The 126,868-nt window shown below is 54.2% G+C and overlaps 51 protein-coding genes across 51 annotated transcripts in view; 26 read left to right on the plus strand and 25 right to left on the minus strand.

The window, feature by feature from the left end:
• Nucleotides 1–5,892: 5,892 nt before the first annotated feature.
• On the minus strand, nucleotides 5,893–6,544 carry BAUCODRAFT_34273 (uncharacterized protein). Its single transcript, XM_007678566.1, has 3 exons — nucleotides 6,482–6,544; nucleotides 6,008–6,425; nucleotides 5,893–5,943 (listed from the first exon to the last, which is right to left on the minus strand). The coding sequence occupies exon 2, from the start codon at nucleotides 6,367–6,369 to the stop codon at nucleotides 6,169–6,171; it is 201 nt and encodes a 66-aa protein (XP_007676756.1). The 5' UTR covers nucleotides 6,370–6,425; nucleotides 6,482–6,544; the 3' UTR covers nucleotides 5,893–5,943; nucleotides 6,008–6,168.
• On the minus strand, nucleotides 6,524–7,969 carry BAUCODRAFT_71146 (uncharacterized protein; the record flags this gene model as incomplete). The annotated part of the gene is made up of 1 exon (XM_007678761.1): nucleotides 6,524–7,969. A coding segment is annotated over one exon (1,446 nt), but the record flags the coding sequence as incomplete, so codon positions are not given.
• Nucleotides 7,970–8,400: 431 nt separating this feature from the next.
• On the plus strand, nucleotides 8,401–9,159 carry BAUCODRAFT_122834 (uncharacterized protein; the record flags this gene model as incomplete). Its single annotated transcript, XM_007678830.1, has 1 exon — nucleotides 8,401–9,159. One exon carries the CDS (start codon nucleotides 8,401–8,403, stop codon nucleotides 9,157–9,159), a length of 759 nt encoding a protein of 252 aa, XP_007677020.1.
• A 1,026-nt stretch (nucleotides 9,160–10,185) lies between these two features.
• Nucleotides 10,186–12,146, plus strand: BAUCODRAFT_122835 (uncharacterized protein; the record flags this gene model as incomplete). Its single annotated transcript, XM_007678831.1, has 6 exons — nucleotides 10,186–10,485; nucleotides 10,550–10,852; nucleotides 10,915–11,398; nucleotides 11,436–11,681; nucleotides 11,726–11,924; nucleotides 11,987–12,146. 6 exons carry the CDS (start codon nucleotides 10,186–10,188, stop codon nucleotides 12,144–12,146), a joined length of 1,692 nt encoding a protein of 563 aa, XP_007677021.1.
• Nucleotides 12,147–12,360: 214 nt separating this feature from the next.
• On the plus strand, nucleotides 12,361–13,720 carry BAUCODRAFT_492594 (uncharacterized protein). The gene has a single exon (XM_007678832.1). The coding sequence runs from the start codon at nucleotides 12,590–12,592 to the stop codon at nucleotides 13,637–13,639; it is 1,050 nt and encodes a 349-aa protein (XP_007677022.1). The 5' UTR covers nucleotides 12,361–12,589; the 3' UTR covers nucleotides 13,640–13,720.
• Nucleotides 13,721–13,801: 81 nt separating this feature from the next.
• On the plus strand, nucleotides 13,802–16,282 carry BAUCODRAFT_71849 (uncharacterized protein; the record flags this gene model as incomplete). The annotated part of the gene is made up of 3 exons (XM_007678815.1): nucleotides 13,802–14,200; nucleotides 14,258–15,332; nucleotides 15,423–16,282. 3 exons carry the CDS (start codon nucleotides 13,802–13,804, stop codon nucleotides 16,280–16,282), a joined length of 2,334 nt encoding a protein of 777 aa, XP_007677005.1.
• A 57-nt stretch (nucleotides 16,283–16,339) lies between these two features.
• BAUCODRAFT_122838 (uncharacterized protein) lies at nucleotides 16,340–18,495 on the minus strand (the record flags this gene model as incomplete). Its single annotated transcript, XM_007678833.1, has 6 exons — nucleotides 16,340–16,424; nucleotides 16,478–16,894; nucleotides 16,957–17,029; nucleotides 17,079–17,402; nucleotides 17,455–17,875; nucleotides 17,926–18,495. 6 exons carry the CDS (start codon nucleotides 18,493–18,495, stop codon nucleotides 16,340–16,342), a joined length of 1,890 nt encoding a protein of 629 aa, XP_007677023.1.
• A 1,408-nt stretch (nucleotides 18,496–19,903) lies between these two features.
• BAUCODRAFT_492902 (uncharacterized protein) lies at nucleotides 19,904–22,360 on the minus strand. The gene is made up of 6 exons (XM_007678834.1): nucleotides 21,348–22,360; nucleotides 21,090–21,298; nucleotides 20,778–21,034; nucleotides 20,470–20,722; nucleotides 20,169–20,418; nucleotides 19,904–20,117 (listed from the first exon to the last, which is right to left on the minus strand). The coding sequence occupies exons 1-6, from the start codon at nucleotides 22,134–22,136 to the stop codon at nucleotides 19,953–19,955; spliced, it is 1,923 nt and encodes a 640-aa protein (XP_007677024.1). The 5' UTR covers nucleotides 22,137–22,360; the 3' UTR covers nucleotides 19,904–19,952.
• Nucleotides 22,361–23,364: 1,004 nt separating this feature from the next.
• BAUCODRAFT_71944 (glycoside hydrolase family 76 protein) lies at nucleotides 23,365–24,870 on the plus strand (the record flags this gene model as incomplete). Its single annotated transcript, XM_007678822.1, has 1 exon — nucleotides 23,365–24,870. The coding sequence occupies one exon, from the start codon at nucleotides 23,365–23,367 to the stop codon at nucleotides 24,868–24,870; it is 1,506 nt and encodes a 501-aa protein (XP_007677012.1).
• A 166-nt stretch (nucleotides 24,871–25,036) lies between these two features.
• BAUCODRAFT_71120 (uncharacterized protein) lies at nucleotides 25,037–25,524 on the minus strand (the record flags this gene model as incomplete). The annotated part of the gene is made up of 2 exons (XM_007678759.1): nucleotides 25,037–25,145; nucleotides 25,208–25,524. 2 exons carry the CDS (start codon nucleotides 25,522–25,524, stop codon nucleotides 25,037–25,039), a joined length of 426 nt encoding a protein of 141 aa, XP_007676949.1.
• Nucleotides 25,525–26,049: 525 nt separating this feature from the next.
• BAUCODRAFT_156963 (uncharacterized protein) lies at nucleotides 26,050–28,050 on the plus strand (the record flags this gene model as incomplete). Its single annotated transcript, XM_007678835.1, has 4 exons — nucleotides 26,050–26,162; nucleotides 26,220–26,602; nucleotides 26,657–26,897; nucleotides 26,949–28,050. 4 exons carry the CDS (start codon nucleotides 26,050–26,052, stop codon nucleotides 28,048–28,050), a joined length of 1,839 nt encoding a protein of 612 aa, XP_007677025.1.
• Nucleotides 28,051–28,403: 353 nt separating this feature from the next.
• On the minus strand, nucleotides 28,404–29,037 carry BAUCODRAFT_24576 (uncharacterized protein; the record flags this gene model as incomplete). Its single annotated transcript, XM_007678533.1, has 4 exons — nucleotides 28,404–28,467; nucleotides 28,504–28,895; nucleotides 28,959–28,978; nucleotides 29,031–29,037. The coding sequence occupies 4 exons, from the start codon at nucleotides 29,035–29,037 to the stop codon at nucleotides 28,404–28,406; spliced, it is 483 nt and encodes a 160-aa protein (XP_007676723.1).
• Nucleotides 29,038–29,322: 285 nt separating this feature from the next.
• Nucleotides 29,323–36,772, plus strand: BAUCODRAFT_34279 (uncharacterized protein). The gene is made up of 2 exons (XM_007678567.1): nucleotides 29,323–29,583; nucleotides 29,686–36,772. Exons 1-2 carry the CDS (start codon nucleotides 29,489–29,491, stop codon nucleotides 36,452–36,454), a joined length of 6,864 nt encoding a protein of 2,287 aa, XP_007676757.1. The 5' UTR covers nucleotides 29,323–29,488; the 3' UTR covers nucleotides 36,455–36,772.
• Nucleotides 36,693–41,106, minus strand: BAUCODRAFT_24578 (uncharacterized protein; the record flags this gene model as incomplete). The annotated part of the gene is made up of 5 exons (XM_007678534.1): nucleotides 36,693–37,165; nucleotides 37,233–38,124; nucleotides 38,163–38,878; nucleotides 38,938–38,996; nucleotides 39,332–41,106. The coding sequence occupies 5 exons, from the start codon at nucleotides 41,104–41,106 to the stop codon at nucleotides 36,693–36,695; spliced, it is 3,915 nt and encodes a 1,304-aa protein (XP_007676724.1).
• Nucleotides 41,107–42,433: 1,327 nt separating this feature from the next.
• On the plus strand, nucleotides 42,434–43,376 carry BAUCODRAFT_492960 (uncharacterized protein). Its single transcript, XM_007678836.1, has one exon. The coding sequence runs from the start codon at nucleotides 42,686–42,688 to the stop codon at nucleotides 43,202–43,204; it is 519 nt and encodes a 172-aa protein (XP_007677026.1). The 5' UTR covers nucleotides 42,434–42,685; the 3' UTR covers nucleotides 43,205–43,376.
• A 324-nt stretch (nucleotides 43,377–43,700) lies between these two features.
• BAUCODRAFT_131376 (uncharacterized protein) lies at nucleotides 43,701–45,275 on the plus strand (the record flags this gene model as incomplete). Its single annotated transcript, XM_007678837.1, has 4 exons — nucleotides 43,701–44,498; nucleotides 44,540–44,897; nucleotides 44,964–45,174; nucleotides 45,224–45,275. The coding sequence occupies 3 exons, from the start codon at nucleotides 43,701–43,703 to the stop codon at nucleotides 45,044–45,046; spliced, it is 1,239 nt and encodes a 412-aa protein (XP_007677027.1). The 3' UTR covers nucleotides 45,047–45,174; nucleotides 45,224–45,275.
• Nucleotides 45,276–45,495: 220 nt separating this feature from the next.
• On the plus strand, nucleotides 45,496–46,128 carry BAUCODRAFT_492943 (uncharacterized protein). The gene has a single exon (XM_007678838.1). It carries the CDS (start codon nucleotides 45,600–45,602, stop codon nucleotides 45,990–45,992), a length of 393 nt encoding a protein of 130 aa, XP_007677028.1. The 5' UTR covers nucleotides 45,496–45,599; the 3' UTR covers nucleotides 45,993–46,128.
• A 153-nt stretch (nucleotides 46,129–46,281) lies between these two features.
• BAUCODRAFT_493009 (uncharacterized protein) lies at nucleotides 46,282–46,933 on the minus strand. Its single transcript, XM_007678839.1, has one exon. It carries the CDS (start codon nucleotides 46,685–46,687, stop codon nucleotides 46,346–46,348), a length of 342 nt encoding a protein of 113 aa, XP_007677029.1. The 5' UTR covers nucleotides 46,688–46,933; the 3' UTR covers nucleotides 46,282–46,345.
• On the plus strand, nucleotides 46,934–47,953 carry BAUCODRAFT_493068 (uncharacterized protein). The gene has a single exon (XM_007678840.1). The coding sequence runs from the start codon at nucleotides 47,180–47,182 to the stop codon at nucleotides 47,723–47,725; it is 546 nt and encodes a 181-aa protein (XP_007677030.1). The 5' UTR covers nucleotides 46,934–47,179; the 3' UTR covers nucleotides 47,726–47,953.
• A 109-nt stretch (nucleotides 47,954–48,062) lies between these two features.
• BAUCODRAFT_156971 (uncharacterized protein) lies at nucleotides 48,063–48,707 on the plus strand (the record flags this gene model as incomplete). The annotated part of the gene is made up of 3 exons (XM_007678841.1): nucleotides 48,063–48,128; nucleotides 48,193–48,359; nucleotides 48,432–48,707. Exons 1-3 carry the CDS (start codon nucleotides 48,107–48,109, stop codon nucleotides 48,705–48,707), a joined length of 465 nt encoding a protein of 154 aa, XP_007677031.1. The 5' UTR covers nucleotides 48,063–48,106.
• A 111-nt stretch (nucleotides 48,708–48,818) lies between these two features.
• BAUCODRAFT_71065 (uncharacterized protein) lies at nucleotides 48,819–51,465 on the minus strand (the record flags this gene model as incomplete). Its single annotated transcript, XM_007678754.1, has 2 exons — nucleotides 48,819–49,162; nucleotides 49,479–51,465. The coding sequence occupies 2 exons, from the start codon at nucleotides 51,463–51,465 to the stop codon at nucleotides 48,819–48,821; spliced, it is 2,331 nt and encodes a 776-aa protein (XP_007676944.1).
• A 248-nt stretch (nucleotides 51,466–51,713) lies between these two features.
• Nucleotides 51,714–52,454, plus strand: BAUCODRAFT_24585 (uncharacterized protein; the record flags this gene model as incomplete). The annotated part of the gene is made up of 1 exon (XM_007678535.1): nucleotides 51,714–52,454. The coding sequence occupies one exon, from the start codon at nucleotides 51,714–51,716 to the stop codon at nucleotides 52,452–52,454; it is 741 nt and encodes a 246-aa protein (XP_007676725.1).
• A 107-nt stretch (nucleotides 52,455–52,561) lies between these two features.
• Nucleotides 52,562–54,496, minus strand: BAUCODRAFT_24586 (uncharacterized protein; the record flags this gene model as incomplete). The annotated part of the gene is made up of 2 exons (XM_007678536.1): nucleotides 52,562–52,855; nucleotides 52,910–54,496. The coding sequence occupies 2 exons, from the start codon at nucleotides 54,494–54,496 to the stop codon at nucleotides 52,562–52,564; spliced, it is 1,881 nt and encodes a 626-aa protein (XP_007676726.1).
• A 346-nt stretch (nucleotides 54,497–54,842) lies between these two features.
• Nucleotides 54,843–56,377, plus strand: BAUCODRAFT_493074 (uncharacterized protein). The gene has a single exon (XM_007678842.1). The coding sequence runs from the start codon at nucleotides 55,189–55,191 to the stop codon at nucleotides 56,227–56,229; it is 1,041 nt and encodes a 346-aa protein (XP_007677032.1). The 5' UTR covers nucleotides 54,843–55,188; the 3' UTR covers nucleotides 56,230–56,377.
• Nucleotides 56,378–56,524: 147 nt separating this feature from the next.
• Nucleotides 56,525–57,565, minus strand: BAUCODRAFT_24588 (uncharacterized protein; the record flags this gene model as incomplete). The annotated part of the gene is made up of 1 exon (XM_007678537.1): nucleotides 56,525–57,565. One exon carries the CDS (start codon nucleotides 57,563–57,565, stop codon nucleotides 56,525–56,527), a length of 1,041 nt encoding a protein of 346 aa, XP_007676727.1.
• Nucleotides 57,566–57,975: 410 nt separating this feature from the next.
• Nucleotides 57,976–59,216, plus strand: BAUCODRAFT_493470 (uncharacterized protein). The gene is made up of 2 exons (XM_007678843.1): nucleotides 57,976–59,071; nucleotides 59,155–59,216. Exon 1 carries the CDS (start codon nucleotides 58,295–58,297, stop codon nucleotides 58,943–58,945), a length of 651 nt encoding a protein of 216 aa, XP_007677033.1. The 5' UTR covers nucleotides 57,976–58,294; the 3' UTR covers nucleotides 58,946–59,071; nucleotides 59,155–59,216.
• BAUCODRAFT_493226 (uncharacterized protein) lies at nucleotides 59,210–63,812 on the plus strand. The gene is made up of 3 exons (XM_007678844.1): nucleotides 59,210–59,284; nucleotides 59,346–62,628; nucleotides 62,680–63,812. The coding sequence occupies exons 2-3, from the start codon at nucleotides 59,451–59,453 to the stop codon at nucleotides 63,561–63,563; spliced, it is 4,062 nt and encodes a 1,353-aa protein (XP_007677034.1). The 5' UTR covers nucleotides 59,210–59,284; nucleotides 59,346–59,450; the 3' UTR covers nucleotides 63,564–63,812.
• Nucleotides 63,813–64,279: 467 nt separating this feature from the next.
• BAUCODRAFT_34291 (uncharacterized protein) lies at nucleotides 64,280–65,326 on the minus strand. Its single transcript, XM_007678568.1, has 3 exons — nucleotides 65,148–65,326; nucleotides 64,496–65,076; nucleotides 64,280–64,359 (listed from the first exon to the last, which is right to left on the minus strand). The coding sequence occupies exon 2, from the start codon at nucleotides 64,866–64,868 to the stop codon at nucleotides 64,497–64,499; it is 372 nt and encodes a 123-aa protein (XP_007676758.1). The 5' UTR covers nucleotides 64,869–65,076; nucleotides 65,148–65,326; the 3' UTR covers nucleotides 64,280–64,359; nucleotide 64,496.
• Nucleotides 65,327–65,749: 423 nt separating this feature from the next.
• BAUCODRAFT_90249 (uncharacterized protein) lies at nucleotides 65,750–66,331 on the minus strand (the record flags this gene model as incomplete). Its single annotated transcript, XM_007678825.1, has 2 exons — nucleotides 65,750–66,023; nucleotides 66,210–66,331. Coding segments are annotated over 2 exons (396 nt in total), but the record flags the coding sequence as incomplete, so codon positions are not given.
• Nucleotides 66,332–66,643: 312 nt separating this feature from the next.
• On the minus strand, nucleotides 66,644–68,314 carry BAUCODRAFT_55133 (uncharacterized protein; the record flags this gene model as incomplete). The annotated part of the gene is made up of 1 exon (XM_007678725.1): nucleotides 66,644–68,314. A coding segment is annotated over one exon (1,671 nt), but the record flags the coding sequence as incomplete, so codon positions are not given.
• A 144-nt stretch (nucleotides 68,315–68,458) lies between these two features.
• BAUCODRAFT_53056 (uncharacterized protein) lies at nucleotides 68,459–69,148 on the minus strand (the record flags this gene model as incomplete). Its single annotated transcript, XM_007678717.1, has 1 exon — nucleotides 68,459–69,148. A coding segment is annotated over one exon (690 nt), but the record flags the coding sequence as incomplete, so codon positions are not given.
• Nucleotides 69,149–69,687: 539 nt separating this feature from the next.
• Nucleotides 69,688–73,337, plus strand: BAUCODRAFT_108920 (uncharacterized protein; the record flags this gene model as incomplete). The annotated part of the gene is made up of 2 exons (XM_007678845.1): nucleotides 69,688–73,229; nucleotides 73,297–73,337. The coding sequence occupies exons 1-2, from the start codon at nucleotides 69,986–69,988 to the stop codon at nucleotides 73,335–73,337; spliced, it is 3,285 nt and encodes a 1,094-aa protein (XP_007677035.1). The 5' UTR covers nucleotides 69,688–69,985.
• Nucleotides 73,338–74,093: 756 nt separating this feature from the next.
• On the minus strand, nucleotides 74,094–74,363 carry BAUCODRAFT_34295 (uncharacterized protein). Its single transcript, XM_007678569.1, has one exon. The coding sequence runs from the start codon at nucleotides 74,295–74,297 to the stop codon at nucleotides 74,103–74,105; it is 195 nt and encodes a 64-aa protein (XP_007676759.1). The 5' UTR covers nucleotides 74,298–74,363; the 3' UTR covers nucleotides 74,094–74,102.
• A 976-nt stretch (nucleotides 74,364–75,339) lies between these two features.
• BAUCODRAFT_71053 (uncharacterized protein) lies at nucleotides 75,340–77,744 on the plus strand (the record flags this gene model as incomplete). The annotated part of the gene is made up of 3 exons (XM_007678753.1): nucleotides 75,340–75,747; nucleotides 75,806–77,437; nucleotides 77,493–77,744. The coding sequence occupies 3 exons, from the start codon at nucleotides 75,340–75,342 to the stop codon at nucleotides 77,742–77,744; spliced, it is 2,292 nt and encodes a 763-aa protein (XP_007676943.1).
• A 182-nt stretch (nucleotides 77,745–77,926) lies between these two features.
• On the minus strand, nucleotides 77,927–78,683 carry BAUCODRAFT_148449 (uncharacterized protein; the record flags this gene model as incomplete). The annotated part of the gene is made up of 4 exons (XM_007678846.1): nucleotides 77,927–77,970; nucleotides 78,033–78,270; nucleotides 78,331–78,375; nucleotides 78,438–78,683. The coding sequence occupies 4 exons, from the start codon at nucleotides 78,681–78,683 to the stop codon at nucleotides 77,927–77,929; spliced, it is 573 nt and encodes a 190-aa protein (XP_007677036.1).
• A 1,239-nt stretch (nucleotides 78,684–79,922) lies between these two features.
• Nucleotides 79,923–81,958, plus strand: BAUCODRAFT_43903 (uncharacterized protein; the record flags this gene model as incomplete). The annotated part of the gene is made up of 4 exons (XM_007678701.1): nucleotides 79,923–80,042; nucleotides 80,097–80,137; nucleotides 80,195–81,393; nucleotides 81,447–81,958. Coding segments are annotated over 4 exons (1,872 nt in total), but the record flags the coding sequence as incomplete, so codon positions are not given.
• A 476-nt stretch (nucleotides 81,959–82,434) lies between these two features.
• Nucleotides 82,435–85,173, plus strand: BAUCODRAFT_108930 (uncharacterized protein). The gene is made up of 2 exons (XM_007678847.1): nucleotides 82,435–82,703; nucleotides 82,763–85,173. Exons 1-2 carry the CDS (start codon nucleotides 82,618–82,620, stop codon nucleotides 84,783–84,785), a joined length of 2,109 nt encoding a protein of 702 aa, XP_007677037.1. The 5' UTR covers nucleotides 82,435–82,617; the 3' UTR covers nucleotides 84,786–85,173.
• A 55-nt stretch (nucleotides 85,174–85,228) lies between these two features.
• BAUCODRAFT_24597 (uncharacterized protein) lies at nucleotides 85,229–85,630 on the minus strand (the record flags this gene model as incomplete). Its single annotated transcript, XM_007678538.1, has 1 exon — nucleotides 85,229–85,630. One exon carries the CDS (start codon nucleotides 85,628–85,630, stop codon nucleotides 85,229–85,231), a length of 402 nt encoding a protein of 133 aa, XP_007676728.1.
• A 242-nt stretch (nucleotides 85,631–85,872) lies between these two features.
• Nucleotides 85,873–87,357, minus strand: BAUCODRAFT_493190 (uncharacterized protein). The gene is made up of 2 exons (XM_007678848.1): nucleotides 87,315–87,357; nucleotides 85,873–87,224 (listed from the first exon to the last, which is right to left on the minus strand). Exon 2 carries the CDS (start codon nucleotides 87,040–87,042, stop codon nucleotides 86,116–86,118), a length of 927 nt encoding a protein of 308 aa, XP_007677038.1. The 5' UTR covers nucleotides 87,043–87,224; nucleotides 87,315–87,357; the 3' UTR covers nucleotides 85,873–86,115.
• Nucleotides 87,358–87,490: 133 nt separating this feature from the next.
• BAUCODRAFT_24599 (uncharacterized protein) lies at nucleotides 87,491–88,457 on the minus strand (the record flags this gene model as incomplete). The annotated part of the gene is made up of 2 exons (XM_007678539.1): nucleotides 87,491–88,081; nucleotides 88,137–88,457. The coding sequence occupies 2 exons, from the start codon at nucleotides 88,455–88,457 to the stop codon at nucleotides 87,491–87,493; spliced, it is 912 nt and encodes a 303-aa protein (XP_007676729.1).
• Nucleotides 88,458–89,981: 1,524 nt separating this feature from the next.
• On the minus strand, nucleotides 89,982–91,475 carry BAUCODRAFT_71325 (uncharacterized protein; the record flags this gene model as incomplete). Its single annotated transcript, XM_007678778.1, has 1 exon — nucleotides 89,982–91,475. The coding sequence occupies one exon, from the start codon at nucleotides 91,473–91,475 to the stop codon at nucleotides 89,982–89,984; it is 1,494 nt and encodes a 497-aa protein (XP_007676968.1).
• Nucleotides 91,476–110,477: 19,002 nt separating this feature from the next.
• BAUCODRAFT_493774 (uncharacterized protein) lies at nucleotides 110,478–111,625 on the plus strand. Its single transcript, XM_007678849.1, has one exon. It carries the CDS (start codon nucleotides 110,592–110,594, stop codon nucleotides 111,396–111,398), a length of 807 nt encoding a protein of 268 aa, XP_007677039.1. The 5' UTR covers nucleotides 110,478–110,591; the 3' UTR covers nucleotides 111,399–111,625.
• A 112-nt stretch (nucleotides 111,626–111,737) lies between these two features.
• Nucleotides 111,738–112,683, minus strand: BAUCODRAFT_70949 (uncharacterized protein; the record flags this gene model as incomplete). Its single annotated transcript, XM_007678744.1, has 2 exons — nucleotides 111,738–111,952; nucleotides 112,008–112,683. 2 exons carry the CDS (start codon nucleotides 112,681–112,683, stop codon nucleotides 111,738–111,740), a joined length of 891 nt encoding a protein of 296 aa, XP_007676934.1.
• Nucleotides 112,684–113,217: 534 nt separating this feature from the next.
• BAUCODRAFT_71160 (uncharacterized protein) lies at nucleotides 113,218–116,556 on the plus strand (the record flags this gene model as incomplete). Its single annotated transcript, XM_007678765.1, has 2 exons — nucleotides 113,218–115,485; nucleotides 115,666–116,556. 2 exons carry the CDS (start codon nucleotides 113,218–113,220, stop codon nucleotides 116,554–116,556), a joined length of 3,159 nt encoding a protein of 1,052 aa, XP_007676955.1.
• A 186-nt stretch (nucleotides 116,557–116,742) lies between these two features.
• BAUCODRAFT_493799 (uncharacterized protein) lies at nucleotides 116,743–117,718 on the plus strand. Its single transcript, XM_007678850.1, has 2 exons — nucleotides 116,743–117,270; nucleotides 117,332–117,718. The coding sequence occupies exons 1-2, from the start codon at nucleotides 116,929–116,931 to the stop codon at nucleotides 117,500–117,502; spliced, it is 513 nt and encodes a 170-aa protein (XP_007677040.1). The 5' UTR covers nucleotides 116,743–116,928; the 3' UTR covers nucleotides 117,503–117,718.
• A 181-nt stretch (nucleotides 117,719–117,899) lies between these two features.
• BAUCODRAFT_493994 (uncharacterized protein) lies at nucleotides 117,900–119,284 on the minus strand. The gene is made up of 2 exons (XM_007678851.1): nucleotides 118,239–119,284; nucleotides 117,900–118,032 (listed from the first exon to the last, which is right to left on the minus strand). Exons 1-2 carry the CDS (start codon nucleotides 118,868–118,870, stop codon nucleotides 118,008–118,010), a joined length of 657 nt encoding a protein of 218 aa, XP_007677041.1. The 5' UTR covers nucleotides 118,871–119,284; the 3' UTR covers nucleotides 117,900–118,007.
• A 125-nt stretch (nucleotides 119,285–119,409) lies between these two features.
• On the plus strand, nucleotides 119,410–122,344 carry BAUCODRAFT_34311 (uncharacterized protein). The gene has a single exon (XM_007678570.1). It carries the CDS (start codon nucleotides 119,699–119,701, stop codon nucleotides 122,135–122,137), a length of 2,439 nt encoding a protein of 812 aa, XP_007676760.1. The 5' UTR covers nucleotides 119,410–119,698; the 3' UTR covers nucleotides 122,138–122,344.
• A 1,641-nt stretch (nucleotides 122,345–123,985) lies between these two features.
• Nucleotides 123,986–124,674, plus strand: BAUCODRAFT_148462 (uncharacterized protein; the record flags this gene model as incomplete). The annotated part of the gene is made up of 3 exons (XM_007678852.1): nucleotides 123,986–124,323; nucleotides 124,376–124,528; nucleotides 124,584–124,674. 3 exons carry the CDS (start codon nucleotides 123,986–123,988, stop codon nucleotides 124,672–124,674), a joined length of 582 nt encoding a protein of 193 aa, XP_007677042.1.
• A 71-nt stretch (nucleotides 124,675–124,745) lies between these two features.
• Nucleotides 124,746–125,385, minus strand: BAUCODRAFT_494030 (uncharacterized protein). Its single transcript, XM_007678853.1, has one exon. It carries the CDS (start codon nucleotides 125,222–125,224, stop codon nucleotides 124,898–124,900), a length of 327 nt encoding a protein of 108 aa, XP_007677043.1. The 5' UTR covers nucleotides 125,225–125,385; the 3' UTR covers nucleotides 124,746–124,897.
• Nucleotides 125,386–125,403: 18 nt separating this feature from the next.
• On the minus strand, nucleotides 125,404–125,859 carry BAUCODRAFT_34315 (uncharacterized protein; the record flags this gene model as incomplete). Its single annotated transcript, XM_007678571.1, has 1 exon — nucleotides 125,404–125,859. A coding segment is annotated over exon 1 (169 nt), but the record flags the coding sequence as incomplete, so codon positions are not given.
• Nucleotides 125,860–126,014: 155 nt separating this feature from the next.
• The window catches only part of BAUCODRAFT_90294 (uncharacterized protein), a 2,127-nt gene continuing 1,273 nt past the window's right edge, over nucleotides 126,015–126,868 (plus strand). The window contains exons 1-2 of the mRNA XM_007678826.1: nucleotides 126,015–126,094; nucleotides 126,155–126,868. The exon at nucleotides 126,155–126,868 is cut by the window's right edge and continues 1,273 nt beyond it. Of these exons, the coding sequence (XP_007677016.1) occupies nucleotides 126,059–126,094; nucleotides 126,155–126,868 (750 nt within the window). The 5' untranslated portion in view covers nucleotides 126,015–126,058. The remainder of the gene's footprint in view (nucleotides 126,095–126,154) is intronic.

The raw sequence follows: 126,868 nt of genomic DNA on the forward strand, positions 1-126,868 counted from the left end.
CTAACCCTAACCCTAACCCTAACCCTAACCCTAACCCTAACCCTAACCCTAACCCTAACCCTAACCCTAACCCTAACCCTAACCCTAACCCTAACCCTAACCCTAACCCTAACCCTAAACCCTAAACCCTAACCCTATATATTATAGATTCTAATAACAAATCCGAGGAACTTAACTTCTTTCTTATAGAACTTATACTTCTTTAGTATAGTCTTAAAGCTAGTTTTAGAAAGTCGCTTAAAGACTTCCTTAATATCCTCGATATATTACTATAGAGATCCTTTAATATAGATAAATATATTATCGATATAGGCTATAACTATAATATCGATAAGATCTCTAAGTACTATATTAACTAGTCGTTAATATATTATAGATAAGTTTATTATTTCTATTAGTATAACGAGAAACTCGTAGAGTCCTAATTTTGTTTAGAATATTATAAGCTATTCTTATCTTTCTTTAATATAAATATAGTAGAATATATCCTTAAGGTCGATTTTAGTAAACTAGTCTACTTTACTAAGCTTATCTCTTAATTCTTTAATATTCGGTAAAGAATATCGATTCTTTATTATAATATCGTTAAGCTTTCTATAGTTAACTACTATCTATAGCTTATCTATATTCTTCTTTAGTATAAATAGTATTAGTAAACTTATTAGCGACTTTAATAGTTATATCTACTTCTTAGTAAAATTCTTATCTACTTATTCTTTCTATATTCTTAGTTCCTTTTCTAATATAGTATAGATAGGTCCTTATAGTAGCTTCTTACTAGGTTCGAAGTAGATCTTATAGTCTTATAGTATATATATAGATAAGGTAGCTTCGCCTTCCTTTTTCTAAAAAAACTACTTATATTCCTTATATTCTTTAGAGATAACTAGTAGTATATACTTACTACTACTTCTATCTTAGTAATCCGGCTAATCTTTATCGATATCTAACGGAGGTAAAGTATCTTTATTTAATTCTCGTTTTAGTAGATTAGCTCTCTTTATACTATATAGCTATTTTACTTTATCTACTATTAAATACTACCGATATATAGGCTCTATATAATTTACGTAATTATACTATCTAAATATAAGTACTCCTATTCTCTAGTTAACTACTAGATTATAATATCTTAACTAAGATATTTCTAAAATAATATCTTCTATAGCTATTAGTATAATATCTAGTATAATATCCTTATAGTACTATTAGATATCTAGTAGAAGTAGTACTATCTCGCTATCTACTATAGATATTATTATACTATTTACTATAAATAATTTATATCTATCTTTCTTTATCTAGATAGCGATTCTACTTCGTTTTATATATCTTAGCGATATAAAGTTCCTACTTATATTTAAGTCGACTATAATTATTATCGAGTTTCCTTTAATAGTAGCTATAGTATAAAATACTATATATTCTAATACTAGAGTAGTTATACTATATAGTTCCTATTAAGTACTTCTATCGATAAGTCGTTCTAGTTTTTTAATATTCTCTAGTTCTATAGTATAATTCGTTTTTATATATATTATCGTAATATAAAGAATTATTCTATCTATTAGTCTCGAGTTAGTAGTTATAAGCTATTAAGGCTTTATAGTTTCTCCTTTAATAGTATATTATACTCCTATTATTTATATAAGGCTACTATCTTAGCTTATCGACTATTTACGCTTCTCGAGGCTTCTTTTACTTTTTCTCTTAAGTTAAGCGTAGTTTAAATATATTATACTTAACTATAGCGAACTTTTAGGTTCTATACTATATCTCTTATCTATTTATTAATAAAAAGCCTATTTAGAAGGAGATAGCTATTAGGCGTAAACTAGCTCTCGATTAGCGGCTACTCTTATATAATCGTCTTAAAGTCGTATCCGACTTTATAGAGTCGGTAGTTCTAGAATATATTATAGAACTAGCTAATTATCTAATTAAAGTGTCTTAAATAAAGGAATCGCTTTTTACTAATTCTAGGGAATACTTCTTTATATTATCGAGCTATTATAAGAAAAAGTTCTATTACTTAACTCTTTCCTTCTAGGCTAAAGTAGTAAAGCTCGTTTCGTTCGTTATTCGATACTTTATTATCTAATAATTATTCGCTAATATCTTCTTCTTTAGAGTATTAATCTAGAGTTTCTAGTATTTTAAGTCGCTAAGTACTAATTATATTAATAGTTTATCGTTCCCTCGGCTTCTAGGGAAACTATCTAGTATTTTCCTTACTACTATAGTATTCTCTATACTAATTATTATAATAGAATATCTAATAAAGGAATCTATATAGTACTTCTTTTTTTTCTTTAATTTATATTAACTTCTATTCTTCTTCCTTTAGTATATCTTCGCTATCTTCTATAGGCTCGCTAGCCTTATTAGTAGTAGTATTCTATTTCTATAGAAACTACTTAGAGTCGTCTATATTATCGGTAATTAGCTTCTAGCTAAAATTCTCTAGTATTCTCTATCCTTTATTTCCTTCTAAAGGTTATTATAGAGTCGTCGCCTTACGCTTCCTAGGCTTCTATAGTATTATATTAAACTATAGTCGCTATATCTTATTCTTAGCGTTATAATTCCTTACTATATAGCCTTTCTTACTATATATATAATATATAATCGCTTTCTTTCCTCTAGAGTATAGTTTCTTACTATTCTTACTACGGCTACTTTTAGAGTTTCCTTTTTTTATTATATCTAAGTATATAGAGGCTACCTCTAGTCTATATAGGTCGGTATAATATAGCTAATTTCTACCTTAATTCTTCTAACTATAGAGTAAGTATTAAAGATTAAACTTATAGCCTTTCTCTATTATATATTTATAAAGCTTATCGTTAATTATAATAGAGGCCCTAATTAACTAGTCTAGTTCTTCGGTAATATCTCTATATCTTATTAGTTTATTTTTAACTTAATCCTTTAGGCCTTAGTAATATATAGTATATAGGGCTATATTGTCCTAGTTAGTAAGTTATAAGTACTCTTTAAACTAGATTATATAGTCCGATATAGACTTAGTCTACTTAATATCTTAAATAATATAAACTATATTCTCGACTTTATTAGAGATTATAAAGACTTATTATAAGATTATCTTAAGTCCTATAAATACTCTAAAGATCTTAGTAATATCTTCGTTATATTCTAGATTACTATCGAGGTACTTAGTAAGATATAGTTTAAGGTAATACTAAGTATAGCCTCGAAGGAAGGCTATTACGAATAGACTTCGCTTTATAGACTCTATAGAGTTAAACTCGAAGAAGATATATATCTAGTTAAACTAGTTATCGAGTTTCTCTTAGTCTCTATAGTATAAGTCGGGTTTAACGACCTTTACGTTATCGTTAGACTAATTATAGTTAGTAGAGTATACTATATTAGTATCTTCTACTTTACTAGAGATAAGGATATTCTACTTAAATCTTCTAGTAATAGATATCCTTAAAGATATTTAAAGTATTATATACTATTATATTTATATAATAGAAGTTAAGTAATTCCGTCGTTATAAGTAGAGTTAGTACTTATCGAGTAGTCTAGTAGTCGATAGTAAAGTATTACTTAGCTAAAGTATAATTAATATAAGAGATTAGAATAAAGTAATAAGTTAATTCTAATTAGTCGGTTTATAATATAAGTTAAATACAAACTTCTAACTATAAAATCTATTATAGTTATATATAAAGGAGATTTATATTCTACCTATAAGGCTCTATATATTCTAGATACTCTCTCTCGGAGTACCTTATTTACTAGGAGTAATAAGGCTACTCCCTTTACTAAGGATACTTTTAGCGAGAGTAGTATAGTATAAACGCCTATTCTACGTTTTAGCTATAATAATAAGAATATAATCTTAAGTAAGAATATTATATTTTATACTAAACTCTATATAGAGAGTATAGAAAATATAATAAAAGAGTAAGCTATAACTCTTCTACTATTACTCTTAATACTTTAACTTAAACTAGTAATAGCTATAAAGTATATTCTAAACCTCTATATTTCCTTAAAGTAGTCTAAGAAAGATAATTCTAGTACTAAGCTACTTAGTAGTATAGAGATAACGACCGACTAGCTTAGGAACCTATATAGAATAGTAGTAAGTTATAATATTCTTAAGATAACTATCTTAGTAACTAGAATAGATCTAATAAGCTAATTCTTAAATACTATATCTTTAAGACTATAATATAGCGAGAGAATATATAAGTTTATAAGGACTATCTTTTAGTAATAAGACTATTAAGAAGTAATAGCTATATATATATAGACTTACTCTAGATCGACTAAGTAGTAGCCTACTCGACTATATCCTCGGAAGGCTAAGATAACCTATAGGTATATAGTCGAAGCGTTAGTTTCTATATTTATTAGAGAGAGGGAGCCTAACGGCGACTATTAATATAAGAACCCCTAACCCTAACCCTTCTTATCCTGTAGTTTTGTTAGCACCTCGTTGTAAGGCTAGCGGCTGCGGCAGCTCACAGAAACGCCTGTTTTTAACAACACCTTACTGTGGCCTATTGCAATGCCTATCTAAAGGCGGATAAGTGCAAACCAAGACTTGGTAAGCCGTGAAAGGCTCTCCTTCGCGCGATCAAAAGCAATGCCCTCTGCGCAAGACAAGCTGTTCGAGGACCTTCCCGTGGCGGGAACATTTACTGGTACGTGCTCGTGTGCGTCGTATGCATTCACCACCCTTACCTCGACTGTCGCCGCCGTGACTCAGTAGCCTTTCTCACTTCTCGAGCGTTCTTGCTACCGAACTATTGCCGACACGTTCCAACCAACCAGCCCTCTCTAGCAGGCTCGAAGATGGACCACCGTGGCATGTTCGCGGAGCCTGCGCTCCTGAACCACATGTTTGAAAGGCGGTATATTGCTCTCGATGGAGGGTCTTAATGGGGGGCCACGATGACGAGATCTTTCTCTCGGTCCTGCGCAGTGGTTGTGCCGTGTTTTTGTTCGGCTCGACCAGTCCGCGCATCGCCCCTGTTAGCGGACAGCCGCCTAGTCACCATAACAATCGGTAACCGGGCAACGAGGTGGTGGTGGTGCTCACCGTGAGGCCTCGAGAACTATACCCTCCACACTGATAACTTTTCTGCATACGAGAAGCACAGTAATCCGCATGAGGCGAGGAGATAATCGGCGTCACACCGATACACCGATCTCTGCTACTTGCCTGATGCATTACTACGCCGTGCGCGGCAGCGGTGGTATGTCCCTCGGGGCTACGGATATGAGTCGCGCCACTTCCGCACAATCACGACCATTTGCGGATCTCGGGTTCCCGTGTCTTGCGCCGATCAAAGATCGAGCTTGCTCTAGCGGACTGGTCGGACCATATTACATGCGCGGACGCCCAGAGCGCTGCTAACGATGGCGTGAACGTGCTGCCGCCACTCACCGCAACCAACAACTAGCACAGCAGCCTCGACCGGGTGCAATACATATCGCTAGAGCAGTGTTCATGCTAGGTCTTTTCGCTGGCACGCCAACACAAATAGGATGGTTTGCTGCAAACGGCCCGTTGTAGTAGGGTCTTTGAAGATTAGGAAGATCCTCTCGCGGTTAGACCGTAGCACTTTGACGGCCTTGAGTCGGTTACTTCACCTCCGTCTCGCTGGCGTATGTCAGCCAGCAAGCATCCATCATCGAACCCTGGCCACGTCGCACCAAACCTCCCTTTGTCTTCCCTCACTTCATACGCACCATGTCCGCCAAGCTCTCATATCTAGAGTGTCATGCCTCCAATCTCCTCCACCCGCGATATACCATCAGGACACACCTCTGCTTGCGATACATAAGCTACCTTCATCAGCCTACTGAACATGAAAATGCAACAAACCATGGCATCAATTACTCTGACATGAATCATCGACCCCGGATTCGACACAAGCGGCTTGCGTGAACAGACCCTCTGTAAGCATAGCGTGCCGCTCCTGATCCCAGGCATCGCGTATGCAAGGCTTACACGTCAACCTAGACAACTATGCGTTCATCTACCCCGCTATCTGCTATCCGCAATGTCGCTGTTACGGTGAGCAAAGGCTCGCGCGGGGAGTCCTTCCCTGGATATAAATCGCGCGTCGGTGTGAGTTCTCAGCCCAGAGTCTAGGATTGCCGCCGAAGGTGAATCTAAGGATACTACGACTGGCGCTTTATACAGTCTTCTTGAGATGCTTTGCGGACGTGGTGGAGAACCGAGAAGCGGACATCACGGAAGACTCGTGCACCTTGCACGATCATGGTGAGGGGGTGGTGGAGTTGAACCGTAAATGCCTTAAATGATTGCGGAGTGCGGTTGCGACGGTTGATGGTGGACTGGTGAGGAGGCAAAGAGGCCATTGACAGAGATAGACGGCCGGCGCAAAAGATCACTGTCTAAACGACCCTTGGAGAGCCTAACATTCGTCGCTCAGCTGTCCGCTTTGAGCTTCATGCAGTCTATCATACATACCACCTTTGCGCCTCGCTCCGCCCTCGCGACCAGTACTTTCCATTACATTCCCTCGAACCCGCCCTCATCCCCATCCGCCTCATCACCCTCCCCTTCAACAATCTCCTTTGCCAACTCCCTCTCCCTTTCCCGCGCCTTGGCCGCCTCCTCGACTTCCTGCCGATGCTTGTGCATGGGATAGCGCATGGCCATCACGCACTCATCCCTCATTCCCAACAGGGCCCTTATCCGCGCATCAAACGCCTCGCTCGGCTCAGTCGTCCCGTACACATCCCTCCCTTGCTCGGTGACAAGAACGCCGTTCGCGTGGTCCAACCTTGCATCCTCTATTACACCATCCCGAATCGCCTTCGCGGTGATATATTCGGCGCTCTCTTCCGACGAGATGTGCAGCCGCGTACAGATGTCACGAAGGGAGATGCGGGAGTAGGAGAGCGAGAGCATGCGGATGCCGGTTTTGATGACATTCTGGCGCAGGCGGAGGATCAATGTGTACGTCCCATCCTTCCTGAACTGCTCTTCGTTGGTCGTCACACACTTGAGGAAGGCTTGTAGGTCGCCCACACGCACCGCTTGCACAAGGCGGAAGTACGGATGGAGGGCGAGCTCAAGGCTGGCTTGGCGGAAGAGGGAGCGGTCAGGTATGTCGCCCATCAATAACTCAACCACGATGAGGAGTTTGGAGGCTTGTTGGTAGAAGCCGGTGGCTGGGCCGGTGGTTGGCGATTTACGGGTAGCGGATTCGAGATGCTTGTGTGCTTCGGTGTAGGCGAGCTGGATGGCGCGGATGCGACCGATGTAGTACAAGTATCGACAGACTTGGTTGTTGGGTGATGTTGGAGGGAGCTGGGTTTGGGCGACGAGTAAATCTGCCTGGGTGATGTCGGCGGTGGAGATGTAGTTGCGGAGAAGCAAGACCAGGCAGGAGGCTTGCGTTTCGGAGTCCTTGCGGATGACGGCGGAGCGGAGTGCGGCGAGGAGTTTAGGGCGGATGTCGATGACGGGACTTTGCTTGCTGGGTGGGAGGGGGTGGAGGTTCTCGTGGAAGAGGCTGTAGTAGAAGTAGGCCTTGGCGCCGATGGGGTCCATGGTGCGGCGGTTGAAGGAGCGGATCTTCTCCACGAAGTTCGTGCTGAAGTCGGCGCCCTTTTGATGTTGGTGGGTGTCGTAGAGGTGGACTTGCAACAGCAGGCCAAGGTAAGCCCACACTTCCGCAATCTCCACCACATCCGGCTCCTTGACATCTTTCGCGCCGTCACCGTTCTGCATGTGTGCATCTTTGCCATGCGCATGCCTCAACGCCTCAGGCAGCATCTCTTCCAGCACTCTCCGCGCGTTGTTCTGCGGCTTGGGGAAGGCGGTGCGGATGCCCAGCGCCAGCGCCGCCGTGAAGTTGTCGCGCTTGCGGAGGGTGGCGATGCTCCGCAGTGCTCGGAGGGTGAAGCGGGAGTCGAAGGAGTCGACCGCTTGGTTGATGAGGTGGAAGTTGTTGATGATGACTGGTTACACAGTTAGTCATGGTCACGGGTCATGGTATACCGACACTGCCGCCATAGACGGATGGATGGTAGACGCACTTCGTTCAGTCGGCAGATCTGGTGCCGGTCCCACCTTCTCTTCCTCCTTCTCCGCCTGCACACCGTCGACGTCCATCTTGTCCGCCATCTCGCCACGTGATGAGCTTGTAGCTGACGGCACGGTGAAGCAGAGCTGTGCGGTGGTGCTAGTGCTGTCGTGTGCTGCGCTTGCCTAGACTTAGAGCAACGTCGGACTTTCTTCGGCATTCCACGCTGCTGACCTCATCCCTACGCGTCTCCGCATCGCGCGCCTTCCACAGTTTCTGTGTGAGCGATGGTACCGGTACAGCACCTTCTGCGACAAGAAGTGGTGATGGTGATGAAGGGTAAGCGGCAACTCCGATGACGTCCTTACTCAGCTCGCACCTCGAGCAAATCAGCCTGTGCAGCCAGTCCATCGCCGACTTGTCCTTTCCCGGCCCGAAAGCTTTCACCAACGCCCTCCTCTCCCCCCACCACGACATCACCGCTCTCATCCGCGACACCGAACCACACGAGCGAGCCCTTTTCCAACTCGCTCCACCTGCCCTGCCCACCAGAGCCGCTGACTTCACTTCGTCCGTGATAAGCGGAGCATCCACACGACGCGCAACAGCACACCTCGCCAGGCATCAACCACGCAGTCGAGCCGTAGCTGCGGTTCTGGGTGGCGAGCTCTACCAGAAGACGCGCCGGGTGGGTGCGGAGGGCGATGCTACATTGCAGCAGAAAGGTGAGCTAGACGTCGAGCTGCTTCTGGAAGGCGCAGCGAAGCTGGCTGCCGTCTACCCCATCGCTGGCGCAACAGAGCGCATATCGGTCTTACGGCAACGGCATCAGCAGCTCGCCGCGAGTATCGCACACTACCAGGACCGCGTGACACGGAATGCGCAGGAACTTCAGCTCATGACTCGTCCGGGCAGTCGGGGTGGGTATGCAGCCGAAGGGGATGCGGGAGATCAAGACGTAGAGGGTGAGTTCGCGACGGAAAAGGTGGATATTGCGACAAAGTTGGATCTGGAGCGGGAGGAGGAAGAGGTGCGGGAGTTGGAGCGGAAGAAGAAGGCGCTCGAGGATAGGGTGACTGGGATGGAGCGGGATTTGGGCGGACTGATAAGGTGAGGTGCCGTCGCCGAACAAAGGACTTGCACCATCATCTTCCTACCGCGCCGACGATGAGCTCAGTCTCTTCTCCGTGTCGAGCACTGCGTGGCCGCATAAGCTGGTCACAATCACGAACATAACCGCCTCAGCATGGCAAGTCTCGGTGCGTCTTGCACGTCCAATCGAGCGCTTGAGGCCTGGTTAAGCTAGCCCGAAGCTCCGAACAGACTCTCGCAAGTAGTTGGGTCGCGAGATCGATGCGACAGAACCAGCGTGACAGAGTGGTTGCCGTGGCCTTGCGTACCAGCACGGCAGGAACACCCGAGCGACTGAGGGCAATGGTGGCGAACGTCGCGAGCACTTCTTAATGCCGCGACATGCTCGCTCCGGCACGCTTGGTGTCCTTGCGAATATGTCATGCCGCGTTGCTGAACCTACGCATCAAGCCGGCGGCCTTCAAGGACCGTATTGCATGGCTGTCGCGAAGACTCTCCGTGTCCCCGAAGTCGCATAAAGCAGTATCACGATCCAAAACGGAATCTTGTCACGAACGCTGCACTACTGGTCAAGTGGATCAGCTCATCGGCACCGAGGACGCCGTTGCGCGAACTTGGGGCCAGAAGCCCCTCGAAACTTTAGCTCGAATCCTTCAAACATGCGACCACAAAGTGCCACCTCCATTATCGACGATCCCACCAGCAAATCCCTAGCTGTGGTGCTGCATCCGCCCCATGAGCTGACCTGTTAGTAGGGGCCGGCGAAAATGCCGATGGCAAGTATGCTAGGTCTGCTTGAGCGCTTACCCATCTTGGATATGCAGTTCAACCAACGTGATTGGGGCCGACAATACAAGAATCCGTACCTTGAGCCACGTGCACTTCTCGCAAGACAACACGTCACAGTCTCCCAGGTGTAGCATCCTTCGCCGGGGAACGAGCAGTATGTTGAACGTAGCATGTAATAAATACAGTAAGCAAGGTAAGCTCCTGAGCACTTTTCCGCGCGTTGTCGTCTCGTAAGAGCGCCTTTACAAATCAGATCAACATGAAGTCACTTCTCGCTCTCCTCTTCTCCACCCTTCTTATCACGGCGTACGCAGGTCCTCCACCAGGTGCTCCATCCGGCCCTCCGTCTGAACATAGTTGGGGCCATCCACAGTGGAAGCCGCGAGGCAGCTACGGACCGCCCATCGCCCATAACGCCACCTTTCTTCCTGACCACATCCTCCATCTCACCTACGAGAATGTGTCAATCGGCTGCCAATTTCGGCCAAGTGTTCTCATCAACGGCACCCCACCTGCGCCTGGGCTGCGACTGCGGCCAGGCCGGACGAGCTGGATCAGGGTGTACAATGATATGACACAGTTCAATGCTACGATTCACTGGCACGGCCTCTCGCAACGCACAGCCATCTTTAGCGACGGCGCCCACTGCAACACAATGGCCGATTCCACCCCTCCACTTCCTCGACTACGAAGTGCACCCTCTCATCAACGACTTCGGGACCTACTTCTACCACTCGCACGTCGGGTTCCAGGCGGTTAGCGCTACTGGGCCGCTCATCGTAGAAGACAGGGGCGTACCGCCGTACGCTTATGATGAGGAGAGGGTTGTACAATTCACAGATTACTTCAACAAAACGGACCCTGTAATTGAGCAGGGACTGGTGTCGAACCCATTCACGTGGAGTGGGGAGACGAATGCGATCTTGGTAGAAGCTGACCCACGTACCTTTAACGGCAAAACCGCGAAAGACTGACAGACGGTTTGCAGATCAATGGCGTCGGCGTGTCCGTTGGCGAGAAAGCAGGTACACCGCACTGCTCCCTCCCCGTGATCAACGTTGATGCCGGCAAGACGTACCGAATGCGCTCCATCGGCAGCTCAGCACTAAGCATGGTCCAATTGGCAATCACGAATCACACCAACTTCACAATCGTCGCTGCTGACGGCCAGTACACAAGGCCGTACACCGAATCGTACATGCAAGTCTCGACGGGCCAGCGCTTCGAAGTCATATTTAAGGCCAAATCGGCGGTGGAGCTCGGCGGCCAAACAGACTTCCTCATTCGATTCGAAAGCAAGGATCGACCGACAGTCTATCACGGCTACGGCGTCCTGCGATACAACAACGCTACCGCTCAGATCAACACGGGGCCAGCGACTCCGCCGTTCGCTTTGCCTAACGCCACTTACGCATGGCTGAAATACGCTCTCGAGCCGCTTGTGCCCAACAACTTTCCCTACCGCCAGCGAAGTGACAAGACGCGTCTACACCTATGACCGCCAAATAGGCACCTATACCGACATCTGGCGTCTGAACGGTCTGCAATGGAATACATCTTCCAGCCCCTACCCGGGTGACAAGCCTTACTTTGTAAACATCTACGAGAATGGACCTTCAGCCGTGCCCAACTTGACGGCCGCCGTGGACGAGACGGGAGGCTGGGATCCAGTATCTCTAACATGGCCGGCGAAGTTGGGTGAGGTGCTCGAGATCATCTGGTACAACACCGGTTCGCTCGTGCTCAACAACGGCGGTGTGGACTTCCAGCCTTCCACGCTCAAGGCGGACATTACTAAGATATTGGAAGCGGGAATGGGACGTACGACGTCGACGCCAATGAGGCCAAGTTGGCAAACTACACGCCTGTCCTGCGAGACACCACCAACTTGTACCGGTACGAGGCGCAAAGCATCGCCAACTACACCACCGGCTGGCGAGGCTGGCGGTTACGGGTCGACGACCCTGGTGTTTGGATGATACACTGCCACACGCTGCAGTTAGTGACTCTCCTTCGACACGAATGGATAGACCAATTGCTGACACTCAGGCTTCCTCCAGACATATGCTCATGGGTGTGCAGAGTGTGTGGGTAATGGGCGACTACGAGCAGATTGCGCGCATTCCCTGGCCGGATGCGGCCGGGTATCTGGAGTATGGTGGCAATTCGTATAGGAATGCTACGTATGCGCCGAGCTATGTGCATCAGTTCCAAGAGTAAGAGAGTGCGAAAAGGTAACTCGTCGAGAGCAGGGGCAATGGTGCGCGGGTTAGATCCCCGCAAGCTAAATGTATGTGCATCGGTATCGGCTCGCTGTAACCTTCACCGTTTCCCAGCAACACTAGATCCTACGGTCACGATTGCCTTCATATAAACCGGAATACGCCAATGCAGCTTCAGCTCTCGCATCGGTAACTGAGGTCAGTGCGCCCGCGTCACCTTCGCGCCGTTTTCCGTTTGTCGGATGCCACGCTCTTTCTTGATACTACTATTCGGTGAAGAAGCGTGAAAGAAGCACACAACGAAGACAATCATGTTCACGAGACAGAGACGGACACAAGTGTGCCACGGCTCACTTGACACTAACCACTGAATAAGAGGTTTCACGCCGTTACTCAGAGCTGCTCGTGATATTGCTACTACCCATCTTCTTGCCGCTCACCATGTCTGGCAGTAGCGTCATCCGGCTTGTGGCCCTGGGCAACGGCGTCTGGCTCGATGAGATCAGGAGAACAGGTCAACAACCAATCAGGGATGTGCCCGGCGGCTCAGTCACATTCGCTACGGTGGGAGCACGACTCTTCGTGCCCGATGAACCAAGATCAATCGGACTTGTCTTTCATGCTGGCGCAGATTTCCCACCGGATGTCATTGAGCTCTTCCGAAGCTGGGGTGTGACACTTGATCTGAAACATGTCAAGGCCCCATCCGCGCGAGGTGTAGTGTTCTACGACGAGGCCAACGATGAGCGGAAAGGCTTCGAGCGCCTTACAAAGCCGCTGCCAATAACAGTGGATGATTTGTCAGGCACGCGACTGCTTGCGGCCAGTGCCTTCCACTTCTTCGGCACAGCGCAGTACGTAGAAGAGTCAGTGTCGCACCTTGTCCGATTGCGCCAAGCCAATCATCATAGCCAAACCCGACCCTTTGTCGTTTGGGAGCCCGAAGCTAAGTCATGCCGGCCGGACACGCTCTCCGCGCATCAGCAAGCAGCTTCCTCGGTGAATGTGTTCTCACCTAACCACTTAGAGCTTGCAAGCTTCTTCGCAGACGCCACGGCGACCTTTGACAAGGCCGTCATTGAGCGACATGCTGCAATGTTTCTCGATGCAGGTATCGGTACTAACGGAGAAGGCTGCATAATTGTTCGTGCGGCAAGTCATGGCTGCTTGGTCATGTCACGCCAGGTGGAGGCTCGCTGGCTGCCAGCATACTATGAACCCGGCTCGGGGAAGATCATTGATGCTACAGGCGCTGGAAACGCTTTCTTGGGCGCTTTCATAATTGGTTGGCTGGAAACGGGAAGTTTCCTTGAAGGCGCCATTTGTGGACAGGTCGCTGCAAGCTTTGTCATTGAGCAGGTCGGACTACCAAGACTGTCTGGTCACGGTTCAAGTGAGGTATGGAATGATTGCAACGTGATTGATCGTCTGGTGGCGTATCGTAAGAGGTTCAAAGAAGACGGAGAGAAGGGGGGAAGGGGGGGCCGCTGAGGGAAGCGACCAATAAGAGAAGTGCTGGGCCGGTCTTGGCAGAATCCTGCCGAGCCTTTGCAGTCGATCAACTGCACACCTCCTTCACGCGAGCGTCTTCGTCACACCCAACATGAATAACGCAAGCACTACTTGTCACATACACGCTCTCCGTGAAGCAGTATGGAGGCGGCGCCACCAACGTATGAGAAGGCCACCTTGATCGACATCTGGGATATCGTGGCCCGATATGTTCCCTCAAACGACTTGTGTTCGGCAGCCTCAGTATGCAGTCAATGGCATATGACCTTCGTTCCGCATCTATGGGGAGCTCCAGCATCCCACTTCTCGGTTGAAAATGACAGAGTCTATGTCGCTTTAACCAAGTTCAAGCGTACGCTGCAAACTGCACGCCTGTTTGTCAGATCGCTTACCCACACGCTGCACCTGCCACCTGCACATGCCGAAATCTACAATGGTCCACACGCAGATTGGCTCTCGGAGGTGTTGGACCGTCTTCCAAATCTCCAGACGCTGATAGTACGAGGGTTACCGTTCTTCGACCATGCAGCTTTACTCCGCGTTGGCACAGCGCAACCGAAACCGCAGCATATTAAGCCGCCATTAAACGCGGTGGAGCTTCCGGGTTTATATGTAGCGAGCTTCAGTCGGCCAGCCACTGCCGTTCCATTTTTCGGCCTGCGACTTTTGGATGCTTCAAGATGCTCGAACACTACATCCAGTGGCTTGGCTCACGCACTGTCTCGGCTTGAGTCGCTAATGTATCTTGATTTGTCCTTCACTTATCCTGCACGTGACTCCGTCGTCCTGCACACCTTGGGTCGACTGTATGGCCTCCAAGTTCTGAAGTTGCGCGGCGTAAGCCTGAGCGACGAAAGTCTGAAAGTGCTTGCTGAGTCAATCGCGCTGCGCGTGAGAAGCCTTGACGTTCGTGACAATCGCATCACTGATCGGGGGATACGTATTCTCCTCGACTACTGCTTTGCGAACAACGACGTCGTCCCTTCAGGCGGAAGATCACCTGCACTGCTGCCATACTTGGGAACTGAGATGCTGCACATCTACCAAGGCGAAGATTTCGAAGGTTTTCTGCGCAAATCTTTTACTAGCAGCTTTGTCAGCAGACTTGCAATCGAAGACGTGCCGGATGGTGGCATTACCCATTTGTACATCTCGGCAAACGCGGTGACTGTCGAGGGTGCATCTGGTCTTGTCCGTTCCGGAAGATTACACGTCTTGGATCTTGGCCCGGTAGCGCCTGTCATTGTCAAACACCTATCGGCTTCGGGGAAAGGGGATGGAACTGATGCCGTAAATGTGCCCGGCATGGAGAAGCTTACTCCGCTCCTTGCGAAGCATGCTGCAGAAGCCTTGAGTTTCCTTCGAATCGATCACGCCCTCGTCACGAAAGACGTCCCGGTTGCCAATCCGGATGAAGTTGTGCAAGGCCGCGTCGAGCTTGGAGATACTTCCCTACCGGACTTGCCCGATGGGCCTGTGGAGCTTGCTACTACATCAGCGCATAGGGAGTGCTTCGAGATGCCAACTGCTCAAACTCCTCGCCACGAGCTTCCGGGGGATCCGATGCAAATCGTTGTATCACCTGCGGTAAATGGGCCGGTCTATCCAGCCGAGCAACACCAAGAGCCTCTAAGTGCTCGGAGAGGCAGCGCTTTCGCACCTGAGGTGCTCAGTCCAGTGACTACAGCGGACGGAAGCGAGACACTCCTATGCCCGCTATCGGCGCTTGGCGATAGCACCATGGATGGCTTGCCCACAACAGTCTCCCCACTGAGTCCACTCATGGCGAACGTTCAGTTCGCAGATGGCATGAGCAGGGCAGGCCGTCCACGTACTTACTCTTCTGTTGCAACCGAACGCAAAGCGAGGCTACAAGCCCATACCAATGAAAAGCATAACCTCCATCCTGCGATGCTGCCTCATGTTTCTACGCTGATGTTGACCGATGTGCCTGCCTACACAGATAACCAAGAGCTCTCAAACAGGCTCATCCTGTTCATCAAGCACTGCGCCGAAGAAGCAGAGCTGGCGAAGACGCAAGCACATCTGGATTATGCTCTGCCACCAGGCCGCAAGGGGCACACTTCGGCAATTCGACAGTCAATGATCAAGACTTTTGCGCTCAGAAAAGTTGTGCTTGAAATTGCGCCAGAGCCCGGTCTTCGCAGCAAGAGCAAAGCCAGCGCTTGGCAACATATTGACACCAGATCTATGACCGAAGACCGTGACAGCGAAGCACTGTGGTCGGCTGCCGAGACGGATTTCAGCTTCTTCGGCGAGGGCGAGGAGTTGAATTTCCCAAGTCTCGAACCCAGGCGTTCCGCGAATGGCGTGTGTCATGATGGCAAAGAAGTAATACTCCCAGGTAGTGCTCCGCCGCTACCGCCTCCTCAGACTGTGCAAGGATGTGATCGCATCGATACTGTAGCCAGGATCTCAGCCTTCCGCACGGAGCGAAAGCTAGCCCATCGCCGAGCCCTGCAGGATGGTGGTGACATGCACGGGACGGAAGGCTACTGGGACGGGGTCGTGCAAGTTGTACGCCCGGGTAGCGGTACGCGAGCTGACGAAGAGCTCGACTACTATGGTAATGCGTGCAGCAACGGCTACCTTTACAGATGATCTGCCTCTACAGATAAGCCAACGTGTAACACGTACCAAGCCGAAATGGTACACAGCTCATGCTACCGCCGAGTCCACCTTGCTCAAATAGCGTCCGTCGTCCGCCTTGAGTATGTCTGCCGACTTCTCGGCAAGGGCATATCTGGGTCGACGTGTCAGTGCAGCTCCGTCCATTTCCGCCTGGACTTGACTTACGTGGTGGACATAATATTGCCAGAGACGTGGCCGGGCATAATCGAGGCATCGATGACGCGGAGCTTCTCAGCACCGATCACCCTGCAGTGATCGTCGACTACCTCCCCCATTGTGCAGGTGCCTATAAGGTGATACTGCGTTGAGATATGATTGCGGACATATTCGATCCGCTCCTCTTCCGAAGCAATGCTCGTATTCTGCGGCGGCAAGACTCGCTCTCCGAGGCTCTTCTTCATGACGGGTTGATTGGCAACCTTATCCATCCACTGGATGGCTTCGGCTAGTATCTTAGCGTCTGCTGGGTTGCGGAGGTAGCCAGGGTCAATGCGAGGGTGTTGAGCTGGGTCGGATGACGTGATGTGGACCGTGCCACGAGACAGCGGATGCTCGAGGCAGACAAGAAGCGACACCCGCGTTCTATAATGAGGACACATAGTGTTAGTGGCGCGCTACACCTTACCCAGCAGTCTGCCACTTACTTTCCCTTCGGCGGCGCCGAGAAGAACTGAATCTGAGAATCTCCGCCGCTCACGTCCAGCTGACATCCGATGCCTAATAGAGTCAGCTTATACCGACTCAATATCTCTAAGGGATCACTCACAGAAAGTCTGGATGTTCGCAAAGTTTGGGTTCGACAGTTGGCGGATAATAACCTCTTCCTGCTCCTTCTCGAACTGCGTCTTCGCGAATGAATTCTTTCGGATCTCGTCGATGGTCCGCTTCAACTCTTCTTCCCCAACCAACGAGGCGTATGAGACGAAGCCCATCAGCATGCCGGGTGAGCCGTACGGGCCCTCTCCGGTCTTCTGATAAACTTCATCCATGGCCTTCTGATATTCCTCGTCGTGCAATGAGTCGAGAGACTGGACGCCCTCTTTCAGGTCATAAAGCATGCCACCGAGGACGTGGTCTTGGAAGTTGGCACCTGGACGCTCATCAGCTCCCATCCTCGTAGACGCTCCCAATCCATCGCTCACCGACGCGCTTGTTCTCGACCAAACACTCCACTCCAGCGGCCTGCAAGACTTCTGGATCACCAATCCCAGAAAGCTCGAGGATTTGTGGGCTGCTGATTGTTCCTCCAGATACAATGACCTCTTTGGAGGCCTTAACGGTCTTCCTCTGACCGTCGTGCACAAACTCTACGCCTTCAGCCGCCTTACCATTGAGCACGACCTTCGTCACCAAAGCTTCCGTCAGCACTTTAAGATTCGGGCGCCCAAGGTTCGGTCGGAGATAGCCCGTGGCGGCATAGCTTCGCTTGCCCTTGTCGTCCGTTCGATTGACGGCGGCAAGCGATGAGTAGAAGCCCATATGATCCCCCGACCAGGCATCTTCAAGCGTGCTTTCCTTGCCGCCCACCTCGTAGGCCGCTGTGCAGAAGTCTTCTTCAAATGGCTACAGAAGGTCAGTAACCATGTGAGTGAAAGGACAACGTCGCTTCTAACCTCGTAATAGTCATTAAACGAAGTGTGAATGGGGCCGTTGGTACCGTGGTACTTGTCTTTGGCGGCAATCGGCATGAACTTCTGGTTCTTCGATTCCTTTCCGGTTATGTCGACCGTTTGGTGCTTCCTGAAGTAAGGCGCCATACCCTCCCAGCCCCAGCCTTTGTTTCCTAACGACTCCCAGCCATCATAGTCCTCCTTCGACCCGCGGACGTACATGAGGTAGTTGATGGCCGACGAACCGCCCAAGACTTTCCCGCGAGGTTGCGACATCCGCTTGTTCCCGGCTGTCGGCTGCTCGACGCTCTGGAAGCACCAGTCATACTTCTCTCGGCCGATCAGTGTGGGATACAGACTCGGTGTGCTGATCTGCGGGTCATCCATACGGTTCGCACCGGCCTCGAGAACTCCGACCTTGACATCTGGATTCTCCGTCAATCTGGCGGCCACGCAAAGACCTGCAGTGCCGCCACCGACTATTACATAGTCATACTCCTGAGAGACAAACTCATCGAGGGAGCATAGGGCAGAGCCCGAATGTCCATTGGCTCCATTAGTGAATCCCGGCATATTGTCTCTCAATACTTTTCGCTAGTACGGTAATGATGGAAGCGAGACTGTTCTGGTTTTGGAGACACTGAACTTATAGCATTGCTTCTACGGCTCAATGGAGCGTCCCGCCACCACAGAGGCCTCGAGTGTTCGCGCGTTCTCCTTCGGCTACCCCTCACGTTGCCTCGAACCGCGGGAATGAGCAAAGTCGTGTAGGGGAATAGAGCACATGTACTCCGCATGGAGGATCGGCATCGTGCATTAACGCTTATATATGTAGACTGTCCATCATTGACTCGCGCTGTGCGTTTCTAAGAACATCTCCGCCATGGCTACCGTTCAGCCTGTTGTTCGCAGACGAGGACCAGAATCCTGATTCTGTATCAATCATCTTGGTCACCGCTTCCGCTTCTACCATGCCTTTCCATTCGGTGTAGGCATGCCGAATGCACTACTGTCAACATTTCACTGCAATTTGGTAGCGTTACCTCCACAACAGCATGCGCAATGCCACGGCTTCATGTCCGAATCATTCTCAGACACGGCTTCAACAAACATGCGAAGGTAGTATGAGCCATGGCTACATACAAGTGTGTGCGAAGTGGTAGGCAGGGCGGGCCAACAGGTACGCCGCGGTGGCGTGTTATGGGCGGAAGTTGTAGCTGTTTACCTCCACCAGATGCGGCAAGACTGTAGGCTACGAGGGTGATAACAACGAACATCGTGTGCTGACCGCTTTGCTGAACGACATGGTAGACCGTCGTTGAACATGTGGTCCATAGTCTGGTCGATCGACTGGTCGACAGACTGATGAGTTACCAGGTCGTGCATATGGTCGATAGGCTGGTCGACAGTCGGCTCGACGACTTGGTCCACAGTCTGGTCAATCGACCGCTTCTAGATCGGTGGATGGCGTGGTCGATGGCAACGTCGCGAGCGCGAAGTCGGTATCGTGGTCGGAGTCACGGTCAATGCTCGAGGTTGTGGTCGAGTTCGTTGTCGTGGCCAGTGTCTTATCCCTTGTTGATATAGTCGTCAGTAGCTTTGCCCACGCCACATCCTGTCCAGCATGAGAGGCTAGGCTGGGCGGTTGTTCAACTTAGCATATCTGAAGGTAATACCGCAAAGGCGTAGATAGTGCAGCCTGTACGACACCGGAGGCGCACCTTCCACAGCAAAATATATAACCGGCAGTGCTGACCTTGGCTTGAGCCATGAGGTGAAGACCGTTTATCAACGTCTCTTTCGTCTCGAACTCCTTGGGAAACGAATGATAACTTCGAACAGCCCCTTTCAGGTGTTGCGTTACTGCATGGCTCTAATCCAGAGTGGACATGGGCAGTGTATCAAATATCAGGGAGCTCGCCAAGAGTCTGACAGTGGTGAATATTCGCTGATCAGTTATTTCAGACCCGGGTGCTGTGCATCTACGTAAAAGAAGAGGACGTTTTGACGGCTTCGTCGCGCTGCCACCCTTATAATTTCTCCGCGCTTTCGTATAACGGCGGCAGTGGTTCTTGCTTCTTACGAAGGAACCACTTATTCATGTACCACCTTGCGACCTTGAGTTGGTATTGAGCATGCTTATATGTTGGCACTGAAAAGACATGATCAAGCTCCTCGAGCGTAAGAGCCTTCGTCTGTAGGCCGCCCATCAGCACAGTCATCACCGCAGATGCAGAATCTCTTACCTCCGGCAGGAAAAGCAATACTAGACACCATAAGATGGCGCACCATGCAGCGTACCAGCCAAAACCACCAGTCGGTCCAAATTGCTCCAGCATGCTAGGCCATGCAAAGGCTATGATGAAGTTGAAGCACCAAGTCGTGGCCGTGGCCCAGGACATGCCAACGTCGCGCACTTGCATCGGGAAGGCTTCGGCGGAGTAGGAGAAGGGTACGGGTCCCATGCCTGGAGAGTAGAAGCATTCGTAGAGGTACCTACAGCGGTCAGCATGGTCCCGTTCCGCTCATTACTCAGCCATAACGTACATGCCGGCCGTTATCATGCCCGTTCGTGCTTGCGGACGAGTTTGTGGGATGAAGAATGAAAAGCCGGTCCACAGCAGTGTCAGACAGAGGAATGGATACGTCGTAAGCAAGAGGTTACGTCTCCCGAAGGTATCAATCGTGAAGAAGGCGGGCAGTGCGAAGACCCAATTCAGTATACCAGTGCCCATCGACGCGAGTAGTGCTGGGTTCCTGCCGTAACCGCCTTGCTCGAAAATGGTCGTCGAGTAGTAAGCTGCAGCGAGCGAAACGTCAGCGGACATCAGCGCAGTATGGGAATGAAAACATGCCGATAATGTTCACTCCACAGAATTGCTGTCCGAACATTACAATCCATGTCGCGAGAGTCGCACGAGCATTGCGCGGAACGCTGAACAGCTCGTAGAACTGTGTGAAAAGATTCTTTCCCTTGTTCATTTGACGCTCCAACTCGACACCGATGTAGGTATAGTACAGGTCGCGGGCTGCTTGTAGCTCAGTATTGCGAATGCGCTTGAACTCTCGAAAGGCCTTGTTGACTTTACGGTGCTGTATCAGCCAGCGCGGGCTACGACTACAGTCAGCATCTGGGAGGTACGGTCAACCGGCTTCAGACAGCCTACCTCTCGGGGCAGAAGTAGACTTGAGCCATGACTATGAGAGGAGGCACGACGGTCGAGCCAAGAATCATGCGCCAGGCGAGATTTGGTTCAAGGCCGCCGAAAGCGACACCCATGATGTTGCCCAGCATGATGCCGAAAGCCGTCCAAACTTGCCATTGCATGACGAGAGCTCCTCTAATTGGTGCTGGAGCGCACTCGGCAGTGTAGACCTGATCCGTCAGCATACATGCCACGGGTTGCGGATAGGGTCTGACGGACAGGTACAGTGCTTGACTTCGATCCAATCCCGAGTCCTAGGACAAAGCGAGCGATGAAAAGATTGACCCAAGAGTTGGCGACACCCTCCCATATCGAAGCCACTGCGGCGATGAAGCATGTGATGAAGATCGTGCCTCGCCGTGCAAAGATCTTGTTGAGAGGCTCAGTAAGCCAACATCCGAGTATAGCGCAGGCGAGATATGGTGCACCAACAATAAGTCCTGTTAGGTTTGTCGATGTAACGTTGAAATGCTCTAGATAGAAGGCTTGAGCACCGTTATTGACAGACTCATCCATACCTTGTACACAGGCGGCCATGGAAGACATGGACACTAGGAAGTAGAGCTGCCACGGATGGTCCCACTTATGCGTCGACTCGCGTTCAAGAGCGCGTCGTTCGTCATCGTTTAGCTCTGCCATCTCCTGGAAGGCGTGCGGCCGTTGTGCAACAAGCGCGGCTCTCCTAAACAACTCCAGGTCATCGTTGAGATCGTGCTGCCGGCAGAACGTCTCGACATCTTCCAGTAACTTGGCACGCGAGACGTGCGCGAGTGGGTTTTCGAGTTTCGAATTGAGCTTACGCCGGTCGATCCCGTTGATATCAAGGACATGTTCTTCCTTGTCACGGCTTTCTATATAGTCATGTGCGGTGGATTCATCTGCTGTCTTGTAGGAGGTAGAGTCGTCTTTTTCTGCCATAGTGGTCGTCGTTATGGGCTGAGACGAGGTATGAGGAGGCGAAGGAGAAGAAAATCGGCCTTGAGATGGGAGGGGCGGGTGCTTCGACATAAGAGAGCGCGATACCGTCCCTGCTCATCCTTCGGCCAAGATTCTTGTCGGCGATCCTTACCTTCAAAGATGCGCATCGCGACGTTTCGTCTCGTGTGCTCCGCTAACGTCTCGCGATGATCACGCGTGCTGACAACGATCCCCGCAACGACAAGACTGTCCGGGCTGGGCAAGCATGCCACAGCGAAGAATCACGTCGGATACGGCAAGACATTCGCTGTATACCTACACCCTTGATTGAAGTTTTATATTGGCAGACGTCAGCAATGCCATATGTCAGCAGCAAGCTGGCAACTTTCGCAGTGGGTTGTAGCGAGGATGGGACCCCTCGGACGTCGCTTCTACGGAAAGCATGCCGAGAATGTCGCAGGATGTGTTTCTTGGCTTCTGGAGAAGGATCGCAAACCCTGAAGGAACGTATTAAAGTGCGCAAGACTTGCAAATCGACCTCATCTGCTCATGGGAGCGTGTCTTGAGGTGTCAGCCGCGCACTTGACAAAGGTAGCGGGTGATAAAGCAAATAGGGGGTGGTAAAAGAAAACTGGCAGGAAGAGAGAGTGTGACGAACGGAGTCCGGCAACAACGCAGGGCATGTTGGGTCGGTCACGTGACCGGCTGCCACGTGATACCTTCCTCAGCTCAGGTCGCCTCGCTCGCATCTGGACGTCAGTAGGCACGTCATCAAGCCTTCGCATCCGTTCTTGAGGTTGTGGGCAAGGCACGTCAAAGGTGGGAGTCAGATGGAAAGCATTGCAAGCACAAAGTCGTCATTCATTCTCCTACGGTATATTGAAAGATCATTACTCCATCTGCGGGACACAATACCTCGGACCTTTAGCGTCCAATTTCGCTCTTTGTCCCTCCTTCCTCCTTCTAACCAGCTGCAGTGTCTACTATTCGCAGAGTCTGCACCACGGATCTAGGCGGTGGATCGCCATGAGTGCAGATGCCGGACTTGCCATGGCTGAATACTTCGGCGGCCTCTTCCCGCTCAATGCGCGGATGGGGCATCTTGGTCCTATGTGGCGCCTTGAGCTTCGTAACAGTTACTATGCTGTTGCCTTATAGTTTCTCAACTCTGCTGGTCGGCGTGAGCCTCACCAAGGCGCAAATTAACCAGACCAATACAACAAGCAATGAACAGTCGAATGAGTACCCATGGCAGTCGCCCGGCTCAAGACAAGACTTCGGTTACTGGTTCGATGAGTTCCAAGACACTCTCGCCACCATGCAGAAAACATACTGGAACGGAACGTACTGGCCGACCACAATACAGTGGATAGGCGCGTTCATAGATACGCTTCTCATAGCTTCTGAGCGCTCGTTGACTGGGGCTCTCGAAGAGTATGACGGTAACGTCCAAGGTGCAAAGACGGGCGGTTCCTCAATCAACGCAGATATCCTGAGCTACTACTCGGAAGTCGAAGCATACTACGGCGACGAGGACGTGGTCCAGATATTCGGAGCGGCGTACGATGATGCTCAGTGGGTTGTCCTTGAGTGGCTGGAAGCTATCAGATTCATCAACAAGTACGATTCGCATGCCAAGTCGACTCTTGGACAGAGTGACATTGCCCGCTTCGCCCACCGTGCGCACATCTTCTACAACATCGTGCAGAACCAGTTCGACACGTCTCTATGCGGAGGCGGAATAACCTGGAATCCTGCATTGGCGCCGTACAAGAATGCCATTACCAATGAGCTTTTCCTCGCAAGCTCTATTGGTATGTATCTATACTATCCTGGCGACGACAATAGCAATCCCTATCCAAGCCCTAGTTATACCAACGCCACTAATGCCACGCTTCCCGCCCTTCCGACACTTGCGGCACATGACCCGCTACTGCTCAGCAATGCGCAGAAGGAATATCAGTGGTTCAAGACCCAGAATTTCACCAACGCGCAAGGCCTGGTGGTTGATGGTTTCCACGTCTCTGATAACCAGACCACATGCGATGAGCGTAATGAGATGGTGTACACGTACAACCAAGGCGTCATTCTCTCAGGACTGCGAGGGCTATGGGAAGCCACGGGCGATGCGATGTACCTGTCAGACGGCTATGTGCTTGTAAGCACTGTCATCAACGCCACAGGCTGGAACGCGCACTCTCCATTGGAAGCTGGCGTATGGGCGGGCTTGGGAAGGAACGGCATCATGGAGGACTACTGTGACGCTCCCGCCAACTGCACGCAGGATGCTCAGGCGTTCAAGGGCATCTACTTCCATCACCTTGACCTGTTCTGCGAACCACTCCCAACAACCAAACCATTGGTTGCGGGTGTAACTAAGCTTGCTCCATCTTCGCTCGCGAATCAACACACCAGCAACTGCGCGGGTTATCTATCCTGGATCGAACACAACGCGAATGCAGCACTGTCAACACGTAACTCGTCCGGCATGATAGGCGGATGGTGGGGCGCAAGCTACGTCAACAGGACGCAAGCACCGTCATTGGACCATGCGGTGCCGCCGCCGTGGGGAAGTGACGACGAGTGGAACCAGCCATGGCTTCTGCAACAGTCACCTTGGGCTTGTCGTGGCCAGCATGGCTGCCAGCCGAACGGGCGTGGTTCGCACAGCGGCAATTCGAAGCGTATGGCGCGGCCGTTCCGTTCGCGAAAAAGACAGGATGCGAATGCTGAAGGTAGAGGTAGGACTGTTGAGACAGAAGCTAGCGGTTTGAGTGTGGTGAAGGCTGCCAGCGATTTCAGCGTCAACCGCGAGGCGACATGACTCCATGAGTCCATGACCGGCAGACAGGCAAGAACAAACCACGTCTTGGGCGCTGGGGACGTTTGCGATCTGCTCCTGTTTTCGAATCGATCTTTAGCTCAATCAACCTGATTGCATTCGTAAGTTCGTCGATTCCCCAGCTCGATATAGTCACGATACTGTACCATCAGTGCGCCGCAGGCCCAGCCAAGCGACCAAAGACGAAGCTCCCCAGAAACGCACCCCCAAGCACCGATAGGAAGTAGCCCACATTCATCGTCATGACGGCGAGCATACTATGTGAGTTGTCAGCTCGCTTCGACTACCCAGCAATGGAAGCTTACGAGGCTGAACGTACAGTAAATACCCGACACCAGTCAACAGCGTGTCAAGGGTGGCCAGAAGGAGCGCATCGTTGACTCTCCACGGAGCCCGGTCAAGTGCTCGGTGTTTCGCTGCCTCCGCCACGTCACTTTGTGGTAGGCTCGTATGGTGTCTGTGATGCCACCGTGCCATCAACGTGTCAATGTTGCCTCGAACGGCAAGCAGGGCTCGGAAGATGGTCGCAAGTATGATAAGGAAAATGCAAGTTCCCGCGTACTGCCCGGTGGTCTTCGGCGTCCAGCGCTCGGAATAGAGTGGCGTAGATGAAGACGAGAAGAACACCATGATCATGTCGCTCATCGCCATCATACCGGAAGACCCCATGTCCATACCCGGAGATGCCGAGGTCATGGAAGGCATTGCAGCCATGGTAGAGGTGGCCATTGTCATCCCCGTCATCGTCGAGCTCATGTCCATGTTTCCAGATCCAGATTGTAGTGAAGAAGGTTCGTGAAGGGGGCGTGGTTAGACCCGCGGACCGTGCTACAAGTGCCAATTTGAGTGCGAGGAACCATCTACTCCTTCGTCAATAACACGCTGATATGCGTCAAATTGCGGTCAAATGCGCTCTTTGGAGTTGTTGTTCATTCGGACGAGTACTCAACGATATGCAACTGGGAAGGATGTGGCGCTGGCGCTGAGCAAGTTTGCTCGCGTTAGCTGCAGGACCATGAAAGGGCTGCTGAAGACAAGACAGAAGACCACGCCATAGCCCGAACTTCATTCCACTCGATTGCAAACAGTGCGAGCTTGCGGATTCCTACTCGAAAGCTACATAGAACGCTCCAAGAAGTGTAACCGCAAATCTGGGTAACGATGCCGACATCGTGGTTGGGTTGGCCCATTAAATTACACGCTTGGCGGGAGTATGAATGCACCCTCAACACCACCGAGGAATGCGCATTTGAGCAAGGCTACTGGCGCTTCTGGTCAGCCTTCATCGACTACACTGGAAGCACGTACAACAGATGCTGATACTGCTCAAGGTACGAGGCAGACCATCGCTACGCTCTGCCAACAGTTGCCCTCTTTACCTCAACCATCGTCCTCTTCGCATCCGGATGGCTTGCCATGCAGCTCACGCCCCTGTCAGTCTTGCGTACACCATCAGTAAAACGCTTCCTGGCATTGTGCCGCTATGCCTCCTACCGACGCTTTCGGATCGAGAGGTTGAATTGGAACTCGGCATCTGTTGGAGTCTTATTTCTCGGCGCTGTCGGGACGCTGTACTTTTTCTGCATGACACTCGCGCCTAAGCCGTACTACTGGCCAAACACATCGGAAGTGGACTACGGCTCGTCGCCTCCGATCGCAACCCGCTCCGGCTGGATGTCGCTTGCGTGCTTGCCTTTTGTGATCATGGCCGCAGGTACCAGAAATGAACTGCCTGCTGTCAATGCCGTTACTGACGTGGTTATGTCAGGCAAGAGTAACTGGATCACACTGGTGACGGGTATCTCGCACGAGAACCTGCAAGTCTTCCACAGGTGGATAAGCTATGCCATGTTCGTAACCGCGTTGGTACATACCTTCCCGTTCATCGTCTACGGCATTCAGAGCGGCATGATCGTGATGAATTGGAACACAAGCGTGTTCTGGTGGACCGGAGTAATAGCGCTGCTGGCGCAGACTTGGTTGACATTCGCTTCATTTGCACCACTTCGGTAGGTGCAGTCTGTTGCTGAGCCCTCGCTTCGTCGCTGACGAGAGCATAGCAGCCTATCATATGAGTTCTTCAAGCTAACCCACTTCCTCGCCGCCCTGATCTTCGTCATCTTCCTCTTTTTCCATTGCGACTACACTCTATCGTCCTGGGACTACCTCATCGTGACTGCCACCTTCTTCACGCTCTCCTGGGCGCACCGCTACCTCCGCGTCTTCGTGGAATATGGCTTTCGGCGGGCGAGCGTCAGTCTTGAGCCCAACGGGTTCGTGCGGATCACCGTGCCGCACAAGTCAGGCTGGACGGTGGGACAACACTACTTTGTCCGGCTTGCCGGATTGGGAGCGCACGCTCTTAGTGTCCATCCGTTCACTGCGTGCTCACTGCCAGATGAGGCAGATTCAACGAACTCAAGGCTCATCTTCTACATTCGTCCTCGCGGAGGGTTCACCGCCCACTTGGCCAAGTACGCCAAAGCGCAAAAGACCGCAACCATCGGCGTGTTGCTAGACGGGCCATACGGTGGCGTAGACCTGCGCAAGCTCTGGTCCGCCCAGAGAATGCTTGTCGTGGCGGGCGGTTCAGGCGCCGGATGGATCCTACCGTTCGTCATCGAGCTTTACCGACGGCTTGCAACATGCCCCAAGGCGGCTCCGTCCATGCGGGTGATCTTGGCGACAAGAGACCTGGCTACGCAATGCTGGTTCGAGACGGCTATACGAGAGATCTTGCTCAGTGATGCATCAGGCCGGATGTTGGAATTGGTGTCTGTGGAAGTGTATCTCACAGGTAGCGAGGCGGCTGTCGACGCTACAGGGACGAAAGGCCAGTTGCTGCGCAAGCTCGAAGACCCGGAGAAGGCTGCGGCAGACGTTGCTGAAGACGGTGGGCGGACGAGTTCCGATGTGTCGAGTTCGAAGCACCACCTTCAGCCGCATGGCTTCGCCCATCATACTTCGCGGCCTAGCCTTCTTAACATTGTCAGCTCCGAGGCTCACTCAGCCAGTGTACATGGCTCAGTTGGCGTCTTCGTGTGCGGCCCACTGAGCATGCAGAAGGATGTAGCGGATGCCGTTGCAAAGCAAGAGTTGGAAGCGATGAGGAGCGGCAAAGCGGATATCTATTTGCATCTCGAGCATTTTTCATGGGCATAGCGGATGTGATCAGCGCTCTCAATTCAGTCCACCCGGCCGTGCAAGCCTTACCCGCCCACACGCAGTCATGTTAGGATCAGTTAGTGTCATGTCGCCATGCAGCTATGGCTCCGATGATGGCAGAGTTGAAGAGATGGAGTCAAGTCTGTCGTCGCCTCGGTTTTACGCAGATATCGAAGTGAGTGCGCATGTCACTATCCAAAATATAGGAGCCCCGAAGTTTGCAGCATGAGAGGGTGTGGGAGTGCTTGGGCCGACATAGGCTGAGAATGAAAGGTACGGGTTATTGCAGTGTTTCGCGCTGTCTCTCGGAGCCTTTCAGCATTGCGACCGCCTACACATATCAGGAAACGTCACACTGAACGCCGCATTGCCCTTTCCCATGCTTCCTCTCGTCCCAACAAATCGCTCAAAACCCTGCAACGACTGTCAGTCTCCCGTAATACCACGTACCACTTCTGGATATACTCACGTAACGGCGTGAAGAACCACCGGTTCTTGCCACTCAAATACCGCTCCTCCAAGGTCTTCTTCACCGTCTTCTTCGCCTCCTCCCGCTGGCTCACCTCGCCAAACGTCTCGTTCGTGACCGCACCCTTCAGACCCTCCAACTCCAGCGTGTAGCGCGTGGGCATGATGTGGTTGTAGTTGACGACCTTGATGAAAGGCTTCACTTTGCTGCGCTTGGCGGAGCGCGCTTTCGACATGCGACGGGTGACTTGCAGCGGGTAGCGCTCGATGCCGGCCACAATGGCGTGGGGGAAGGGATGCTTCTTGCTGCCGTTGTCTTGCGGTTGGATGATGACGACTTTCTTCCCGGCGTAGCGACCGCGGGAGATGATGGCCTACAGTATGTTTTGTTAGGGATCTGGAGTAGTGGATGGTGTATTTCAGAGTATGCTCCGTACCACTCGGCCGACCTTAAGGACTGTGATCGTGTTAGCAGTAGTAGACACACATGCGGCTTATCGAACACCTACACTTCATTGCTGCAACGTTTGTCCCCTGCTTCGCTGCGTGGCTGTTCAATCGGTTCAATGTCCTTCGTAGTGCGCTGTCGGTCGCGAATTCTGCGGCAAGGTGCGTGAGTCTTGGCGCCAGAAGTCCCGACTCCGAGCCTTGCTGTCTGAGGCATCACCCACACTATCGCCGGCCACTACGGCAGGTTCCGGTCGTTCAGCGGAAACTCGCCGTTGTTTACATCCACGTTTGTTTGGGCAGCCGGTACACGCTTGCTCTTATTAGTGAGCCATTGCGACAATCGGATAGCCTATCACCTTGTATGAGACATCACCAACGGCTGTCACACTCGCTCTACATCAAGTGGCAGGCGATTACAATGCGATTGTCCGCTCGCTGCGGCAAGGACTAAGCTGCATTCTGCCAAGTGAACATTCCAATCACCGGCTCGACTTATACCGGAGACCGTACCAACAGCATGGCGAGCGTAGAGCGGGAAGCTTCTCGCGACCGTGACCACGCAGGCCGACATCAGCATTCCTTCTCCGAGAGTGGAAGGTCAAGCGTGCCCATGTGAGTCGAGTCGCATGATACCACCCATATCCACCGAAACGCATGCATTCGGACATCGCGCGCGTGAGTGAAGATGCAACTACTGACAAGTCTGAAACGTAGGTGGGATAGCTCAGATCCCGACCGTGCACCGCCACCACTACCGATTCCGCCAGGCGCAAACAGCCCGACGACCAAGGCGAACACTTCCGCCGGTATTGCCGCGGCTGCAAAGCAGATCGTTGAGCGGGCACGCGAGAGTGCGCCGTTGTCTTCTTATACCTCCAACAATCCTACTCCGCAAGGATCGCCGGAACGTTCGTTGATCAAAGGTGCTCATCACAAGCGCATGCAATCGTTGCAGACAGGTAGCGTCAAGGATCTCCGAAGCTACCTCGACAACAATCGCAGCCCGGACAGGTCGCCAGAGCGGCCGAGCTCACGAAGTGGGCCTGGCTTTACAAGGCAGGAGAGCAGAGAAGAAATCTCGCTGTCTGCGGAACGCTCGTCAACCCCGACCCCGGGACCCAGAGACCTGACGAAGGATACGCCAACTCTACGGCCCTCAACTCGACAACCACCGAGGTCAATCTTGAGCGAGAACACGCCTCCTTCGTCCACCATGCTTGCGTTGCAGACAATGCAGGTACCGGAGCATACATTGCACGACATCACCAATGGCCCAAGCACTCCGTCGCCAATACGGGTTAGCACACAGTATGACTTTTCGAGCCAGCTGCTGCATCTGACGTCCATCGCCACAAGCCTGCAAAAGGAGATGGCAAGCTTGAGCAGGCGCAGTAAAGACAATGCGACCGACCTTATCAGTCTCAAGGAGGCGACCAACCAGCGCGACGAAGACATTCGCAAGAGCCTGCGCGAGCTCGCGAACGTTGTAGGCTCAACCCCCAACCTGCTCAGCCCACCGCCTCTTGCGGGCGGGATCAACCGAAACATGAGCAGCTACGGCTTTCTTGACAGCAAGGCATTCAACTCTCCACCTTCAGCGACGAAGACGTGGAGTATTCCGCGATCGTCAAGCGCGCATGGCTTCCTTGAGGAAGGCAGGATCGGCTCTCCCTCACCTTACTCGGTTGAAGGGGCGGCGAGCGTCGCAATGCTGGAGAAGATAATCCGCGAAATGGTGACAAAAGAAGGCCAGGAGCGGCTGCTTTCAACTCTTTCGGAGCTGCTCGAGAAGAGCCAGAAGGAGAATACAGTTGCGGCCAAGAAGGTTGAGGAGCTGTCTGAGTTCATCAAGCAGAACCAAAAGCCGCAGAGTCAAGCTCTCGTGGCAATGCCCAAGGATGGCGGGCCACCAAGACTGGAATTGAACTTCGAATCACCGAGTCAGCTCACCAAGATTACTCGCGAAGGCGCAACAGAGGAGCACACCCAACCAGCGGGCAACGATGAGGTCCTCAACATTTTAAAGCGCATCAAAGAGTCCGTGGCGCACGCTGGCGGCTCGACCAACGAGGTCAAGGGTCTGGTCCGCGACCTCCGTGGCGAGGTGCTAGGCATGGGTCGTGAACTTGGCCGCAAGCTTGACCAAGTCAGCCAGGCGCAGCTTGATAATTCGCTCGACAAGTCTATCGGTGACGGCCATGGCCAGCAACACGCCGAAGAGGTACAGCGAATCATCGAAGAAGGCATGGTCGAGCTGAAGGAGCACCTCAGCGAGCTTCTCCGGCAACGCGTCCAGCACGATGACAATGATACTTTCAAGCAGGTCGCTGTTGCGCGATCGGTGCCGAGTGGCGAGGAGATCTTCGCCGTGGTCAGGCATGCGCTGGCTGAGCATGGCAACAGCACCGCCAAGCGTGACATGAGCGACACGGACGAAACCAGCGGCCTCGACCGAGAAACCGTGATCGAAGCAGTCAAAGAAGGACTGGTCGACTTCCAGCCCAACATTGAGCTGCAGCAATTCGGTCTGGAGCGCGAGGAGGTCCTCAACGTCATCAAGAAGGGTCTGGCGGATGGCATGGAAGAGTACCGCAGCAGCCGATCTGAAGCTGAGCCTGTCATCGCTACAATCGACAAAGCCGAGATCTTCGAGGTTATGGAGGAAGCGCTTAAAGACTTTCAGCCCTCTTTGCCTGCAGTAGCGCTGGAGCAGATCAAGGCGGAGCTTCTTGCAGAGTTTCAACAAGCCTTCTCTGAGCATCAGCCTGCTGTCTCAGCCGCCTCAATGAACGATGAAGCAACACGACTGGCAGTCATTGAGGCTGTCAAAGAAGGTCTCGCCAGCCATGGACCGAACGCACCTCGGGAGATAGAGATCAGTCGAGATGATCTTTTCGACGCCGTCAAAGCCTCCCTTGACGGCTCCGCCATACCCTTTGGCGGTTTTGGTGAGCAAGTCCTGGAGCAGATGCGCGAGCTGATCGACAACATGCGCACAGAGTTCAAGCAGTACTCCGCCGCCAGTGGTCGAGACACAGAGCAAGTCCTTGATGCGGTCAAAGACGGCCTCGAGAGCCTGCGTGCCGAGATTGAAACCTACGTCGACCGTGCGCAAGATGTTACTGGCAAGGACGAGATTCTTGACAACGTCCGTGGAGGGCTCGAACAGCTTCGTGGCGACGTACAAGGCTATGTCGCGCAAGGTCCTGTTCACGATGGTGGGAAGGGAGAGATGTTGGAGTACATCAAGGCGGAATTTGAGCACCTGCATGCCACGGTTGGAGACAGAAACCGTGAACTCGATGCCGAATCACAAGCACCACATACGGCCGAGATACTTCTGGCGATGAAGGCCGGCATGGACGGTCTGAAAGCGCAGCTCGAGGAGAAGGACCGCGAGCTCGAAATTGACTTCCCAACCGACGAGATCCACGAAGCGATGAAAGAGGAGTTCGAACAGCTGAAAGTTGCAGTCCTCGCCGCACACGCCGCCGACAAAGGCGAGCTCATCGAGACGATCCAGGACAGTATGGGTGTACTGCATGCGCGTTTTGGTGGCACGGAGGCCAGCACGCTCTCCGCCGGCGCCACTGAAGAGGTCATCAATGACATGCACAAGGAATTTGACACGCTCAAGGAGTCGATCCACGCCATCATCGCCGACACGCAGAAGGAGGCGGTGGTTGACGGCATGCGCCAGGCCGTCGAAGACCTGCGCATTCAGTTAAGCGCGGACAACAGCGATGCGTCTGCTGAAGCTCTTGCAGCGATTCGAGAGGAGCTGGAGAAGTTCAAAGAGGCCATGACCGGCTCTGTGGTCATTGCTGGGGCTGCCGGCACAACAATGAGCGGACATCATGAAGCTCTCGATGGCATTCAGACCAGCCTGAATGAGCTCAAGGAGACCAGCACCGCACGAAGCGTACCCGAAGCCGGCGTACCGACCGAGTTACTGGAAGCGATGCGTGGCGAGTTCGAGAACTTGCGCAGCTCGATCGCGACTTCTGTCGTCCACGGCGGCTCCAACGAAGAGGTGCTCGATGCCCTCCGTCTTGGGCTTGACGACCTACGCAGCCACCTCGAGAAGAAGCTGGATAGCCCGGAACGCAGTCAAGCGCAGCAGAACGAGATGCTGGACGTCATCGGCGAAGGTCTCGAGACGCTGCGCACGGATGTTGTGAAGACGCTCGATAAGCCGTTGGATATGACGGTCAACTACGAGATCCTAGATACTCTCAAGGACGGTCTAACAGGCTTGAGGGCTGATCTTGATGCGTTGAAGAGTGGTGACAAGAGGCCTGTGACGCCGAAGGGAGGTGAAATAGTGTTGGCTGACCCCTCGGCGCTTGCGGGTGAGCGTGCCCTCGCTGATGATTTCGCTGCTAATGTCGAGCTTCCGCCGCCTCCAAAATACCTGAAGCCTGCGGATCTGGAGAAGATGGAGGTGCTTCTTGTTCAGCTGCAGATCAAGGTCGAAGCTATGGATGCAACGATCCAGGAGTTGCCGATGTCACAACCAGTTGACGCTGCTGCGATGAAAGTGGATCTCCTGGCACTCGAGCTCATGATTAAGAACGTACAAGACAGTGTAGGTTCGCTCGCTGCTCGCGAGCCGGTCGATGCGCCTGAAGGTGCTGCGAGGAAGGAGGACACCGATGCCATTGAGACCTTGCTCCGAAACACGAAGGCCCGGCTTGACGAGATGGTGTCGCCGGAAGTTGTATCGGCAGTCACCAAGGAGCAACTAGATGCGGTCGAAGCTGTCGTCCGGATTACAAATGAGGCAATCGAAGGTTTAGCTGACAAGCTAGAGAACTCCGTTGCGGCCAAAGCTGATGTCGCAGTCATCGAAGTGCTTGCGCAAGATGTCAAGGCTGCGCTGGAGGACCTCAAGGAGACAGTGCCTCCAAGCAAGCCTGACGAGGAGAGAGAAAAGCTTATGACCAAAGCGGATTTCGACATCCTTGGTGTGCTCTGCACCGAGATCAAGACACGCGTCGATGAGATAAATCTGCCAGACGCCGCCGCGATGCCCACCAAGTCGGACATTGAGCAACTCCACGGCCTCATCTCTGACTTTCGTGAGAGCCATGACCGGATGAAAGACAGCTATGAGACGGACATTGCTGTGACGGCCAAGGCCTTCGATGATCGCAAGGCCGAGTACGAGATCACAGTCGACCAGATTGCTAGTGTCAAGGATGCCTTGGCGGAGATCAAAGACGAGCTCCTTGTCAAGCTTGGCGACAGCGACACCGGAATCAACGCTCTTGGGGAGACTATGAAAGGGCTCGAGGAGAAGACGGGCAGCCATGAGCCGGTCATCGCTGAAATCAAGGAGCTGATGGAGGCGTTGACTCGAGAGTTCGAGCGGGCTCATAGCTCGTTGGAGGCGATAAAGGTCGATCAACAGCAGTCTACGGAAACGACGTTCGAGAAGCAGGCTGAGCATAAGGACGCCATGGTTATAGAGATTAGAGAGAGGCTCGATTCTGTCTTCGATGGCTTGATGAGCAAGTACGATGATGCTCAGCTGGCTGCTCAAGAGAAGGCGAAGGTCATGGAGGAGAAGGCTGCTGCGCAAGCCGAGTTGCTGGAGAGTACCAGGGTCATGGCTGATGATCTAAGGCTGTCGATCGATACGCTCGGCACCGCATTGACGACCTTCACTTCCACTTTCCCAGATTCGATGGAGAAATTGACCGAGGATTCGAAGATGGTGTTCACTCGAGTGGACGACACGTACAACAAGCTTGACGAAACACAAGAAGGGTTGAAGTATGAACATCATCTTACTCGAGACGAAGTGGCCAAAGCCGTGGCGGCTGTTGCGGGTGTTCAAAGTGATATCCTGGAGCACAACCCTCGCTTTCTCATGACTCTCAAGGAAGTCCAGGCCTTGATTGGCCAGCAATACGAGCACTCGAGGAAGGCTTCCGAAGCGGCGGAGCAGAACCATCAGGCCGTGCGCGATCTGCGCGAGCAGCTCAAGACTGGGTTCGAGGACTCGAAGATGCGACACGAGACGCAGACCGAGCAGCTGAAGACCGCACTGCCTGCACTGCTGCCGGCTCCTCCAGGTCCTGCACCCGCGATTGAGCGCTATGACGACACTGGCCTACACCAAAAGCTCGACAAACTCATGGGCCACGCTGAGCAAGCTGCTGACCCTTCCGTCCAGTTGGAGCGCCTCGATCAGATCCACGAGAAAGTTATGGCGACTGCTGCGGAAGTCTCCGCCTTCGTTGCTGCACAAGCCAAGCAGTTGACGGAAGACCATGAGAATAAGGAGAAGGAGGCCGAGGAGCTTGCCTTGCTGCTCGAGCGTCGCATGGTCCAGAAGGACGAGATCGAAGACGATATCACAGTACTCAACGACGAGAAGGAGTCGCTACGACAGGCAGTCGAGGCCCTCAAAGCGGAGAAGGAGACGCTGTCTGCTCAGAAAGCTCGCTTGGCAGCCGATGTCTCTTCACTCCAAACTGCCTTGCATATCCGCCGGGAAGAGCTCCATGAGATGGATCGCAAGGCTGAACTCATTGAGCGCCGCATGCTTGAAGGTGTCATGAACCAGTCACGCATGCTTCTGCTTTCAAAGACCGCCAAGTCGCCTGCAAAGAGGAAGCAGCAAGGCCGCGATCTGCGTGTACCGAGCAATGCATCCGCAACGTCTGCACAGACGATCACCTCCACCGTCCCATCGCTGCGAGCGAACCACGAGTTGGCGATGAAGGCAAGGCCGAACTTGCAGCGCTTAGGTCCGGCGCCGAACACAGCGGAGCGGCGCATCATGTCGCTGAACCAAATCAATCACAACGTGCCTCACGGTATCCACCCGGCGTCTAGCCTACTCTCAAACACCTCCGCGAGCTTGAATCGCAGCAACTCCGTCAAGACGCAACCCATGCGCAATGGCTCGTGGGGAGGCAAACGTAACTTGAGCTTGTCCGGCCACAACAAGGAGAACGAGGCACTGTCCGAGGAGAGCGAGGACGAGCTCTCCCGCCCCGTGTCGCAGGGTGAGGATAGTGAAGCTGGAACCGAGCGCCGAACGAGCTTCGTGAGCGCCACCGAGAGCGGGCTCACGCGCGATGACGGCAGTTATACCGATGGCATCACGCCAAGCACCGACGCCGGGCACCGCGCCAGTTATGGAACAAGCGATCTCTCCTACGGCACTGGCAGCTATCTGACCGGCTCAGACGTCGATCGGAGGATCAGCTTGGATAGTTCGGCGAATGGCGTACTCGGCGTGCATCAGTCTGCTGTTGAGGGAGATGAGTCGCAGGGGGAGGACCAAGAGGCTGCTACAGCCGAGCGAGACTTTGCCGTCCCTCTCCAGATCGAGGCGCCGCCAGCAGCCATGGTGAGGAGTGAAGAGAAGCGAATGTATGCTCCGCCCAGTGATAGTGGACTTGGGACGGAGTTGCCAACTGCCGCCTTGAGCGTCTCTGCGGCGGATGCGGAGTACTTCAGAAGGTGATTGGGAGAAGCCAGCTCCTGTATGGCGAAAATAGGCGCCCCGCATGTTGGCCATGTTGCGTGGTCGATCGCTTGAATTCTTTGGGAGGCGTTTGGGCGCTCCGTTTAGACCAGTTATTGAAGGAACGGTGCGAGCTGCGAGGCAGCGGTTACAATGCAGACTTCGCTCGAAATACACAACGTATTGTACAGGTTCTAGCGCTGTCGGTCGTTACCATCCCTTTCCACCTCACGCTCCATTACAACCTCGCCTTGACCTTAGCGCCAGCGCCAGAACTGAAGTATTCCTTAATCGCCTCCTTCGCCTTCCCTACTACGGCCGGATCTTCAATTGTACTCGGATAACTCGGGTCTTTCTCGAACTCGCCCTTGGCGCCATTCTCCAAGGCTTCCTTCAGCGTTCGTCGCAGCGTCTTGCCCGAACGTGTCTTTGGAATAATGCCTGGGCTCGCAATAAACCCGCCTAAACTCGCAATCGGACCGATGCTGTGCCGTAACCTGGCGTTCAGATCTTTGAGCAGGTCTGGAGGCGGATCGGGTATAGCGATAAAAGCAAATGGCACGTGCCCTTTCATTTCGTCTGGTATGCCGACGACAGCTGCCTCGGTGATGGAAGGGTGGGAAGAGATGGCTTGTTCGATCGCGCCCGTCGACAGGCGATGGGCGGCGACATTGATAATGTCGTCGGCTCGGCTCATGACGTGGACGTAGCCTAGCAACACCTAGGGTCAGCGATCCGCGGCGAGCACTGCACATAACGCTTCCCGCTGTCTTCTTACCATCACTGTCAATCATGCCCGCATCCCCAGTGTCAAGCCACCGTCCGTTGAACCGCTTCAGGTAGCTCTTGTAAAACCTCTCCTCATCTCGCCAAAGCGTCGTGAACCCTGTCGGCGCAAACGGCAATCCCAGGACAATATTCCCCATCTCTCCCTTCGCCACTTCTTTGCCCTCATCATCGACAATTTGCACCGCAAACCCAGGCGCAGGTTTCCCCGCCGACCCGGGCTTGATGGGTAAAGGTTTATGGAAAGTGTGATCGTCGAACCGCTGTGCTACGGCGGGAAGCAGGGCCAGCGAAGTCATGGGCGAGCCGGATTCGGACGACCACCAGTTATCGATCACGCATGCATTTTGCACGCAATGTTTGGAGAGGAGGTCCTGGTACATGGTCACGATGGCCGGCTCTGAGCGCTCACCAGCAAGAAAGAGGGCGCGAAGATTCTTCAACCCACCCCGTTTCCCTCGCGTCTCGAAGAACTTGTTTGCTGGGTCTTCCTTCCGTATCGCTCGTAACGCCGTCGGAGCTGTGAAAAAGGAGTTGACTTTATACTCTTCAAGGATTCGCCAGAAGGTGTCTGCGCTCGGTGTTCCCACGGGTTTACCCTCGAACAGCACCGTCGTGGCACCAGCAAGTAGGGGCGCGTAGATGATGTAGCTGTGGCCGACGACCCAGCCGATATCACTTGCCGTGAAGAGAACGTCTCCCGGGCCTCGGATGCCGAAAACGTAGCGAATGGTGAGGTTGAGGCCAACTGCGTGCCCGCCCGCTTCACGCAGAACGCCTTTTGGTAAGCCGGTCGTACCTGCAATGAACGATGTCAATGAAATGCGCGCTTCTGCGGCGGTGAAAGTCTTCTCCATCCAATGCATGACAGGGTTGACTGACCACTGGTATAGATGATGTACAACCCATCGCTGCTCTTCACAGGGACATTGTCTGCTTTCAAGCCTTGATCCCGCGCGGACTTCACCAACCGCTGCCAATCCCGCTCGCCGTCCTCCTCCCGTACATCATCCCATAGCCTCTGCTCCCGCTGCCAAACCAACACCTTACTGGGTTTGCGCGGACATTGTTCAACCGCTCCCCTAATCATGGGCTGGTACGCTAACGGACCTTTCCCTCCCTCAATGCCACAACTAGCCGTCAGGATGACTTTCGGCTCGCTAGCCTCAATCCGTTGAGCCAGAGACGCCGCGCTGAAGCCTCCAAAGACGACGGCATGTATCGCGCCCAACCGTGCGGTGGCCAGGATACCGATTAGTGCGGCAGGGATCATGGGCATGTACACTAGCACCACGTCACCCTTCTTCACGCCTTCTTCCCTCAGCACTCCAGCTAAGGTAGCGACTTCATTCTGTAGCTCGGCATAGCTTATTCGCTGTTTGCTGTTCGTAACGGGGCTGTCCCATATGATGGCCGTCTTGTCCCCATGTCCGGCTTCAACGTGACGGTCTATGCAGTTATACGTCGTACTGATCTCGCCGTCTGGGAACCAAGTCCAGGCTGTATGTGAGGCACCTGACTTGAGATTGCGAGTTTGAGTGCGAAAGGCGGTAGACGGGGTGGTGTGCCATGTGAGTTGCTTTGCTTGCTGCGCCCAGAAAGACGAGGGATCGCTGATGGAGGCAGCGTAGGCGGTGTCTTGGGGGTGGGCGGCCATTGCAAGGAGACGATACAGTGGAAACGATGAGAAGACTTACATTGCTGCAGAGGAAAGACTACTACAGGTAACAGACGAGACGTTGGACAGCCAGCCGGTCTAGCGGACGGACAGATCAAGCTCTAGCCATACGCCTCGGATGTCGTCGATCACAGCAGGCCTCCGCACACACAACGCAAAAGTGTGGAGTCGGTCCGTTCGGCAGAGCAGAGTGATAATAATCAATGGTCCAAGCTCGGCCAGTTGGAAGACGGCTTTCACGCCTGCTTCCGCTCACTCACGGCAACCTCAGTCAGAATCATTGCTACTGCAGGTACCGATCCTGAGGCGGGAGGTCACTGTCGACAGATATGGTGTGAACATCACCTTCATATCAACCTACTCTTCGATGCATGAGCATAATCTTTCAAGAGAGCACATTTGACTCAGTCTACGTCGGTCTACGAACGTGCAAATCTTCACTAATGATGTCGGCGGCTCGCTCTGCGATGGCATATACGGTCGTGATGATATTGCCTCGTGGTATAAGCGGTATGACGCTCGCATCGACGATACGCAGGTTCTTCACGCCATTGACGCTCAACCGTCCATCAACTACCTCGCCGAGGGCGCAGGTACTACACGGATGGTAGTTTGTGGACGAGTAAGCGCGACACAGCTCCTTCGCACTTTCAACACTGTCCGCTGGATACTCTACCGGTGCCTGCTTTCCTCCCGGTTTGATGTACGATGCCAGTGGCTCTGCCTGCGCTATTCGGGTTAAGATCTGCATGTGCCTGGCGTGAACCTCGAGGTCGACCGGATGCGAGTAGTAGTTGAATCTAATCTCTGGCTTGGCCCGTGGATCAGCAGATGTGATGTGCGAATACCCAGTCGACAAAGGGTGTGAAAGCATAGATCGTAACGTCACGTAGTTGCCCTCTGGTGCGCCGATCACAGGATTTCGGATCATGAAGCTCGTGGCGGTTGCTTCATGGGGAGATTCGATAGTCTTTCGGATGAAGGCTTTCCGCTTGCGTACGAACGGTGAGAAGTGCTTATCATCATTCAGATGCTCATCGAGTAATGTCTTGAGCTGTTCCTTCTCCACTGGATCCAAGAACGGCACAAGCGGTGTATACGAGAATGAGAAAGCGCCGAGATAACCCCAAGGCCCCGACCGATCTTTCTCGTACAGCTTGCGGGCTTCTTCATCAGACATTGGCATCCCAACTGGGACATCGTCATTCACTTCGAATGAAATTCCCGGCCGTATATGATCCTGGAGATTCTCTCCCACTGATGGGTTGGCGAGGATCACCTCAATGCCGTTTTGCTTCAGAATCTCTGGATTGCCGATACCCGAAAGCTCCAGAATCTGCGGGGAGTTGAACGTGCCTGCGGCGAGGACGACTTCCTTCCTGGCTCGGACTTCGCAATGCTTGCCATCCTTCGAATAACGGACGCCTCGCACAATCGGTACGGAGCCTTGCCGCTCTATAACCAGCTTCTGCACCAAAGCATTGGTGGTCAAGGTGAGATTACTTCTGTCTAAGACTGGCTTGAGGTATGCTGTCCCAGCATGACTACGCTCACGTGTTACACCGGTTATGTGGCAAGTCGAGGTGTGTCCACCCAGTGCATGTCCGTCCAAAGGGTCATTGCGGGTATTCAATCCTAAAGTGCGAAAGGTTTCGACCCATGCTTTCTGCATCGCTGTTGCTCGCGTCGGGAAAGACGCCTGGATCGGACCCTTCGACTCGCGGATGTTCGCATCGCTATGAGCGAGGTTGAGATCTCTCCTCGCTTCCTCGCTTGGTGGCACAATGGTTTGAAACTTTCGGTAGTACGGTGCCAGAGCCTGCCAGTTCCAGGCTTCGTCGCCCAACTCTGCCCAGGCATCAATCTCCGCGACCGAGGGATAAATAAGTGCAAAGGAGTTGATGGCGCTTGTGCCGCCAACAAGTCGTCCACGAGGATGCTTAAGGATCCTGTTATTGAAGCCAGGCTCCGGCGGCGAAGTGTATTGCCAGTCAAAGTCAGGATCATCCCAGGTGCTGCCCGTAAGACCGGGGGTGTAGACTCGCTCATCATCGCTGCGGTCTACTCCAGCTTCCAGCACTAAAACTGAGATATTTGGATGTTCTGATAGTCGGTTCGCTAGGACACAACCAGCTGTGCCGGCGCCAACGATGATCACATCATACTCGCAATCGCCGTTCTTGGCCATGATTTCTGTGGACGAGGGACTGACAGGAGAAGTTTAAAACCAAAGACATCGTGCCTGACTTAAAATGACACCAGCCAGTAGCTGATCGGCTTATTCCGATAATTATACAAGCCCGCGGTGATAGGCATTCACGACTCATTGTTGCACTGACTACATCAACTTCCTTATCCGGGTAAGTCCCCTAGAGCGAAAGTGAGTAAGCGCCTCCATGCTTTGATGCTTTCGACCAGTTAGGAAATTCGAAGGATGAATGAATCCTACAGTAATGCAGGGAGGCCCCGCCCGACTCATATAGCGCAGCTTTTCCGCTCAACGTGCTTGTTGAAGCTTTGACAAGCTTTACTCCGCTGGGCTATGTTGCCGTGGCGCTATTGAGCTAGGCTCAATATAGTCTAGAATAGATAAGGTGGCAGGCTGCTGTGATCTAGAAGGTTACCTCTCCCTTGCAGTATCGCTAACTTCGGGTGTGGAAGCACCGGGATCGGAAAGCGTGCGAGGAAGAGGTTCAGTTACGAGTCAGTTCGAGGGGGCCACTACCGAAGGATATCACAATTGGCGGACATCGCATAGAGGCTCAATCTTATTACCCTCCTCCACCTACTCTCTTGATACTGATGCTGCTCGTGTGCAGCATCAGCATTTAGCTGTCTTTGGACTTCGTGACCAAAAAGACGGAGTGTGCCAAGACCAAATACTGTCGCGACTTCTGCGCATTGGAGTCGGCCGTGTCTTCCGCATATGCCTCGCTTGGCTCACAACGACCCCACCTTTTTTTTTAACAACAGCATATGCAGGTGCATGTCTGAGTCAATCCTGAGATGATCTGTTGTCCTGCTGCTCCGTCTCCCACTCAACAGATAGAATAGCGTGTGGTTCTCTTTGTCTGCGTTGCCTGATATTGTACCACCCTCTACGTCGAAGCGAGTAATGCTGCAAAGGTACAAGTACTTCCGCTCCTCGCCATCATCACCAAACCGCAGTATGCTCTCGCATATAACAAGTGCACCACAACTGAGCTCAAGAGTTTTGTAAATAACCGTACAGGGCAGAGTATCACCTCACCACGCCGCTCCATTCACATCTGGGCGCTGGAGCAGGCTGACGCCAATGTTACTTTCCGCTTCCTGGACTTGCTTGCGGGGTGAAGGAAATTGGTCTACTGGCTTCTCCTCACACCGGATGCGAGGAGCCTGCGTTCGCGATCGAGGGCACCCTGCTAGCCACAGATCTTACGGACTTGCACGCAGGTGCATGGGGAGGCCAAGAAGATACTGGACCACGAGCTCAAGGTCGACCTTAGGGTCCATGCAAGTCGACGAATGATGGTCTTGCCGATGTTAGCGAGGCGCCAAAAATGCAGGGTGGTTAGTAAGCCTGCTTTCTTCTACCGAACTGCCAAACATATGCGTCAACGTTCCACAGCCTCTAGCAGCAGACGACACAGAATGGCCGGCGCCAGTGTTACGCGCGCATAGTCTGTGTTTTGAGTTCTTCTTTTGAGACCGTGGTTAGACAAAGCGCGACATGCTCTCAGCAGACGCCTTTACGGTGGTCAACCACTTGCTATACAGTCTCGTGAATGCGATTTGCGCATGCCCGTACGCGCGCCTTGCGACCCATCGAGTTTAGGGTTGGACATAGCGACGTTGACTGGAGTAGGCATGCCACGCAACTTCGGAGCATACTGTGGCCCCTCACTTTGCTCGACGTCAACCGACTCCGATACGTATTCAATAACGGCGTGGGAGAAGCCACCCTTCTGCTTCAGAACGGCTGGCATGCCGACGAGCAACGCGTTTGGGACCAGGACTCGGATCGTAACCTGCTTACCGGATCGCGCCCAGCCATTGCCGGACTACGTTTCTCCCGCGAGATCACGTCGGAGATTCTTTCAAGCAGGGTTCAGAAGGGAGCATCGGCCGACGAGTTTAGAGATATGGCCACCGAGGTCGAGCACCTTCTTCGATATACGGGAATGGTGGACAGAAGACTGCATGAAACGCTGCCAACCAACGTCCTTGCTGGCCTGTCCATGAGATCTGCGGACAGCATCGCAGATACGAATGAATCTGCGGAGGCAGACTTGGCGGTCTTTTAAGCCCTCTTGGAGCACCTGGAAGAATCCATTGCAATGTTGTCTATCGCTTGAGATGACCATACAAACGCATCCTTTGAGCACCTCTGTTCCGGATGAAGCACATCGAACAGCACTTAGCGAAAGATTTGTTTACAGATATCTCCTCTCTCACATGTCTCGATCTAGACATGATTGTAGAACCAACAACTGAAATATAACAAACCAGGCTTATACGCAGTGACAGTATTCTCGTATATATGACAGGGCGCTGGCTCATACATGCTGCTGCTCCGACCTGACTCTGTTCGGCCGCGAGCAGAGATGACTTGTCAGTCACTCGTTGGCCGATCTTCTATGACGACCGATCAGCTAGAGTGAACCTCTGTACAATACAAAGGCTTGTCGCTTGTGCTTTGTGGCCAGCACAATGACACTGGGCGTAATCTATATGTGGACACGTGAACACTGAGCGTGAATGCGATGTCCACGACAACACTCCGGAATAACACCATGGGACATGCTTGATGCTCTCGGCCTCTGCCCGCTCTTCAACATTGGATTGCTCACCCCAGCACCGCGACCGCCGCAAGGCCTAACATCCACGCTCAGTATCGACACAGCCCAGCACCAAGCAAAACCACAGTATCTTTTCAGATCGCCCACTATGACCAAGATCGAGTACGCCATGGCGTACAACAAGTGTACGACCAACGAACTCTACAAGTTCATTGCTGACCGCTCCGGTCAACCACCCCCAACCTCCCCAGGGCGCAAGCGCGCTGAATATATCCGCATTCTCGGGCAACTTGATGAGGACATGGAGCCCTTCCGCTTCCTGCATCTGGCTCCGGAGATGCGCAACCTGGTCTACAAGGACTTGCTCAGTCCTGGCCCAGCACCTAGATTCTACGGCGAGTTGAGGGGACGGCGGAGGCACTCCTTCCCCGAGCTCCTCTGTGCCTGTTATCAAATCAATCAGGAAGCGGACAGTATGCTATACGCCGGTCATAAAGTCGCCGTCAGGATCACAGGACGTACTTATAGTCGCAACTGGCCGCGGGCTAACACCCAAGACCTGCGTACAGGCAAGGTCGAAAGCGTCATCTGGATCGACGAAGGCCGTTTCAATCATCAGGGAATCCCAATCAATGGCACACCTTCGCTCAAGGATCAGAACATTACATGGCCAGCGCAGGTTCTCAAGGCCCGCCACCTCGCAATCAACATCGAGCACGAAGCCGACCACATGCTGGCACATCTCTGCCAAGCATACCCGATCGTAAACAAGACACTATACGGTCTTGTTTCGGCCTTGGTAGTGTGGAGCGTTGCACGTTGAAGACGGTCACGGCGAAGGTGGTTCACAAAGACCCTCTTTTGATCACAGAGCTTGCGGGATTCCCGAACACTTTCGGTTTCTACTCCCATCTCACTCGCATCACCCTGCTCGGGCCGTATATGCAGCTCATCTGGGGTGAAGGCGTCCCACCGAGTTCCGCGGAACCTCTCCACCAGGACGCGCAATCAACAGCCCACGTCATGGACGTCGTGGGCTACGATTGCTTGCAAGTGGCTAAGATGTTCCTTGCTAAGAGGACCGTATTGCAGGAGATGGAGTTCGAGCTTCGCTCCGACTACGACATTGTCATTCGCACAGTCGCTTTTGTGGAAATAGTTGCTATTGAGAAGGTGCTAAGCCGTACCGTTTGCATTGGTAAGAACGATCACGCCACGCTTGTTGCCGCAATGCAGGCCATAGGTGAGCTTACAGAATTGGCAGGCAAGGCACTCCGAGGGTTGAGGAAGACCGGTAAGGAAGACAAGCTGATCGAGCTGTGGGATGAGTATACTGTCCAACCTTAAACAGCGTCCACATGCGCTTGTGAGAGATTGACATAGGCAGAGACGCTGTCTTATCTTTTACAGAAATACACACCGGTCTGTAGCGTGTTTTACGATTAATCAGTCCCATGGATTGTCGTTCGTGATAGGTGCGTGTGTCTCACCTGCTTTTGTGACATCACTGAAGGTTCGCGGCAGTGCGTAGTCGTATGCATGGCCGTTGCAATGCTGAAGGGAGAATTCTGTCGCCTTCTTGCTACGTTGGAGGCAGACAGCTTTCCCATGAACACCATTGCCTTGTATTTGAACTGTCACTATATCTCTCTGTGCTGAACGCGACGATGCACCTCCTGAGCCTGCTCGCATTGGTGGGCATATCCGCGGCGTACTCCGTCCCACTTATGGCAAGGAACACGCCCTGCAACTGTACCACGAAGATCGCGGCCGTGAAGCAGGAGATAGCGACCATCCGCTCTCACACAGAGGCCGATGCAGCGAAGATACCGCTGACGCCCACCGCATCTCGAACATTTCTCATTACGTAGGCTGCTGTTGCTTGCTGAGAGCATACCACATGACTGACGAGTGGCATGATAGCCCTAACGAGGCCAATGCAGTGACTGTTCCAGTCAACGCTGGCGTTACTGCCGACACTGTCCGACAGGAACTCGTCATTCTCGCGACGGTCATGAATGCCGGAGTGCCGCAAGGGTTCGACAAGTACATGTGCAACGCCAACGGCACAGTTACGGTCGACTACGTGCAGACGGACTTCGTCGCGCTGCCCATGTCACAAGTTCGCGAAATTCACAGCTTCGATGACAGCACCTGTCAGATCTCCAAGATCGTCGGCTATGTTCATGGACCACTCACAGTGGTGACCGCCGGTCTCAACGTCACTGACATCGTTAGTGAGTTGAAGGCTGGGGAGAGCGTTACCCAGATACTCAGTGCTCTTGGCCATTGATGGGTCAGGTAGCGTACCGCTACCATGTGAAAGTATTGACCCTTGACTTCGAGACTCACAGTAAAGCCTATTACCCATTTGCAAGCGCAGCAGAACCAGACAGAACAGGTCCTGAGTCATGTCAATGAAGTGATGTTGATCCCGTCCGGATCGTTTGAGACTAGCTGAGGCTTCGAACCTCTACTCTAGTGTGCCTTTCCACGGCAACATATACGCTGTCTCCTGAATGCAGAGTGGCCGCGGTGTGTCTCCGGGTTGGGACAATATCTATCGCTATCGCCTGCGCGGAGTCGGTTCGTTCGAGCTTCGGCAGTACGTGCAGTCCGTCTCAGTCGTACAAAGTTCCTAATACCTCACTTCGGAGTCGCCTCGAATATGATCAGAGTGGCTTCGAGCTGTACGGCACCTGTGGGCCGTGAAGCAGGCTGCTCTCTGCTCCCTTGAGACTGTTGCCGAAGTATATATTCCGCATAGAAATATGCCAGGTTGATCAAACCTGCTGTGCCGGAGGCACTGTCAGTTTGTGTTAGAAAGGTACCCTTCTCAATGAACGACGGCCCGTCAGGGTTAGCATGAGCTAGGTGAGTATACATCCACAAGGACAGACCATGGGAAGGTCGGAACGGAATATGGCACTTCTGAATCGACGCAATGTCCCAGATCAGCGATCCGAGGCCCGCACTCGTCCTAGGCATCCAGCTGCTTCAGCCACGCTTATCGTATACCCAGTACACCTCAGCGACCTCAACAGGTGTCAGCGCCTGAACTTAGCACCGGCAACAGCACCATCGTGCCGTGCGCCGTCATCCCGTTGTCAACCATACCAGCCGGAGCTGCACAGAAAATTCGGCTTTTGCTGAATTGAGTGGTAAGGAAGTTCGGAATTCTCGCAGCGGCACCGTATAAATGACGAGCAACATTTTGCCCTTCGTCGTTCTATGAATAGCAAGCCTTGCCTCCTTGTCTTTGGAGCTCACAGACTGAGGGAGTTGGCGATGTCAGTCTAGCGACGTTCGTAAAAAAGGTGAATCAGAAGCATGTGTGGGGCCAGGCCGGCCGGTCCCTTGGTCCGACGTGTTCATCACCTCCAAGTGATTGCGACACCAGAACATCAGGCTTGCACTGAAGTTATACCTATTGCATAGTATATTCAGTGAGGTAGCCAAGACAGCTGTGCATCGTACAGCATGGGTCGTTTTAGTATCATATCTGAGACTGCATTCTCCCAACCGCGGGATGTTGTCTTCGACTATGCATGTGACCCGAACAATTCGGGGTCGTACATACAAAGGATCTGGAGGCATGAACCACCAGGTGAAGGTACCAATCGAACATGGACAGACGTGGACGGAAGTATGGCCCTTAAGTGTGTTCCCACGGTCAGATCAGCATTGACTGACACCTTCCAGAGAGTCGAGCTTCCAGATAACACATATCTCTCGACATGGATGGCGATCACTGTCGAGCGGCCGTGGCGGTTTGCTATCCAGCAGCAGAACAACATTGCCATGAAAGAGGACGGGACAGGCGGCCTGCCCGGCATCACTCACATCACGTATACTTTCGAGGATGTAGGCGAAGGCGTGACGCTTTTCACGAGAAACCTGACGTGCGAGCTTCCGCGTGGTGTAAGCCTTCCGGATGACCTCTTGACCGTTTGCTGCCGGCCGCAGGGGATCGAAAAGTATCATGATGCGATCAAGGCACAGTTGACCGAGAATAATCAGGCCTAGCTTTTGTTGTCACGCGTCTATCACGTCTTACCATACTGTCGTCGAATCACACCCTGCCCCTGATACGCGTGCAGTTACTTCAGCGTAGAGTGCGAATACGTTTCAAACTCTCTCCAGCGTTTACTCCGCCGGCTTCCGTCAATGGTCCTCTCGTGCCCGAATACGGAAAGCTTGTGTGGTGACGGAACAGCTAAGGTCGAAGTTCTGACGGTGCATGGAAGTGAAGTTAATCCTCATGCCTAAGGCAAGCAAAGCGGGACCTGCGGGTGCTTCCGTACCGGCCCGCCGAAGCGCACACGAGACGCAAATACACGACGGCTTTTCGCACGCTTCATCCATTAGGACCATCTCTATTGTCTAGGCGCACCGCTGAGGACGACAATGCAGATCTTCGTCAAGACCCGTACGTCTGCCATCCATCGCTCTCGTCACCCGCATCACAGCTAACATCCATCTTCAACACACAGTCACGGGCAAGACCATCACCCTTGAGGTGGAGTCGTCCGACACCATCGACAATGTCAAGTCCAAGATCCAGGACAAGGAGGGCATCCCACCAGACCAGCAGCGCCTGATCTTCGCGGGAAAGCAGCTCGAAGATGGCCGCACATTGTCGGACTACAACATCCAGAAGGTACGCTCTGAGCGCCTCCAGCCCCACCACTTCCTCGAAATATGTCCGCACATTCTGACAGTGAACTTACAGGAGTCCACCCTTCACCTAGTCCTGCGTCTGCGCGGCGGCGGCAAGAAGCGCAAGAAGAAGGTCTACACCACTCCCAAGAAGATCAAGCACAAGCGCAAGAAGACCAAGCTCGCTGTGCTCAAGTACTACAAGGTTGACGGCGACGGCAAGATCGAGCGGCTGCGACGCGAGTGCCCGCACGAGACTTGTGGTGCGGGTATTTTCATGGCGGCGATGCACAACCGGCAGTACTGCGGGAAGTGTCATCTTACGTATGTGTTCGATGACCCGAAGTAAAGGAGGATCCCTGCGATGGGGCACGGCAGGAGGAGTATGGTGCGAAGTACTGCTGCGGACATGGTGACGGTGGCTTACTCAAGCTGCTGAGATACACACTTGCGCAAGCTATCACCCAACCCAGTCTTCCTTCAAAGTCCCTCGTTTTCGCCACCAATCGTACTCCACCCACCTCACTTTCTCTCTCTTTCCACTTCCACTGACTAACGCGCCTGGGTTGATGACATGGCATCCCTCGAACGTGAGAGCAAAGGGCTCAGCTTCCGCATCCGCCAGTATAAGCGTATGCGGCAAAGGGTAGAGACTCAATGCCGAAGGTGCGTAGTCCCAATACACTGGCCGTGTAGCAAGTGGGAAAGGCGAGAGCGTCGATTGCGGCAGGAGTGAGAGAATGAGCTTCTTGGCTTGCTGCGTGGTGTACTCTGTGGTGGAAGAAGGTACAGGAGTAGCCAGGTCTGCCAAGCAAATTAGCAAAAATTGCGATTCAAGTGCAGCAAAAGCGTCAAAAGCAAACGCAATGCAACCAGCTCATACGCTCGCTCTCCATCTTTGCCGACAAAAGCAAAACATACAGCAGCGGGTATTCCCACGTCGTCACCGACCGCAGTACTAATCCACCGGTTCGCAGCTTAAGTACAGGAGAGCGGACGGGATCCTCTGTTCTCTGCGACCTATGGCCGTATGTACCAATCATAATTGCTTTCACGGTACATGAGCCGTTAAGATGATATCGGCGCAAGCCGACAGTGATAAGATAGAGGTACGACTTACTGTCATCAGCCATTTGCGTGTCTTCGTCTCCCAAGGTCGTTCCTCTCATGGGCAGGGCACCTGACATGAGCGTGTCGTCGTTGTCGTCGTCGTTTTCCTGCTGTGGTTGACTTGCTGAGGCATCTGGCTCGCCGTTGCCTTTCCTCTTCGCAGCCTGTCCAACACTCACAGCAGTGCGCCTAAGCCGACTGGTGACATCGTCCCGAAACACAACCATCTCATGCGCGGGCCCAAACAAACTCAGTCTTGTCGGATTACTCGTCCAGATCGCCTCGCCATCGAGCCCGTCCTTCTTCGCACCTGCACCCGCCTCAGCCTTTGCCGTAGCAAACACACGCTTGACGCGACTAGTGAAGACGTCCGGCACACCCTCTCTAGGCACAGCTGCACTCGCTCCAGCGCTGAAAGCGGAACTCCAAGCGTCATTGTCGCCAGGTACGAAGATCCATGTGCTTTGCCGAAGTAGGGAAGGGAAGTCAGAGAGGACAGCGGCGAGGTCGTTGAACAGTTCTTTGTACTCGATTGAGCCCATGGCGGCACCAGCCATGGCTGCTTGGGAGGAGAAGTTACCCATTAGTACTAAAGTCATGGGCGGGTCGTCCCAAGTGGAGTAGTGCTGCAGGACCTTTCGTAAAGCAGTAAGGGTCAAGGGTCGATCGAGCGTGATCTCGGAGAGGATGATTGTCTTCCGCCTCTGCTCGCTCACCGCACCCTCGGCTTCAGTGTCAAGCAATCGAGTTTCAAGCTTCCGCATACGGCCACCCACCGCACGCTCGGAGCCAAGGCCAAGAAAGTCGGTCCATCCAAACCCTTCCGCCAGACTCACACTGCGCTTCTCGACGGGTGGACCACCGATACTGAAGCCTAGGAACCTCCCTCCGATCGTGCCGCCAACACCGCCAGTATTGCCGAGACCACTGGATCCGGCTCCCGCCCAGTCTTCTTCGTATACGCCGTCCACGAGCACGATCATGCCTGGACAGAAATACGACGAATCTTCGCCTTGTAATGGGTGAGCGTGTTGTAAGTCCAGAGGTATGCTTCCAGAGGGATCGTTGAGGGCCAGCGTGCCGGTGGGAGCAATGACCAGCATGCCTAGGAGTAAGTGGGAGGTACCACCACGGCCAAGAAGGTTGGCTATGGGCGTGATCTTGTAGAACTGCTGCGTTGTCGTACTATCTGTCCTCTTGAGCGTGGTAGAGCGGGAAGAGAAGGAGGGAGCTTGAAAGGCTTCATTCCGTAGAAGGCGTTGATGAATGATGTTGTATCGTTCGCGGAAGACGGCCGTCTTGTGCGATGGTGGTGGAAAGAAACTGGGTTTGTTCGTGAGCTGGACGAAGTGTTTCTTATCGGCATCGTAGCTGAAGCGTGGCTGGTCGGAGGCGGATATCACTTTCAGCCAAGCTCGCGGGTCTTTGCTCGCTGCCTCATCCTGCTCGCCGTCTTCATCCACGTGAAGCTTGCTGATGCCGAAGCTGCTATTCCTGCCATCCAGGCTTGGTCGATCAACCGACATTACATCTCCATTGCCATCGTTCTGCCCGAATGCGAAGCTGTTCTCGCGACTCACTTTTGCGCCTACCACGCCTACCCTCCCGCCGCTCATCCCACCCTCTAACGTCTTCAGGATCCCTTTCAACCTTGACCCATCCTCCACGATGACACCACCATTCTCCGCCTTCCACAGCTTTGCCGCCTCCTCCAACACCTTCTCACCCGTTCCTTCTTCCCGCCATCCTGCCCCGCAATGCCGGCCGATAAACGTGGCGAACGCTTGTAAAGCAGATGCATTGAGCGTGAGATTGTGCTTCTTCGTAAATGTGCGGAAGGCCAGTGGTCGAAGTGTCGGCGGTGGGAGTAGGATGGGAAGCGTGGTGGGAATGGCTGGCTTGAAGGCGGGCTGTGGGAGGGGAGGGCGGGGTTGCTGTTGGGTTGGAGGGATGGGATGGAGCGGTGTCGCGAAGGCTGGCGAGGACGAGAAGGCCATCAAAGGATCCGGGGGACGCTGCAATTTTGCCATTTTGTATATGCACTCTTTTGCAAAGCATGCGTAACTTCCTAAAGTGGTTGCTGCGAAGAAGACGCGTTAAGTGGTTGACGCGACTGCGGCCCGTGCACTTAAGCGTGAGAGTCTCGCGAACAACAAGCATCTTCGCTCCAAACAAGGCATAACAGTGATGCCACCGTAGACAAGTGGCATACAATCACTGACGACGTGATCGTGCTCGGGCGACGATGGCCTCATCAACGGGATCGCGGTTACTTGATTTGCCCTACGAACTTCGTGAACGCATTTTCCATGCCGCCCTCCAACAATCCGGCACCATCGAACTACAATACCCACTCTGGGCAGGCAGAAGCACATTCATCCAGCCTTTGTTCCACGTCTGTCGCTCACTCCGCGACGAGGTAGTGCAAGCGTTCTACCAGACCAATGTCTTTCTCTGGGTAATCGATTCGGCCGCTCCCCGTGGCGACCCATCCGAGTACCCCGAAGCGGACGACGATCCGCATCAGCAGTGGCGTCTAAATCCGGAGAGCGTTTTGGGACCAGGGGAGCAAGCCTTGACACGACCTGTACCGTGGTTGTATCCGCACTTGCGCCAGCATCTCCGGCGTTTGCACGTCAATGTCTATTTACCATCTAATCTGATTGGAGATCTAGTCGCATGTCAACACTGGCAGCACGACTTCCCGCAAGCGCTTGAGAAGCTGGTCAGTTATCTTGACCGCGGCGAGAGGCTGAAGGAACTGCAGATATTATTCACGGCGCCCAAACGCTTCAATACCCGCTTCCCGCTGGCCGGTGAGCAGGTCAAAGCTCTCGAGATTCTGGCTCAGATGCGGGTCCGAGGATCTATACGTGTGCTGTACAAATGGGGCTTCAAGGAAGTGCAAGAGAGTATTGAGGCATTGAGATTGGAGCAGAGGATCAGCGGACGTGACGACGTACAGCAGCGTCGGTTGCAGGTCTGACGCGAGTCTCCAGTACTAGTCCACCAATGTGCTCCATCGAATGAACGAGATGCTCCGCTTCTTAGCAAGACTGTGTCCGAGACGGATGGCTTATGTGGAACAGCGCCTTACGATGTCCCTGCCATGTCAGTATCCGCTCCTGGATGCTGCTGGGCCGTCGCCGACGCCGTCTCCCGCGTCAAGTACGCCATGACTGCCCAAAGCCCCCGGAAAGCCTCTACCCGCTGCTTGATATCGAAGAGATCAAACCACTCCGAGCGCTGCAGCTTCGGTCTGCACCACGAGCTATCCGTCGGCAATGGGTCAGGCGTTTGCCCAGTGATAAGGTAGTCGGTGTACGCATCGTGTGTAGTGAGCTTGACGATAGATATGTGATGGTACAGTGACGACACCATGAAGATCTGTTCGATTCATCAGCGAAACAATCATAAAACCTGCCGCGAAGTATATCGTACCTCGTCATATGGCGTACCGACATCCTTGCCAATGGCGATGTAGTCGGTCTTAGGATCCCAAAGACCGCTACCACACCTGAGCTCCTGCCAAAGCATTTCGTTTGTCTTTCTTCGAGGCCTGCTATTATGTTTGTCCTTAGGTGCCCTGATGCTACTCAGTACCTCTTCCGCTACCTGCACGACTTCTTCGTTGCGATCTCCGGCTTCCGTCTCGGCACCCGGACCGCCGCCCCATCTAGGTGTCGTGGTGTACCACTTGCCCTCGCCCGGCTTGACTTCCGTCTTCCCTTCATGGCGTCGCTCCTGCGCGATCTGGAGCAGTCCGCCAATCTCACGCATCACGTCAAGCCTGCCTCTGGCTTCGTCGGTCATGTGAGGGCTCTCGGGAAGCTCAATACCAGCTCTAGCTTGCACCGCAACGACCGGCCCTTCCAACCTCCCAGACCGAGCCTTGGCCTTCTCGGTTGGAAGACGGTAGATCGCCGCTGTTTGTTTAACTGGCACATTCAGCTTCCCAAACTGGACTATTGGCGCCACACGAGGAACGGAGAGTGAGTAATGGAATGGCCAAATCGAGCCCTCTACGAAAGCTTTGACGGTATTGGTACGGAATTGGTCTGGCATTTCCTTGCCAGTCTTTGTGCGGCGACCTTTGTATCGCTTCCTCGATGCAAAATAGGCTTTAGCGGTTGGCGAGCCGCTGTGGCTGGGCGTTACTCGATCATCTGAGCCGTGCTTTGCGCCAGGTGCAGCTTCACAGCCCATATTGCCTTCTACGCCAGCAGCAACGTCAGGAATTAGTCTATTGATCTGCGAAGCCGCCTCGAGCGATGGGTCTCGATTGGTATGGGTCGCCACGTCTACAGGACTGTCAAGGCGCTGCCGCTTTGCTTTGTACTCGAGCTCATTCAGTTGGGGTAGTTCATAGTACTGGTCAAGAGTGCAATCCCAATAGTGGCTCATAGTCTCCAGCCCGGCCCAGAACTTCCGCATGTGCGCAAGCCTGGGCCGTTTGATACCGTCTTTGGTGGAACGAGTGATGGTGCGGTAGCCCGTGTCATTGTCGACCTCCAGCTCGGCAAGGCGTTCTGCAAAGTCTTTGCGCTTCTTCGCTTTTATAGCCAGGGGATGGCCCGGTTGCAGATCGGCATAGTAAGCCTCTCCAGAGTCTTGAAGAGGTCCGACTGGTGGCAGGTAAGACTTGCCATCTGGCTGCGGGAAAAGCTCAATGAGTGGACATGGTAAACAGATGTCTACATTGAGCGCGTCGATATGCTGCCCCGTGACATCTGAAGACTTGTTCACTCTGGCGAACAACGTCTGCAAAGGTGGCAGTGGCGCGGTAGCCTTGGATCCTGGGCCATTAAAGGTTGCGTAGTCCGGGAATGTAATCTTACTCGGAAGTGCTGGCAGGACATCTCGCTCTTTGTCCGGGTCAATGAAGGTCGCGCCAATACCTGCGTAAACATCGTCATCAGCTTCTTCAGCGGAATTAACGATGGTAGCCTTCGAGCTTCTCGCTATTCGCTTCCGTAACTTCTTGACTCTCCGCTTCTCAGACCCGACGAACCAGGACGTGCGTGCCATCACTAGAGCATGCAAGCCGCCGGGGCATTGTGATGTGGTTCATAAGTACATAATAGAAGTTCTTAAGCAGAAGAAATGGCATGCTGGCAGATACGAAGTGAAGTTGGCTTGGAGCTCCTTCCGTGCCTTTATCTTCGCATGGCTGCATGTTTGAACCTCACCTGAGACCCGACTTCGTAACGGTCGCTCGATGACAATGAGACGGTGACCACTTACCAGTAAGGGTGCTGAGGAACATCACGAACGGATGAAGCCGCTGTGACCATTGGCGGCCGGGTCTGTGAGCGCGAATGTTGAGAGTACGACAACACCAGGTAAGTAATACCCGTTGACATCTTGTGTAAGGTGGCCATCTCGACGTTGCAGGCTCCCGCACCGCCACTGTAGTACGAACAAGGGTGGATGCGATGGTCATGCAGCTCGCTTCTGCGCTTCCTGAAGGTTCGGAATCGTCGCCGAGACTCCTCCGACCTCTTCACTGGTCACTGGTCGTTGAACAACGTGTCCACTACACTTGTTGAGAAGTTCTTGTTTCCCTGGGCCGGACCCGTTGTACATAAGCTCGTAGGTTTTCAGCTCCCAGGTGTCCGTTTTCCTCCGATAGACGAACATACTCGAGCCCCCATTCATTCTAAGGAAACGAAAAAAGAGCTCCAGTTCCGTGTAGATTATTGACTTCTGCACTGTCTACCATGCCCATAACATTTGGTACAATCGGCACCAACTGGATCACAGAGTCATGGATCTCAGCGGCGCATAAGACCGGCCAATGGCGCCTGCACAGCGTCTACTCCAGATCGGAAGAGCAGGCTCGCTCATTCGGCTCGAAGTACCAGTGCTCCAACTGCTTCACTTCCCTTGACCGCTTCTTCGGCGACGGTGGACTGCAAGCTGTCTACATTGCGTCACCGAACAGTCTACATTACGAGCAGGCGAAGCAAGCGTTGAAAGCGAAGAAGCACGTCATCATTGAAAAGCCTGCCACATCGACACCAGACGAGCTGGATGACTTGTTCAAAATTGCGGAGGGAGAGGGGGTCTTCCTGATCGAGGCGTTCAGGCATATTCAGGAAGCGAACTATAAGCTGTTGCAGAAGATCGTGAACGACGAAAAGCGTCTTGGACCTATCTATGGGGCAAGCTTCACCTTTGCTTCGTACTCTTCGCGATACAACAACGTACTCAATGGTGAGGTACCAAACATTTTCTCACTCGACTTCGCTGGCGGGAGTTTGGTGGACATTGGTATTTACCCCGTCACCTTCGCGATCGCCCTATTTGGAGCTCCGAAGACACAGACGTACGTCCCATTTATCTGTCAGACAGGGGTAGATGGAGGCGGCATGATCATTCTCCGGTACAACAATTTCGGCGTTCAAATCAACAATGCGAAGTGCTACACCAGCACTGCACCATGCGAGGTGTATGGCGAGAAGGGTACCCTTACCATCAACGGCACCACGGATATCTCGTCCTTGAAGCATTGGAGTCCGAAAACGAAGGAGACTGAGGAGCTGGCAGGCTCGTATAAGACGGTAGAGAAGCCGAACGTGAATATGGAGGAGGAGGCCGTGGAGTTCGCTCGAATCATCAATGAGAGAGACTCGAAGGCAGCTGCTGAGCTGGAGCAAATCAGCAAGATCGTCGTGCGAGTGCTCACGGACCTGAGGCTGCAGAATGGCATCAAGTATCCGACCGACAAGGAAGAGTCTAGCCTGACCATGCGCCGTTAACGCATGCACCCATTTAACCGACCATCCTGGACACAATACTCGGATCTACTGCGTAGGCTGTCCACAGCTTCTCTATCGTCTTAGGGTTGTCCCACCTCTCTGCTCGGGACATTGTCCGACAGTCAGCAACCAGTGGCCGTACACTATCGGACATCTCCAGTCTCGCACAGTGCCGCAAATAGCGGCATCATATGCAGGACGGGCCTGGCCGCCGCATCATTAATATCGGCTGACCAAGCTGTCTTCGCAAGACAGGCGCGCATGATGCAGCGGATTTTGTAACGAGACAGCAGCTTCAGGTCTTGCCACGCCGCTTCTTAACATCATCTATCCACTGCGAGGCTTTACTGCGAGGTACAACGTTGACCTTGACCAAGCCATCGGTCACTTCAACCTTACCGCCTTCCAACAGCTTCAGCAGACTCAAATTCTTTCCAGCCTTGATCAAGCCGCCACTGGCCGTTTCCATATAACAATCTACGCTCTGCGAAGTATATTCGTGCCCCTCATCCCACGGTGGAGGTAAGATGTACTTCAAGTGCTGCGCAAGACTCTCATCTTCTTGAAACGCTTTGATGAAGTCACTTTGTGCCTGCATAGGATACAACAGAACGGTTGGAAAGCTAAGAGAGCTATTCGCATCTGCCCGGTCGCGCAAGCCCATGACGGCATCCTCCATGTCTGGCGCTTGCTTGGTATCCCGGACGAGGATGTTGCGTTGCTTGAGCGCACGTTGCAGCGTGGCCTTGTCTCGAGCACTCCTCTCATCGCGCTCTCGTCGCGTTTGCTCGAGCTCCGCAAGGTGGTCTCTACGCTTGTTGATCTTAGCTAGCAAGCTTTGCAAAGCACAATTAGAAGGCTCGACTGCAAGACCTCTGGAGCACGCATCTTCCGCTTCAGGCATCTTATCGAGGGCGAGACAAGCAGAGGCTGCGCGATACCAAGCCTTGACATTCCTTGGGTTGAGCCGCAAAGCCGCGGCGCAGTCTCTCTGACAAGAGCCATAATTAGAAAGATTCAGCTCGCACAAGCTACGGTTGCTGTAACAAGCCTCTTCGATCTCACGTTCTTTCTTGCGCTCACTCTCTTCATCAATCTCCACAACCTGCACATCCGCAGGTACATTTCCAGGCTCAGGTGCTTTCAGTGCCTGAATAGCCTTCGAATAGAAATCTCGGGCGTCACGCCACTGTTTCGTCTTGACACACTCGTTACCTTGGGTGCGGAAGTTATCCGCTACTTCGGCCTTGGTACCTTCATATGCAAGAGCACGAAGGGCCTGAAGTTGCTCGTTGTCTTCGTCCGCGTCATCCAGTGAAGTCATGAAAAGAGGCATTTTTTTCATCTCATCCCAAACTTCATCCGCCGTTTTCTGCCTGCTTGGCGGCGGCTCGACGGAGACGGTCTCATGGTTTCCATTCTGCATCCTTTAATGCTACCACTCATACAGCAATCCAGTTGTGAACATCCGATCAGATTATGTTGTCCAGGGTTATGCTCGAGTATGCCTATTTAGTGCAATGCACCCTTGCCGTTCCTCAAGCGATGTGCCGTGAAGTGGCATGAACTGGCTGCCTGAGGTACGAACTATTTCTGCCCGGTGGGCGTTTTTGCGCGTCTATGTTGAACCGCGCGTCTCACGAAACCCTGCTCTGCGAAAAGCTTCCCAGTCGTGCAGCAATAACCACCAAGATAGCGGTACTTTTGTCCGCATCATCCGAATTCGGAGTGCAGCAAAGGCACAGTTCACGATAAAGCCGTGACGGGTGCATCTAGACTGGCAATGCCGAGATGATTGAACTTCGGCTTGCGATCGTCTGCCAGAAACCGTGCCGCAGCGCAACTGCTGCCGGCACATCGTCTGGACCGTGGGACCGCATACGATGGCGCCGCTTGGGCCATTGAGGCGATTACTAGAGCCATGGCGGCTGGCACATGCGTGTTGGCGGCGTGAGTGTACGCCACGAAACGCGGGGAGATACGCCGCAATATATCCTCACAGAGGCGTAATCATGGGAATGCTGTGCGATCTGCTTCGTTCGCACGCACGAGACGGTTCAGCTTGATGGCACCCTTCTTGACAGGCAGCACCTTGAGCGAGGCGATATTGGGAAGCTACCGAGCTGCTTTCTTTTCGCTTACGGATGTTCTAGCTCTACTTCCCGCCGTGCCCGCTTCAGCTGGGGACCCGAAAGTTCGGCATCGTCGTGAGCACCATGAGCTAGCACCGCGGGCGGCTGCACGTTCCGTACCCGACTCCACCCTCTGCCAGGAACAGGCTGCTTTGCCCCTGACGGTACCGAAGGTACTCGGCGTAAAAATGCATTTGGCGGACGGTTTCAAGTGCTCGAAAGAGTTCTCTCATCAAACGCTATCAGGCCGTCACGCATCACGAATGCATGCGGACGCCTCGTTTCACACACTATCGATTCGTGCAGGCCCCAACCTGCAGCTTGATTGTTGGTACGATTGCGGTAACCAATCGATTAATCGCTCAATTACAGCAGAATTAAGGGGACTGGTCAATCGTCCCAGCGGAAGATTAGTTCGTGGGGTTCTGCACGAGCAGGTCAATGTGCCTGAATGCACGTTCCTTCTCCAGGCACACGTCCCTCATCGCATGATCGCTCCCAGAGCTGTCTTTTTTCGTCTCGAGCTCAGCTATCGTCGCTTTGTCTCAGACGGTGGCAGCAGTCTTGCATCAGTACTCTTCTAGTGGTGTTCCAAAGCTGCCCGTTGAAAGTTTGGGACAGACTTTGCAGCGCGGTTGAATCCTGGAGTATCGGATAGCCACGCTAGAAGCCGAACCGTTCACGCGGTCTCTACGCTACGGAGCAACGAGGTGGGTTCCGCCATGCAGCAAGCGGACATGATCATCACTTTTTGTCAGAAGACGTTATCGCTAACAACACGCTTCCACATCAGACTTGACAATCGAACTTAGACCATCCTTTGGCCCGCCAAGGAGTACGACTTCATGTCGCGCGACTTCAGCTTGCGACACAAGTGAAGCTGTGTCTCGGAACGCAGATATGATTCTGGCTCGCAATTGGCAGTAGGTCCGCGACAGGTCGTGGTGTCAACACAGTCGCACAACCGCATACTGACTATTGCAGTCTAGTCTTCACCTCGAGCCAATGTAGTCTTCATAGGGACGCATGATTATCAAATATCCTACACTACATGTCTTCTAGAGCATCACCACCTTCGGATTGACCGACATGACCGACTACTTCAGCGAGTATTCCTCGTTTGTCGGGAGCAGTTCGCTCCCAAGCCAGCAGGGCACGCCATACGAAACGCCCTTTGAAACGCTCCCTTCCTACATACGCTCGAAGCGCTCGAGTCGAGCTACAGCCGGATCAAGCAGAGAGCAGAGCTCGAGTCCCCCACCGCTTCCTTCTGATGCGGCGGACTATGCGGAGAAGACGCGAGATGGCAGGTACCCAGCGCTGGATCCGCGACGGCTCACGCCGACTCTACACGCCTCGCTGGTGTCAGAGATCCTTAGCCTTCGACGTGAGCTGGACTCTAAGAATCATCTTGTGGAGAACCTTGAAACGTCACTGTCGACCTCGAGGCTAGAGAACGAAGCACTTGGCGAGCAATTATCGCAACATCAGAAGGATGTCAGGAAAGCGAAGCAAGAGATTCAGCAGATTGAGAAGGGCACCTATGATGCTGTGGAGGACCTGGTAAAGGAGCGGGACGCAGCGAGACGAAATGCTGAAGAGTTGAGGAGTAAGCTCGACGTTGCAACCAAGAGAGCACGATACCATGACGAGAATGCAGAGCGAACGCAGAGCATTTGGGACACTGAGAAGGAAGACTGGGAGAACGAGCGCCGCCAGTTAGAGCGGAGAATCCATGTCACCGAGAATAGGCTCCGCACGGTGGTGGATGAGATGACAACCCAGCAGTTGCTGTCTGAGTCGCATTTAGGGGAGGGTGTCGAAGAGAGCACTTTCAAAGACAGCGGACTTGGTAACGAAAGCGACACGAACAGCATCCAGTCAGCGACTCTAATCAAGCACCGGCGCAACATGAGTAGCATCAGCTTCGACGCCAGGAACAACCGGGACTCTGGTTCAACGAGAGATTCTACAGGTGTTCCAGAACCACACGCGAAGCCCAACGGCTACAGTCTTGCGGACGAACTTGGCATTGAGGAGGAGGACGAGGATGAAGTCGAAGATGTAGAACATGCGGATGATGAGAGAGAGTATCCGCACTCCAAGCGTCGTTCTGTGGACTCGCGAGCAAGTCTTCGGGCTGGTGAGTATCAACGCAAAGCGAAGCGTGTATTGGAGAGAGGACCAGATATGCCGGACTCGCCCAGCCACACAAGGAATGCCAGGTTCAGCTTCACCGACTTGCCGCGGAAGTCTGTCGACACTGCGATCTTCATGGACACAGCACCTCGCGCGCCGCAGGAAGATGCGCTCGCGCAGCACGTGCAAGAGTCGCCGGCGCTGCTTCCGCGTGTTTTGTACGTGGATACCGGCTACCAACCTTCCCCGCCGCCCTCGCCGGACCGCAAGGCTATCAATGGCGATTACACTGAAGAGTCTCAAAGTGTATCGTCAATGACAAACACCAAAGCTCACACGCATGACGAGGTCACTGGCGCGACAACAGCGCTCGCAAGTCCTGCGATAGTGACACCTGTCAGTCCTCCGGAAACACCGATTGTGGACGGCACCTTGTGGCCATCAGACAGTGGCAAGGCTGTCACTGCCCATACGTACAAAGCAGCTTCGACGCAGACAGACCTTCCGGAAATGGAACAAAGGAGGCGCTTCGCAACACAGCGCGACAGCCTCACCGTGCCACCATTTGTTCCTTCCATCGCAATCCATCCGCCTACATCCAGGCCTTCGTCACCGAGAGGATACGTTTTGCCACCAGGAACCAAAAACGCTTCCACGCAAGCAAATCGGATCTGGCCTTGCAAGGATGCTTCTGTACAAACGGCTGAGATCCGCGTCGATACAAGACTGCGTCGACTGCCATCTCACTTGCATCCGTCTCGTGTCAACAGCTTGCTACCGTCTCCGAAGTTGTTGGAGGCCTTCCAAACCACGCGAACCTCCACGGGCGGTGCTGCTGCGATCTTCACTGATGGTCCGTTCGCACCCTCGATACCTTCACCGCCCGCACGACCTCCTCAATCTCCTACCGAGTCAATTCCTGAGACACCCCGCAATTACAATGCGAAGGATGCGCGTAACCTGCCGTTACGAGCAATTCCTTTAGGCAGACCGGTTCTGGCGCCTGCCCACAACCGTCATGCTGAGACTAGCGAAGGACCACTAAATCGCTCATCGCAGTATGGTGTCACGCGCCCATTGCAGAGCAGCAGCCAGCTGGCGGACATGGACACGGACGCGAGCGATCTTGAGGAGCTCCCTAGTGATGTCGAATCAAAAGACTTATCAGGATCCGTCCCCGCCATCAGTCGAGCACCTCAGGGCCGTTTCGGTCTCTCGCAGCCACCCAAGGTCGTTCCCGAGGACAAAGAGATTTCCCCAGATCGCAGACCGGACACCGCTGATTCTTATGGCGCGGCTCCAGCTCCGTCCATTGCTAGCAGCAGGGCCAACTCTCAACGCACACAGTCGAAACCTCCGGCGAAGCTTAATGCCTACAAGGATTTCCGATCTCGTAGCCCCAGCTTTGGCAGTATGGCATCAAGCAACATTAGCTCACAGTCGGCTCTGCCACCTCAACAAATCCCGATGCGGACGAGTTCGAGAGCTCCGGCAGCGAAAGCGGCAAGTGACGGTTCGCAGAGTCCGACACCAAACGGAGAAGTATCAGCTCGTGGGGTGCAGCGCGGTGTACGACCATCGCACGCTCGACAGAACAGTCTGCGCAAGGTACAGTCAGCGGCGGTCATCAGACCGAGTGCTCGCGGTGGGAGGACGTCACCCCAGAAGGGCGTGCGAAGGCGCAGACGCTCGCCGGATCTTACTCCCGTGCAATCAATGGCGTTCGACACGCCCGCGCACACCCAGTTTCCAATCCCGGCACTGCCTATTCCACTCCTGCAACAGGACAAGTCAAGCTTCGAGATGTTGAAGGGCTCGGTTGATCTTACAGGTGCGGTAAGCACGGTGGCGCCCAGCACGCATGTTGGTTCCTCAGAAGAGACGCAGCTGGTGGACGCCATCGCGGCGACAATGGTCGGCGAATGGATGTTCAAGTACATCCGCAAACGAAAATCCTTCGGAGTCAGCGATGAAGCGCTTAACGACGTTGGCGGACAAGGCGCAAATACCAACCACGGCACACGACACAAGCGCTGGGTGTGGCTGTCTCCGTACGAGCGTGCCATCATGTGGGATAACAAGCAGCCTACGTCTGGCCCAGCCTTGCTCGGCAAGAAGGGGCGCAAATGTAAGCACAGTACCACGAGTGTGCCCAAGACGTCACTAACCGGTTGTACAGTGACCATTCAATCCGTACTGGACGTACCGGACAACGCAGCCTTGCCCAAAAACGCTGAGCTCGACAGCGCTTACAGCCGATCGATCCTTGTCCTCACGCCGCAGAGAGCGCTCAAGTTCACGACTGTCTCTCTAGAACGGCACATCCTCTGGATGACTGCACTTTCTTTCTTAGCTCAGTCCGGAAGGCTACCAGCGCCGTTCCCACCGTCTCAGGAGTTAGCGCCTCCGCCTCCAGCAGTAAACTACCCACCGTCCAATGCCGCCAACCGATCACAATCACCATCCTTTGGTAGAGCAACCATCCGAGATTCCGTCCGTCTGGCAAAAGGCAGACGTCCAAGCTTGCATCAGAGCGTTTCCCAACCCGCGGAAAGTGCTCTCGCAAAGTCGGAGGAGCCCACAGACAACGCAGACAGTGCGGAGTTCCCTGCGGTTCCTCGTCTCTATGTCAGCACAACCAGGCATCAGCGGAAGCGCAGTAACACTAGCCCAAGGCTACCGGCACCTCTTAACAACCTCCGCAGCGTGTCTTCGAGCGCGATCGCCTCGTCCACTGCGTCCCGGCGACTGCATCCATCATCGTCGACGACTGGCTCATACGTGCGCAGTAGTTCATCGAAGAGCAATAGCCGTCAAGGCTCAGTCGGCAGCCCTGTGCAAGCCAACTTTTTTGAGGCCTTCGGTACCGTGCGGATGGATGCTTTCGTCGACCCGAATATGCGCAATGGCGTTCTTTACGTCCCTGCCCCTCCGCCCGTGGTCGCGACTCAAGGTCCAAGGCGACGGCGCGTGGACAGCAATCTTAGCACGTCTACCGTGGACAAGCGCAGGGCAGGGTTTGTCTTTGACGAGAATGGCACGGATCCGTTCAAGGGCTTCTAAAGTAAGAGCCATGTATAGCGCGAAGGCCTAAGTTCCAATTTTCGGTTGTAAGGGCGTATGTAGGGGTGGAAGCAGCTTGCGAGCGATCGCATGGTTCGGCTGTATATATTGTACCTTGAATCGTACACTGTGTTCGAATGCATAGCACCCGATCGAGTCATTTGACTCAACTCAAACACAGTGCTACAGTAGCCAACAGCCCACACCACATCGTCTGAATGGTTTAAATACACAGCAATAGCAAAGCTTCCCGGCGTGCAGTTAAGCAACAGATGCGTGCCATACGTTCAGCGGCGTGTTGATGCAAGGTTCTGGCGATTCTTGCTTTATACACATGCGGCGATGGTCAACATGAACATCATCGAGCTGGCACTCAGGACGTGGCGAGGTCGTCGAAGATTCCGGAAGTATCAGCACGAAGGCAGAGCGCTAGAACCAGCTAAGACGCGGACATTAGAATAGAAGTGAACTCGTCCTTGTTTGTCTCTATACTTGCGATGTTTCACATGCCTCCAAGCACCCATCTGTCACTCCTACGCTTCTTCCCAAAGTGGCGCGGCAGTCCGAGTGCTTCATACGACAGTTCATACTCGCTCAGCTCGCGGCGGCTGCTGATCACATCTTCTCGCAAATCGAGGTCTAGCTCGGTGAGAGCCTCGGTGATGTCGTGTTCGAGCTCATCTTCATGCTTGTAGAGCAGCACGATGTCCGTGAGCCAGTGCGTCCGCGATCCCAGGCAGATGAGCCAGTCGATGAAGGTACTCTCGCTCCAGTCCAGCACCCAAAAAAGAGGTCGCTATTGATATATATATCAGTATGAGCGTCTTATACAGTGGTAGCGGATGCTGCAGCCTAGTAATGCTCGAGTGCAGCATGTCTACGATGATGAGAGCAGAAGCTGTAGACCACCAAGGCTGTGCTGCCCGACTTACCCTAGAGTAGTAACGTTAGCATGCTCTCTATGTCGTCCGTACGGACTGGACCATTGACGGACCAGCACTCGAAGACGTTCTCGCTATAGTAAAGGTGTAGCGTTTCCTGCCGTGTCTGCCTACACACTCGCGTGATTGGAGGGGGCGAAGGGCGATTGAAACGATCCATCCGGATCGGAGCCTTTTGCAACAACCGCGGAAGGCTTGTGTAGGTGTCCCGAACAACATCGTCCTCGTCGTCAACACGGTCCCCGGCGGGAGGCACAGGCGCCCACTCCGTCACCGCGAAGTGCCAGATCTGCTCGCGCAGCTCCGGAGGAAGGTCGAGGAGACGACTTCCTCTTGGGATTGCTTCCCCGATGTCAGCGAGCATTGTTAGGAAGTCGTCTAGTAGACTTGGTGGTTTGTATTATGTGCTATATACAATGCTACATTTGAAGTGAATGGGCTACAATGATACAATGAGTGGCAAAGTGAAGAGTGCGTGAGAGTTTGTGTCAAAAATAATGGCCGCATGTACATCGTGTCGCTGAGACGTTCGTAGATGGGTGCTCTCCTCCACGCTCCAAAGCCCAAAACACCTACTGGCGATCTTAGTTTTCTAGTCGAATACTGCGCAACACAGCAAAGTCAGATGGTTAGAGGGTCTTACATTACTTGTGCAGTTGGCCAGGGTGGCGACGCTTCGAGTCAATAACCCCTGGACTCGCGATTGGGGTGTGGACGTGCAAGAGCAGAAGTGAATATTTCGCAACTCATCATCGTCGGAGACATCGAGAGAGACTGGACATACTGGCAGGCTGCTGCTCATCGAATCCTAGCGAAGCGGTCCCACATCTCGCGCCCTGGCTCGAGGATTTGCGATGCAGCACGTTTAAAAAAAACAAGCATCTGTAAGTAGATTATAAGGTACTCTCGGACGCTGTCACTGACTTGCCTCTTACTGCTAGTTGGCACCGAAGTGAGACATGTAGGTCACAAGACGCAGAAGATGCGGCGTGACAGCACCCGCCGCTTCCTGAAGGGGACAGTCTCGCAACGCAAGCGTCTGGTAGATGCCGCAAGGCCTGATCCCAGACATCGGCTTTGCCTTGCTCATGCATGCTTCTGACGCAGCTGCTCTACCTTGGCGTGCAGCATCTCCACGATGGCCGGGTGATAGTCCTCGGCTGCGGTTCGGATAGCACCTTCCAGATCAACATCGGCGCCGTTATCGAGCAGAAGTTGCACAGTCTCTGTACGACCCATACTGCATGCAGTTTCCAGTGCACCCTGTGCATTAACATCGGCGCCTCTATCGAGTAACAGCCTTACTATCTCTGCGGTGGCTGCATATGCTGCCTGCTGTAGTACGTTGCCGTAGGACCCTCCCTGTGCATTGATATCGGCGCCCCTATCGAGTAATAGCCTTACAGTCTCTACGGAGCCTGACAATACTGCTGCCCGTAGTGCGTCACCGAAGGAACCTCCCTGCGCATTAACATCGGCGCCGTTATCGAGCAGAAGTTGCACGATCTCTGTAAGACCCCTAATGCATGCAGTTTCCAGTGCACCCTGTGCATTAATATCGGCGCATCTATCGAGTAACAGCCTTACCATGTCTGCGGTGGCTGCATATACTGCCTGCTGTAGTACGTTGTCGTAGGACCCTCCCTGTGCATTGATATCGGCGCCCCTATCGAGTAATAGCCTTACAGTCTCTACGGAGCCTGACCATGCTGCGTGCTGTAGTACGTTGCTGTAGGACCCTCCCTGTGCATTGATATCGGCGCCCCTATCGAGCAATAGCCTTACAGTCTCTACGGATCCTGAGCGTGCTGCTGCCTGTAGTGCGTTGCCGTAACCGATTCCCTGCATGTTGACATCGGCGCCGCAATCGAGCAACATCTGCACGACCCTAGTCCTACCTTCGATCGATGCAGCGTTCAAGCCGTCTCTGAGGAGGTCGGCTTGACCTCCAAGCTTCCCAGCGATAACGAGCAATCGGGCAAGAGCCTCGTGCCCTTGTGAGGCAGCCCATATGTACAACGTCTTCTTTCTCCGCAAGGCGAAATTCCGGTGAGCACTCAGTTCCGAGACAGCTTGCAGAAGTAGAGATCGTTCGCAGTCCTGCAAAAGCGCCCGAGCACAATCAATATGACTGTTGAACAAGGCAGCGATCATTGGCGACCCGTATCGCTCATTCGAATCGCTCCAGATATCGTCCTGGCGAGCGCAACATCGAAGCAGTCGTGGACAGTTTTGGTCCGCGAGCACGTATTGTATGCTTGCACCAGGTGTGTACCTGCGGATACTATGGATCTCGAAGACGTCGTATGCATTGATCCACGTTTTGAGGGTGAAGTTGTTTAGGAAGTCGATCTGCTGGACGTTGTTCGCAGCTTCTTCTGCATGATAGAACACACTCTGACTTGCATATTCCAGGAATGGGAACCGTGCGCTCACGGCTTGCCGTAAACTCTTCGCCTCTTTCGATTTCGCGTTCGGTAATTCATCCGACTCCAGTGTGTGGTACCACGAACTAGTCACAGCAGTGTCAATGTAAGTCACACAGCAACGCTTTAAGCGGTCCTGACACAAGCTTTCCAAGTCACTCAGATCATGGAGACTTCCTGACCAGATGTCGCGAAGCCCAGTATCCTTCACCAGGAAGTCACGAACAGATTCGTGAATAAATTGCACAGTTGGCTTCTTAGACTTGGTGAGCTCAGCAAGTCCCTTCGAGGAACTGAGCACGTATTTCTCCATCAACTCGCTCTCGAGGTCGTCAGGTGTCAGTGTCGCAAGCTTGTCTGGATCGAGGCCAGCGACCATAGCGAAATAAAACTCTTCTTTGCCGAGAGGTCTGCGTGCGAACAGAATCCAAGAAAGGCATAAGCGGAACTCGTCCAGATGTTTATTGTCCCGTTGTAACATATCTCGAAACAAGTCGCTCAACCCTGCCGGTATCTCCTTTAGTCGTTTTTCCACGGCGGGGAGGTAACCACGCTCAAACTCCTTGTTCAGGATGTCAACAACCAGGACCACCCACATGAACACCCCGTTTGCTTTCTGCTTCAACCGTGCTCTTACGCTGTCGAGGTGCTTTGACGTCCCAGCTCGGAGACGTTTGTGAATGTACTTCGTCAAGTCATCGTCATGGCCCTGCTCGTTCTCGACTATTAACTTGAGGCAATCTGCTGTGTCAATCGTTGGATAGTGACGACTAGCAAAACATATGCGCAGCTTGACATGGTTCTCTAGAGCTGATTGTCCGAGCTCTTCGAAGAACTCAACCATATTTCGGACCTGGTGCTCGTCACATTCGTCGAGTGCGTCAATGAAGCACATGCACTGACGACCTTCGAGACCGCTGATCACTTCACGCATGAGATCGCAGAGTTGCTCTTCTGTCCAATCGATGGCATTAGCGGAAGTAATATTGACCAAGGTGTACTCGTCGAGGAGCGGTTGCAAATCTGGTGCTTTGTCAAGCAGCTGTGAGAGCAATGCGCGATACATCCCGTTTGTTGACTTCTCCAGTTCGTCACCTCGAGCATTGAAGAAGAACGAGATGACGATCTTGCTGTTCGGCGGCGCTCTGGCCGCTTTCGCATGAGCGAACTTCATCAGAGTTGACTTCCCGGACCCTGGCTTTCCCTTGATCCACAAAAGTCCGTGATCACATTGCAGACTCTCAGTGTCTTCCCATTGGGTGTAGATGTGGTGCTTCAAGAGCCAGGCGCATGTAGATGCATGTTCCCTTTTGATTGTGGAGCGCCGAGCATCCATCTGGTCAAACTTCAAATATTCACACATCATCTGTCGACGGTCGTGCGCAGAGAGGTTTTCCTGGGACGTTATCTTTGCGCCCGTGCCCTGCTCACTCGTAGACGTGGCGTGATAGAAAGAGTCCAGACCACAGACGTCCTGGCTTGCGTACTTGCGCAAAAGGGCATCTGTGAGCCGCTGAAGTGCATCCTCGCCTTCACCATAATTGCTCGGCATTGATACACCCAGAATGCCCAACAGACAGTAGCACTTGTCCTCAGGGCGCCGTGTTCGACGTTCTCGCGCCCACGATATCCGTTCCTGGATTCCGAACTCTGATAGCTCTTGCTGTCCGAGCATGGCAGACGACGGGATCCCGGTCCTTTCGTGAATCTTGACTGCCAATGCCTGCTTCGTGCCAAGAGGCTTCCAGTCACGGGTGTAGAACTCGACGTGCCGAGGCGCTATCAGCTCTTGCAACGTCCAGCCACGGGTGAACCATCTGCTGTTTCCAAAGGCTGCTTCTTCTGTTCGCGACTTTGATCCATCGTGACGGCGTTTGAGGTCCGGTACATCAGCTAAGTATACGTAGCATTTCTTCGCGTTGCGATACCACCGAAACATAGATGTGATAGACTCGGACAGTTCCGAAGCGTCGGACTTTTTGATGCAGCACGTATCAATCCAGAAGTGATCAATCCCATCCTTTCTGGCTTGCTGGGCGCAGAACTGAAATTTCGCGAAACCAGCCTTGCTCTTGTATTGCCCGGTGGAGAAGTCATCGAACGTGATCTCGTCTTCGTCAGGGCCCCAGGTGTGAGAGAGGATAGCATACGGCGGTGGATGCTCGAGTGGCTTCGTGAGACTGAAGTCGTCGCCATCTGCGACTGTTAGCAGACGCATGCCTTCCCCCTCTGCCTGTTCGACAGGTAGACTATTTTATAGAGGCTGTTGGCATAACCAAGACAACTTCACAGCCACTGACAATGGTACAACTGACTGGCATTATCATATAGAGCACGAGCTATCACCTTGTCAAAACGCAACGAAAGGTGCTGTAGCTCAGCCTCGTCGACGCTTTCGCTTGCAGCCTTGCGCCGAGCCTCATTGGCCTACATCGTAATGGAACTTGATTGACATGCCCATCAATCTAGTTCTGCAGTAAAAGGCAGTACACTGCTCGGAAGTATGCGAACGACTTAGCTCTGCTGCGTTGTTATAGATACTACGCCAATCTATAGGGTGTAGGAAGGGTTGGCACAGTGGTTACACAAGCCGCTCTTCCTGGTGAAGTCCCAGTCATCTGACGTTAACGTTCAAGACAGTGGCCCCCGCTCTCTTCTCCCGCTTCCATCTCCACGCTTCTCCGGGGTCGATATTGATCGAACAAGACTTGGGGTGACTGCTGGGTGCATCGAACCGAACATCTGACTCAAGCGGCTGGGAACATTGAACGGTACTGTCTTGACCACGGACGATGCACCTGAGAGGCTGCTCTGTCCATTCGCAGGCTTGCGGCTGTTCTGTATCGCCTCCACGGGCTACAGAATTAGGTTGGCACCTTGCAGAGCTTGACAAATGGACGTCACCGCCCTTGAGGTGTACATATAGCAGCACGCGTGATCTCGAGGACCAGAGGTAAGTCCTAAGTATAACGTTTCTCCTTCGCTACACTATCCTCCCGTTGTAAAACGTGTTCGCCCACATACTTCAACATACATTTACCTGTACAAGCCCGCAATGCCTCCGAACATCCCCTGGCGTGTGAATGTGCAGAACCATCCCGGCTCTTCCGCCCAAGACATCAAGGATGAGCCAGACTGGCAGAACACTTCGGAACACCGCATCGGCTTCCGGAACCGCCAAAGCCGCAGACCAGGCCTGACACATGACGAGGACGAAGGCGAGGTTCCAGATTTGACTAGCTTGTCCGGCACCGACGTTCACGAAACGGAAGCCGAGTTTGATGAAGAAGCTCGGAGGGACTTAGAGAAGCTCAAGAGCCGAGCGAAGTCTGGAGAGCTGATCAATTTCCGAGATATTATCAACAATGAGAAAGACTTCCATTTACGGTACCCTCAAAACAGAAGTCTAGGTTGGCGCTTTGTGCTCGAGACCTCGGAAGATTGGGTGAAGAATACGGAGGAATGGCCTGCGAACATCAAGAAGCGCCAAAAGGCAGAGCAAGCGAAGAAAGCAGAAGACAGCCACACAGCAGATGGTGTGGAGATCGCCGACAAGAATCAAGGTAAAACAGTTCAAGGGGAGAAGGAGGCAGAGCATACCCACGAAGAGCACGACTGGAAGCGCAGCCAGGGCGAAAACAAGCACCATGATGCCTACGCCGCAGACGACGAACAAAGCGATGGCGATGCGAAGACGAAAAGCGAGTATGACCAGCTGCTCGAGCGCTATACACCTCAAGAGATTGCTCTGCTACGCGTATTACAGCACGAGAAGGAGTACAGAAACTCGCTTCAGCTCAACGACGGCAAGCGTCAAAGCCCACAGACTTACAACCGAACGACGATATCGATCGACGAACAGGACCAATTCTCACCAGACAACTGGCTCCCGCGTTCCGAGCACCTAATTCGACTTACTGGTAAGCACCCCCTCAATGCTGAAGCGGAGCTTAGCATGCTGTACAGTGCCGGACTTATCACGCCGAATGAGCTGCACTACGTTCGAAACCATGGCGCTGTACCGAGGATTCTGTGGGAGATGCACGAACTTGATGTTGAGAATGGGAGGTTGGTGCTCAGCATGGACGATCTAAAGGATAAGTTCGAAGCTATCAACATCCCCGTAACCCTGGCATGTGACGGTAATAGACGAAAGGAGCTCAACATGATCCGCAAGTCTAAAGGGTTCAATTGGGGTGCCGGAGCGACGGGGTGTGTATACTGGAAGGGTCCGCTACTCCGTGATGTCTTGCTTGCCGCTGGCGTGCAGGAGCCGAACTACAGTGGAGACAGTAAACAGCGATGGGTGAATTTCCAAGGCGCCGATGACCCAAGCGAAGGCAAGTACGAAACTTGCATACCGCTGGCTTACGCGATGGACCCAACGAATGATGTCGTGTTGGCGCAATACATGAATGATTTACCTCTACCTCCAGACCATGGCTATCCCGTTCGAGTCATAATTCCGGGTTACGTAGGCGGACGATGCGTGAAATGGTTGAAAAAGGTGTGGGTGAGCGACGAAGAGAACAGCAGTCACTACCATATCTGGGACAACAGAGTCTTGCCGAGCTTCATCACGGAGAAGGATGGCGAGTTCGCCACGACAATGTTCAATCATCCCAATACGGCATGTAATGAGCAGAACCTGAATTCAGTGATTGTCAAGCCAGCACAAGGAGAGGCTATCCCTCTGACGCACGCGAAGAAAGGTGCGACGTACAAGATAGAAGGCTACGCCTACGACGGTGGCGGTCATGAAGTGCAGAGGGTGGAGGTCAGCCTCGACAACGGTCAGACTTGGCTGTACTGCATCCGCCAGTTCCCAGAGTACCCTATCAGACACGGGAACAAGTTCTGGACGTGGCTGCACTGGCATGTGGAGGTCAGTATGGTGCACTTACTGCAAGCCAGGAGTATCTCCGTGCGAGCATGGAATGTGTTCAAGAACACGCAGCCTCGAGAGCCAGCATGGAACACGATGGGCATGATGAATAACTGTTGGTACGTCGTCAAGCCGACGATCACGCAAGGCGACGGCGGGGACGGAGAGGCTCAGATACGCTTCCGCCATCCATGTGAGCCAGGAACGGGAGACGGAGGATGGATGCAGCCGAGTGTTGAGAACCAGATTCAGAGCGCCAAACAGGACGCTGGATCACCTAGCAAGCAATTCACGCGCCAAGAGATCGAAAAGCACGATCGTGAGGATGATTGCTGGATCGTTGTAGACGGTAAAGTGTACGACGCCACGTCTGTACTGGCATGGCATCCTGGTGGAAAGGCAGCAATCGTCGGACATGCCGGTAAAGTGCATCAAGAGACCAGCGACGAGTTTGCCAGCATCCATGACGGCTTCGCTTATCAGAAATTGAAGGAGTGCATCCTCGGCGTGGTGACGGAGAAGGCGGCGAACTTCATCAAAGCTAACGCCGAGGCGGCGGCGAAGGAGAAGGCGCAGTCTTCGCAAAAGAGCGGCGACGTGGTGCTGCAGAAGCATCGATGGGTCCCTGTCAAGCTGGTTGACCGTAAGGAAATCAGCAAGGATACGAGACGTTACACTTTTGGTCTGCCGGACGGCATGAAAGATCTGGGATTGGGGACTTGTCAGCATATCCAGCTCGGATTCCATATGAAGGACAAGATGTTGATTCGGTCGTACACGCCTACGAAGCCGCTGCTGCCAAAGAAGAGTAGTGGCGTCACGGATGGGACGCAAGCGAATGGTGTGTCCAGCGGAGAGATCGAGGGTATGCGTGACGGACACGGTACATTCGAGCTCGTCGTGAAGACGTACTTTCCGACCGACGAACAGCCCGGCGGCGCTATGTCCAACGTCCTCGACTGCGTGCCCCTCGGCGAGGAAGTGGAGATTCGTGGCCCAACGGGCGAGATTGTGTACAATGGCAACGGCAAATTTGTTATTCAGGACAAGGAGATGACGTTCACAAAAATGAACCTTGTGCTTGGTGGTAGCGGACTAACACCAGGCTATGCTCTCATTGCTCGCGCACTGTTGGGCGCTGGCGAAGATGTTGAAGTCCGCGTGGTCGATGCGAACAAGTCTGAGAACGATATTCTGCTTCGCAGCGAACTGGATCACTTCGTTGAAGAGAGCCAAGGGCGACTGAAAGTGACCCACGTTCTGAGCCATCCAAGTGAGAGCTGGGAAGGGCTCAAGGGACACGTCAATGCTGAGATCATCAAGAAAAGCCTGTTTCCGCCAGGAGAGGGGACTGCTTGTTTCTTGTGTGGTCCACCAGCTATGATACAAAAGGCCGCTCTGCCCGCGCTGAGAAGTATGTGTTGTGCCTACTGCCAACATGATTGTATCCGAAAGGGACGCCTGTGCTGACTCAAATCTAGATTGGGGATTTGAAGAGGACAAGAACGTGTTCGGATTCTAGCACCTTTCGCTCACTTACCGATGCTCAACATGCAGTACACCCATGCGGTACAGATACGCTCGCAATAGCCTTTCCATAGTCAGAGGCCGCGACGATCAATGAGTCGTGTGCGCATCACGCAGTGCAGGTTCGATGCTGCTCGCCGTCGGTGGCTTGTAACCGAGCATGAGCAGAGCTACTTAGCATTCTGCCGCTTGCTGCTCGACTCGTTTGAGTTTCAGGAAGGTTCACCATCCCCTCTTGAATCTTGACCTCTCGTTTGCGTTGCGTGCACTGTCCGGGAGGTACTAACAGCCACATCTGGTGCATCTGCTGTTCGCAGTCTCAACGCACCTCAAAACGTACAGCAACTAGAACGACTCCTCGTCCGTTGTGAAGTTCGGCGTCTGCATTACTAACAGCCCCAAATGTAATGTTGAACAGGCCGAACGCCAGCCATACGCTCGGACGTTGACCGAAGCCACGCATGTGTAGGGCAAACAGTTGTTCATCACCGTCCGACGGTTTCATGCTCGTCAGCAGCTGTGGGAGCTTCAAGGTTTCGTGCTCGGTTGAACAGGAGCCGAGCAAAGTCGGGTCATTCGTGCATCTCTTTGGTCGCTCACGCAACTACGTCTTGCCTGCGTTGCCCAAGCACATTCTCGCCGCCTACAGCGCATATTGCTCGGCTAAGCGCTTGATGCGTTCATGTTGACGTTGCAAGCTTTACATGCATAAAATGACTCTGCATGATCCTTTCGTCCAGAGTTCGTCGGTCATTCCTCTTTAGTGTCTCAGTGAGGCGCGGCGGGGCGGCCTTGCGATCCAGCGGTAGCGGGATCGTTGAGACACATGTAAAGTGCACGGAAGAGGACGGTTAGGCCATAGAAGGTTTCGGATAAAAGGTGGCATTCTATGAGTTAAGCGATCATTGGCACAGACTCGATATAACCTAGGTTTGACGACGTTGCTTCCGCGCATCGTGTGCTCACTCGTCTCGTGGTTGGACGTCTTAGCACCAATGCCTGTGTGTGAGGCGCGCCACCCGTTGGAGAGAGTTCACGTTCAATGGGTCCGTCGAACGTTGCGAGTCATTCCCAAACCCATGTCGGAATAGGAAGCTGCCCGCTATTTGAGCCGCTTCGGTTGGGTTGCGGAACGGACAACACTCGAATCGGACTGCGTGTTTTAACAGAGTAGATGTTCGCTGCTCTACGCAGAGGCTCTCATGAAATTGACTTTCGGGACGACCGTGGCGGGATGCTGCACGTGTTGTGCTTTATAGGCGCGGTTAACTGCTGCAAAGGAGAGGTCCGCCATCGCAGCCAGCAACGGTGCGGCGTTCAATGATAGAAGCTTGCGCATTGCTTCTAGCGCTTTGTACCCTACGCTTGGCGCGTCCCTAGGGCTCGCCCCGAGCAAGGCGCTCCCTCGTCACGTACATTCACACAGATCTGTTCACGTTTTTTGTTGGCTTCACCTTATTTAGAGTTCACAACACGCCGGTCGCCGAGCCGCATCGCTATCAAAGCTGCGTGAAGTGGGAAGAAGCGCCTCATACGCCGTGGAGGACCCTCCCGGCCGCCTGTCCGAGACTGTCGCCATACCGAACCGAGGGTACCTGTTGTCGTCGAGTCTCCGTACATCGTTCGGTTGAATTCCATCTGGAAGCGCAGGACACGACCGCCTATCTGGCCTAGGCGGCGGGCCATAGTCGCCTTCTCATCGCCTCTGCTCCACTTGTTGCTCGCCCGACAGATTCCGATACGCAGCTGTCTGATCGAGCCCAGTGCACCTCATCGCCGTCTCCAAGTAAGTACCAATTGCGCCGTACCTTACGCTATTTACCGACTTCAATGCCCTCACGCGCTCATATGCGCCATATCCCGCTCACTCCACCGTTCGCTCCTCCCGTCCTTGACCCGAGATGACTGCCGCTGCATTGAGCGCGCAGTTTCGTGATATCGCTAACTTAATGACCGACCCTGCCAGCTATTGGCAGGTCCAGAATTGGATGCTGGCAATGTCGCAGTATCCACCAGTGCCGCCACCGGATCAGACGCACTACAATGCACTCTATCCGGCAACTGCCGGCGCCCAGCAGCTGCTTGACCCTTCACAACAGGAGACCCTGCAGTATACCAGCCTGAACACGCCCGCGTTTCCGAAGGTTGAGACGACTAACGCCGAAGAAACCTCACCTTCACAGATCCAGCACCTCGCTCAGGACTTTCGCCAACATAGTGCGCTTGAGGATCAGCAACGGCAGCAAATTCGACAAGCTGCCCAACAAATTCACCATCAAGCTGCAGCCAACCTTCAGTCACAAGCCAACCTCGCAACGCCTCAGACGCCGCTGGAACTTTCTGCTGCCGAGAAGAGTAACAGGCTCCGCAAAGCGTGTGACTCATGCAGCATCCGCAAGGTCAAGGTACGTGCACGCTCTATTCACTTCTCCTCCCAGGACCCCCAACTGAGTGTGTCAACAGTGTGATGAGGCGGGTCCTCCTTGTAGAGCATGCGCAGCTCTCGACATACCTTGCACCTTCAACAGACCGAGCCGAAGACGCGGTCCGCCCAACAGACATGCCGAAGCAATCAAGCGTCGGAGGCTGGAGGAGGCAGGGAACTCGCCGCATCTCTCGTCGTCGCCTTCGTCACCGACTCATGCTGCACAGGCATTAGCCGCCCTATCAGCTCAGACTTCTAGCCACCATCTCTCCGCCGAATCAATATGCCCTCTGGAGACGCTCGACCTGCTCATCGATGACTTCTTCACCTACATACACCCGCTATGTCCATTCCCACACGAGCCAAGCTTCAGAGAAGCATGGAAGCGAAGGGAAGACCTCAACAACAAGTCCTTCCTTGCGCTGCTTGCGGCTATGATCGGAGCATTGGTCTCATCATTTCCAAGGAAGCCGCGCATCCACCTCAAAGCGCACAAGCGCGAGAATATGTTCCCTAACCACATGAGCCTCGTTCATCGATGTCAGCAGGTGTGTGCGATGGCAAGAGGTCCTGGCTATCTGGAGAGCGACAACCTAAGTGTCTACGATGCGGCCACTAGCTACTTCCTCGCACTGACTGGTGTGTACACCTTCCGGTGGCGCCTTGGTCGGCTGTACTTCGGCGAGTGTCTGACGATTGTACGTACGCTTGGGCTACATAAAGCGAAGGAACAGACATACACACAATTAGGCGCACTGCCGAGCGCGCTCGGCTTCAACGGCGAAACACACGAGAGCACCCATGAGCAGCCCGTAGACAACATCACTCTCGAGATGGGTCGACGGGTTTTCTGGACCATGTTTGTCACCATCAAGATGATACAGCAGCTCGGCGCATCATTTGGAGAGCTCGTGATCTCACCACCGACTTCTACCGAGCCATACCCACCGCTGCCAGCCGAAGTGGACGACTTTTGCATTTACCCAACACACAACGAGCCGCAGCCGCACGGTCTTGTTCCGATCATCGCAGGTTTCAATGCGAATGTAAGAGTGTATTGCTCGTACAATTCATTAGCGACCATGGAGATGGCATGGGGCATTGACGCTGTCGTTGACTGGGAGAGGCAGAAGAAGGTTCTCCACGAATCACTTCGACGGTGTAAGAACTCTATCGCCGAGTTGCCACCAGAGCTCAAAGTGGTACCGAACGCCGCGTCACTTGCTCATCAGAATGGTGTGGGCCCGTACCCTAGCTTCGCTCAGCCAAACATGCAACGTGACCCTGCGCATTCTCTTATGAGCCCGTCACAGCGACTGGACATTGAGCAGACGCCTGAGCAGCGGCGCCGCATGCAGTACGAGATCCAGAAAGCGAATATCTACGCATCCAGCTTGTCGACACGCTCGTACATCGTTGAGAAGTTCTTCAACTTGTGTGAAGCGCATGATAGATCGCGTGGGCACTCGGTTCCAGGCTCCGTGCCAAGCTCACCCGGAGCTGGCGTTACCGCTGCTGGTCTGGACGGCATCCTGCCACAAGCACCCACGAGCCAATTCGACGGCATTGCACAGGAGATGCGAATGGAACGGGAAGATATCGTCAAGGACCTCCTTGTCGTGCTTTGCAGCATTGATCAGGTCAACATGGAGCCCAATGCAGACAGCTTCGTAAGTCTTACCGTACGCCTATGTGGCTTTTTGACGTCCACTAACACTCCATTAGACAATGAAGATTCGCAGCATAGCAAGCACTCTACTTGACAGCCCTGACCATCGGAAAGGCCAGCTTGCACTACAAGCGCAGGAGTATCTGGCGGCGTTCCTCAAGATCCTAATGAAGCTTGAGCGGGTCAGTCCCGCCAATAGCGACCCAGATCAGCCCGAAGACGAAGAGGCCGAGCTGAGGCAGTGGGCAGACCTGCGGCAATACCAGATGAAGTTCGCTCAGCAGGGCGGGCTTATGGGGTTGTCATAGACCTTGGACCGAGGATGGTCGTCACGACGTTTAGACGGGGCTCGCTTCGCAGCGAATATGAATTACGCAGCGTCGTGCAAACGCTGCAGACTAGCATTGGTGCACAGTCACTGCTGTTCGTGCGATATGTACCATAGAGCTACACAATGCACGCTACGCAGAATGCGAGACCCGCAGATAGATTATTGCAGGTGCGCACCACCTAGCACACTCTCTGCAGTGGACACTGTGACACAGCGTCAGCAGGGAAGCACAATCAACCGGACGAGGTACATGTGATGTTCATACCACTGACGCCCGTGTTGTCGGGCTCAATGTGCGCCTCCTTCACCTTGCCGTCCTCGATGACAAGGGCGTACCTCTTCGACCGTGGCTGACCAAAGATGGACGATGCATCGAACTGTAAGTCGAGCGCCGTGGTGAATTCGGCATGCGGATCTGCCAGAAAGCGGATGCCGCTTTTCGAACCCTCGTCGAGTGTCGCGGCCCACGCTTTCATCACGAATGGATCGTTGACGCTGACGACCTGTCTGCCACGTTATATTTCCGTTCAGACAGTTCACAAGTGGGTGAACTTGGACCATACGAAGACCTGTCCTGCATCCTTGAGACCGGGAAAGTTGACGTAGCCCTTTAGCATGCCCGGTTAGACAACAAGTCTTGGAGGGCAGAGTTTTAGTGTGTGGTTCTCACGGGTAGATGCGAAGCGGAGCACGCTGGCGAGAAGGCACCTGGAACACCGATTATAATGCCCTTCGCTTTGAGTTCTTTCGCGAGGGAGACTTTGTTGCCTGGTGAGCCTTCCCTCAGCTCGATGTCAGGGATGGCATCACCGACTTGCACGAATGGGCGTGGAGAGCTGTGGAAGTGTCGCGATATGGAAGCTCTAGGCACATGATGCAGCCTCGCGGTGGCTGTGAGACGCCGTGTCGCAAACATGGTTTGGGTGGTGGTGTATGTTCGTTTTTGTTGGTTAAGGGTACAGTAGGCTGTCACCAAATTGAACGGCGATCTACGGATCGGCAAGACAGCGGTTGCTGACGACTGGGCTATGTAGCAAGGCGCCCGACTCATTCTTGCTTATGACTACACCTTTTGCAACCTATTCACTTACCCGATATGGATGCTATGTACGAGGAGTGTGGATGTGGATATAAGATGCCATGTACCAGAAATAGTAATGCTCCACGGGAGACTGCAGGCATGGAGACAGACGCACGTGGCTGACCTCGATTTTTGCCAGCGTAACGGAACACTGACGACAAACGTGACTTCTGCTGTTCGTTCCGTGGATCTTGGTGGTGATATTTGTGGACAACAAGCTCGACCTTCACACGGAAAAATCATGTTTGAAGGTTTTCTCTCTATAAGTTACCGCTTCATTAGGCGCAAACAAAGACAGGGAGAATATCTACCGATCTGCAGCGATATATGTCCCGGCAGAACAAGACAGATCTTCGGACACGCTTGCCCGGAAGCAGGAGTGTGGCGTCTAAGGCGCCTTCGACGCTTTGCTAGATGTCGCGCCGAATGGCCAGGAACCGCAACTTGTCTCGCAGCGGAGGTGTTCAACAGGCTTGTGAGGTGTAAACCATCTTTACCCATCATTGCAGCTAAACTGGCGGCATCCTACAGCAGGCGCGAATCGGCACCGAAACCGGACGTAAAGGCGGCGATAGCACCACTACATTGAGGGGTGGTCCCTGCCCCAATGACACAATAGGCGTTCCTTCTCAGGCCTCCACAACCTTGCTGGTGCCATTCGCGCGGGTGCTCGCTCCGATTTCTCGGCTTCCCGAACTGCCCACTCTTTCTCCTCCGGTGCGCACCCCATTGACCACAGGCCTGGACACATCATCGGCTCTCTTCGCGGCGCATGCTTTCTTGACAGCCAGATCCTTAATTCAGCCCTGTATTCTTCGAAGGATAGGCTTCACGGCAGAACTTCGCAGTCCAGGCTTCATCACGGATGTCGCTTCGATGACATAGCTTTTGCGCAGAGCTCAACCGGCTTGTGTACTCATCCACGACCGCCATCTCGAGGGCGTTACATCGGAATCCCTTATTCGTCAAGCGCTACAAGCACATCGGCTACAAGCCTGCATACACGGCCGAACCGGCAAGCTTACCGTCTAGCATCCTTATCGTCGGGCGCCCTCCCCAGTTTCGAAGATGGACGGGCCGGGCAACAATAACTCGAGCGACTTTGTGCGCAAGTTGTACAAGATGCTCGAGTCGCCCCAGGATGAGAGTGTGGTGCGCTGGGGAGATGGCGGAGACAGCTTTGTGGTGTTAGAAGTATGCCTGTACGTGGGTAGGACGGCTTGATATGATACTGACTCGCAGTCGCAGAACGAAAAGTTCACCAAGCACATCCTGCCTAAGCACTTCAAGTACGCCTAGTATAAGAAAGCGCGCCATCGAAACGCTTCGTACTGACTACCCGCTAGGCACTCGAATTTCGCCTCGTTCGTGCGGCAACTCAACAAGTACGACTTCCATAAAGTACGGCACAACAACGAAGAAGGCGGATCATCACCGTACGGACCAGGCGCCTGGGAGTTCAGACATCCCGATTTCAAAGCCAACAACAAAGACGCGCTGGACAACATCAGACGGAAAGCGCCCGCACCGCGGAAAGCGGGTTCATTAGTAGAAGAGCTCATACCGACTCAGCAGATGGATCTCGTCAACACACAACTAGTCGCGACACAGCAGCAACTACAGCAGTTACAGGAGCGGTACAATGAGCTGAGCATGCATCACTCCATGCTACTTCAGGAATTGATTGGCGTGCAGAAGACTGTCGTAAATCACGAGCACGTCATGCAGTATGTGATGAACTTTTTGAACACAATAGATGCGCAAAGGCGGAGGGAGAGTAAGGTTGGGCACCCTTTCCCACAATCACGGAATGGCGCACCGAATGGCGTACTACCGGAGCCCGAAGCCGGTGCGCCAGACGACATACCAGCATCGCCTCTACAGCACGCTTCGAAGCTTCTTAGTGAGGTCAACGCAGACCATATTTTGAACACACGAAATCTAGAGCAAATGAACGAAGCCCAAATGCGCATCAATGCCGCACTTACCACACCACCACCAGATATTGCACTACGTAACGGCACGCGCTCATCAAGTAGGGGCGCCGCACCGCATTCGGCGACCTCCTCCACGTCCATGTCATACGGCGAGCTCGACAATCTAGTGTACCCAATCGGTCACACTCAAGGTATTGACCCAACGTACAGCGAACACATCAACAATATCCCGTACCCAATGCCCGCGAAACCCGCAGAAGGTCAGTTCCCGCCGGCTGCAATGGGACGGAAGAAGAGCACGACTGTCGATCCAGGCTGGATACGACAGCCGCGCATCCTGTTGGTCGAGGATGATCAGACGTGCAGGCGCATCGGTGGGAAGTTCTTGTATGCCTTCCAATGTGCAATCGACAGCGCTCTAGATGGGCTAGAAGCGGTCAATAAGATGAATGCCGGCGCTAAGTACGACCTGGTACTTATGGACATCATCATGCCGAACCTAGACGGAGTTTCTGCGACACACTTGATACGACAGTTTGACAATACGCCTATAGTCGCCATGACTTCGAACATACGGAGTGACGACATCTCGATGTATTTCCAGCATGGTATGTCCAATCTCAGGACCGCCGCTTGCTGTACGCATGCTGACCATGTGCAGGAATGAACGACGTTCTACCGAAGCCGTTTACCAAGGAAGGCTTACTGACGATGTTGGAGAAACACCTGTCCCATCTAAAAAAGCAGGCTCCGGGAATGGCGTCAATGGGCGCTCCTCCGCCGCCTGACGCGATGAATTCGGCGAAACGCAGTATGAAGAGTGAAGACTCGCCAGCCACCTCGCCAGCTACAGTCAGCAATTGGCACTCGCCAAGCAACATGACTGGCGTTTCACCAGCCGGCAGTACGCAAACGGATGATCCCTACATGCAAGCTGTCCACCACAGTGCTGGACCCGCACCCGGACAATTCCCAGTCCAACCAAACATGGCGCCTCAGCCCATCTACTCCACATCGCCAGGCGGACCCATGCGGGCGCCGCCACTCCCACAACCAGGACCACCTCCACCACCGGGAGGCCCTGTTCAGCAGCAGCACCGGCGAGGGATATCGGACATCTCAGGCGGGCCGAATGATATGCGGGATGTGAAGCGGCAGCAAATGTACCCACCTGGACTTCCGATGGGCCAACCGATGCAGCAAACGATGCAGCAACCGATGCAGCATCCAATGCCACCGCAGCCTATACCGCAGCAGATGATGCCTCGGCCGCCGGGTCGTTAGTCGCGACCAAAGGAGCCTCCTCGCGCTTGCAATACTCATGGTTTTTCAGCCGGCGTTTTTCTGTGCATATGTAATTTTGCATTCGGCGCTTCCGGTACGCATGCAAGTCAGTCTAAGGGCGGCATTGAGTGTCTGTATTATGCATGTGCATTGGGCGTTAGAGTGACGAAATCATGAAACTAGCGACATCTTGAACCCATCTGTTGGCGGATGGAAGTTAAAGCTGCGGCTCTTTCATCGCGCGAATCTTGGTCCCTTCGCATTCAAACTATTCCATATCGCACCACATGTCGTCTCCAACTCAGCCAGAAACGCAGAAATTATCCCCGAGTTTCTTCGTCTTTGACTGCGTCGGTTCAGCAGAATGTAGCAGTCTGGAGTGAGGTGAGCGGAAAATTTGTGGTGCCTTAGGCAAAAGCTGTATGGATGCACCCACAGAACGAAGAGCCTTGACTGTGACTCCCATATTACTCGAAGTGATCTGGCTTGACCAGTCCTTGGTCGCATAGCAAGGGGAGGGGCGGATCAGCGGAAAACCTGCCTCTGCAATGGCGCCGAAGGGTAAGAAAGGAGCTACGAAATCTAACAAGGCTGAAGAGGAACATGACGAGCCACTACAAGCGGTCGTGCTCGCGTATGTCTCGATACCATTATGTTGTCACTACCCAGCAGCCCACATTGACCGCACTGTAGGGACTCATTTGAGCAGCGTTTCGAACCGTTCACGATCGAGAAGCCACGATGTTTGCTCACGTTGGCCAACACGCCACTGATCGAATATACCCTTGAATTTCTGGCTGGTTCAGGCGTGGAAGAGGTCTATCTCTACAGCAGTAACCATACCGACCAGGTCGAAGACTACCTCAACCATTCACGCTGGACCCAGGAGACCTCGCCATTCTCTCTGGAGATCATACGTTCAACTTCTACTTCCATAGGCGACTGTATGCGGGATTTGGACCAGAAACAGCTCATCAAAGGCGACTTCATCTGCGTTTACGGTGACGTCGTCGCCAATATCTCGCTCGAAGGCGCACTGGCTATGCACAAGGCTCGACGAGAGAAGAATAAGAACGCCATTATGACCATGGTACTTCGCGAGGCGGGTGACTATCACCGAACCAAAAGTCAGCATATGCGCCGCTGCTTCGTCATCGACGCCGAGACGCAGCGGTGCGTACACTATGAGCAGGTTCGGCCTCGAGATTCGCCCCGCCTCAACATACCTGAGGAGGTGCTCAAGGATCATGTCGAGATCGACGTTCGTGAGGACCTCATCGACTGCGGCATCGATATCTGTACGCCGGATGTGCTGGCACAGTGGAGTGACAGCTTCGACTGGAAGATGCCACGGCGCGACTTCCTGCACGGCGTACTACAGGATTATGAGACATTCCAACGTACAATCCATGCCCATGTCGTATCCGAAGGGTATGCGGCGAGGGTCAACAATCTACGGGCGTATGACGCAGTGAGTCGAGATGCAGTAAGCAGGTGGACTTATCCGCTTGTTCCCGATTGCAACCTGCTTTCCGATCAAACGTATCATATGTCTAAAGGCGTCGTGTACAAAGAGGAAAGCGTAATGCTTGCTAGATCTAGCTTAGTCGGGAAGAAGACTGTACTCGGTAAGGCGACATCACTCGGCGAAGGCACTGTGGTCAACAACAGTATTATTGGCAGACGATGTGTGATTGGCAAGCGAGTCCAAATGGATGGCGCTTACGTTTGGGATGATGCCCGCATCGGCGACGACAGTGTGATAAATGGCGCAATCATTGCTGACGGAGTTTCCGTTGGCAAGAAGTGTCACGTCAAACGAGGCGCGCTGTTGTCATATGGTGTCAGCGTTGCAGACGGCACAACCATTAGCGAGAACACGAGGGTTACAAGACGTAAGCGCAAGCGCGGCTACGATAGTGATGATGTTGTGCACGGCGTCACGGACCCCAAGGTAGTAGGAAAGGGCGGTGAAGGCTTCGAGCTGGAATTGGATATGGAGGAAGAGGACGTGTTGGAAGCGCTCATGGCCGGCATTCAGCACACTGATCTCACCGAAGACGGCGATTACTCAGATTTTCAGTATGAGGATGAAGAAGACATGGCACAGGAGCACGCTCATGACATGACCTCTCGATCTGGTAGCTTCGGCTCGGTTGGCTCTGAAGAAAGCGGCGAAACGAGACGTAACGCGGCGGACTTCCATCACGAGGCCTCAAATAGCATTTTCGACTCATTACAGAAAGGGCACGACCCCGACAACATCCAGCTCGAGCTTAAGGCGCTGCGGATGTCCAGCAACGCCGGTGACAGCCAGGTTCGGCGTGCGGTGGCAGTAGCGTTCAGCAAGCGCATAGCGAACCTCGTCGAGGCTGGTAAGTCACCTAAAGATGCTGTGGCGGAGGCGATTAGTCCGAATCAGAGATTGGTTCGCGCGTGCGTGAAGGCGGTGGAAGAGCAGGCGGAGTTCATGTTGTTCCTGCAGACGGACTTGGTGCACCGGCCGCAAGGCAGTAAGACACTCTTGTTCGCGAGCAATACTTTGGCGACGCAGGATCTTGTCGAGGCTGAAGGATTCGAGCAATGGTGGGAAGATGAACGAAGTAGTGCGAGTGAAGATCTAAGAGCAGTAAGGGCGGAAACGAAGCAGCTGGTGGATGTCCTTGTTGGTGATGATGACGAGGAGGACGAGGACGATGATGACGACGAAGATTGAAGGGTCCACGCTATACAATGTAGTGACAGTGCTGGACACAGCACGGAGCCAGAGGCTAGGTACTCCGGGGATCCGCACAGTCGTCCCTTCCGCATTCGAAGAGCTTTCTCGCATCCACACAAGAACATTGGCAAGGATACAGTGGTCAGGTGTAAAGAGGCTGTGATGCTAGCGGAAACCGTCTGAGTTGATACGATCCTGTGCGCCATCTTGCGGCTTCAACATAGTCGCCTCGATATTAAACCTCCTCGGCCTGTCGTCGATTTGTCCGTTCATACACGGCTGCTGTAGCCGAATACTTCGTTCCACAGCTCGCGCCATCCAGTGGAGCCTTGCGCTTCGTCGCCGTAGCACAGCTTCGTCAACTCATCGTAAGCCTTTCGCAGCTTCTCCAATATATCCCTGCTGCCAACGCCGCTGCTGACCGTCGCTATCTCAGGTGGTTAGCCTCTCGTAGTGATCTTCGCACTTGTCAGGGAGGACTTGCCGACGACCTTTTCCAACCCGCACTCAGTGGCAAGAAGCGACGTGTAAGCTGTATTGCTGCTGAGCTCTGCATGAGCGGTCGAACTGACGATAGCTTCGGTTGCGGCACGCAGGTTCTTGAGTTCGTCTACCATCATCTCCGCCTGTGCCGCCAGCAAGCGTTCATGTCCGGCCGGCACTGTGAGCTGACTGGAAGAGACATCTCGTTGCAATGCTTCCAGCGAGAGGTAGGCGCTAAACTGCGAGAGCAGTACATTACTTAGATGAACAATGTGCCAAACCAACCGAACAGCTGGCACGGACGCCCATTCTTCGGAGCACTCTTCGGGAGGTGTAATGGCTGGCGGTGGAGTGTTCATCTTGGTGGATAACTGGAAAGCAGGGTGTGCGCTTTCGGTGCGATGATCATGTCGATTTTGTGATGTATGCCTGAATGCCTTTGCGGGTGGTGTTCAATGTGTAAGGCCGCACGGAAGTGTAAGTGGCAAACGAAGGAGTCCATGTGAAGTGAAGTCGCTGAACAGTTTGATTAAGGATTTCACTCGAGTGAAGGAAAGCGTTGCAGTCACAGGTCCTAGCTATGCTCATGTTGGCAGTAAGCTAATTCTGGGTCCTGGTCTCTATCGTGAGGCACGAATGTCCTTCTTTCGTACCGGAGGTGGAGCAGTATCGGGAAGAGCTGTTCGGATCTCGAGCGTACCAATCTCAGCTGCGTGGGCGTTCTATGAGGGACAAGTAACAGGATGAGTGCACATAGGATTGCAGTGATGATGGGATGGTATTTCTTAACACTACAACAATGCTGAGAATAGCAGTCAACATCGTCCGCAGACTTCTGCTACGCTTACCGCCGGGTTGCAAGGATCAGTTCTGCAGGCCACGCACAATCGACGCTTCCATCACCAACAATTTCCCCCAGCTCGTCCCACAACTCCGGCAAGCCTTCACCCTCGGGGTCGAAGGTGTAGGTACTCATAATGATCTTGAGCAGCGTCATGTCCGCAGTAAACTCCCGGCCAGTCTCACTCTCGAACCGCAACACATCGTTCGGCCCCGTAGCAATGATCTGCGGCAGCTCGTGCCTAAGCTGCGGCGGGCATTGTTCATCATAAAATGACCAACACTCTGGGTGATTCAGACTCAGACGGATGGCGCCGGGCTTGAAGTATTCCTCCGGTAAAGGCACGGCTCCATTCATAGAAGCCGCCCTTTGCAGTACTGCAAACATGGCTTCATTGCCGGCAGCTCTGAATCGATTCATGACGTTAATGACGCCTTGATGAAACAGCTGGGTCCAAATGCGTTGTGCCGCAGGGTTCTTGATGAATGCTATGCCGAACTCGCCCGACGCAAATGTTCCACCCGGCTTGAGCTGATGGGCCACGCTTTCGATACCCTTGGGCTGCTCGACGAAGTGAATCATTACCCCAGCGAAAACCAAGTCCATACTACCTGGCACAATGCCGTCTACGTCCTCGAGCTTAGAATGACGAATATCGAATTGGCTATTCTCTCCTAGCGCCTTCCGCATGATGACAATGTTCTTCTCCGCCGGATCCGATAGCAGCACATGCCCGAAGCGCTTGGCGAGGCGAGCAGAATGCACGCCAGGACCGGCTCCAGCATCGTGTGCGTTCTCAAAATTGCCGGAGTGTTTGGCGTGATAGTTGAAGATGCGCTCAAAAAAGCTGTCGGGGACTTTTGGTCGGCCCTTCAGGTAGTTATCCCAGAAAACCTTATCCAGGTTCCATAGCTGGCTGCCTTCTTCCATGGTGGCACAGTTCTACGAAGAACGAGTGGTTCTAAGAAGAGCACCGTGAGCTGTAGTTCAGCTGTTGATATTTAGGTAGATTATCGCAGTAGCTTGATCTGGCTCCAAAATCCTGTAGGCCCTAGGGCCGGGATGCGGCAGGAGTGCTTGACGTTCGGCGCTTGGGCTGTTCTGGTACGCCACTACAGAATCGCGTGAGAGGCTTCGATCCAACAAAGCGTGCTGTGGGTGGCAACGCCTGCAGTGCAGTAGGCGATATTTCCTATACTCACGGAAGGACAGGTGTGCTTCGGAAAGAGACACAAGAGATGTGAAAGCGAATGGCTTGGTACTGGTATCAAGTAGATGGAGTCGTTGCAGTCATCAACATACATCATTAACCACCAACACCGTGCTTCCTTTGGAACCTCACTCACCGGGTCATACTTCTTTTCATCCTCATCACCGCTTATGCGGTCGCGGTCTCGTGTGTCGGGTATGGCGCCGATACCCCCTCTGGCTGGTATGATGAATGCTGTACCTGTTCGTGAGTTCCATGAGTCACCTCGCTCGTGCCAGTCGCGCTAGTGGCACCACCGTGAACCCTCTCCTCGGCGGTTCTCATAGCTTGTTCCTCCGCCCCAGCTTGGCCAACGTGGCTCGGCATGAGGTTTGCGCCGACCTTCGCACCAGAAGACTGGATGGGTTCGACAGATGGCGCCCAGCCGCGCAAGCTTGCCTCGGCGTCGTTGAGGATCTCTCGAGCAGCCTCCGTGTCCTCAAACGGCGGTCGCTCTTCGCCAGGCACGATCGGGGTGTCGTCCAGCAAGCCGACCAGGCGACGTGCGTGCTGAGCAAGCATGATCTGCTTCTCGGCGCGCTCGATGATCGCCGCGGTCTGGACGTCGTACGCCTCCTTGAGCTTCTGACGGGTAATGTTGGTAAGTTGCGCTTCCGCGACGAGCGACTGCGCCTCGGCACGGACAAGCTCCTGCTCGAGTATGACGAGCTTCGGCGACTCTGGTTCCTTGTACTTGAGCTTCTGAATCTCGTCTTGGATCTGCGCAGCCACGTTAACCCGGGTATATTGCCGGCTGGCCAACGCGCTTGCTTACCTTCGCTTTTTGGTTACGGCTCGGTTGCACCGAGCTTTCCGTGTTGCGGATCTGCTTCAATATGCCTCGGCTTTCTTCCAGATTCTGCGAGAAGAGATCTTCTTGCTCCGCGATCTCCGCCAGCAAGACGCCAAGCTTGTCACTGATATCGGACACAGCTTCGTCGCCGGTGCTTTCGCCCCATTCGCTCAGCTGACTCGCCACACTGTGCGTGTCGCGCGCCGCATTCTCGTAGTGCCCAATCTGGCTGTTTTGTGTCTTGATGAGCTTGTACAGCTTCTTCGACAGCTCAGGCTGGGTCATGCCCCGCAGCGAAGACATGGCGAAGCGATGACGGCCCGCATCTTTGTTGGAGGAGCTCTCACTCCTCTTCGAGCGGATCGAGTGTGAGCGCCCGAGATTCCTAGACCATGATATGAGTATTGCGAAGGCAGCGCACATCACCGCCAAGCGGAGGGGGGGTCTATTTGCGCTCACATCTTCGCGTGTCTCCTTCGAGTCTGAGGATCGTATTGGTTTGGACAACGCTAGGTACAGAGCTTTACGACGTCCCTTAACAACTCCTGCAAACCTGCACTATCGAACGGTGAAAAAGTGTCAAGGAGCTGGCAGTCGCAGTCTTTGTTGAACAAAGCAAATGGAGCTCTGCGGAAGCTACGTCACTGTACTTACGCCTGCGTTCCACAAAAACGCGCGGTTGCTATGCTATGCGCATGATGGCCGCGGAGGAATTCGTGATCTGAGATTCGCCAATGAATTGTTGGTTGTTGAACGTTCCTATACCTGGTACCTGCTGAAAGCGCTTTGAGCAATCAACTTGACTGAACCACAAGGTGAAACACAACCGCCGCCTGTTCCCAACATAAAGCCGAGCAAAAGAGCCTTATCGCCTCGACAACTGCTGAGTCCAAGTCCTTAATAATAATGGGAATGGCGGACGATCGCAACTGCTGGAATATCCGCCGCCAGAAGAGTCACAAACGTGCACCCGCCTGAGAGTGTGTAGCTCATAGTCATAGTCCTTCATTCATCAAGTCATCACCCACAATAGTACAAGCCTTCCCTCAACCAAATCCAACATATTCGTACGAGTGTCAATGAAGCGGCCACTTCACCGGACATAGGTCCGGCTGGTTCTCGTAGTATAGACATCCCTCTCGCTCAGTCTCGGCCCGCTCTCCCTATAGCTGCTCCTGTAGTACACCCTATCCGGCGGTAGCGAGCTCGTCGAGCGTCGACCATGTGTGCCCGACCTTCGCGGTGCTGGCCCGCCAGTGTAGTTCGATACCGGTCTCGGCGCGTTGTAGGCGTCTTCGGTCACGACGAAGCGTTTGCGCCGTTCATTTGGAGTGGTGATGAGACACATCTCGGCGGTCACGTAGCTTGTGGGATGCTGCGCGTGTTTGGCGGATGGAGGTCCTGTACAACTTAGAGATAATCGTCGTGCCTGATCGTATGCAACAGCGCTCAAAGCCTCCTTCCAACGGTCTTGGTAATGTTACGCTTGAGAAGCGAGAAAAACGAGGAAGAATAAGAATATAGAGTCTGCGACACAAGAAGATTTGATAACACGACTTACTTGCGATCCATACCTATTACATGCGCGGGCGCGGCGCAGCTGGATGAGGCCGCCTGGGCATGATGAAGGAGTGGTCGGCTGACCAGGTTCAGCTCTCAAAGGACCCGGCATGTCCCAGGCATTGCTTGCGTCACCAACTGCCAAGGCAAACCAGGAGACCACATTTACATCCTTTCTCATGGGATAAACACAAAAGACGACAGGCTCCGTAATTCGTCAATACATTCACACTATGGTATCAAAAAGACATGCCCAACTATGCACCTCTAGAACGCCGCACTCCCTGGCGCCGTACTAACCAGACTCTGCCTGCTCCTACGTGGGTCATCAATCTCCATGGCGCCGCTCATGACTCTAACAACCTTCTTTGCCTTCCCACCCTCGTTCTGCACAAGCACTTGCGCTGGGCAGACCACGATCTCCTCCTCACCCTCTCCGCTTTCGTCTCCTTTCTTCACCACAAGCGGGAACAGTACAATCTTCACCACCGCACGATCCTGCTCCAGCGCTTCATTCGAGCTAAAGAGTCCGGAGCGCTCGTTCATGAGTGACGCGTTGAAGTGCACTTGACGCGCCAATTCACCTTGCATGTCATACTCCGGCTGGAGGGGTGGGAGCATGATGTACTCTGCGCGTTGCGTACGCATTTCGATCGACAGGTCGACGGCAACGCTGATGACCTTCTGCAATGACGCTACCAGCTGCTGTTCTGCATTCGGTGGCGGCGGGAGAAGAGCGCAAAGCAGTGCGTAGATCTCGTGCGCGACGGCTTCTGTATCCATGGTGCACTGGCGGGCAAAGTCTGGCCGTTTGGACAAGAGTGTCAACGTCGTAGCACGCCATTGAGCGACTGCGCGAGGTGGTCCGACTTCCGCTAACACCTTTTCCAGAGCCTTGAGTTTCTGACGCTGATCTCGGTCCATGCCGAAGAGGTAGCGGGTGAAGACGTACTCCCAGACCATAGTCATCAACACCGACATGAAAACGTCTCGCCTTCTGATGCGGTCGGCGAGCAACTTATCGACGTCTGAGCCGTCCAAGATTGCATTGTCCAAGCGGTTCTCAATCTTGTCGTCTTGCAACTGGGAGGAGAGTCTGCAGACGCGGTTGTCTGAGACTTTCGAAAACCGCAAGACCCACTGCTGAACATGCTGGCAGAGCTTCTGGCAAGCGCCGTCAAAGTAGTCTTCGTCTCGGATGGTTAGGAACTCATACGGCCTCGAGGACTGGATCTGAACTTGGAGGGCCCGAATACGCTCAGTGGCGATGTCGAGCTCTTCGCGCAAGTGGTGAATCTCTGCGTTTTTGTCCGCGACCGCGTTTGCGACTTCAGTCTCTACAATCTGCTGCATGCCTGTCGTGAGCCGGCCGTGTTCTTCTCGTATTTGATCCAGCTCGCGGCTTGTGCTCTGCCACTGCTCGTGAGCGTGGGTATGTTCGGCATGAAGCTGACCGTAGCGGCCATTGCTGTCGTCGACAAGCTTCCTGTTGGCATCGGTAAGTCCAGCATTGAGGTCGGCAAGCCGTGCAATCTCTCCCTGCAATGGCTCTAAGATCGCACGTATCTGGCTGATCTCGGCGTCCTTTTCTTGCAACTGCAGCTCCCGCGCATCAAGCGCTTGGCGCAATGCTTGGCTGTTGACATCGTGCTGATAGCTGGTTGCTTCGTGAGTTTGCTCCGCGTTCTGCCTCGCGTCATGGAGAGCGCGATTCTCAGATGTCAGCTGGTCAAGCCTGGATTCCAGCTCGACTATATGCATGCTCTGCCGCTTTCGCACGCTCGGCGGACGTGTTGGCGAACTACGAGAGGCTTGCACGTCGCCATATCCTTGAAAGACATCGGCCATGGCTGCTGCGCCAGCAGCGCCGGCAATGATCACGTCCTCATCGTTGGATGGTGGAGTTGGTGGCGGCTCGAAAGGGATTGTTTTGGGTGTCGACGATCGGGCGCCAACGGCAGACCCCGCGTCGCTGCGCCGGGATGCGGCCCGCAGATCACCTGACAAGCTGCGATCCACTCTGCGTAGAGTTGGCGTGCTGCTCCGATTGCTGTTTCTTGAGAACGAGCGTAAATCGGAGGGCGACTTGTGTTGATGACCAACACTGGCGTTTGAGCGACTACTGACGACGCTCGCGGACCGAGGCTCAAGTATTGTTGGCTTAGGCGACTTGCGTCTGAGAGTTCGGTCGATGTTGACCGTATCATTCTCTTCATCAACCGCTGGCCATGACAATCGCTGGAGCACATCATCGGTCGACAGAGGATTGCTTAATGATCTGAGATGAGTGGTCGGAATAGTAACAGTTGGGTGCGCTGACGACGAAAGCCTGCGTTGGCGAGTGTTACGGATGGTCTCAGGCGTCTCCGTTCGGCGCAGCGCTTTCACAAGCTCAGGACCGCCAATATCTGTGTCGTCTTTGCTGCGCTTCGAAGCAGTGTGCTCCTCCGGGATCACTGCAAGCGGAATATTCGGAGCAAACGAGACACTTTCGGCCGGTGGAGAGAGTGCATGATGCTCAGATCCTGCGTGTATCCGCTCTGCCTCCAGGTCGTCGGCGCCGACTGACGGTCGCGATAAATTCGGCGATATTCCATCAGAGACATTTGCCAAATCCCGCAGATGCGTGGGCGGACTCTGGAATAGGTATGAAGTACGGTTCTTTGTCGTTGATTGCAACGGCGTCTTTGCACTCTCGCCACTCAGTGCGCGATCTCTCAAGTTCTCGGTCTCTGGAGCGTCTGCAGCTTGCTCCTTCGGGAGCCCTAAGCTGTAAGGTTCGTCGTGCTGTGTGTCAATGTGCAAAGGTTCCATTGACCGCCTGCTGTGGAGACTTTCGCGAGAAGGTGTAGTTCGGACGATTGATGGTCCTCCACGTACGCTTGGATTCGAGAGACGGTTTGCGAGCGGACTATCCATTTCCTGGTAGCCACTGTCTCTCGCGATTTGGTGCTCTTTATTATCGATGGGCTTAGTGGCGAACTTTGGATGGCCGTCATCTCCGAGGTTAGCGAATGACCATTCAGGCTCCGTAGAGTTATGTCCGTCCCTAACGCCATGCTGTTGCAGCACACTCACAGCCGCTGTAGCTGCGCCCATGATGCCCACAGCTGTTAAAGCACCACCAGCGAAGTCAGGGTTTGCTAAGCCAACTGTGTCTTGGCTGACGCCGCCATCTGTGGGATCGAGTGTGGCTACCGCATCAGTTGGTACTGGTAAGGGTGCTGAACGACGGCCAACCGACAGAGGCAGCGATTGTGAAACCTCGGAAGTATGCAGCAGGCCATCTTGCCCACTGGGATCTTGCTGCTGAGGTTGCACATCGTCATGCAGAATTGTGGTTGATGCCGTGGTTTGCCTCCTTCGCTTGACTCTCTCAAGTCCTGGAAAGACGCTCTGTACTTTGCTTGAAGCGTCACCGAGTATATTCGGCAGACTGGCGGGCTCCATCTCTTCTTTTCCGCGAACCTGCATGGCTTGAGCCTCTGTAGTCTGCAGCACTGATGCCTCTCGAGCGGTAACAGGTAAGCTAGGCTCGTCCTCTGCAGTTGCCGTTCCGGAGCCAGTATCCTGCGCTCCCTCGGCCCTAGCCGCTGCTATTCGCTCTTTCTTCCGCTTTCTGCGATCCTTTTTCTTGTAAGTGCTGTAAGCTTTGTCCATCTCATCAACATCTAGATCCTTATCGCCTGCAACATTGAATGTGTGAGCTGGGTCAACGTCTGTGTGTTCCACAGACATCGGAATGGTGGTCTCTTCAATTGGTAGGGCCGGTGGTGGTACTTCGTCCTCCTGGCCGAGGGTTTTCTCCAATCCGGGCTCGTCATTGTCTCCGGAGTGTTCAGTGTTGTCCAAGGACGACTCTTTGGTGAGAGGCTCAGCGGCAATGGAAGAAGGCGCGTATTGTGCGGGCCCACCCTCTTTCGCGCCTGGTGCTGTTTCCTCATCCGTCTCCGCATCATCAGTAGGGTAAGCACGAGCTTTCCTGCCTTTCTTTCGCCTAGACTTGGCATACCAAACTTCAAAATCATCGTCCAGTCCGGCAGGAGTTGGTGAGGCATGTCCGGAGCCTGTTGCTCGTCGGAGTAACGCAGGATCAAATCCAGACTTCGCCAGACTTTGATGCAGTTGTTCATCGAAGTCGAAGTTCTCACCTTTCCGAGAAGGAGTCGGCTGGCCCATGTGATCCCTGTCAACTACTGGGCCGTCTTCGACCTCCGACACGGGCTCCTTGGCGGTTGGATCACTCGACGCTTTTGTACTCTTCTTAGCCTTCCTTCTCGAGGGCACGACCTCTTCTGGATCAGCTTCGGCCAAGATACCAGACGGTGATACTCTGCGCTGGAAAGCAGCGTCGTTCACCACGAGGTCCGGGTCGAAACCACTCTCAGCCATGGCGGCTGCGACAGTTGCAGCAAATTCAACGTCGTCTTGTGTTGGACGCCGGGATAATTCTTCGGTTGTGTCTTGCACGTAGCTACGGTCATGCTCATGGTACAAACTACTGCATAGGTCAGATGCGTTGTCTTTCAGATCGACTGCCATGTCCGGAACATCCCAGTCTCCCACCGTGTCTGCCGGTAAAGGTATGCTGGAAGCATCGGCCTCGACAGCTGTTGAGGCAGGGTCGTGAGGGTTGTGAACCTCAGCAACAGACGATAAGGTGATGGCCTCGGGGCCAGTGTCTGCGATGGCAGCGTCTGTCGCCGCATGCTCGAAGGCTGCGGTAGCATAAGCTCCATATAGGGTAGGCTGAAAGCTTGTCACTGGTTCCCTCTCAGCGGATGGCATCGACTCTTGCTGGAGCTGTGCTTCCGCGGTTGGTTGTTCGCCTAGAGCTTGCTCAACCGTATCATCAGGTGCTAACAGGCCGCCCCTTTTCGCCTTGCGCTTTTCCTTTTTCGAACGCTTTAAAGATGCACTTGGCCACTCATCCTCTGGATCGTCAGTGCCTTGCTGTGCTTGTGCCAGTGTTTTCGCGTCTGCGCGCAGAGCGTCCGCGATTAGAAGTTCAGAGGGTTCCGGTTCTTCCGCATGATGAACGGGTTTAGAGGCCTTGTCGGTATTGTCGGGCAGCGTATGAGGCATACGGGCAGGGTCATCTTCACCTGTCTCCTCCGTGCGGGCTACGGTAGGCTCTTCCGATGCACGAGTGAACGGCGGAGCCCCCTTCTTGGCTTTCCGCTTCTCCTTCTTGGTCCGCTTTGTAACGACATCCGGCCACTCGTCCTCCTGGCCGTTAGTATCCTGCGCTGAGCGCAACGGTACTTCCTCCTCTGCTGATATCTCATCCGCAACAGTAGGAGCGGAGCGTTCCATTCCTTCTGCAGACTCGGTCGGTGTGGCAATGTCGTCCACCACGTGAGGCAACTTGTATGTAGTTGGAACAGTCTCCTGGTCAACCATTTCGTCTGTAGGGGCTACAGTAGGCTCCTCCGATGCGGACATGGACGGCAGCGCACCCTTCTTGGTTTTGCGCTTCTCCTTCTTCGAGCGCTTAGTCGCGAAAGCAGGCCAACCCTCTTCCACGGCTGCTGGCTGATCAACCAAAGCTTGAGCACTGTTACTATTATGGGCTGAGGGCACCTCTGCGGCGAAGGGCTCAGACGCTGCATCGGCGAGGAGATCATGTGCGCCCTGCTCACGAGCGTCCTGATATGACGCTTGGACATCAGCATTGTCAAATGATTCCTGTCGTTCAGGCTCCGGGAAAAGGTCCATGTTGCCTTGTCGCGGCTGTGATTCCTGCGATATGTAGTGCACTGCTTTTTCTGATGCGCCGTCACCTTCCGCCACCAAAGGTGGAATCTGCCTTGGCGGGTCTTCCATTTCGTCGCCGCTTGGTGCTGGTAAGGGGACATCAGCAGCATCATTGACTTGAGCAAGGTCTTGTTCGAGGTTAGCAATGGCAGATCCATTAGAATTGTCGAGTGCCGTAATATCATCGGACACAGTCACTGGCATCGCTTGATCGCCGTTTGCGGCATCCTCTGCTTGCCTTGAAGCGTCAAGGGTGTCATCATCTTCGAGCAGGATGCGGCTCTGCTTTGCTTTGCGCTTCGATTTCTTGGACTGCTTCGGTAATGCGAAGGAGCGCTCATCCTCCGCGTCTTGCTTACGCTCGAGCAGGCTGGCGCTGGCGAGTAGCGCAGCACCACCGGCTAAGCTTCCTGCTATCACCGGCGAAAGGCCATGAAAGCCTGGAGCTGGACGAGGTTCACTGCTGGTAGGCGTTTCATCCGTGTGCGTAAGCTTGGGGTCCATGTCTCGGGTATCGTCAGTCCAAGCGATGCGCTTGCCATTCCTCTTTCCCTTCTTACTTGGCTTTGTATAGAATGACATTTCGTCTCCTACGGCGCTGGGTTCATCACCATTTGTCACCAGTGCGATAACATCCGTACCATGGCTGTCCAAAGGTTCATGGAGGTTGTATGGTTGTGGCTGAACGCCATCAAACATAGCATCTCGAAGGGGGTCAGAGGTCACGTCTTGCGGCGACCGCCACGGCGCAGATTGTTCACCCAAAACATTTGCAGCAGAAGCGTCCGTTAAGGCGTACAAACCCGGATCAGTCTGGTCAAGGTGATCAGATGGCGATTTCTGTTCAGGAGCTCCTGATAAAGGCTTGTTGAATGCTCCGAAGCGAGCATCCGTGGACACAGGGGACTCCGGAAGCGGCGGGAGGCTTTCTTCACTGACTTCATCCGGTTGAGATGCATACGGCAATTGTGCCGCAACTGCGTCTGCCGACTTTTCGCTACCTGCTTCGTCCTTTGAAGTCCGTCGCTCTTGGAATCGCTCGTTCCATGGGGCTGTGTTTGACATTGCGACGACATGCGAGTGGTCATGGTGGTCTTGAGAATCCAGGGCGATATCGTCTTCCGGGGTTACAGCCTGGTTGTCCGTCGCCACCGCCGCTCCGCTTGCCTTGCGCAGGGTTTCTTCTTCTGAAGCTAACGTTGGTGTCTGATGTGCTGCCTCGACATTAGGACTCGCAAAGCGTTCGTAGGGGGTGACTTCTGGCTGTCCTTGCGAGGTCTCAGAAACAGCATCATCGACCTTTGCAGCAAGCGCTGAGGTGGCATCGTCTGGTCGAGGTATCATAGTGGACTGCTCGGGTTCCAGACCGATAATTGTTGCTGTCCGCTTGTTCTTCTTGCCCTTCTTCTTCTTCCGCCCACTGGTGAATGCTGCAGGGTTGAAATCCTGCTCCCAATCACTTGTAGCATGCTGTATATCATTTGCGTCGTGATGAACGCCGTCTACCTCCGCAGAAGGGTGTGTTGGGACCGCGTGAGATGTGAATGGTTCTGTTGTTCCCACAGACCCAGATATGGCAGGCTCATGCCCGTCTGGTTCACGGCCTTGGCTATCAATTCTGACGGAGTCGAGTCTATCGACCGAATGTCGGTCATCCCGGGCTTCTGCAGTACCAATCACGTCGCTTCCCACAGTTTGAAAGGCTGGAGCGTGGTCATAGTGGTGTTCTGAATTGGGGAGCACCTCTCTGTCTGTGTGACTCTCAGCTTCCGCAATGGTCGAGACTGCTGCAGGGTTGTATCGATTGGATGACCTTTGTTCGCCATCCAATGCATTCTGTATGGGACTACTCGTTTTGAATACGCTTCCGCTTGTATCAATGTGATTCTTGTGCAGGTCGGATGATGACTCTTGGTCTGATGGCGCGATCTCACGGGAGTGCGCGATGTCTTGACCGTGAATTGGTGGTGAAGGCTGCTCGTCCATGACAGGCTCATAGACCGCCTGACGAGGATTACTTGCCGGAGAGAGTAGTGGCTCCGCCAAGTCATGAAATGTGAGCGGGGGCTTTGGAGCTGCATGCTCTGATGCGTCAAAGAAGGGTGTCTCTTCGGCGTCCTCCGTTGGCGGCTGTGTCTCGAAGAACACATCTTGCTTGTCATCCACTACCTTCTGACGAGCCTCGGTCAAGCCAGGATTGTGAGTATCGGACATCAGTGGTGCGTCCTCTGTTCCAATTTGAGTCTGCTGGCTTCCATTCTCATTCACGTCTGCTTCGTTGACGGAAGTCGCTCCTTTGTCGCTCGTCGCAGCTACTTGGTGCTGGACTCCGGCATCTATGGAATGGTTTCTAAGCTGATTCTCGATGGGTACTGCAGGCGAGTTGGGCTGGAAATCGTCTGTTGACGTATAGTGAGTGGGAGAAGCACCCACGAGAAGCTCATCCGCAGCCGTCCTATGGTCTAAAGCGGTCTTTTCGCTAGCAGCATGATCCAGTGGAGCTGCTTGGTGGTCTGCTGTATCAGTAGATGACACGTGCTTCATTGCGAAGGGGTCGCTTTTGGGCGGATCTCGCAGTTCCCGGGTTCCCGCGCTTAATCGTTCGTCTATCGTATGCGCGGTGTCAGGCCCTCGCTCGGTCGGTGGACGCTCAATCTGATCTGCGTCTGCCTCAGGCGGAGCGAGTGAGTAGTACGGATCGTCTAAGCTTTCCAGGCCCTTTGCGGTCTTTTTAGCCTTCTTAGCAGTCTTGGTCTTCTTGGATTGCTGGCTCCAGGAAGGGTCAGGTTCTTCGGCAGGGCTCTGCACAGCGCTCTGATCGGGTTCCACAGTAGAGCTTTCCTCGGCGTCGGCGGAGACATAAGGAAGCCCAGTGACATCGTTCAACGCTGGCAAGAAGCTGGCCTTCTTCGCTTTCTTACTCTTCTTTCCAGACTTCAAGCTCGGCTGCCAGAAAGTGTCTTCCTCTTCAGCGGGAGTCTGCAAAGCGCCCTGATCTGGCTCTGCGGGTGGATCTACGGTTGTGGTGTCGTTATCGGCTGCTGTAGAGACAGACTGTGTATTGTCGGGAAACGCTAACGAGCTGGCGCCCTTCGCTTTCTTGCCCTTCTTTCCTGGCTTGGAGATTGGTTGCCAAAAGGGATCCGACGGTTCAGTGAGGGTATGCACAGTGCTCTGAATTGCTTCCACGGCTGAATCTGGGGCAGCAATGTCCTTCTCAGCCTCGGCCGAGACGGGGGGAACATTAATACCAGAGTCCGTGGTCGCTGGTGAGCTGGCATTCTTCGCCTTCTTACCTTTCTTTGCCGACTTCGAAGATGGCTGCCAAAAGGCATCTGGCTCGTCCCTGGCTGCCTTTGAAGCACTCTGGTCCGCTTCCACGTCTGGTGTAGGAATCATCGAGCCTCCCTCTGCCCGTTCCGGGGTCGTCACAATTTGCACAAGATCTTCTGCCGGCAATGCTAGGTCGATCTTCTTGCCCTTCTTGCCCTTCTTGCCCTTCTTGGATGTTGGCTGCCAACTGAACTCTGCAGGTTGCTCAGATGCCTCTTCCGGCCAAGCGCTCTCTGAAGGATTTTTGGTGTTATCACGGTAGTTTTGCTGGCTTAATGAGGTAGCCATATCCAATTGGTCAGCACCGCTCTCGAAATCTGCAGTTGCCATTAACTGGTATCGGCTTGGTTCAGTGTCTGGCGCCGAGACCTCCTTTGCAGCGGTATGGTCTTGTAGAGAGACAGTGAGAGCGTCATTGGACTTCTGAAGCGGAAGGCCATCTTTTGCCAATCTCGCCTCTTCCACAGACGATTCTTCAAAATCGCGTACAGATTGCGAATCGAGCGGCTGTAGCCCGAGTGGTGCTGCGTACGTCTCTTCCAGATCTTCAAGGTCATCTTCGTCATCCTCAGGCAGCGGCACCTCGGTTGCGTGTAGTGCATGGTCATTGTGAGGAGCTGCATGATCCGCAGGCGCTGCAATCTGCTTATCAGCCGGCGGATCGCTAACACGCTCCGGTTCAGCAGTCGTAGCGTCCGTGGTAACGTTATCGGCGTGGTCTCGCCCGCGCATATGCTCCTGGTCGTGCGTTGAGGTGACCAATGGTTGCCAAAACGGCTCTGCCTGATCTGCGAAGTCGTCTTCGGCGTCTTCGGGTAATGGCACCTCTGCTGCGCATATTTGTGTCTCGCCGTGGGGATGTTCGTTCTTGGCAGGCACCTCTTCAACCTCATCAGCCAGGGCACCGGTTGATGGTTCGGTGTCAGAAGTCACAGCAAGTCCTTGCGCAAGAAGCTCGGCTGAGCGGGAAAGGTCGCCGTCGTCGTGCACCAGCTCTTGAAGTTTCTGCTGACGCTTCTTCTTCTTGTCCTTCTTGCTTGAAGATCTCGCTAAAGGCGTAATGGGTTGCTCGCCTCCAAAACTGTCCAGAGTTGGAGACCCTGGAGCAGACAGAGCCGTTGTGGTACGGTTGGGCTCTTGCGGTCGTTTGGAGACATCGAAATCATCATCAGCGCCAACGAAGCTGTCAGGTAGGGGATCTGAACGGCCTGGAAAATACGGAGTCGCCCTTTCGATCTTCATTGGCGAGCTGTCACTTGTCCGATCGAAGCTGGACTCGTTGAGCACGATAGTATCGTTCGGTTCTCCGAAAGTAGCGTCCGATAGCTCACGTTCCTGCGCGCCGATGGCAGGCATCTCAGGAGTGCTCAATGTTGCCGATTGTGTTTCGTAAGGAAGGAGACTGCGCTCCCTCTTGTCCTTTAGTGCGGTCTTGGTGACGGTTTCAGTCTCGCTGGGAAAGCTGAATGGATCGTCGTACAAGCGTGTAGCTTCGGCCTTCGCTTGCCGTTTCTTGCTCTTCTTGGACTGCTTGCGACTCAAGATGGGTGTAGACTCGGTAGCGGCTGCCTCGTGTTGAAGCGCAGGTTCGTCGAGTTGGAAGTGGTGGGCTTCTTCTTCAGCATACAACAGAGGGGAAGTCGACCGGTGAGCATCTTGCGCTGAGGCGTGCTGGACTTGCGCACTAGGCTCTTCTCCTTGGCTGACGAAAGGATCGATTCCTTGCTCTGAAGACACTTCGAAGCGAGAACCTTCTCTCTGTGCCATATCCTGCGCGTCAACACCAGCAGTAGCTGGAAGCATCGAGCCTTGCCACGTCTGGTGAGGCTTTACCGACCGAAAGTCGGACACGTCACCTCTCTGACCAAACACATCCTCGTCGTTGACAACTTCTCTGAAGGACTCAACGGACGTGGTATGCGGCCTCAGACCTTCTTCGGCACCATCACCGCTTCCCGAGGCGCGTTCGGTAGTTTCAGCAGCAGTCGGTGCCACGTCTAAAACTGGGACCTTGTCCACAAAGTCGGGTGCATCCTCAAATGCAGAGTCCTCCTCCCACTTCTTCTTACCCTTCCGACTCTTGGCTTTCTTTGAACTCTTGCGAGTGGGCGTTGGCGTAGTCTCCGGCCGCGGCTCGACCACTGCTCCTGATGCCTCTTCGGCCTCCATAGGCGCTGGCAAGGGGTATTTTTTCGCGTGATGTGTGTCAACCTCACGTCTCTGAGAAGCCCCATCATTGAAGTCCCCAGCGGTGGCATCATGGTCCTGCATTGATCTGTACGCGTAGATAGCTGCACTGCCGAGCATCGCTGTAGCGGCAATGCCCTTTGCTAAGCGCCCGTGCTTCTGCTCCTGCTTCTGCTGTTCTTCGTAAGGTGATCCGGGCCGGCTGTGCGGCAAAGCTGGAAGGTCATCAGCTTCATCGTGACTATGGGCCCTCTGACTCTCGTCAAGCTCTTCTGGAGAAATGGCCAGGCTGTTGTCTCGCGCAACACGCAGATCGCTCTCCGACACTTCGCCGTGCAAACGCTCATCACGCTCAAAGTCGTCCCATGTGTAGAACTGCGGTTCCGATCGCTGCGCTCGATCAAAGACACTATGGTCGAATTCACTAGCCTTCGGCGTAGCCTGCTCCGAATCCAAATAGTCATCGTCCCCGTCAAAAGAGTTGGCCTGGTCAATGTTCACGGCTAACTTCCTGTCCCTGTCGGGTGACGAGAACCCTTCCACAGCCGAGTGCCAGTCGTCACTACCGTGAACGCTTGAGGCACGGCTCGACGTTTTGCTCGACGGTAGGCTTGGCAATGTCTCCTCCACTTCTGGTGCCTTCCGGTTACGCTCCACTAAGTACAAAGGCCGGATCTCGCTGGAAGACAGGTTGCCTCTCTTGTGTGCGCTGACCGGAGAAGCCGGCGTTGCCGGCGTGGAACCTGCAGGTGAGCCGAAGCTACCAGAGCGGTCTTTGTGCTGCGAAGGTGGATGATGGCCGAATGGGAAGCGAAGCGGAACCGCTGTCGCAGAGAGCGGCCGCGTAAGCGCTGCGAGCTTCTGAGGTGTCTGGACCGGTGACTCTGGACGGGAGTCGGGAAGAGCTGGTAGACGATCGATATCATCTTCGATGTCAGGTGCTGGTCTCCGTCCAGATTCCGTAGCGACTGGAGCTTGAGGACCATGAACAGGAGACTCTGGCGGTGACTCAGGCAGAGCAGGTAAATCTTCCATTTCTTCCTCCCAGCTCTCGGTAGGCTGGGCATCGCTTGACACGGCTATTTCTTGTTCATATGGCGTAATGCCTTTTTTCTCATTCTGGTCTGGTTGACCCAGTGGCGCTCCTTGGTTCGGAATATTGTGCGTTTCAATCTCCTTGTCGCTCACGGGGCAGAGGTCCTGAGGTTCTGGCTCAGGCAAGGCAGGACTGCCAGATTCCTGCTCACTCGCACCAGCTGGGGTCAAAGCTGGCGACGGTGGTGGACTATCGGGTAGAGGTGGCAGTTCCTCTACCCGCATCCCTAAAAAAGACTGGTCACGAGCGTCTTCGTCCGTTCTCCTCCGGTGGTGATGGCGTTTGCGCTCGCCATCATCTTCTACCCGGCCGGTATCGTCATCACGATCATCTGATTCGTAACGACGCCGGTGGTGACGATGGCCAGGCTCGCTCTTCGTGTCCACATTGTCATCCATAGACCGGCTTGAGCGCCGACGCTCTCGGCTATCCTCAGCATAGTCCTGATGGCGGTCCAGCTTTGGCTCAGATGCAACACTTCGGGTGTCATCGTCATCATCACGCTCAGCGTCTTCCCGATCTTTACGCCTTCGACGTCTTCGCTCTCGGTCGCCATCCTCGTCGGCCTCATCTGAGCGCATCGAACGCCGATTTAACGCAGCGGTGTCGGAAGTTTTGCGGCCAAAGAGGCCAAACAAGCCACCCTTCTTTTCAGATTTCGTTGGGGGTGAAGAGACGTCCTTTTCGCGGCGTGAGCGACCCGAGACCGTAGAAGAAGTGTCGTCGTTGTCCAGCTTTGAGCGACGCTTCGAACGTGCCGAAACGTCGTAAGAGTAACTAGCTGGCTCAGACGCTGCGACAGACCGGTTGTCATAGTCATCAACCTCGTCGGCATAGCCGGCGTCCGACCGAGTCTGACCACTCTTTGATCTGCGCCTGCCCTCCGGCTCCGAAGCTGCTGACCGCGAACGATCCGCTTCCGGAGAGCCCTGTCGACGCAACAGATTTGCTAGGTTAACATTATTGTCGACAGCTGGCTCATCGTAAGCATTCTCAGCTTCCAGCACGTCTCCCGCATCAGGCACCTCCGGCACCACATCGACTGCCTTCTCGGCATGGTCGCCACTGACCTGCGTAGGCTCGGCGATAGTCGCGGGCTGCTCGATTGTGGCACTATCACCAGCACGCACATCGTCCTGATTACCGATGTAGTCATCATACTTCCACTCTGTCCGTAGCGGTGAGCTTGCAGCAGGCTCATTAAACCTGCCACTCTCCCGCTTCTTCTTCTTCTTCGACTTTGTGGAGGTGGCGTCCATCCATGAATCCGGCTCCTGCTGTGGCGACGGCTCGTCCTTGATCTGATATTGGAAAGGGTCAACCGGAGGATCTTCGGTTGGTGTCACCTCCCATTCGCCTGGCATGTGAGAAGCCTCTTTCCCGTCGGTGGAAACTGCAGGCGCCGTAGTTGGCTCGACATCTCCGACATCGCGCTCTGGCTCTCTCGCCTTCTTCTTCCCCTTCTTGCCTTTCTTGCTAGGCAACGCCCATTCGTCTTCTAGCGAGTCGCCAGCAGCAATATAAGCAGAAGAAGCCAGTGCTGCAATGCCTCCCGCAGCCATTGCGCCCTCAGCAAAATCGCTAGCGCCTTGTCTCCTCGCCTCCGTCTCCCGCTGCTTCTGCTCCTTCTTACTGAGCTTCGGCGTATCGGGCTCAGAAGCTGTCACCTCCGTGAGAGGCGAATCTTCTTCCACCTCGGTTTGCTTGGTTTCTGGGGCCAGTGCGCTCGACGTGTCAGACAAACCGCGCTTTACAGCCTTATCACGCTTCTTCTTGTCCTTCTTGCTCACGAACATGTCGACTGGCTCCTCCACGAACGGCTCCGAAGGCTCAGCTGGCGTCGATGGCTCACTTAGGTCACTTTCGAACGTTTCAACACGCTTGGCAGCCTTGTCGCGCTTCTTCTTGTCCTTCTTGCTCATAAACATCTCGACCGGCTCCTCCACCAATGGCTTCGAAGGCTCAGCTGGTGTCGATAGCTCGCTCGGCTCGCTCTCCAGCGTTTCGGCGCGCTTGGCAGCCTTGTCACGCTTCTTCTTGTCTTTCTTGCTTAAGAACAGGTCGGCTGGCTCTTCTTGCTGCGGCTCCACGGGCTCGGCTGGTGTCGGTGGCTCACTTGTCTCACTCTCGAACGTTTCGGCGCGCTTGGTAGCTTTGTCTCGCTTCTTGCGATCTTTCTTGCTGATTGGCGGTTCCCACGCAGCCTCTTCTGGCTCAGTTAGTGCAGGAACCACCGCAGCATCTCTGGGCACCTGCTGTTCCTCCTCTGCTGCGATGTTCTCCACAGCATCATCGAAGCCGCCAGGCATGTGTGTTGCACCCTTCTCGTCCGCCGGCGTCGGCTCATCCGTCTCGCCCTCCACAAACCCAACAATAGGTGGCGCACCCTCAGTACCCGGTGAGTCCATCCTGAACGCACCCATACCGATGTCGGACACAGACTCATAGAATGGCTGACGATAGAAGGGTGGCGTCTCCAAGGGCACGTCCACAACCTCCCGGAAACCCTCATCATTAGCAGTCTCCGCTTCGACCGCCTGCCGAGCGTCCCGCTCAAGATCCCCGGCCTTGTACCTCGTTCTCTTCGGCTCCTCACCTGGAGAAGCGGTCTCGACGACCACTTCGTCCAACGCAGCCTCAGCCTCGTCGCCAGCATCTCTCGCACCCACGTACGATGCAGGCTCCTGGAACGACTCTGGCGTCGGCGGGTCGTAGATATGCGTCTTATCCTCGCCCCACGAGATACTGCGGCCTCGCTTTCGCTCAACATCTCCTTCAGCTTTGGCAGCAGTAGGCTTCTTCGCGCTCTGGCCCTCCTCCTCCTCCTCCATCGGTTGCGCCAATGGCGAAGCCGGAGTGCTTCCCTTTCCCCTCACACTGCCCGGTGCACTCGGCGGCGGTGTCGCAGTAATCAGATTCAGACTTGGCACGCCATACGGAGCATGCCGGCTCTTCGGCTTCGGTCCATCGTACGCCGAGTGATCGAAATGCTCTCTGACATCCTCTTCAGGCGCATGCCAGATCTGCACCTCATTGTGATCGTTGGGCATGGGTTCGGCAACTCTCGTCTTGCCCTCCGATCTTTCAGCTAGGATCTCCTTGGGCGCGAAGAAGTCTGCCTGAGATGGTGCAGGCTGTGCGTAGTAAGCGTCCATGTCCGCGACCACCTGGTCGGCGGCTTGGTTGTCTTGACGCGCGTGACGTAGCTCGGAGTCGCTGCGTTTGCGCTTGAAGAAGTCCTTATCGAAGAGGTCGTCATCCAAGATGGGTGAACCGGTGGAGGTGTGGTCGTCAGGAAGAATGCGTTTGGCGGCGTAACTGGTCGGCTTCTCATCGTGGATCGGATGATGCAACGCTTGACCTTCCGAATAGCTGGCATGTTCCCGCTCAAGCTCACGGTTAGGCTCACGTTCACGGCCATGCTCGGCACCTGCCAACACCGCGCCAGCCGTAGCGCCAGCGATAACACCAGCAGCAACAGGTCCCCAGCTTGTCGAAGATGCGCGGGAATCCTCCTCTTCGTGCCTCTCCCGCTGCGTGTGGGACTCCCCTTCTTCCCGTCTCTCCCTCTCCATACGAGAACGTTCCTCTTCCTGTCTCTCCCGCTCCCTGCGCGCCAGTTCAGCATCCTTACGCCTGCACTCCTGTTCCCTCAACTCAGCCTGCTTCCGCTCAATCTGCGCCTCGAGCTCAGCCTCTCTCATATCCCTCGCCTTCTTCTCCCTTGCCGCCTCCTCCTCCGCAAGCGCTTGCCACTGCCGGCGGTTCACCTCCTGCTGCCTCGCCTCGTCCGCCAACCGCGCCTGTTCACGTTGATACGCTTCCTCTTCCTCCTTAATCCTTCGCTGCCTCTGCACCTCCTGCTCAGCCGCCCTCCGGTTCTCTTCGGCCCGCCTCCTTTGCACATCCTCCTCCCGCCGTCTCGCATCCTCCTCCTTCGCCGCCCGCTCCGCCTCCTCCTTTAACGCTCTGGTCCGATCAGCGCGTCGACGCGCCTCCTCCGCTTCCTCCCTTTCTTGACGCTTCGCACGCTCTTCCTTTCGCCGTTGCTCTTCCGTGAGTCCGAAGCGGACATTGCTCGGATCTTTCGCTTTCCGTCCAGATCCAGCAATGATGCTTCCTGCAGCTAGTGCACCCGCGCCGATAAGGGCAGCGTCTGTAAGACTAAACCCGTCCTTTGTGGGAGTCTCGTCCAGCCGAGGTGGACTCTGCACGAAGGCTGGCTTCACTGGTGTGATCGGCTGAGGCTGCTGTATCGGTGCCGGTCCAGGCCTAGCAATCTGCGGGTCGAAAGCACCACCATGCATGGAAGCATGCCGCGACCCAGCTTCCGAGATTGGCCGTGGATCCACATACTGCATAGGCTGCTGCGGCGCGCTAGTGGTCGGCGTGTAGACGCTTTCGGGTTGGAATGCACCTGTTGCAGCACCAAGTGTTGCTCTGGCGGCCATACCTGCTCCGACCGGAGCACCATACACACCATTGACTGGCGCTGAGTAAGCCGGCTTCGGCTCTTCAGCCCTTCCATCCTTTCGCCTCCTCTCCTTACCACCCCACCGCCAACCCCAAGCACTCAATCCATCTCCACTGGAAACACTCTCCCGACTCTCGCTCCTGCCAAGCCTGCGATGGCCTCCAAATGCCAACGCAGAATGCGTGCTCGACGCGTCGTCGATATCCGAAGGCAGTTCATCGACCCACTCGCCTTGATCTTCGTCCGTGGAAGCAGGCGAACCCTGAGCATGATCAGGATGCGAATGATGAACCTCCGCGTGCCTCTTCGCCCCGAGCTCCGGTCTACTACCTCGCCTACCGATCTTCTGACCTCGCTGAGCCGCAGCTAGCGCAGCAGCGGTTGCGCTGATACCCGCGACCGTCACCGCGATATGTTCGTCTGAGCGCTTCCGCATCCGACCGGTCGTCCTCTTGCGCCGCAAAGGAAGATGACTTTTGCTCGTGAAGCCGTCACCGAAGGCCATGTCCTCGTCCGACGACACCGACAGCACGTCGCCAAAGCCGAAGAGTCCGGGCTTACGGCTTTCGTGCTCCCGACTACGGCGGCGGGCTTTGCGCTCATTCTGCGAAGGCGAGAAGAAGGAGCCGAAAAAGCCAGTCTCCTGTTCGGCTTGGTGGTCCTCACGATGGCGGACTTCATAACGGGTACTTTGCGCTTCATCTCGCCGCCTCCGGTCTCCGGTTAAGGCGGATGCTGTCACGATGCCAGCAGCTGCCCCCATCATGTCGTCCCTGCGTTCGGTGGTCCTCGACGGCGAGCCATGCGCCACCCTACGCTTTTCAATTCGACCGTCCTTAGTACGGACAGCAACATACTCCGTCCGTGCGTTCGCGGAGATGGTGCCGTACTCAGTCCTTCTCCGCCTCTCGCGCGAATCACTACGACTACGTCTTCGCCGTGCCGAAGCCTCGCGATGCCCTGACTTGACACTATACGTATCATCAAAGTCCTTGCGATCGTTAAAGAGGGCATTAGCGCCCGCAGCCACACCAGCCGCCGCGAGACCCGCAGCAACCAAATCGGTATTCCCACTTTGTCGGCGTCGTTCGTGATCCGCAGACGCGTGGTACCTACTCTCCTTATCCACTCGCGTACTGCCATTTCGCCTGATCGAGTCGCTACTCGTCTTTCGCTGCATACGCTCATACGACCTACGTCTCCGCAACTCTTCGAACGAATCCCGGGAGTCTCGGCGGTGGAAATGATGCCGTCGCGGTCCATCCCGTGGGGTAGACCGTGGATCAAAGCAGTGTTTGCATACGCCTATGTACTCGGTATACTCTTCCATCCTACGGACATCTTCCGGGTCGGCGATCAGGTTAAGTAAGCCATCTGTCAAGCGCGTGATGGGCCCTTTGTGTTCGTGATAATGATAGTGCTGGTTCACGTTGCCGTTGCCGGACATGTACGATGCGCCACCGGAGGGCATGGGTGGTCCGGAAGGACCTTGTCCACCATAGTAACTGTGACTTGCGGATTGATGTTGCGAATGCTGACTCAATCCGTACGCTGCAGCTCCAGCGGCCGCGGCACCTGCTGCATACAATGGCACGTTAGAAGAAAGTTGGGAGGATGACATACCTGGAGGCCCTGTGCTCTGCATAGGCGTTGGCGGCGCTGTGTAGTACGAAGCCGAAGCACCAGTGACAGAAGATGCCGAAGGCTGGCGGTTTGGCTTGCTCTGGGGCGGAGATCGAGGAGGTGGCGCACCGTTGCCTTGCTGCTGTGATGACGACGATGAAGACTTGCCATGTGACATTCTGCCAAGCACTCCAGCAGTACCTGCAGCAGCCGCCGCCGTCGTGGCCATCTGAGTGATCTTTGAGAGCCTGCCACTGCTCCCAGTAGACTGACGACCGGGTCTGGGAGGCTTGGCACCATTCATCGTAGCTGGCACAGTTTCCGCGTGCACAGGACTGACTTTGCCACTGTAGAAATCAGCAGCCGATCCATGCCCGGTGTCCTGAGCTGGCTGCGCCACGGCCGTAGCTGCCATCAAGTGGTGGTCAGGGTTGACAAGCATATTTGGCGTGAGAGGCCGTTTGCCTGGTTGAGTCATAACCGATTGACCTTCATCCAAGTAATAGTCTGCCGCAGCGCCATAGCTGTCAGCTCGGCTAGGTCCAAATTGAGGTCTATCAAATGCCGCTGGGATCTGATTCGGAAACTGATGGGCTGGGTCCGAAGTTGGTAGATGAACTGAAGGTGGTTGCTGCGGCGCTCCAACAAAGCCGCCGTGCTGACCGGGAAACTGTTCGAAGCTGCCCATAGCCGGTATAGCTCTCGAGCTCTCGGGACCGTTCTCAGCATTTTCCGCTCGAGCTTTGCCACGTGGCTTCTCGCTTTTGAAGCTCTGGTCATCGCGCCGTCGCTCTCTACCATCGCGCATGTCCTCTTTGCTAGCGCGACTGTTCCTATGCCTCCTCTCACCGCCTTCATCGCGCCGACTCCTCTTCTCGCTCCGCGCACTCCTTCCGTCATCTTCCCATTCATCCTCCTCTAGCGCTCTCACCGCATTTTCCGTCAACCGGCCTTCTCCCAGGCGAGAGGCTGGCGCTGTAGCATAAGTCGAGGTAGTGCTCCGCCCATCATCGTCGTCCCCGTATGCGCTCCTGCTGCTCCTATGCGCGCGCCTACGCTCGTCGTCACGGCGGGATGACGAAGAGCTACCAGTCTCGCCATCGCGACCCGGTTTCTTGCGCCGTGCGCCAGACACGCTGCCAGTCTCGCTGCGGCCCGAGAATGCTTTCCACATGGTGTTGACTGGTGCGATGCTACCTCGCTCTAACGATCAAATTCACGAACAGCTTGCCACCTCGACGTGCCTTCTGATTGAAATATGGGGTCTCTCTGCCGCCGGCCACTTTAACTTCACTTATGCCGCAAAACACTCGCGCCTCGTCGTTAAGCGGTCAATGCAAGGCTTCGATATGCTCTACAGTATGTAACGTCGCACTATGTGGCAGTACTGATGCAAGTCATGACGGTCATGCACTACCCGGCGGCAGGACGGGTGGCAGCATTTGGCGCAAGATGAGTGGTGCAGGGTCACTGCATGCATGAGTTGTCCAGCTGCATCTCTGTCGATCGAGCTCCAATGAAGTTCATGGAAGGCCTAAGGCAACTGCGCAGGGAGAGGCGGGCTGGAAAGGCTGGAAAGGCTGGAAGAGCGCCTCGGCTCGTGCTGGACTGCCGTTAGCGTGCACGTGCAAGGTTGTGATCTTTGATAAAACTAAGGCTCTCACTCTTTGCGCTTCACCTTTGGAACGTCACCCCCTTCTGCTGCATGACGGTACTCAGATGTGATCTGGTAGGAAGACTTCAGCACCTTAACAAGACCTGCAAAGTCACTTTCTAGGTCGAGCTGCCATGACTAGATGGGCCAGCTACAGCTTCACGCGTGCGGTCCAGGCCTAGCCCTTCTGCCGCTGCCGAGCGTCTCCGACCTTCGCACAAAGTTCTTGCGTTTCACGGTAGGTGTTTTCTCTTTTCGGCTTCTTAGTCTACCTGTTCTGCAAGGGAAGAATCATCTCAATTGCGACTGTGGGCAGTTGGCTGGCCAAACCATCCAATAGTACGCGACCGCCACCCGATGGCAGAAAGCGCTGCCTGAACCGACCGCAAGCTACAGCCGCACCTGCAGGGACGGCTGCATTCGACACCCTACCTACTCCTTCGTCGTTGCTGCCCAAGCAAGGAGTCAGCTTTCCTATTGAATTTGTGACATCTTTTCCTCTCGTGGTGCGGCCTAGCTCAACCATCCCACGCACTTTCCGCTAGGCAATAGTAAGCTTCAAGCGACCATCGACAGCAAGATTATTGCATCTTCACACCATGATACTTCTTGGTCTTCGGCGCATTAACCAGATCATCAAGCGGTACCATCGGCCGGACGCAGGAACCTTGCCACTGGACGAACGCTGAGCAGCGCTACAGCGCCAGCAGGCGCGTCGAAGTTAGAATATCCTCGCGCCAACAGCTGCTGATCATGGAGCCTCCGCGCACCACGCCAGGCTTGGTATCAGAGGCAGGCATGTCCTCGAATCTGCACACGCCACCTTACACTCCACATAGAGGCAAGGGCAAGCGCACACGAGTAGAGCGCTCCGACTCTCCCGCATCCTCGATACACCCCGCAGAGACAGAGAGTCCAGCGAAGAAGGCAGCCAAGCGCGCACCTTTCGTCTTGGCCGAAGGTGCGGACGAGATCAAGGTCGAAGAGTTAGTGGAGGGTGACGTCGGCTACATGACCGATATTGATGTCGTCTACCCGGAGGAGCTGGAAGAAGCGGGCAGCAGCAGCGACGAGCATGGTGCGGATGACGAGCTCAGTGCTGGTGATGATGATCTGCGCGATGATGAGCTCCCTGAAGCTGGACTCACGCGACGACTCTCGAAGTTGCACTGCAACGACGCAGAAGGTGAAGCGAGGTTCGAGGTAGGCCGCAGACAGCGCCGGATGAGCAAACGATTGGCTTCACGAAATGTCTTTAAGCGAACCCATATTCAGAGCGCAACCAAAAGCGAGACGGAGGAGGGTGGGACAGAGGCCGACGTGATTGATGACCATGATTTGCCGGCTAGCCGGCGCAGGCTGCGGAGACGCGTGGAAGGACCGAGAGAGACGGAGGGGCCGGTAGGGGATGCGCCTCGTAGCTCACCAGAGACAGGAAGCTTCAGGACGGCAAGTGCGGGTAGTTTGAGGGTTGGCTTAACGAAGACGCCAGATCGTGAGGCGAGAGATGTGACTGTATCGCACAACGACGACGCGATGGATGTGGATGATGGAGGTTGATGTCGACCTGCCGCACTGCATATCAAACAACAAACGACGTCGTTCATCTTAAGTGAAGCCAAGCTAGTTGGAGCTGATGGGCTTACACAACACCTTGCCAACGCACTTACGGTCCAGAGAGGGGCGCGACGCTGCTATCGCGTTCCGACGACGCAGGATCACCAACCTCGTTTCCGACACTTTTCCGAGACGTTTGAGACAATCAACGTGCTACTCCTGGTCGAAACGAGTAGGAAAGCACGCCTAAAGGCAAGGCTACAAATCCTCAGCGAAAGCGATCCAGGAGAGTGACAAGTCAACTTTCCCGACTGCGAAAACCGTGGGATCAGTATCTCTCGCTCAGTAACTGCCTGCATGGTTGACGAGGAAGCCACCATCTATCAACATGATGTTGCCATTGCAGTACCCGCCCGCTTTGGAGACAAGATACAGGATAGTACCGGCCATCTCGTCTTCATGGCCCATGCGTTGCCGTGGCACAAGCTCTCGTGGCATCACCCCGCCAGTGCCTTCCCACTGTTTCTGCACCGCGGTCGTCATGTCGGAAGGGAACCCTAAGTACACCTGTCAGCGGTCTTCCACTCAGAGTGCAGAATCTTATCGACTCACATCCAGGCGCAATGATGTTAGTACGAATGTCGAACGGCACAAATGTCGCACCTAGATTCTTCATAAGATGGTGTACACCCGCCTTGCTGGCGTTATAGATATACGATGGCGTGAAGCGAGTAAGCCCACCCACGCTGCCGATGGCTATGATTTGGCTGGTGGGCGCCTCCTTGGGCCGCCGCTTGTTGCCCGCATCCAACAGCTCAAGGAAGGCCATGGAGGTGGTGAAAACGGCCGCGATGTTGGTCTCGAGCGTGTCCCGCCAGATGTCCGGGTTGAGTTCGTGACGGTAGTTGAAGTAGTAGTCGCGAACCTCGCTCACGGTTGACTGCGGTGTAGGCATCGGTCGGGCATTGGGAGAAGAGTCGAAGGTGGTCATGCCCGCGTTTGCGACCAGAACGTCCACGTAGCCGGTCTCCTTGGTAATCTGATCGACGGCTCGTTGTAGATCGTCATGGCTGGTGGTCGATCCTTGGATTGGGATGAGGTTGCCATGCACGGCGAGTTTGGCCGCTTCTTGCAGTTTCTCCACTCGTCGTCCGGTGATGTAGACCTTGGCTCCGTTGGCTTCCAGCGCCCTCGCAAGCATCAGACCAACGCCAGTGCCACCTCCAGTGACCACGGCTACCAAGCCGGAGATGTCGTTTAGATTGCCTGCGCTGTACCTGGAAGCCATGGTGACAAAGTCAAAAGAGCGGTGTGAGTGAGAGAAGTAGTACGTCCGAAAGACAGTATTTGATGCTACGGAGAAGACAGGAGGTGCTTGGGCGTGTTATACTCTCTTACTGTCTGTTAAGACTGATAAACACGAAATATCGTGAAAATGATATAGACCGTCTTCGCTGAGTTTGGCGGCTCGCGTGCATTGCCCAAAGGCAATCGGCGGAGATCCGCGCAGAGGCGTCCCAGTCCTTCAAATCTCTACATTCTGCCCACGATGCCAACATATACAAGTCGCCCGCTCGCGAAAGCTGCGTTACCCAGGCAATCACGAGCGGCAACAGTTGACATTGTTGCTGCGTAAGATCATGTCTCCCGCCGCTCACCTCCAAAGTGCACAGGTTGATGTGGGGCTTTTCCATTTCCATCTTTGTACCTGCATGACGTACAGCACAGTCTAGTGAGTCGCATGCTCGATTCCCTCCAGCTCCCCCTCTCTGTCTCGTTGAGTCTCTTGTGGTAAGGAGTTGGTTGTGGAGATAACCGCAAGATGAAACAACGCTTCTCCTCCCTCGACGTCAAGGTCATCTCGCACGAGCTCTCCAACAGCCTCGTCACCCTCCGCCTCGCCAACATCTACGACCTCTCTACTCGCATCTTCCTGCTGAAATTCGCCAAGCCTGACCACCGCGAGCAACTCCTCGTCGACTCGGGCTTCCGCTGTCACCTGACGGACTTTGCGCGGGCGACCGCCGCGGCACCTTCGCCATTCGTTGCTCGCCTCAGGAAGTTCTTGCGGACGAGACGAGTGACGAAAGTCGAGCAGATCGGCACAGACCGCGTGATCGAGATACAGTTTAGTGAGGGGCTGTACAGACTGTTCCTCGAGTTCTACGCGGGTGGCAACGTTGTACTTACCGACAGCGACCTGACGATCTTAGCCCTGCTGCGGACTGTTGCCGAGGGAGCGGAGCATGAGCAGTACAAGCTAGGTCTGAAGTACGATCTATCATTGCGGCAGAACTATGGTGGTGTGCCTCCACTGACAAAAGAGCGCGTACGTGACGGGCTACAGAAGGCGATTCAGAAGCAGGAGGCTGAAGCGCAGAAACCTGGGAAGAAGATCAAGAGAAAGGGTGGGGATGCTTTGCGGAAGGCGCTGGCTGTCACGACCACGGAGTTTCCGCCTATATTGCTCGATCATGCTCTACACGTGACGGGCTATGATCGGGAAGCTCAGCCGGAGCAGGTAGTGGCAAGTGGGGAGCTGCTAAATAAACTGGTCGAGAGTCTGCAAGAAGCTCAGAATGTGGTGCAGGAGATTACGAGCGCGGCGACGGCCAGAGGTTACATTTTGGCGAAACCTGGCAAATCTTCAGCGCATCAAGACGCAAATGGCTTGGTGAACAGTGATGCAGGGCTGCTCTACGACGACTTCCACCCGTTCAAGCCCGCGCAATTGGCGAGCGACCCATCTATCACCTTCCTCGAGCACGAAGGCTTCAACAAAACCTGCGACGAGTTCTTCTCCTCGCTCGAAGGGCAGAAGCTGGAGTCAAGACTGCAGGAGCGTGAAGACAATGCGAAGCGAAAGATCGAACAGGCAAGGCAGGAGCAGGCGAAGCGCATCGACGGGCTACAACATGTCCAAGAACTGAATGTGCGGAAGGCGCAAGCTATAGAAGCGAACGTCGAGCGAGTCGAAGAAGCTGTAGCCGCTGTGAATGGTCTGATCGCTCAAGGCATGGATTGGATGGACATTGGCCGGTTGATTGAGAACGAGCAGAGCAGACATAACGCTGTAGCGGAGATGATCAAGTTGCCGTTGAAATTGTACGAGAATACAGTAACACTACTCCTCTCCGAATACGCAGGACTCGAAGAAGACTATGATGATATGGCCGACGAGACGGAAAGCGAAGAATCAGAGGATGAAGCCGACACGCAAGCCCCGAGACACACAAGCAAGCCCGAAGAGAAGCGCTTAGCCGTCGACGTCGATCTCGCTCTTTCGCCTTGGTCCAACGCGCGGCAGTACTACGACCAAAAGCGCACAGCAGCTGAGAAGCAGGAGCGAACCGCTCAAGCCTCGCAAAAAGCACTCAAATCGACCGAACAAAAAGTCATGGCAGACCTGAAGAAAGGCCTCAAGCAAGAAAAAGACGTCCTGCGACCAGTGAGGAAGCAGATGTACTTTGAAAAGTTTAACTACTTCATCTCCTCCGACGGCTATCTGGTGCTCGCGGGTCGAGACGCACAGCAGAACGAAATGCTGTACCGCAGGTACCTGAAGAAAGGCGATGTCTATATCCATGCCGACCTCCATGGCGCAGCCAGCGTGATTGTGAAGAACGATCCACAAACCCCGGAAGCGCCTATCCCGCCTTCGACGCTTGGACAGGCGGGTAACCTCGCCGTATGTACGAGTACGGCGTGGGATAGCAAAGCCGTCATGTCGGCTTGGTGGGTGGGGAGTGAGCAGGTTTCGAAGACGGCGCCGACCGGAGAGTACCTGACGACGGGAGGGTTTGTGATCAGAGGGAAGAAGAACTATCTACCGCCTGCGCAGCTGTTGTTGGGGTTCGCTGTGTTGTTCAGGATCAGTGAGGAGAGTAAGGCCAGGCATCTCAAGCATCGGTTGCGGGATGCTGATGACGGAGAAGCACTTGGTGGGAGGAAACAAGGTGAGGCGGAGGCTGAGCACGCGCAGGATGTCGGGGACGGTGACGATGACGATGACGATGAGTTCCCAGACGCAGATAAGGCTGTAGCGATCGATGAGGACGAAGACGACGACTTTCCAGATGCGCATCAGGATGTCGAGGTTGGTAGAAGCCAAGACGATGCGGAGCATACCCACTCAATCAGAGGTGAGGACGATGGAGCTCAAGACGACGATGACGAAGAAGATCATGAGCAACATAACGGGGACCATGTTTTTGCACGGAGCAACCCACTACAGGTCAACGGGCAGGCTTCCGGCCATGGCCATAGCGAGTTTGACGATGCCGGAGACGATGATGCAGATGGAGGTGACGAGGATGATGCGGAGAGTGAGATAAACGAGCAGGTAGAAGGCCAAGCTGCCGCACAGCCAAGTGCGAATGGCGGTGTTGGAAGCAATAAAGATCCTGCGAGAGATCAGGAAAGCCGGACAGCCTCTGCGAAACCGAAAGCCACACCACAAATCCGCGGCAAGCGTGGAAAGGCGAAGAAAGCGGCGCAGAAGTACGCAGAGCAAGACGAAGAAGATCGAGAACTCGCCATGAAGCTCTTGGGCTCACGTGCTGCTGCTGAGAAGCGGGAAGCGGAGGCCGCCTTGAAAGCGTCCAAGACCGAGTCGACGGAAGAAGCTCGAGCTCGACGCCGAGCACAGCATGAGAAGGCACAGAAGGAAGGTTTGGAGGCGGAGGAGATCCGCCGATTAAACCTGGAAGAGGGCGTGGAGGCGGTAGATGATGAGGAGGCTGCGCATCTCACTCAGCTGGACAGCCTGGTCGGCACACCTCTACCTGGTGATGAGATCTTGGAAGCCATCCCTGTGTGCGCGCCATGGGCCGCATTGGGGAAGTATAAGTACAAGGTCAAGATGCAGCCAGGTCAGCAGAAAAAGGGAAAAGCTGTGCGGGAGATTCTGGGCAAGTGGGTGAAGGATGCGAGTGATGGGAAGAAGATCGATCAGCAGAGTCAGGATTCGGAGAGGATATGGCCGCGAGAGGCAGAGTTGATCAAGGGCTTGAAGGAGGCGGAGGTGGTTGGTGTGATTCCGGTGAAGACGGTGAGGGTCATGATGAGCGGTGGTGCTGGCGCTGGTGGCGACAAGGGGAAGAAGGGGGGTGCGGGGGCGAAGAGCGGTGGGAGAGGGAAGGGGAGTAAGAAGGCGCGATGAGCAACCCAATCCACGCACGTCTCTTCCCACACAAATCCAGCCACGTCGATCGAATTTACTGTCCTCAGGCATCGATATGCATGTGCGGTGGTTCCTGCCGTCCGACCACCTTGATGGCAGGCTTGCGAGGGAAGGCGCGATGGCGCTATTTGAAATACTGCTGATCGTGCCTGCCCCTCATCGCGGCCCCGCGCACGTCACTTGCAGCGAGCGAAGGTCTGGAATTCCAAAAACAAAGACACGCAGGTTACATATCAGACCCCGGGCGTCTGTCCCTTCAAATACAACTCATACACATACACTGTCCTTCCCCACTCGAACCTCATTCAAAAGCCATATCCACCTTACAATTTCCGAGCAACCACAGCAACAATGTCATCCATCATTCAATCCGTCCTCGGCTCCGTCTCGCCTCTAACCAAGGGCAGCAAACTCCCCACCACCCCGCTCAAAGAAACCAACCCGGAGCAAGCCACGGTCAACCTCAGCCAACTGCACGGCAAGAACATCATCGTCGGTGTCCCCGGCGCCTTCACCCCTCCCTGCTCCTCGCAAGTCCCCGGCTACGCCCGGCATGCCGATGACTTCGCCAAGAAGGACGTCAAGGGCATTTATGTCGTTGCTGTGAACGACGCGTTTACCACGCAGGCGTGGAAGGAGAAGTTGGGGGCGAATCATCAGCTGGTGCATTTTCTCGCTGATGATAATGGGGAGGTGAGTCGAGCCCTCTCTTGCTCCTTAGTGGGTGGTAGTACTAATCAGTTTACGATTGTAGTGGACCAAGGCTGCGGGCATGAGCTTCGACGCCTCCGGCCTGCTCGGCAACCACCGCTCCAAGCGCTACGCTGCGATTGTGGAGAACGGGGAGGTGAAGGAGGTCTTCACGGAGGATCAGGCGCCGGAGGTCACGGTGACGGCTGCTGACAAGGTGTTGAAGCACTTGTAGATGAACGGCGGAGGTCAGAGGTCTGAGATGGCCTGCCTTGCCTGCAGCAATACTTTACCACAGTAGCGTTGCGTGCAGAGAGTTTGCGATGAGATGTCAACCGGGTACTGCAGAAGCGCCACGAAGTAGCGGTGTCCAAGCAGAACGACCTAGAGTCGTGCTTTGTCCACCCGACTCGTGCTATGCCTTTCACGTTAGTCAAGAAGCTGCCACTTCCATATGGACTCGTCTGAACGCTGTAATGAAGATTGACTGCGACATGCTGCTTCGTGCCGAAACCTGTCGGCATTGATTTGACATCTCACTTATTGGGTATCTCGAGCACCATCACCTTCACCTTCCGCGCTCTCATTCCCGTCACTGGATGTAAGTCTTCCTGTCTCCCAGGCAAGCAAACACCAAGCATCTGCGACTGAGCCACCGTTTTGCCGATGCGATACCATTGCCCTAACGCCTCCGCTTACGTAATGCGTGTACTGTACAGCAACCGCACGCCAGCCATAAATCAGAGATCCGAGAACTCGCCGCGCCTGTCAAAAGTGAGAATCGTAAGCCTTCATTCCCATCATCTACAGCGAGAAGTCAGTGTGACTGTGCGGGCAACGCGAAAAAGAATGTAAGAACAAGAGAGCCTGCCCCACACCCACGCAAACTGACATGATGCGAACACATCGCACACCATACCGCCAAGGCCCCGCCTACTCATGCACAAGCAAAGAGCTGGGAGGGAACTTACCGATAACCACCCCCGCTCCTCCTTGTCTTCCTCCTCGGCGGCGGCGCCCCACCACCCCCAAGGGAAGAATGCTCCTCAATCACCTCGACAATATCATCCCCATCCACCCTCCTCTCCATCCTCGGCGGCAAATCCTCCACAATCACCGTCTCCCTTATCCGACTAGGTTCCCTCGGAGGGGGAATGTCACGCACAATCCGCTCCGTCCGGATCACGCGTTCCCGTCTCGCGGGAGGGGAGCGACTCGACATCTCCGTGCGTCGACTGCGGTGACTACGTGGACTGCGCGAGCGCCGCCGCACGACGACGTCTTCTTCCTCATAACGGTTGGAGGTGAGGAAGGTGTTGCCTTGGCTGAGACTCCAGAAGAGCCACATGAGGAGGAGGAAGCCGGCGACGGAGCCGAGGACGATGCCCACCACGGCGCCGGGGCTGGGGCCGGAGTACTGGTAGTATTGGGGGATGGCGGGGAGGCCGCCGCTTTGTCGGGGTAGGATTATCGATCGTGCTAGTTTGTGAAAACTCGCGGTCGTCGCTGAAGAGAGGGATTGCGCGGCGGAGCTGAGTAGTTGTCGCGAGTCGAGGATGCGGGAGTCTGCTGCATGCCGTTGGATTTGCGGAAGCGCAGGCATTGCGCCTGTTTGGGCGGGTGGGTGCCGTATCCGGGTCGCCTTTCACTGTTCGTCTCGTCTCGTCTCGTCTTGATTATCCCGACTGATCGTCCGGTTGTGGTGCTTAAGGTTGGTCGCTGTGTTGTCGCGGATCGGGCCGTGAGGGTGTTCGTACTGCCTTCAAGTGGTCATAGTGATGTTGGCAGCAGCGAAAGAGTAGTCAATGGCAACAATATCGTTAGAACGAGCGACGTGGAGGAGTGTATGCACAAGCAAGAGAGTGGCAGCAAAGACGTGACGCACACACAACGTGTGCATGGTTCGAGTCGTCGGGCGCGTGGCTGGAGAGTGGCAGGTAAAGGGCTGCCTCGGCGAGCCGAAAAGCCGATGGCATCTTGAAACACGACCAGTGCTGGCGCTTGCAGTAGCTGCTATACCACCGCAGGCGCATTATCACCTATAACTCCAACCAGATGAGACAATGTGTTGTCAATGATATCTGGGTGAAGTGATTTGATGGGAGATGTGGTGGCTACATTGACCACATTCATTGATCGAGGGCGAGATGTAAGTGGCGCATGTGGGTGGCGGGGCATCTTCGACATGTCTCAGTCAGCTTGACTATTGTACACTATAGCGTCCACACAGTATCAACACAACACAACACAGTACATCCACTCGCGCCTATTATGGTCTATGTCGCTTGCTTGGTCATCACATATCACACCCACAAGCCGACCTTGAGTTGTAACGTAGCTTGTTCTCCGTCGAATCCAGCAGCCTAGCTTTACCATCTGCCTACAAAGCGCACTCTCTTTGTTCATATATATCCCCTCCCTCACCTACAACATGTTCAACAGGGACAACCTCTTCGGCAGTCGTGGCCAGCAACCACCACCACCACAGCCTCCACGCCAGTCCATACCTCAAGCGCCTCGCCAGTCTGACGCCCGCTTTCAGGCACCTGACCAGCAATACAGAGACGCCCCACCATATAACCAACAAGAGAAGGCGATGCGGGCGCCACCACAGTCACAACCCATGCGCGGCATGCAACTACGGCCGACAAAAGCACCAGACAACAGCTTCACCTTCGGCAACATATGCGCAGTCTCCGCGCAAGACATCCCTCCAGCTCACGACGGCGACACATACCTCCTGCTAAACGGACAGTATGTCCTTTCCGCAAGACCCCTACCCTCCTTCCCACGAGGCCACATCAGTCTGAACGACCCGCAACGGACGTGGATGCAAGTCGCGCTCACAGACGTCGTGGAGGCGCAATCTTACGACCCCTTCAGTCACGGCGCGCAAAGCTATCTGGGCGCTATGGATGTGGAGGTTGCCTTTGCCGGTAAGAAGACGACGGATATACCGTACGATCAAGACGAGCTGGCGCAGGCGTTTGTGCACAATTTCAGGAACCAGATCTTTGCGCCGGGGCAGCAGTTGTTGATGGATTTTAGAAGTGTCCCGTTGCGGATGACGATTAGAACGGTGGAGTTGGTTGATATATCATCTCTTAAAGCATCCTCGGACGGCGCACGGCAGTCCACCAGCCCGCAGGCGAGAGGTATCCTAACGCCGGAGACAGCAATCAACTACTTCAAGGATGCGCGGTCAGGTATCAACCTCAAAGGCTCCAACCGTCGCGCCGCGGCCAACTCGATTGTCCGACCCGACTTCAAGTTTGAAGACCTCGGAATCGGCGGCCTCGACAAAGAGTTTAGCGACATCTTCCGCAGAGCCTTCGCCTCACGTATCCTACCCCCCGGTCTTGCGGAGAAAATGAATATCCAACACGTCCGCGGAATACTCCTCTACGGCCCTCCCGGAACAGGCAAGACGCTTATCGCGCGCCAAATTGGCAAGATGCTCAACGCACGCGAACCAAAAGTCATCAACGGACCGGAGGTGCTAAACAAATACGTCGGGCAATCCGAAGAGAACATTCGCAAACTCTTCGCCGATGCGGAAAAGGAGCAGAAGGAAAAGGGCGACGAGTCCGGCCTGCACATCATCATCTTCGACGAGCTCGACGCGGTCTGCAAACAGCGCGGTTCTGGCGCGGGAGGCGGGACGGGCGTCGGCGACAGCGTGGTCAACCAGCTGTTATCGAAGCTCGACGGCGTGGAGCAACTCAACAACATCCTCCTCATCGGCATGACGAACCGCAAAGACATGATCGACGAAGCCCTACTCCGCTCCGGTCGTTTAGAAGTGCACATGGAGATCAGTCTACCAGACGAATATGGTCGACAACAAATCCTCAAAATCCACACGTCGAAAATGCGCGAAAACGGCAAACTAGCCTCCGATGTCGACCTTGCGGACCTCGCAAAACGAACCCGCAATTTCTCCGGGGCGGAGATACAAGGTCTCATCAAATCGGCGAGTAGTTTCGCACTACAACGGCATATCAAAGGCGGCACCGTCGCCGCGCTCAAGGACGACGTAGTCAACATGCAAATCCGCATGGCCGACTTCGAGTCCGCGCTCCTCGAAGTCCACCCCTTATTCGGCGTAAGCGAAGAAGACCTCGACCGCTGCGTAGAAGGCGGGATCATCAAATTCAGCCCCCACGTCGACAAAATCCTGCAGAGTGGCCGGGACTTTATCAATCAAGTCCGCACGAACACGACACCCTTACTCTCCGTCCTTCTCCACGGTCCCCACGGTTCCGGGAAAACCGCACTCGCGGCGCGGATAGCGATGGAGTCCGAGTTCCCCTTTATTCGGCTGGTGAAACCGGCGGATATGTTGGGCATGAATGAGATCCAGAAGATCCAGCATCTGAGCAAGAGTTTCACGGACGCGTATAAATCTCCGCTGAATGTGTTGGTGTTGGATAACATCGAGTTGCTCGTTGATTGGGTGCCCGTGGGCCCGAGGTTTAGTTCGGCGGTGCTGGCCGCGATCAAGGGGTTGATGGAGAATAAACCTCCCAAGGGACGACCTTTACTCATCCTCGCCACGACGTCCGAGCGGACCGTACTGCAGCAGTTACAGTTGAACTTCATGATGCAGATTGCCGTCCCCAACGTCATGACGGCGCGGGAATTGGCGGGCGTGATGTTGGATGAGAGTATGGAGGGAGCGTTCAGCGAGGCGGACGTGGAGAGGGCGATTGGGGAGATTCGGGAGGTGACGGGCGGGGGGGAGGGGGTGAATGTGGGGATTAAGAAGGTGTTGTTGAGTATGCAGACGGCGATGCAGAGCCAGGATCGGGTGGGCCGGTTTGCGGAGGTGATGGGGGAGGCGGTTGCGGAGGGGAATGCTGGGGTGTAGATGGCATAGATTAGATGTGATGATGACTGGTATGACGGAGAGGTGTCAAAACGCCTGAACTACATTGCTTACGAGCGCTGATTTGGATGTGGCGGTGTCAAGTGTCAAGCCTCCGAGTGATTCGTAAAACGCATACTGTATCGCGGTTGCAGCTTGTGAGGGTAGTAGGCCGTCGCTCGGATGCTTCTCTATGGTGTCTGTCGAAGATCACAAAACCACCACACCGGCCACCTTAGCAAAGGTTTGTAATGCTTTATATCACAGAAGTTGACAGGATCGCTCGCGTGTCCATTATGCCGGAGACGATAGAAGACGGCATGGTGATGCTCAGACGTCCTCTAGCACCCTATGAAGAGATCGGAAAAGTGGAAAACCATTTCGACACTGGTTAGGCTAGACGGCACAGCGTGCTGCAAAACCTCGCTTGTGAACCACCACCACCGCATTCAGTGATAACCCTGCCGTTTTGGTGTCCAGAGTGGGAACAACACCTGCCGTGAACCTCCTTTGGGACACTGGCACTCGCAAGCGATTGGGATTGCTCATGCCAGGAACGCAGCAAGTGAGCACCCGGTATTTTGACGATACGTCCTAGTTCGTATGAGCGCCACGCCGTGTCATCGACAGGGTACCGTTTTTGATGCTGTCATGCCCGAGGACCAGGTAACGGAAACGCGTCGTTTTGCGACGGCGCAGTAGAGAAGTATGTCTGCCCAACGGAGGTTACGCGAGAAAAGGTGTGGGAAGATTTACCCGCTTCACCTGGATTTTATCGGGTGGAGGAGCAGGCTGCCCTGTGAGAATCATTTCGCAGTGCTACGAGGTTTCGCCCTCAGTTTCCGTATATACGTCAACCAAGAGTGCGTTCGATTATGCAAAGGCGTAAGAGATGGAGGAAGTGAAGAAGTTGTGGTGAGCTTCAGTCCATGACTTTTGACCCCTCGGTCTAATTCGGCCCGGCCAATCCCGTATGGCCGCTTTAACGTCAGCCTCTGACTACGTGGATATGCGAGAACGCATGGGAGGCGGATCGCTCGGTTGTACGCCTTTCAAACGCGCTGTGACAGCTGTAGGGGTGATCTTGAGGGCATATGCCGTACTACTCAAACCACGTGGGAACCACACATTGCCGGTCGTACAGCGTAGACTTCGCTCCGGAAGCGAGCCCTTGACCTCACGTTACCTTTCTCAGCCAACACATATTGCTCGCGCTGCTAGCTCACCGCAGGACATGGCACCCTTGCTCGTCAACCGTCTTTCGAGCCAGTCTTGTCTCGTTCGGGAAAGGTAGGGTTGTCCTCGTTTGCAGCGTGCAGATATCGCTCGCTTTCCTTGCAGCAGCCAGCTCTGTTAGCCGTCAGCATCACCCGCACCGCAACCAGACAGCTGACCCACGAACGCCGCGATAGCGGGCGAAGAGCTCCTTCCTACGAGCATGCAGCTAACGATTAGCCTTTCGGAAAAGCCAATGGCGGCATTTGTGTGCCCGTCTAGACTATGCCCATGCCCGGCTCAATCGGCGATATCGCCTTTGGTACAGTGCTCGGCGTGGGTAGACCCTTGCTCGGCGGAGACGTGAATGTGCTGATAGAGGTATGATCAGACGCTATCAACCTGGAGCTACTGATAGTGTGCATGGAAGTGGGTGTGCTCCTCATATCACGGGTAACAGCGGATGAATTCCCCCGGGGATTTCTGATGGGTATAAAGGTTGAGCTGGTGAGCAGCTGTGGCGAGTATCCTCCCTCTTCCGCTTCTTGCTCACACTGTCTCCATCTCGCCCAAATACCACGCTCGTCTACTTACCCACTGCCACACTACTTCTCACTGCCTGCGCCTCCACCAACAATGTCTACGTCGTACTACCAATACCAGTACCAGCCCACCAGCTCGCTGCCCGTCGGCGTGCCGGGTAAAGCACCACAACAGTCGTATGCTCCTCGCCACAACCGGAACTCATCGGCCTACAGTCACCTTTCCGCGTCGCCACCTGAACGGCCAGAGAGCGTATCCACTTCCGGTGCTGGTCTCTACTCGGCCGCCTCAAGCAGCTATGCCGGCAGCGACTACGAGGCTTCTACGACTGGAGCGACGAGTGTGGATCTGCTTGATTACATGAACGATCGACTGGCGCAGGCGTACAATCCGATTCCGCTTGATCAGAGTTTGGCCAAACAGGCGCAGATGTGATTGTTCCCACAACCGAGCCTTTTTGCTGTTAAGACTGACGGAGGTCAGGTCCGGCGAGCTAAACGCAAAGAACCGCGAATTGATGGCCTTACAAGCACAAGCGCGAGCCCGCCTTGCACAAACCAGGGCAAACTTTGCCGAGGGCATGAAGGCGGCGAGGGAGGTGCAACGAGATCTCGAGTGGACGCAAAAGAAGATGCAGTGCGTTTGCAGCCCGCTTTGTACTCACCTGCTGTTTGCTGATTTCTTTCTGCAGCGCACTTAACGCGCGAGCAGCACGAAAGTACCCGAATGAGTACCGAGCGGCTAGCCAGCGTTACCCACCGCCGGTCGATTACGAAGATTGAGTGTTGTTTCACGGCGGCTGTTCTGGCATCTCCACAGACGTCTGGGCGGCTTGCGACGGGGTCCCTACGAATCCCTGGATGATGGATCGTTGTGTTCAGAGCGCGGCGTTGAAAGGACGTCTGATCAAGCTCATTGACGGCCATGGCCAAAGCTCAGTCCCTTGCATCTGACTCGCTGCTAACGGCTTTACGTGCATGAACCGCTGCGGCTAGTTTCACACCATTACGCCGGCATGCCGGCATACTTTGGCAGGGTATTTGCCGAGTTCAAACGTCGGCCTACTGCAAGCGTACTGATCTCTGGCCAGTAGTGCGTCGGGTCTGGTCGTAGTTGCCGATTCGCCAGCGGGATGCTGAGGCGATGAAATGGCGTCCCGCAAGAGATTCGATATAGTCGCACAACGTTGGACGCCAATGCATGGGTACGTAGATTCCGGGTAGCACTTCTCGTCTCGTGATTGGCCCGTGGTGTAGGAGGTGTAGGCCGCTGCACGCTCATGAGCCCAGACTGTTCCGTGGAGGTCACGACGCTGTAGCCGTGTAGTCCCATTCGTTAGTCCGATATGGTTAGCTGCTGAAGAATGAGTGTTGTTCGTGAAGTATCGAGCAGAACATGCGCTTCCAGGAGGACAGGGATGAGGGCTCAGTGGACTTCTTCGACGTCGGTACTGCCGTGTTTAGAAGTTACCATCACGTCCACGGCATCATGACCGGGCTTTGCACCACCCACTCCCAATCTAGAAGAGTTTGAGCTGCTGTTGAGCTAAGCAGATATATGATTGTGAGAAACAGTACATGATGACAAGACAACATGCATCGGTCAAAGGAGGATTAAAAAGTTGATGATTTACCAAGATTCGCAGATGGAATAGTCATGGTTGATTCTTGTGTCGGTGATAACGAAACAGGTTTATCTGTCCAAGTTTTCCTGCACTGGCAGATGCAAGCCATTGAGACACGTGAAATTGCTGCTGTGAGGTCTTCCTGCTAGCAACAAGAGCAGCGAAACCGAAGGCTTTTACCGTAATGTTTCTCGCCGAGAATATGTAAATGCATTGTTGCTTCGACGCCTTCTTTGCAACATGTAGCAGTCCCCACAGGTGCAACGCTGTCCATGGCGATGAGAGACAGTGCCAGGCAATTGGAAGCAGAGTTGCAGTCCATGTCGAGAAGTGTATGACATTGTGACTGGATGATAGAGTGGAAGAAGATCTCTTGCGGAAGAAGGCACGGCTTCTCTCCGGCTTTGGAGTGGAGCCTCCGATCGCCGCGAAATCTTGGCATCCGCCTTTCCCATTTTTGTTGCTTCACCGCAGAGGCTGCACGAGACCAGCATCCACCATCACTCTTGCTATTTACTACACCCTCCATCCCATCATTGATCATGGCGGACGACAACGAAGTGCCAGAAGGCTTGATGGTAGCCTTCATACCATGATATCTCACATAGTGACGCCACGTATCTAACCGCTTATCGTAGGAACGACTCGCCGCCCACTCCAAAGCCTTCGAGTCCCTCCTCGCGCTCACACCCGCCCGCGAGTACTACGGCAGTCAGATTGACGACGGCCTTGATCCGAGCGAGCAATGGAACCGCAAGAAGCAGACGAAGGAGCAGAAGCGGGCGGCGAAGAAGGCGAAGCTTGATCCCGCCAACCAGAAGAGTGCGCTGGATATCATGAAGGAGAGAGAGCGGAAGCGGAAGAGGGAATTGGGTGAGGAGGACGAGGAAGAGAGCAAACCGGAGGAGCCGAAAGGAAAGAGGCAAAAGGCCGAGCCCAGTGCGGAGGAGGTGGAGGCGAAGAGGCTGGCGAAGGCGGAGAGGCGGAAGGAGAAGCTGATGCGGAAGAAGGAGAAGGCTGCGAGGGAGCAAGCGAAGAAGGAGAGGAAGAAGGCGGCGAAGCAGGAGAGCAAGTTGGAGGATCAGCCTCTGCGACTTGATGAAGACGATGATGGTGGGGAGCAGCCAACTGCAGCTGGTGATGACGTGGAGATGAATGGCTTCGACGTCTCTGGGCTAGATGATACGGAGTCGCGGGAAGAGTCGAAGCGGGAGGACCACCATGAAGACGCCGCATCTGAACCGTCATCTGCACCCTCGAGCCCGAATGCCGACAGCCCAGCCTTCGATGTCGCCACCAACCAGTCAACAGCTTCATCCTCATCGTCCATACTCCCGCCATCCGTCGCATCA

Source organism: Baudoinia panamericana (genome assembly GCF_000338955.1).
Source record: "Baudoinia panamericana UAMH 10762 unplaced genomic scaffold BAUCOscaffold_7, whole genome shotgun sequence".
NCBI classification, from domain to species: domain Eukaryota; kingdom Fungi; phylum Ascomycota; class Dothideomycetes; order Mycosphaerellales; family Teratosphaeriaceae; genus Baudoinia; species Baudoinia panamericana.

What these genes read in the sequence shown, in the direction of transcription:
- BAUCODRAFT_493009 (XM_007678839.1), bottom strand. Translation starts at nt 46,687, where the DNA reads ATGCCTAGGACGAGTGCGGGCCTCGGATCGCTGATCTGGGACATTGCG.
- BAUCODRAFT_494030 (XM_007678853.1), bottom strand. Translation starts at nt 125,224, where the DNA reads ATGGGACTACACGGCTACAGCGTCGTGACCTCCACGGAACAGTCTGGG.
- BAUCODRAFT_34291 (XM_007678568.1), bottom strand. Translation starts at nt 64,868, where the DNA reads ATGCTCGCTGACATCGGGGAAGCAATCCCAAGAGGAAGTCGTCTCCTC.
- BAUCODRAFT_493774 (XM_007678849.1), top strand. Translation starts at nt 110,592, where the DNA reads ATGGAGCCTCCGCGCACCACGCCAGGCTTGGTATCAGAGGCAGGCATG.
- BAUCODRAFT_492960 (XM_007678836.1), top strand. Translation starts at nt 42,686, where the DNA reads ATGCGATTTGCGCATGCCCGTACGCGCGCCTTGCGACCCATCGAGTTT.
- BAUCODRAFT_493799 (XM_007678850.1), top strand. Translation starts at nt 116,929, where the DNA reads ATGTCATCCATCATTCAATCCGTCCTCGGCTCCGTCTCGCCTCTAACC. An exon ending in TCGCTGATGATAATGGGGAG is followed by an intron (nt 117,271 to 117,331) that starts GTGAGTCGAGCC and finishes TTACGATTGTAG; the next exon opens with TGGACCAAGGCTGCGGGCAT.
- BAUCODRAFT_34279 (XM_007678567.1), top strand. Translation starts at nt 29,489, where the DNA reads ATGGCGAGCGTAGAGCGGGAAGCTTCTCGCGACCGTGACCACGCAGGC. An exon ending in GGAAGGTCAAGCGTGCCCAT is followed by an intron (nt 29,584 to 29,685) that starts GTGAGTCGAGTC and finishes TCTGAAACGTAG; the next exon opens with GTGGGATAGCTCAGATCCCG.
- BAUCODRAFT_493068 (XM_007678840.1), top strand. Translation starts at nt 47,180, where the DNA reads ATGGGTCGTTTTAGTATCATATCTGAGACTGCATTCTCCCAACCGCGG.
- BAUCODRAFT_492902 (XM_007678834.1), bottom strand. Translation starts at nt 22,136, where the DNA reads ATGTCGAAGCACCCGCCCCTCCCATCTCAAGGCCGATTTTCTTCTCCT. An exon ending in GTCTACTTCTGCCCCGAGAG is followed by an intron (nt 21,035 to 21,089) that starts GTAGGCTGTCTG and finishes CTGTAGTCGTAG; the next exon opens with CCCGCGCTGGCTGATACAGC. An exon ending in GGCATGATAACGGCCGGCAT is followed by an intron (nt 20,419 to 20,469) that starts GTACGTTATGGC and finishes TGACCGCTGTAG; the next exon opens with GTACCTCTACGAATGCTTCT.
- BAUCODRAFT_34295 (XM_007678569.1), bottom strand. Translation starts at nt 74,297, where the DNA reads ATGCGCGGAAGCAACGTCGTCAAACCTAGGTTATATCGAGTCTGTGCC.
- BAUCODRAFT_493994 (XM_007678851.1), bottom strand. Translation starts at nt 118,870, where the DNA reads ATGCCTGCGCTTCCGCAAATCCAACGGCATGCAGCAGACTCCCGCATC. An exon ending in AGGAGCGGGGGTGGTTATCG is followed by an intron (nt 118,033 to 118,238) that starts GTAAGTTCCCTC and finishes CACTTTTGACAG; the next exon opens with GCGCGGCGAGTTCTCGGATC.
- BAUCODRAFT_493470 (XM_007678843.1), top strand. Translation starts at nt 58,295, where the DNA reads ATGGCACCCTTCTTGACAGGCAGCACCTTGAGCGAGGCGATATTGGGA.
- BAUCODRAFT_492943 (XM_007678838.1), top strand. Translation starts at nt 45,600, where the DNA reads ATGACTGACGAGTGGCATGATAGCCCTAACGAGGCCAATGCAGTGACT.
- BAUCODRAFT_493074 (XM_007678842.1), top strand. Translation starts at nt 55,189, where the DNA reads ATGCCCATAACATTTGGTACAATCGGCACCAACTGGATCACAGAGTCA.
- BAUCODRAFT_493226 (XM_007678844.1), top strand. Translation starts at nt 59,451, where the DNA reads ATGACCGACTACTTCAGCGAGTATTCCTCGTTTGTCGGGAGCAGTTCG. An exon ending in CGGCAAGAAGGGGCGCAAAT is followed by an intron (nt 62,629 to 62,679) that starts GTAAGCACAGTA and finishes CCGGTTGTACAG; the next exon opens with TGACCATTCAATCCGTACTG.
- BAUCODRAFT_492594 (XM_007678832.1), top strand. Translation starts at nt 12,590, where the DNA reads ATGTCTGGCAGTAGCGTCATCCGGCTTGTGGCCCTGGGCAACGGCGTC.
- BAUCODRAFT_493190 (XM_007678848.1), bottom strand. Translation starts at nt 87,042, where the DNA reads ATGGAAGAAGGCAGCCAGCTATGGAACCTGGATAAGGTTTTCTGGGAT.
- BAUCODRAFT_34311 (XM_007678570.1), top strand. Translation starts at nt 119,699, where the DNA reads ATGTTCAACAGGGACAACCTCTTCGGCAGTCGTGGCCAGCAACCACCA.
- BAUCODRAFT_108930 (XM_007678847.1), top strand. Translation starts at nt 82,618, where the DNA reads ATGGCGCCGAAGGGTAAGAAAGGAGCTACGAAATCTAACAAGGCTGAA. An exon ending in CTACAAGCGGTCGTGCTCGC is followed by an intron (nt 82,704 to 82,762) that starts GTATGTCTCGAT and finishes ACCGCACTGTAG; the next exon opens with GGACTCATTTGAGCAGCGTT.
- BAUCODRAFT_34273 (XM_007678566.1), bottom strand. Translation starts at nt 6,369, where the DNA reads ATGGCCTCTTTGCCTCCTCACCAGTCCACCATCAACCGTCGCAACCGC.